Genomic DNA, 144179 nt, shown 5'->3' with positions numbered 1-144179 from the left:
GTTTCCCATTTCGTACATATCCCCGATCCTTCTAATTCCGAGACTTTCCCATTGGTTACATGTCTTATCAATAAGAGATGGTTTAAATAAAGGGTTGTTCGCGATTGGAATTAACAGTGATAGATTTCTTAATTTTAAAGATAATTTTATTTGTTTCCAAATTCTTATTTGTACCATATATAACTGGGTTCTTGTATATTGTGTTATTCAGTTTTTTTGGGGAAAAGAGGATCGTTCCTATATTACAAGGATGGCAATCCTCCGTCTCCATTTTTATCCATTCTGTCTGTTGGGTAGAACTAACCAACCAATAAATCATATTCTTAATATGCACTGCCCAGTAATAATACATAAAATTCGGAAGTGAAAGTCCCCCGACCTCTTTTGGTTTACATAAGTGTTTTTTTGTGATTCTATGTGTTTTATAGTCCCAAATATAATTTGTAATGTTAGAGTCTAATTTTTAAAAAAATATATTTTGGTATATATACCGGTATAGACTGAAATAGGTATAGTAATTGTGGTAGGAAGATCATTTTTATTGCATTTATTCTACCTAATAATGATAAGGGAAGTGTTTTCCAAAATTTAATCATTGTATTAAGTTTATTTAATAAAGATATGAAATTAGCATTGAATAATGCTTTATATTTTCTAGTAATCTGAATACCCAAATATTTAAATTTTTCTGTTGCGATTTTAAAGGGGAACTTCAATAAGTGTGTAGGTTCTTGAGGTTTTAATGTCATGATTTCACTTTTGTTCCAGTTTATTCTATATCCAGAAAAAGACCCAAATTCCTCTATTAAGTTTAATAAATTTGGTATGCTCGTTTGTGACTTTGTAATATATAAAAGTATATCGTCTGCATATAATGAGATTTTATTCTTTGAGTCCCTGGTATTATAGCCCTGAATATTCGGATGAATTCTTATACTTTCAGCCAGGGGTTCTATCATAAGGGCAAATAGCAGGGGTGATAGTGCACATCCCTGCCTATTACCCCTTGATAGTTGAAATTTTTGAGATAACATGTTATTAGTTAAAATTCTTGCCATCGGTTTATCATATAATAATTTTACCCATGTTATAAAATTCTCTCCCATATTAAATTTTTGTAGTACTTTATATAAGTATTGCCACTCTACCTGATCAAATGCTTTCTCTGCATCCAAAGAAATAATTGATATATCTTCTTCCTCTACTTTATGCAAGTACATTATATTAAACAGGCGTCTCAGATTATTAAATGAGTATCTTTTAGGTATAAACCCCGTTTGATCAGGGTTTATCAATTTACTAATATATTTGCATAATCTTCTTGCTAAAATCTTTGCTAAAATTTTCTGATCTGTATTTAAAAGTGATATAGCTCTGTACGAGCCCAGATCTTCTAAATCTTTATCTTTTTTTTGAATAAGCGTAATAGTTGATTCTGTTAGTGTTTCAGGTAGTTTGTTTTCTTTAAAAGCATGGGAGTATAAATTAAATAAATAAGGGGTCGTTATCTCCTGAATTTTTTTATAAAATTCATTATTAAAACCATCTGGTCCCGGTGTCTTACCATTTTTCAGCGATTTTATTGTTTCACCTATTTCTTTGATTGTAATTTGAGCTCCTAGTTCCTCTTGTTCCAAAAGGTCCAGTATTGGAAGATTACAGTTATCTAGAAAAAAAATTATTTTACTATCTTCTATTTTAATTTTAGATGTATATAAGTTTTGGTAAAATTGGGCAAATCTATTATTAATATCTTTAGGTAGTATTAGTAATTCACCTTTCTCTGATTTAATTTTGGTTATAGTATTTTCCTTTTCTTGTTTTTTTCAATTGGCGAGCTAAAAGCTTATGTGGTTTGTCACCAAACTCAAAATGTTCCTGTTTTGTAATTTGGAATAGTCTTATTACTCTTGCAGATAAAATTCGATTAAGTTTAAATTTCAGTAATACTATCTTATTGTGTTTATCTGTCGTGGAATCTTTGGCATTATCCAACTCTAACTATCTGATTTCTTGTTCTAACAACAATTGTTCTGTCTTATTCTTTTTATTTTGAAAACTTTGATATGAAATTATAATTCCTCTCGTAAATGCCTTAAAAGTTTCCCATAATAAAGAAGGCGAAGTACCTGGTATATCATTTGTATTGAAAAAAAGTTTCATTTGTTGATTTAAATATTGATAGCCTTGCACGTCATTTAAAATATGTGTATTAAACCTCCAAAAAATTTTTTTACCCGCCATTCTCTCAACTTTTACTGAAAATGTCAACGGAGAGTGATCTGAGATACTACTAATGTGGTATGTTGGGTTGTTTGTATATTGCATTAATTTCATATCCACTAAAAAATAATCAATTCTTGAATAAGTTTTATGCACCGGAGAGTAAAACGAGTATTCCCTTCCAACTGGATTAGCAGATCTCCATACATCTATTATATTAGTATTTTTTATGCAACCCAACATACCGCATTAGTAGTATCTCAGATCACTCTCTGTTGACATTTTCAGTAACATTTGAGGGAATGCCGGGTAAAAAAAATTTTTGGAGGTTTAATACACATATTTTAAATGATGTGCAAGGCTATCAATATTTAAAACAACAAATGAAACTTTTTTTTGATACAAATGATGTACCAGGTACTTTGCCTTCTTTATTATGGGAAACTTTTAAGGCATTTATGAGAGGAATTATAATTTCATATCAAAGTTTTCAAAATAAAATGAATAAGACGGAACAATTGTTGTTAGAACAAGAAATCAGACAGTTAGAGTTGGATAATGCCAAAGATTCCACGACAGATAAACACAATAAGATAGTATTACTGAAATTTAAACTTAATCGAATTTTATCGGCAAGAGTAATAAGACTATTCCAAAATACAAAACAGGAAAATTTTGAGTTTGGCGAAAAACCACATAAGCTCGCCAATTGAAAAAACAAGAAAAGGAAAATACTATAACCAAAATTAAATCAGAGAGAGGTGAATTACTAATACTACCTAAAGATATTAATAATAGATTTGCCCAATTTTACCAAAACTTATATACATCTAAAATTAAAATAGAAGATAGTAAAATAATTTTTTTTCTAGATAACTGTAATCTTCCAATACTGGACCTTTTGGAACAAGAGGAACTAGGAGCTCAAATTACAATCAAAGAAATAGGTGAAACAATAAAATCGCTGAAAAATGGTAAGACACCGGGGCCAGATGGTTTTAATAATGAATTTTATAAAAAAATTCAGGAGATAACGACCTCTTATTTATTTAATTTATACTCCCATGCTTTTAAAGAAAACAAACTACCTGAAACACTAACAGAATCAACTATTACGCTTATTCCAAAAAAATATAAAGATTTAGAAGATCTGGGCTCGTACAGAGCTATATCACTTTTAAATACAGATCAGAAAATTTTAGCAAAGATTTTAGCAAGATTAAGCAAATATATTAGTAAATTGATAAACCCTGATCAAACGGGGTTTATAACTAAAATATACTCATTTAATAATCTGAGACGCCTGTTTAATATAATGTACTCGCATAAAGTAGAGGCAGAAGATATATCAATTATTTCTTTGGATGCAGAGAAAGCATTTGATCAGGTAGAGTGGCAATACTTATATAAAGTACTACAAAAATTTAATATGGGAGAGAATTTTATAACATGGGTAAAATTATTATATGATAAACCGATGGCAAGAATTTTAACTAAAAACATGTTATCTCAAAAATGTCAACTATCAAGGGGTAATAGGCAGGGATGTGCACTATCACCCCTGCTATTTGCCCTTATGATAGAACCCCTGGCTGAAAGTATAAGAATTCATCCGAATATTCAGGGCTATAATACCAGGGACTCAAAGAATAAAATCTCATTATATGCAGACGATATACTTTTATATATTACAAAGTCACAAACGAGCATACCAAATTTATTAAACTTAATAGAGGAATTTGGGTCTTTTTCTGGATATAGAATAAACTGGAACAAAAGTGAAATCATGACATTAAAACCTCAAGAACCTACACACTTAGTGAAGTTCCCCTTTAAAATCGCAACAGAAAAATTTAAATATTTGGGTATTCAGATTACTAGAAAATATAAAGCATTATTCAATGCTAATTTCATACCTTTATTAAATAAACTTAATACGCTGATTAAATTTTGGAAAACACTTCCCTTATCATTATTAGGTAGAATAAATGCAATAAAAATGATCTTCCTACCACAATTACTATACCTATTTCAGTCTATACCGGTGTGTATATACCAAAATATATATTTTTTTAAATTAGACTCTAACATTACAAATTATATTTGGGACTATAAATCACATAGAATCACAAAAAAACACTTATGTAAACCAAAAGAGGTCGGGGGACTTTCACTTCCGAATTTTATGTATTATTACTGGGCAGTGCATATTAAGAATATGATTTATTGGTTGGATAGTTCTACCCAACAGACAGAATGGATAAAAATGGAGGAGGATTGCCATCCTTGTAATATAGGAATGATCCTCTTTTCCCCCAAAAAACTGAATAACACAATATATAAGAAGAACCCAATTATATATGGTACAATAAGAATTTGGAAACAAATAAAATTATCTTTAAAATTAATAAATCTTTCACTGTTAATGCCAATCGCGAATAACCCTTTATTTAAACCATCTCTTATTGATAAGACATTTAACCAATGGGAAAGTCTCAGAATTAGAAGGATCGGGGATATGTACGAAATGGGAAACCTACTATCATTCCAACAACTGCAATTAAAATTTAAATTGAAAAACAACCAATATTTTAAATATCTTCAGATTTGCGACTTCGTGAAAAAATGTATACAAGGATATCAAAAAGTAACTCCTGACAATATTGAAGCAGACTCACAAAAATTAATATCCTATTTATATAATAGTATTCTAAATATAGGCCTACTATCGACAGAGGTACTTAGAGAAGAGTGGGAAAGGGAATTAATGATACAAATTACGAAGGTTAAATGGGAAAAATACCTGATATATATTCACAAATGTTCAATTAATGTAAGACATAATCTAATTCAATTTAAAATTGTACATAGATTATATTATCCAAAAACAAGATTGAACAAATTTTATACAAATATATCCGCCACTTGTGATAAATGTCTAGCCCAAAAGGCAACTATAACACACTCCTTAGTTTCCTGCATAAAACTTTATAGATTTTGGAATGATATTTTTGAAATATTTACAAAATTATTCAAGACAAGAATGGAACCTAATACTGAAATGATTATATTTGGTGTAATGGAAGATGGGAATAAATTGAACACATCTCAAAATCTATTCCTTAACTATGGTTTAATAATAGCAAAAAAATTAATACTTAAATTTTGGAAGGGTACATCAATACCAACGCTTAAAATGTGGATTGCAAGTATGTTGGACACCGCTCATCTTGAGGAAATGCGATTCCTCCTAATGGATAAATCGGACCAATTCATAACGAGTTGGTCTCCATTCGTCGTTTTTTTTGGAATCATATGGTGCAACACAATTGTAAAAAATAACTGTTTCAGGACTGGACGAGGGTTGGTCAAGATTATAAATAATGATCTCCTTTTCTTTTTTATTTTATTTTCTTTTCACTATTTTCTCTCTCAACTTCCTTCATTTACTCGTTTTCTTTCTTCACACACTATATATTTCACATCTTTCTATCCTTTACTATCTAACTTCTTTTTCTTATTCTCATCTTTTTTCAATGTAACAAAAAAAAGAAGAAGTTGTACATAAAATATATATTAGGCACTTTGGTGCCATATGACTGTACTTACTTCTAATAAAATAAAATATAAAAAAAAAGATCTGGTTGGGAGGAAAAGCCATGTTACAATCTGAGTCATTGAGGAGGTGAAAAATAACAACCTGCCAGCCGTCCTAACCTTCAACTCGATTCATCAATGCAAAATGATGAGGATTTTGAAGGCTTACAGTATCCCTCCTCCTGAGAGCCATTGAGAATATGCACTTGGGCCCCATGACCAAAGTTGTCACCCCGGATGGCAAGAGCAAAGTGTTCGAGATCCTCGTGGGGGTCTTACACGCTGGCACCCTTTCTTTTCATCATTGTCCTTGATTATGCCATGAGGCAGGTGCTCAAGGAACATGAGGACGGCTTCATAATCACCCCGAGGTGCTCAAGAATCTGGCCAGTCAACTTGACAGACCTCGACTTTGCTGATGACATCGTCCTGCTGTCAATAGTCTATTGTCTATTAGGGAAACACAGGAGCTTCTCGGCAGGGTTGAGACGGAATGCGAGAAAGTGGGCCTCCACCTCAATGCCAAGAAGATGGAGTACATGACGTTCAACGTTGGTGACCATGAGCCTCTCAAGACCAGCGGTGGTGCATCTCTCAAGAAAGTGGAGGACTTCAAGTACCTCGCAGCGAGGAAGAAGAGCTCTGAGAATTACATCAAGGTCCGGAAAGCGCTCGTGTGGAAAGCCCTCAATAACATGGAGGAAAATCTGGACGTCTCCGATGTCTAAGGGTCTCAAACTGAGATTCATCCATGCAACCAATATAGAGACCATATTATTGTATGGGCGTGTGGCATGGACTCTCACTTAAGCACTATCTAAGTCTCTCAATGGTACCTACGCCCGAATGCTCAGAAAAGTTCAAAATATCAGTTGGAGGGACAACATCACCAACGCCCAGCCCTATGGGGAGATTCTACCTCTGACCGAGAAGATCATCAGGTGGACAAGGATGAGCCTCGCTGGTCACTGTCACCGACACCCAGAAATGTCAGCAAACAAGGTTGTGCTGTAGGAACCCACCCATGGAAGATGTGACCCTGGACGGCCAATCAGCTGAAGACATTGATGGAAGAAGCATGTGTAGAGATAAAAGAGGAGCTTGCCAGCTGCACGGAGGAAACGTAGAAATGTAGAAAATAGGTGCAGGAGTAGGCCATCCGGCCCTTTGAGCCTGCACCGCCATTCAATATGATCATGGCTGATCATCCAACTCGGTATCCTGTACCTGCCTTCTCTCAATACCCCTGATCCCTTTATCCACAAGGGCCACATATAACTCCCTCTTAAATATAGTCAATGAACTGGCCTCAACTACCTTCTGCGGGAGAGAATTCCAGAGATTCACCACTTTCTGTGTGAAAAATGTTTTCCTCATCTCGGGCCTAAAAGATTTCCCCCTTATCCTTAAACTGTGACCGCAGAGATGCGAAAGGATTTAAAAGGACAGAGATGTGTGGTGAGTCTGTCACCGTGCCTATCGGAAACCATTACCACTGAGTCGCTAATGTTTTCAACAATGATTATGATTTTGTTTTCCACATTTAATTTAAATCTTTTTATTTGAATTTTGAATTTAACAGCAATTTGCATACATACAATGATAACAGATAGTGATAGTCAGGACATAATTGTACAACAGTATGTAAACTACCCTCAAAACCTTTACCCTTACCCACCCTCGCCACCCGGGGACAAACAACACTCGCATACGTACACATCCACACAAATACGATAAGATAAACAAAATGAAAAAAAAAAAAAAAAAAGGGGGGGGGGGGGGGGGAGGGGTTGAGGGGGATAGCAGCTGCAATAAAACAGAGCAGTGATAGAGGGCACTCAGTCCTCTTCCGAGTCCGGAAACGAGTTAAGAGAGTTAACAAGTTCCAGGAAAGGGTTCCATGTATCTAGGAATGTCTTGGTAGAGCCTTTGAGAGAGAGTTTTTCAAGCTTTAAGTTGTAAAGCACCTCCTTGATCCAGCGGGCGTGTGTCGGGACAGGTAAGCCTCCAGTTAAGCAAGATCAGTCTCCGGGCTAACAAGGTTGTAAAAGTCAGGACCCGCTTCAACGCAACAGAGAGGTTGGTGTTGGGAGGAATGCCAAAAATAGCTGACAGTGGTTTTGGAGGAATAGTCTGGCCATCGGCTCTGCTTAGCACGTCGAAAGCACTCCAAAAGGTTGCTAGCTTAGGGCAAGACCAAAACATATGACTATGGTTGGCAGGGGATTGATTGCTTTTGTTGCAGGTGTCTTTAACAGCAGGGTATATTCTAGATAATCTTGCGTTTGTGTAGTGAACTTTGTGAAGGACTTTGCATTGGATTAGGCCATGACGGGCACATATGGAGGAAGAATGGATCAAATCCAAGGCGGAGTCCCATTGCTGGTCTGTTAGTTTCGTATTCAGCTCGCCCTCCCATACAGCTTTTAATGAGGTATGAGGTTTCAATATAACCGACCCTAACAAGTTGTACAAAAAAGAGATGCATTTCTTCTGGTTGGGATCTAGATCTAGAGCTAGGATGGAATCGGTCAGGGTTTCAGAGGGAAGATTTGGGAAATGGGGGAATATTTTCTTCACAAAATCCCTAATCTGGAAAAAACGAAAAAGGTGGGAGTTTGGGAGGCTGTAGTTGGATGAAAGCTCCGCAAAAGACAAAAAAATGCCATCCTTGTATAGGTTTTTGATACTACTGATGCCATTACTATGCCAGGTTTTGAATGCGGAGTCTGTACTTGAAGGTTTAAAAATGTGATTTTTAAGCAGTGGGGTCAAGATGGAAGGGCCTTGTAAACCAAAGTTTTTCCCAAGTTGACTCCATACCTTGAGCGAGAGGGACGCAATTGGGCCTGCACCCGCAGATGTTATAGAAAGGGGGAGTTGAGAGCATAGGACAGACCGCAATGGGAGATGTGAACTCGCCTTTTCCATGTGTACCCAGGTCGATAGGTGGTCGCAATCATCATTCATCCAGTACAGGATTTTTTGCAAGTTAGCAGCCCAGTAGTATCGCCTAAAGTCAGGAAGTGCCAAACCGCCGTCACTCTTAGGAGACTGTAGTACCGTATTTCGAATTCTGGCCGGTTTGCTACCCCATAAAAATTTAGATATTCTCCTTTCTAATTTATCAAAAAAAGATTTAGTGATAAATATAGGAACATGCTGGAAAAGATACAGGAATTTGGGTAGGACGATCATCTTAACCAGATTTATCCGGGCCGCGAGGGATAACGGTAAAACTGACCAGCGGTCAAAGTCGCTTTCAGCTTTCTCAACCAGAGGCAGGAAGTTTGTGCGGAACATATCAGATATAGGTATTGTGATAAAAAACGCCGAGGTAGCGAAATCCCTCTTCCGCCCATTTAAATGAGGTTAAAGAGCGAGGGAGCTGCTTAGCCGATGAGTTAATCGGCAATAGTTCACTTTTTGGTAGTTAAGTTTATAACCAAACCGTTCTAAAATATTCATAATCACAGGGAGAGAGCTAACTGGATTCGAGATGTACAGGCGCAGGTCATCCGCATACAATGAGACTTTATGAATTGTGTCAAACCGTGTGATACCTTTAAAGCCCTTCTCTGAGCGTAACCAAACCGCCAAGGGCTCTATCGCGACAGCAAACAGAAATAGTGATAACGGGCAACCCTGCCTGGTACCTCTCCGAAGGGGGAAGTGGGGCGACAGTGTGTCGTTTGTTTGTACTGCGGCCACCGGGGACGAGTATAATAGACTGACCCAATGAATGAAACTATTGCTGAGGCCAAACCTGTCCATCGCCTCGTATAGGTACTTCCACTCGACCCTGTCGAAGGCTTTTTCGGCATCGAGGGAGACCACTATCTCCGGGGTCTCACTACTTGGTGAATGGATGATGTTAAGGAGACGCCTAGTATTGTGGGAGGACTGTCGGCCTGGCTTAAACCCTGTTAGATTTAACGAGATAATAAAGGGCATCACTTGTTGAAGACGGAGCGCAAGAACATTAGAGAGGATTTTGAGGTCCACATTCAAGAGCGAAATTGGTCTATAGCTACTACAAAGCAGGGGATCTTTCTCCTTTTTAAGAATTAGGGAGATAGTAGCCCACGACAAGGACAAATGTTTTCCACATTTATAACAATTTATGGATCAAGGATAGTTTTTGAGGAGTGACATAAAACATTTGGCTATCGCACATCCTTATGATTAATTAAGACAACTCAAATTTTGTAACGGGACAAAGCAAATATCAGAATGTGTGGCGGATTCTATGTTGAATAAACCACCACATCAATACTTGGATTAATGAAATGTTTATTAGTAAAGATAAACCCGGGTGTAAGTGTCACACGGAGGATGGACATAATGCTGGAGTAACTCAGCAGGACATCCTACACACAGGAGAAACTTGCAGAATCCAATCAACCTCTAACTAGTGCCATGCACTTCTCTTGCTGGGATACATACTGTATGTGTGAGGCCCACCAAATATGTATTTTGTTCCATTGCTGAGACATTCTGGTACCCAGGCCCAAAGTACAGAGACCGGTCCTGTTGCTCAGAAGGGTAAGGAAAAGAAGAGGAGGGCATTAGTAATAGGGGACTCTATAGTTAGGGGGTCAGACAGACGATTCTGTGGACGCAGTCGGGAGACCCGGATGGTAGTTTCGCTCCCTGATGCCAGGGTCTGGGATGTGTCTGAACGTGTCCAAGATATCCTGAAATGGGAGGGAGAGCAGCCCGAGGTTGTGGTACATATAGGTACCAACGACATAGGTAGAAAAAGGGAAGAGGTCCTGAAAGGAGAATTTAGGGAGTTGGGAGGAGAGTTAAAGAGAAGGACCACAAAGGTAACAATCTCAGGAATACTGCCTGTGCCACGCGACAGTGAGAGTAGGAATGGAGCGAGGTGGAGGAAAAATGCGTAGCTGAAGGACTGGTGCAGAGGGCAGGGATTCAAGTTCCTGGATCATTGGGACTTCTTTTGTGGAAGGTGCGACCTGTACAAAAAGGATGGGTTGCACTTGAACCCGAGGGGGACCAATATCTTGGCGGGGAGATTTGCAAAGGCTACTGTGGAGAATTTAAACTAGAACGGTTGGGGGGAGGGACTCAAATAGGGAAAGCTAGTAGTCAGTGTGTGAGGCAGGAGGCAGAGAAGGGTAGCACTCGGACACAAAATGTAGGGGAGAAAGAAGAAAAAGGTAATAACCAGAGAATACGAGGTGGTGGGTTTTTTAAATGTGTATATTTTAATGCTAGGAGCATTGTAAGAAAGGTGGATGAGCTTAGAGCCTGGATTGACACCTGGAAGTATGATGTTGTGGCGATCAGTGAAACATGGTTGCAGGAGGGCTGTGATTGGAAACGAAATATTCCAGGATTTTGTTGCTTCAGGTGTGATAGAATTGGAGGGGCAAGAGGTGGGGGTGTTGCATTGCTTGTCAGGGAAGATATTACAGCAGTGCTTTGGCAGGATAGATTAGAGGGCTCGTCTAGGGAGGCTATTTGGGTGGAACTGAGAAATGGGAAAGGTGTAGCAACACCAATAGTGGTGTATTATAGACCGCCTAATGGGGAGCGAGAATTGGAAGAGCAAATATGTAAGGAGATCGCAGATATTAGTAGTAAGCACAAGGTAGTGATTGTGGGAGATTGCAATTTTCCACACATAGACTGGGAAACACATTCTGTAAATGGGCTGGATGGTTTGTAGTTTGTAAAATGTGTGCAGGATAGTTTTTTGCAGCAATACGTAGAGGTACCTACTGGAGAAGGGAGGAGTGCTGGACCTCCAGTGAGGAAATGAGACGGGTCAGGTGGCAGAGGTATGTGTTGGGGAACACTTCGGGTCCAGTGATCACAATACCATTAGTTTCAATATAATTATGGAGAGGGTCAGAACTGGACCTAGGGTTGAGATTTTTGATTGGAGAAAGGCTAACTTTGAGGAGATGCGAAAGGATTTAAAAGCAGTGAATTGGGCCATTTTGTTTGATGGGAAGGATGTGGAGGAGAAATGGAGGACATTTAAAGATGAAATTTTAAGAGTACAGAATCTTTATGTCCCTGTTCGGTTGAAAGGAAATAGTAAAAATTGGAAAGAGCCTTGGTTTTCAAGGGAAATTAGACACTTGCTTTGGAAAAAGAGAGAGATCTACAATAATTATAGGCAGCATGGAGTAAATTAGGTGCTTGAGGAGTATAAAGAAAGTAAAAAGAATCTTTAGAAATAAATTAGAAAAGCTAAGAGAAGATATGAGGTGAAAGTAAATCCAAAGGGTTTCCACAGCTATATTAATAGCAAAAAGATAATGAAGGATAAAATTGGTCCATTAGAGAGTCAGAGTGGACAGCCATCTGTAGAGCCAAAAGAGATGGGGGAGATATTGAACAATTTCTTTTCTTCAGTATTCACCATGAGAAGGATATTGAATTACGTAAGTAAGGGAAACAAGTAGAGTAGCTATGGAAACTATGAGATTCAAAGAAGAGGAAGTACTGACACGTTTGAAAAATATAAAAGTGGATAAGTTTCCAGGTCCTGACAGGATATTCACTAGGACATTGAGGGAAGTTAGTGTAGAAATAGCAGGGGCTATGACAGAAATATTTCAATTGTCATTAGAAACGGGAATAGTGCCGGAGGATTGGCGTACTGCGCATGTTGTTCCATTGTTTAAAAAGGGTTCTAGGAGTAAACCTAGCAATTATAGACCTGTTAGTTTGACGTCGGTGGTAGGCAAATTAATGGAAAGGATACTTAGAGATAATATATATAAGCATCTGGATAAACAGGGTCTGATTAGGAACAGTCAACATGGATTTGTGCCTGGAAGGTCATGTTTGTCTAATCTTCTTGAATTTTTTGAAGAGGTTACTCGGGAAATTGATGAGGGTAAAGCAGTGGCTGTTGTCTATATGGACTTCAGTAAGGCCTTTGACAAAGTTCCTCATGGAAGGTTGGTTAAGAAGGTTCAGTTGTTGGGTATTAATGGTGGAGTAGCAAGATGGATTCAACAGTGGCTGAATGGGAGATGCCAGAGAGTAATGGTGGATGGCTGTTTGTCAGGTTGGAGGCTGGTGACTAGTGGGGTGCCACAGGGATCTGTGTTGGGTCCACTGATGTTTGTCCTGTACATCAATGATCTAGATGATGGTGTGGTAAATTGGATTAGTAAGTATGCAGATGATACTAAGATAGGTGGTGTTGTGGATAATGAAGTAGATTTTCAAAGTCTACAGAGAGATTTAGGCCATTTGGAAGAGTGGGCTGAAAGATGGCAGATGGAGTTGAATGCTGATAAGTGTGAGGTGCTACATCTTGGCAGGACAAATCAAAATAGGACGTACATGGTAAATGGTAGTGAATTGAGGAATGCAGTTGAACAGAGGGATCTAGGAATAACTGTGCACAGTTCCCTGAAGGTGGAATCTCATTTAGATAGGGTGGTAAAGAAAGCTTTTGGTGTGCTGGCCTTTATAAATCAGAGCATTGAGTATAGAAGTTGGGATGTAATGTTAAAATTGTACAAGGCATTGGTGAGGCCAATTCTGGAGTACGGTGTACAATTTTGGTTGCCTAATTATAGGAGGGATGTCAACAAAATAGAGCGAGTACAGAGGAGATTTACTAGAATGTTGTCTGGGTTTCAGCAACTAAGTTACAGAGAAAGGTTGAACAAGTTAGGTCTTTATTCTTTGGAGCGCAGAAGGTTAAGGGGGGACTTGATAGAGGTCTTTAAAATGATGAGAGGGATAGACAGAGTTGACATGCATAAGCTTTTCCCATTGAGAGTAGGGAAGATTCAAACGAGGACATGACTTGAGAATTAAGGGACAGAAGTTTAGGGGTAACATGAGGGGGATCTTCTTTACTCTGAGAGTGGTAGCTGTGTGGAATGAGCTTCCAGTGGAAGTGGTGGAGGCAGGTTTGATTTTATCATTTAAAAATAAATTGGATAGGTATATGGACGGGAAGGGAATGGAAGGTTATGGTCGGAGTGCAGGTAGATGGGACTAGGGGAGAATAAGTGTTCGGCACGGACTAGAAGGGCCGAGTTGGCCTGTTTCCGTGCTGTAATTGTTATATGGTTATATGTTTATATGGTCTTGCCTTTGGGATTTCCATTTACTGTTTGCTATTAAAGTTTGTTCTTTACAATTATTTTTTTGAAAGGGCGCTGATGAAATATCTAAGTTTATCCCCAAATCTTTGGTAAACCTCTGGCGATTTAAGAATGATCTCTAGATTAAATGTGTAAGGAAGAACTGCAGATGCTGGTTTAAATCAAAGATAGACACACAATGCTGGAGTAACCTGCTGAGATACTCCAACTGAGGGCCTCGACCCGAAATGCCACCCACTCCTTCTCCAGAGATGTTGCCTGTCCTGCTGAGTTACTCCAGCATTTTGTGTTTATCTTCAATCTCTAGATTAATGCAGGCTGAAATCTCTGGAGCTGAAATTACACATACTTCTGTTACAGCCTGTAATGTGAAAGGGTCAGGTTACAGACATAGTCCCATTCTTTCCTTGTTGAAACACATTAAAATCGTAGACATTCCCAACAACCAGATCTCTTGATCAAAATCATCAATGGTATCCTGCATGTCAATGAAACTTAGTTCCCCATTGTCAATACGCAGACCACCATTTCCATCATTTCTTCTCGGTTTCCCATTTCCAGATAGAAACATAGAAAATAGGTGCAGGATAAAGCCTTTCGACCCTTCGAGCCAGCACCACCATTCAATATGATCATGGCTGATCCGCCAAAATCAGTATCCCGTTCCTGCTTTTTCCCCCCATATTCCTTGATTCCGTTAGCTCTAAGAGCTAAATCTAAGTCTTGAAAACATCTAGTGAATTGGCCTCCACTGCCTTCTGTGGCAGAGAATCCCACAGATTCACAACTCTCTGGGTGGAAAGTTTTTCCTCATCTCAGTCCTAAATGGTCTACCCCTTATTCTTAAATTGTGACCCATTGGTTCTTGACTCCCCCAACATGAGGAACATTTTTCCTGCATCTAGCCTGTCCAATCCATTAAGAATTTTATATGTTTCTATAAGATCCCCTCTCATCCTAAATTCCAGGGAATACAAGCCCAGTCGACCCATTCTTTCATCATATGTCAGTCCTGGCTTCCCGGGAATTAACCTGGTGAACCTCTTTTGGTGTATGTATTTTTATCTTTTCATGCCGTAGTATTGTGGCCAACTTCTCGTTTAATGTCTTTTGATGCCGTTCATCTCTGCCATCCATTCAACCCCTCCTTAATTTATCCCTTTAAAAAATGCCGCTTTGCATTGCACCTTCTGCATTTACTGGATCAATATGCTGACAATCTACATTGCATTCAGAAACTTTTCAGACCCCTTCTTTTTCCACATTTTGTTAGATTACAGCCTTATTTTAAAATGGATTAAATTCATTTTTTTAATCATCAATCTACACACAATACCGCAGAATGAAGCGAAACCAGGTGTTTAGAATATTGTGGCGCCGCATTGTGGTTAGGCCACTTACTGTGCAAACCCGCGGCATTCGGGGGCAGGGTCACGTGACTGGGTTTGGCGGGAAGGAGTCGTCACGGGGTTTAGGGGTGTGCCCTGGTTTATATATAATGAACCCTGGGGTAACCTTTACCCCATTCGCATGTGTGCTGTTCTCTTTACTTTGTCAATAAATATCTCTTTGTTTCACTACACACGACTTGCTAATTCGCCCGCCATATTGGTGACCCCGACAATCCAAAACTGTCATTTTGGATTTGCATTATGGACGCAGCCAACGATCAACTACAACAGCCCGAAGTTGTCGTCGATCTGGGTTTTTTCTCCCCCCCCCCCCCCCCCCCCCCCCCCCCCCCCGCCTTTAAAATGTTTGAAGAAGTGTGAAGAAGTGTCCTGAGCTAAAACATCACCTATCCATGTTCTCCAGTGCTGCTGCTTGACCTGCTGCGTTCCACCAGCACTTTTTGTCCACTTGGCTATTTCTTCTTTTCTCACTAGGTACATTGCACTTCATCATTCTCACCGGACTTTTTAAAAAAATATTAATCATCGAGCAAATAAAGTTTTCTGAATGGAGCCAAAAGAGTGCAATGGAATAACACAATGTTTTCTGAATAACAGAAGTCCTATTCAGTTTGCCAAAAGTTTGCTTCTGTATGCCACTACTATTGAAAACTATGTGCATCTGTTTGTTTCCAGGTGTTTCTTATAATTTTCTAACAAACCTCTGGAGATCTGCCTTTGTATGCTTCCAAGTTGCTTGTGTTCATTCTGCCTGTCCCACTTAGGAAACCTGAAAGGAAACCTCTGGAGACTTTGCGCCCCACCCAAGGTTTCCGTGCAGTTCCCGGTGGTTTTTGTCAGTTTTTCTACCTGCTTCCACTACCTGCAACCTCCGGGAACCGAACGGAAACCTTGGGTGGGGCGCAAAGTCTCCAGAGGTTTCCGTTCAGGTTTCTTAAGTGGGACTGGGACATAACCCGTTTTGTGTCAGTCTAACCCATCATCCACAATCTTAAATATCTCATGGACTGTCTATTCTCCACAGTACTGATTGCAATTTTTCCATTCTCACCTCATTGGGTCATAAGGCATGGAAATGGGAGCCTCAGTCCCCCAAGTTCATGTTCACCATCAAGTGTCCAGTTATACAAACTCCATTTTATTCTCCCCTTCCATTTCTCAGCTTCCCACAGGTTCCATACTTAATCTGTACATCACAGGCAGCTAGGTATCTGTAACTTACCAACTCATACATTTTTGCAGTCAGAAGAACATGCAAATGCCACAAAAACAGCACCAAGGTGAGGATTGAACCTGTCTCCCTGGAAGTGGTCCTCCAGCTGTCCTACTGTACCACCACGTTGCGTGCTCTCCTGAATGAAGAAATACGTGCAATCTCCAAGCACCTCTTATCTACATTCAGTCATCACAGTCCTAATCATTTGAAACTCTCCTCCTAAGTATACTATCTTATTTCAAGTAGCAATGTTACAAAATTTTGAGATTTAAAAAATCAAGTCTGCAATTTATCCCATCAGATAAAGCATAACAATAAGTTTAATTTGACACCTAATTCACTTTCATATCTCAAGTAATAAAAAAGTTATGGCCATTTTCATACTCGGAAATTAGCATCTTGTTCCCTATTGATTTTCTATGGACATAACAAAAAAGCTGTGATCGTGGACAGTCAAAAGCCCATAACCTTCTTAAAAATTAAGAGAACTGAATGAAATTTTCAGTTATCATAGATTGAAGCATTCTGAAACAAATATAAAATAATCTTACTTGGATGACCTGAAATTAAAGCATATAATTAGTTAGTTACCCAATTGTAGCTAATTTCAAACTTCAATTATTAGATCTAAACATCTATCCATTTCTTAATAAATGATTAACATTTTTAAATAGCCCAAGTGTCCAAATAATATTCACAAATAATTCACAATAAAACATGATTTTTAAATCGCATTTACATCAATTTATAGGCCAAATGGAAGGAATTTAGTGTTCAATTGCTGTAAATTAAAGTCAATTTAAATCTGCTTTCTAGTGGGTTCCTGTGAACGCGCTGGTTTAGAACGTTCACATTGCGCTGGATTTGTGCCCTCAAATGCCCAGAAAAATACTGCGGGATATAAAGAGCCCAAAATGAACTACTCGCTATAGAAAACTTTATAAAAAGGATTATATACAAGCCCCATTTAATGTAAAAATAAGGTCATTACCTTTAATTGTTTGCTTTATAAAACCCTGGGGCTGCGAGAGGTTGCGGATTGAGAGAGTGATTTTTAAACTACTATAAATATTATACAAGGCCATAAAAACTAATAATACCTTTTGCAACGGGGTCTTCCAGCGATTTTCCGTTAATGATTTACTAGGCTGAACATTTTCGATTGGAACAGCCTAGTAAAAATCGCGTTTTAAACCCGCCCCCTCTAAACAGTGCCAAAATCGCGCACACGGGGTAGGGCAGATGCTCAGCCACGATTCAGGTAGGTTTTGTAACATACCTATTTCAAGATCCCCAGTTTGTGACCTTCCTTAACCTTTCCTCTATTTCATTCTCAGTGCCAATCTTTAGTCATTTTTTGAATACTTCAAAGGAGAGTTTCAAATGATTAGGACTGTGATGACTGAATGTAGATAAGAGGTGCTTGGAGATTGCACGTATTTCTTCATTCAGGAGAGCATGCATCCTCACCTTGGTGCTGTTTTTGTGACGTTTGTATGTTCTTCCGACTGCAAAAATGTATGAGTTGGTGAGTGGAAGTGAAATTAAAATGCAGTGAGCAGTTTGGCCTGCCCTGTGCTTGAAATTGAAATGGAAATGATATGAAATGGTGTTAGAAACCAGTCCTTTTTACCCTAAATGCCCGTATTATCCCAGGAGGAGCATTTTGGCACAAAAGGTCCGTGCCAGGACAGAAAAAGTCCAGAAAAAGTGCCTTTCACTGAGATTCCACTCTTTTTATTTAAACAGCCCATCAGGCCTGTTGTGGGCAGAATTTCAGGCAGTTTCTGAGCTACCAGCCCACCAGGCCTAAGTGACTGAGCTGCCAGCCCACCAGGCGTAAGTGACTGAGCTGCCAGCCCACCAGGCGTAAGTGACTGAGCTGCCAGCCCACCAGGCCTGAGTGACTGAGCTGCCAGCCCAAGAATCTCCATTTGACCCACAATGTCCATACTAGCCCTCTGGAAACCTTGTCCCTTCGGCCCACAACTCCCATACTAGTGCTCCAGAAAGCCCACCCGCCCCCCACTGGCCACCAATATTGGAATTGGTGGAGAGGTGGAATATTGCGTTGGGGGCCCAGCCCTTCCGTGTGAACATGGGACCCAATGGGTCCCACTTAGTCTAGTAATATATAAAGTTACAATTCAAGCCTTGCAGCTGAATCGTTCAACAATTTAACATTACATTTTCACGGCTAACTAGTTATTCAGGTTATTCCTATGTTTCAGTAATGTTCCGGACTCCTCCTTCACCATACCTGGGTATGTCCTGTCCCACCAGCACAACTTACCCAGTAAAATAATGAATGATCTGAGATATAGCAGGGCTGAGGTGGTCCAACAGGAGCAAGGAAACATGTAGGAAGGAACTGCAGATGCTGGTTTAAACCAAAGATGGACACACAATACTGGAGTAACTCAGCAGGACAGGCAGCAGCTCTGGAGAGAAACGTGTGTCTATCCTCGGACCAAGGAAACATCTCCTTCAGCTGATGAATTAGTACTGTGTATTGAAAATTTTGAGGTACAGTGGAAAGAAGGAGATGGATTGTACTTCCTTAAGGGTTCAGTGTTTCTAACTGAATGACTTGGTTAAGGTTAAGGACTGAATTGTCTGAATCCTGGTGCCAGAGTGAGCTTATGGCAGATGATGAGAGAATTGATGAGTATACCTGGATTTTAGTTCATGTGTGGTAGGAGAAGAATTAGGCCACTTGGCCCTTCAGGTCTACTCTCCCATTCAATCATGGCTGATCTATCTTCCCCTTTTAACCTCATTCCCCTGCCTTATCCCCCATAACCCCTGACACCCTTACTAATCAAGAATCTATCTATGTCTGCTGTAAAAATATCCATTGACTTGACCTCCACAGGCTTCTGTGACAATGAATTCCACAGATTCGCCACCCTCTGACTAAAGAAATTCCTCCTCATCTTCTGTCTAAAGGAATGTCTTATTATTATGGCCGATTGGGAAAGGGGGAGATGCAGCGAGACCTGGGTGTCATGGTACACCAGTCATTGAAGGTAGGCATGCAGGTGCAGCAGGCAGTAAAGAAAGCGAATGGTATGTTAGCTTTCATTGCAAAAGGATTTGAGTATAGGAGCAGGGAGGTTCTACTGCAGTTGTACAGGGTCTTGGTGAGACCACACCCTGGAGTATTGCGTACAGTTTTGGTCTCCAAATCTGAGGATGGACATTATTGCCATGGAGGGAGTGCAGAGACGGTTCACCAGACTGATTCCTGGGATGTCAGGACCGTCTTATGAAGAAAGACTGGATAGACTTGGTTTATATTCTCTAGAATTTAGGAGATTGAGAGGGGATCTTATAGAAACTTACAAAATTCTTAAGGGGTTGGACAGGCTAGATGCAGGAAGATTGCTCCCGATGTTGGGGAAGTCCTGGACAAGGGGTCACAGCTTAAGGATAAGGGGAAAATCCTTTAAAAACGAGATGAGAAGAACTTTTTTCACACAGAGAGTGGTGAATCTCTGGAACTCTCTGCCACAGAAGGTAGTTGAGGCCAGTTCATTGGCTATATTTAAGAGGGAGTTAGATGTGGCTAAGGGGATCAGGGGGTATGGAGAGAAGGCAGGTATGGGATACTGAGTTGGATGATCAGCCATGATCATATTGAATGGCGGTGCAGGCTCGAAGGGCCGAATGGCCTACTCCTGCACCTAATTTCTATGTTTCTATGTTTCTATTTTGAGGTTATGGCCTCTTATCCTAGACTCTTCCACTAGTGGAAACATCCTGTCCACATCCACTCTATCCAGGCCTTTCTCTATTTTATACTGCTGACATTTATAAATTGCTGATTATTTTGGATGAAGTGTTGCTTGGCACAAGGATGTGGCGGTGGAGATAAAAATTAGCAGCTGGTTATCCTATGAACCAAAGACTCAACCCGTCATGGTTGCATCTGCCAAAGCAATATTGTTGGGAATGAATACCCCATGTCTTATGGAAGCAAAATTCCGACGTCAGAATGGAGATGCCCTGCGTCATGTGTGGAACTAACATTATGGTGATTTAGTAATTTTAAAAAAAATGAGCCTCCAGGAATTATTGTGGAGCACCTCTGACTGGACTGAAAATCCATCATCGTTCTTATCACAAAGGATACTATCTTTGATTTCCATTAGATAATTTCTAGTAATTCACACCTCACTGAATTATACAAGTTATAGACAATAGGTGCAGGAGTAGGCCATTCGGCCCTTTGAACCAGCACCGCCATTCAATGAGATCATGGCTGATCATCCCCAATCAGTACCCCGTTCCTGCCTTCTCCCCATATCCCCTATTTTTAAGAGCCCTATCTAGCTCTCTCTTGAAAGCATCCAGAGAACCTGCCTCCACCGCCCTCTGAGGCAGAGAATTCCACAGACTCACCACTCTCTGTGAGAAAAAGTGTTTTATCGTCTCCATTCTTAATGGCTTACTCCTTATTCTTAAACTGTTGGGAATAATCCATAACTGTACAGAACTAGGTGGCAGAAGCCGATTTAAAAAAACAAAATGCTTTTTCTTATTTTCTTTGTTCTTACTTTGAATAACAATTTGGAAAGACCTTTCAATGGCTATATTCCATTAAAGATGATATTTTTGCAATGGTGATCTGTGACATATTGTAAATTATCATTACTAAATAAAAGATATTCTGAAGTACTACAGAATAAAAAAAATTCTGATGTAAATTGATACTTTAGATTCTCAATTCTCAGTAATCTTCGCATATTTACTTCCATGATTAATCTCTGCCACATTAGAAGGATAAAAAGGTTGACTAGATGTATCTTAACATGTGTCATCGGGTTATGTTTTTTTAAAATCAAAATCTTTTTTATTTAGTTTGCAGGACATAACAAAGTGCAAAGTTGTCTATTTGTTACAGAGTGTACGAAAAGAATAAATAAAAAGCAACTTATCCTAACATATAACAAGACAACACCAATAAAAGAAAAATGAGATACCAAAAATAATCCTTCCCCAGTTACTGCCAGTGAGCATATGCAAATATCAACCTGTCACACCAATAATCCAGGATAAATGAATGGGTAGACGGTTAAGCTGTTAAACAGTACTTGATGATCAAGCATTTATAAAGTCAGGAATGCATTTTTTTAAAAAAGGTACCTTTTTTAAATGCATCGGGATATATTTTAAGACTAACATTTATCACGGTTGATATTTCGTGGAAACATGGTATTTAAATCGTTATTTATATATTTGCAGAAGGGCGTAATGGTAGAGTGACTGCTTTACAGCGCTAGAGACTCGGGTTCGATCCTGACTACGGGTGCTGTTTGTACGGAGTTTATACATTCTCCCTGTGACCTGTGGGTTTTCTCCGAGATCTTTGGTTTCCTCCCATATTCTAAAGACGAACAGCTTTGGAGGTTAAATGGCTTGCTATAAATGTAAAGTTGTCCCGAGTGTGTGTAGGGTAGTGTTAATGTGCAGGGATCGCTGGTCGGTGCGGACTCGGTGGGCCTTTTACACTTATATCAAGCCAGTTGATATTGGCTATTGATTATGCGCTGTATTTCTCAACTAAACTAAATAATTTATTACTCTGAAGAAGGGTTTCGGCCCGAAACGTTGCCTATTTCCTTCGCTCCATAGATGCTGCTGCACCCGCTGCGTTTCTCCAGCTTTTTTGTGTAACGTTAAATTATTTATTTATTTTGGAGTGAAATTCCCCTTATATAAATTTATTGGATACATCTGAAGAACATAGATAAAATGTATGAAATAAAGCATCCAGAATGAAACTAAACATCTAGCTAAGTGCATCTTGTATAAGATTGCTATTTCTGAATAATTTCTTCAGTTGTTAATTGCCATCAACGTTTGCTGATATAGAACTATAAGCACAATAAAAACGCACCATACAAAATATACTGAATTATATTCTCGTGAAGGTTGTGACCCATGCACAGGCTGAAATAAGATATTCTGTAAATCCTGATGAGTTGTAAATATAACTATGAAACTAATGGAATTAAATAAGTTCAGCATTGATGTTGATTTGTTTCCACAAGTGGTACAAGTGTTAAAATTCACAAACTGGCAAGGCTATTGATGTGTTTGCAGAAGAGTACTCAATCTTTGGATAATTCTCCAAGTCAAGAAAGGCATCTAAGTCAACAAGATGTGTAATCTGAACAAGCGTACATATATTTCAAGAGCTTGGCTATTTGTGCTGCAAGAAAGCTTTGCCAGTTACTGCACTTCTCATAATGCTCACTCTCCTAGAATGCGGTGCTATCTTACCCATTGTCGCTTTTGTGCGGAGGCTCCCATCCACTGTCAAATGTTATTATAAGGTCCGAGGACAAGTAAAGTGAGCACTGGATGCTATAGAGGTTAGATGTTCCAGTTTTACGCTTCTTAAGTGCACAGAAAAGAATGTTTAATGCTCAAGCCCCCAGCTCAGGATCCTAGCTTATTATAAGCAAACGTACTGAATTATATTGACAGATAGGCTTTGTGCATAAGAAAATCACCAAGTCAAGGATTCAGTTATAGTAAATAGTCAATGGAATCTTGTGTGTTTCTTTCTCCATAATTATTCAACTCTTCAATTTAAACAAAGTGGTGCATTTTCTACCTTTTCAGGTTGCCTGCCCGAAAACTCAATAAATGCTATTCAAAATGATTGTAATTCAGACCCAATTCAAGTTCAGCTATAAGAAACGAACGTATTTGAAAGTAAAATTAAGAAAATCATTGTACAAAACTTAATTCCATTATGGACGGAGGCGCCAGTTTCTATTGATATGTGACATGCCTTTCATTGCGCTGTGTGGACTGAACAATGGGAGATTTGGACCCTAGTTTTCATGGCAACAACAGCTTCATTCATTTTGGTTGTATAAGCAAATTGGGACAGAAAAGAAGTTCCATTATAATATTTTAAACGTTGAATTACTTTACTATTGTTACATCTTATTTCTGGTAATACTGTTAAATAGTAGCTGTGCCAGCTATATAATAATCTGTTTTTGCTAAATTGGTATAATATATTTTCACAATGAATATGGTGGCATCTTTGCTTTGGATTTTTTCATTTAATATTGTGGAACAATTCTTCAAGACAAAGAATGCCAAATGTGCATATGAATTTGTTATAACAGTATAAAGTCTGTTTAAAAACTTAGGTCAATTCAAAACTTATAATTGCATTCTGAACTTGTGGTCTTTGTCCCCGGAGTATAAATACCATGATATAAAAAAACCCCTCAAAATTGCTAAATACTAATTGCTTGCTTTTGAATTAGCTTGACCAATTTTTAGTACAAATTACTTGTCTAAGTTCTCGGTTAAAGAATCTCAGCCAATTACAGAGACAGTAAGACTTGAACAGGCCTGCCATTACCTGCTGTGATTATTGTTACAAGCAAATTGTAATTTAAAATCACTCAAGGATTTTCCAGTAAAGATATGCTGCAGGCCGTACATAGATTATCTTGCCGATCAGATCTCTTTAAGTTCCAATTGTAGGAATAATTGTAATCTGTTTTATTTGATTAAATATAAATGCCATGTAACACTTTAATTCATAGTGGGACTCAGAAATATATTCATGTGAAAAGGAATGTTGATGCTTTGTAACATCCCAAGTGATTCTACATCAGAATAGGTCAAAAGAAGGAAAAACCTAGGATGAATTTATGATCCATGGTGCTCTCCAGGATCATGTCAGCAGGATAGTGTTACAGCTGTATGTTTAATCACTAAATGTCAAAGAAAGTTTGTGGAATAAATGGTATAACATTTCCACTCCAGCCCACACCTCACAGCTGGGCCAGATGTCCTGTTACTTTTCGCTTGTGCTATCCTTTCTTTCTTCAGCTGTTTGGCAAACCACAGCTAATGGAATATTTAAGCATTTCTAATACAAACAACGTCAGTGCAGTAGCAAGCAGATACCTTTTACAGATACAAAATCCTAGCCAGGTGCTAAAGATGAGAGAGTATGAAAATGATGAATGAATAGGAAAAAAAATAACATAAGGAAACCTTGATTGAAACCTTGATTGAAACCATGGGGATTTGCAAAAATAAAAATTAATTACAGCTGAAGGGTTCAAAAGGAAGATGGATTTTCTTATTTATTGGGAATCAGTAAAATAATAGCCCCATCCAGGAAATAAGATTTTCTGCAACTTATTTTCATTAAAATTTCCAACAACAATAATCGGAAACTTCTTTTGGAATACTGGTTTGCAATACCTCATTAAAGTAACCCAGTGTGGATAGAAATATTTGTACAAAAATAGGATACAAAAAAGTTAGTAGACCTAGCCAACTAAGTGAATCTGAAATAACAAGGAAAATTTTGGGTCTTGGGTACCTGGGTTGACGGTTTCTCAAATAATAACATGCACACAGATAAGGCAGAGGGAAATATTTAGGCACGAGTTATCAGATTAAAGGAAAATATTTAATGATTACTATTTTAATAGTTCAAACTCAAAGGAATTCAGGGTGGAAGAAAGGAAATCTGGTAAGTACATCTCTGATACATTAGAAACTGGGTAAGGGTCAACAATGTGCTAAAAAACACACAAAGATAGTATGTGGCCATGAAAGGGACAATGCCTGCAGGAAGAATGAGGCAGGTATGGCTTACTTGTAAAAAGATGTCCCAAGAGAAGTGTCATCAGCCAAAAAAGTTCCAAGCCATAGAAGGGAGTAATTAGCAGTGGTCACCAACAGGTTGTTCAAATAGATGGGCCGAAAGAAGTGCCATAATAGAAATAAAAAGGTAAAGAAGTTAAGGAGAATTCTTGAACCGTGAATAAAGGTGAATTGTCTCCTTAATGTCCCTGGACCAGGGCTTGGCAGTAAGGGAAGCTGCACAAGAGTTTCTATTTCCAACCTTCACTCGGGTGTATTGGAATACCTGATCTATTGAGCTTCACTGCTGCTGATGGTGGAGAATTAGCTGTATATGTATTTGGGCATGTACTGGCCTTGATGGCTGGTGGCCAATGCAGATAAGACAAATCCCACTGTCTTAATCGCATTATCCAAAATCTGACTTTACTGGAATGTATCTTGCACTAAATGTTATTCTCTGTATCCTGTGTCGGTACACTGTGGATTGCTTGATTGTAATCATGTATACTCTTTCTACTGACTGGCCAACATGCAACAAAAAGCTTTTCACTGTACCTTGGTACACGAGACAATAAACGAAATTATTCACTAAAGAACAGCTTCAGTGGGGTTGGTGACAGCAAAGCCAACATTAATCACCTGGAAGCTGTCCCCTGAGAACTGGAAGAAACAAAGCAGCTCAAATTGCAGAGGAAGAGATACATAGACACATAGAAAATAGGTGCATGAGTAGGCCATTCAGCCCTTAGCCAGCAGCACCACCATTCAATATGATCATGGCTGATTCTCCCCATATCCCTTGATTCCGCAAGCCCTTAGAGCTCTATCTAATGCTCTTTTGAATGCATCTGTAAATAACTCTAAGTTCCCCTTGTCTAGTTTCAGTCAATAAAATACTGAATCAAGCAGGAGCAAGCAAACTTTATTTTGGATAACACAACACAAATTCCCTATACAATACCTAACCACCATGGTTTGATACTTGTTTCTGCTTGGCCAAGCCTTTCTAGCCTCGTGCAAGCAGAGACACTCCAAAAGGTCACGCAGTCCCAAGCGTTCTTCCAGAAGATCGACATCGGACCTCGTGGGAGCTACCTTTTATAGGTCCCCGAACCTTGAGGGGCTGCACCACATGGGGGTGGTCTCTTTGTAAACCAATTAAACATATTGATAACAGTATATAATTGACAGTTCCCTAACCCAATAATACAATCTTGAATACATTGTATTTCAAAGAAGCTTCTAGAAGGAAGCAAACAAGAATAGACAGTGCAATATGTGCCCTGGGATTTAAACAACCCAGACAAAGCTCAAAATTTCAACCAATCAACAACTATCCAAATAAGGTTTTGCAACATTATTTACACTATGTATATCTGCTTTGCATTGACCCAATCAGTTCCATGCAATTTACACCTTATTGTAAGACTCTGCAGATGTCCCATTCTTTCCCTGCAACTCTTATCTAGGCCACAGACAAACTGGCACCATTCAGCAGCTTGTCCCAGTTCTGAAAAAGCACATTTAACTTGACCAAAATGGCCTAGCAGCACACAAGCCTTTACTCAATTTTAATATCATGGCTGCTCCAATTTAGCCAGGATTAACATTCCTTCTTTTTATCATATATGATAAACCATCATTTATGATAAATTAATAATCAGATACAAATGTGCGACCATTACATTCTCAATCTATTAACAACAAGATGATTATGTTTCTTTCCAGAATCTTTTCAAGCTTCCTGAGTTTTTGTGGGCTTAGCTTCACAATTTCTGTCTGATGAGTCTTCACCGCTCAAGTTTTCATGGACGCGAATCCCCTCCATCCATGTTGTTGATCCTTCTATCGCTTTCCATAGTTGAACCTATAACCTATAATTCCTGAAAACCTTGGGACAAAGCAAGTTACCATTCATGCACAAATGCTTTCCCATACATTCACTGTAATCCTATTCGGTCAGTCACAAGCCCTTTTCTATTTCACTATCACTATTCTGTTCTATAATATACTCTTTACTATCCTAGTATTAACACTAATCGGCCCTCTCTGTATTCACACGATGTTCTTCAATGTATATCTGATTATGGTTTATCATATAAATGTCAGCTGGCTTCAGTTCAGATTTCCCTACAGGCATGACTCTTATTTAAAGCAAACCATGACAAATGTTTCAATTCAACCAAATTCAGTCTCAGCCTTCAATTTAATATTTTGAGTTTCAGGATCCATCTCACCCTTCTCATTCCACAGATTGTGGTTGATAACACAATTCCATCCAATTCCTGTGGAATTCCCAACTGTTCAAATTTAATCAATCAAGTTCCATATGTTGTCAATTTTATTATAAAGCCAAATAAGAATGCTGAATCTAGGGACAATTTCTTTCCACCTTGATAATAGAAGCCACTTTACTATCAAGGGTTAGACAAATTTAGATCCATCGGTCAAATACATTGACTCTGACATGTACCCATTCCCTTTTTCCTCCATCTAATGCAATAAGACCTCCTTCAGTACCTCTTCCTCAGTATGTTGACTAGGCTCTCGGACAATAGGGGTTCTTCCTTATAACTAGTTTCCTCTTACTACTGAGGAACTCTTTCTTAGGCATTTAATTTTGGTTTCTCGAAGGGGAGTTCTGCTATTCACATTTCCTCTTTCTTACTATTTCAATACCAACTCTCATGTTCCCTGAATATTCCTCCATGTTACTATATCTCCCCAAGTTCCATCCTTCCCTGATGTTATTTGAATAATCCTTCCCATCTTTGGCTGCCTGTCTGGGGATGACAATAAAAAATACCAAGTTAATACTCAGATTTGTTTTTTTTGTTTTTTTTTAATTTAATTTTTATTAGCAGTACAGTAAATCACATTAATACATCGCATATATCTTATTACATTTTGTTGTACCACTTCATTTTTTGAACTTTAAAAAGGATAGAAATAAAAGAAGTAAGGAAAGTAAGCAAGAATCGTGAAGGTGCAGGAAAGTGTTGGGAGAAGAGAACCCCTTAGGGAAGGAATTAGAGAAGGAAGTAAAGAAAAGAAATAAGACCCTAGAAAGAAAAGAAAAAAAAAGAAAGGAAAATCAATCGCTCTATTGTAACACAAAACTCCGCAAAAAAGGATATACCAACCGTGTTTTTATTAAAAATTTATTTTATACCCCCCGTTACCAGGTCCTGGTAGCCTTTATGTTTTAACTTATTATTGCACCTTATGCTTGTAATAGTTCCATAAATGCAGACCACATCTTTTGGAAGTGATCTGCTTTGCCTGCTAGGAGGAGTCTCATCTCTTCCAAGTGTAGTGTTTCGAACATGTTTGAAATCCACATTTTTATTGTTGGTATTGGAGCATTTTTCCAAAATTTAAGTATAAGCTTTTTTCCCATTATTAGCCCATAATTAAGTAAGTTCTTTTGAAACATATTTAATTCTGGGTTACCTTCCGATATTCCAAAAATGATCCATTCTACTTTGGGTAGTAGTTTTTGTTTTAAATAATTTTGTAAAGATTTCAAATATTTCGTTCCAGAATTTTTGAATTTTTATACAGAAAACAAAAGAGTGCGCTATGTTAGCTTCTTGTGACTGACATTTATCACAAATGGGTGAGACATTGGGGAAAAGTTTATTTATTTTAGTTTTTGAATAATATAGTCTATGTAATGTTTTATATTGGATTAGAGTATGTCGTACGTTGATCGAGCATTTATGCACATATAATAAGTGTTTATCCCAGCTCTCTTTTGAAATTTTTATAGCTAGTTCTTGTTCCCAGTCTCTTCTAATATTATCTGTTGTAGGTATTTCTATATTCAATATAATATTATATAAGTATGATATTAGATTTGCTGATTCAGCCTTTATCTTCATGGTTTCATCTAATAAGTCTGGGGGCATATTATAATAGTCTTTTGTATATTTTTTCAGATAATCACGGATTTGAAGATATTTAAAATATTGATTATTTTTCAAGTTATATTTCAGTTGTAATTGTTGAAATGGTAATAATTTCCCTAATTCATACAGGTCTCCGAGCGTTTTGATTCCCGTTCTTTCCCATTGTGTAAATGATTTATCTATAATTGAGGGTTTAAACGAAGGGTTATTGGCTATTGGCATTAGCAGAGATAGATTTCTTAATTTTAAGTTCTGTTTTATTTGTTTCCAAGTTCTAATTGTACTATGTATCATTGGATTTTTATTAAAATTTTTGTTATTCAAATTCGTTGGTGAGAGGAGAGTTGCTCCTGTATTACCAGGAGCACAGTCCTCTCTCTCCATTATAATCCAATCCACCTGCTGGGCAGAGTTGTCCAGCAGGTGAATCATATTTTTAATATTTACCGCCCAATTATAGTACATACAGTTAGGGAGCGCTAGACCACCCATCTCTTTTGGTTTACTAAGGTGCGCTCTTTGTATTCCGTGGGATTTATAATCCCATATAAAGTTTGTGATGTCTGAGTCAAATAAAAAAAAAAAATCTTGGAATTGATTGAAATAAATATAGCATTTGTGGTAAAAAGATCATTTTTATAGCATTTATTCGACCTATTAAAGACATCGGCAGCGTTTTCCAGAATTTAATTAGATTGTTTAATTTCTTAAGTAAGGGGCTATAATTAGCATTAAACATACCGTGATAATTTCTAGTGATTTCAATTCCTAAGTATTTAAATTTTTCTGTAGCTATTTTAAAGGGGAATTTCAAAAGATGTGTTGAGTCTTTCGGTTTTATTTCACTTTTGTTCCAGTTTATTCTGTATCCTGAGAAAGATCCGAAATCCTCGATTAGGTTTAATATGATTGGTATACTGATTTGGGGTTTTGTGATATACCGTAGTACATCGTCTGCATATAAGGATATTTTGTTATTTGAATGTTTTGTATTATAACCATAGATGTCAGGATGTGTTCTAATTTTTTCAGCTAAAGGTTCAATTACCAGAGCGAATAATAGCGGTGATAATGAACGCCCTTGTCTATTGCCCCTTGTTAATTGAAATTTCGTAGATAGTATATTATTAGTTAATATCCTAGCCGTGGGTTTGTTATATAATAATTTTATCCATGCGATGAAGCTCTCTCCCATTTGAAATTTTTGCAATACTTTAAACATATAATCCCATTCTACTTGATCAAACGCTTTTTCTGCGTCCAATGAAATGATAGATAACACGTGTTCTTGAGATTTGTGAGACGTCTATGTTAAGCAGACGTCTCAGGTTATTAAATGAGTGTCTCTTAGGTATATATCCCGTCTGATCCTTATTTATTAATTTACTGACATATTGACTTGGTCTTCTAGCTAGTATTTTTGCTAATATTTTTTGATCCGTATTTAACAATGCTATAGTTCTGTATGATCCTGGTTCTTCTATATCTTTATCTTTTTTAAGTGTTAGTGTGATCGTTGATTCTGCTAGTGTTTCAGGTAAGGTTTGTTCTTTAAAAGCAAATGTATACATTTTCTGTAGACGTGGGGTCACTGTATCGTAAAAACATTTATAAAATTCATTACTGAATCCGTCTGGTCCTGGTGTTTTTCCGTTCTTAAGTGTGTTTATTGTGTCTTCTATTTCCTTAGCTGTAATTTGTGCTCCCAGTTCCTCTTGTTCCTTCAATTCTAGTTTTGGGAGGTTACAATCGTTCAAAAATTCTGAAGCTTTATTATTGTCTATTAGCGTTTTCGATGTGTATAAATTCTTATAATATTGAGCAAATCTTTTATTGATATCATTAGGTAGTGTTAATAATTCCCCTCTATCTGATTTAATCTTTAAAATTGCATGATCTTTTTCCCGTTTTTTCAGTTGGCGTGCCAAAAGTTTATGGGGTTTATCCCCAAATTCAAAACGTTCTTGTTTAGTAATTTGGAATAATCTTATAATCTTCTCTGATAATAATTTATTTAGCTTAAATTTCAGAATTAAAATTTTATTATGTTTATCCATAGTTGGATCTTTAGCATTATCTATATCTAGTTGTCTGATTTGTTCTTCTAATTGTCTTTGTTCATTTTTATTCTTTTTGTTTTGAAAAGCTTGATACGAGATAATGACTCCTCTAATAAATGCTTTGAAGGATACCCATAATAAAGTGGGCGAAATATCTGGTGTATCATTTATCTCAAAAAATAGATCCATTTGTTTTTTTAGATATATACTCCCTTGTGGGTCTTTCAAAATTTGCGAGTTAAACCTCCAGAACGATTTGTTCGTAGAGATTCCTTCCAGTTTTAAAACAAAAGATAGCGGGGAGTGATCTGAAATCGTATTGATGTGGTATTTAGGGTTAAGAGTATAAGGAATTAGTTTTGAATCCACTAGGAAATAGTCTATACGTGAGTATGTTTTATGCACCATTGAATAAAACAAATATTCCCTTCCAGTCGGGTTCGCAATCCTCCAAACGACTGCTATATTTATATTTTTTATATATGTATTTAAGAGTTCACTAGTTTTAGATTTCATATTACCTCTTTGTTTTTGCGTCGATTTATCTAAGTACGGATCTAAAGCACAGTTGAAGTCTCTTCCAATTATAACATTTTGGTAGTTAGATTCTGCGATTTTATTCAGAATTTTATTAAAAAATTGAGGATTATCAAAATTGGGTGCATATATGTTTACCAAGGTGATTGGCGTAGCATAAATCTCTCCTGTGACTATAAGGTCCTTATCTGATATAATATTCTTTGATTTGAATGGTATTCCTTTGCGAATAATAATTGCGGTGCCTCTGGATTTCGATGTCTATGAGGAGTGAAATGTTTGGCCTATCCATTTCGCCCTCAATCTCATCTGGTCTTGATGTTTAAGGTGCGTTTCTTGTAGAAAAGAAATGTCCGTGTTATATGATTTCAACTGAGCTAGTATTTTGCCCCTTTTAAGTGGTTCATTAATACCCCTTATATTCCAGCTACACAGTGTGATTCCTCCCATTTTCTTTTGTTTATCATCTTGCATTTTCTGTGATTTTAGTACCTTTATTTATTACGGTGCATCCGTACCTCAGGACTCTGGATAGTTGGGGGGCGTTTATATTATTAACTTCCTTGGTAGATCCCTTTTGCGATTTTCCTTGAGAAAAAAAACCACATAATAGTCACATATTGTGATTAAAAAAAAAAAAAAATTTCACAGGTAAAATTAGTGTCTGAAGTGTTCGACACTGTAATGCGTGTCCCACACGTCTGTGGGGTCCGACATTTATTCGACTTCCGAAATTGATGATGTACTGTTAGCTCCGCTCTTTTTATTATTCTGTCCCTAAGAAGGCGGTGCCATTTCAAATTCAGCTAAATTTCACCCATTACCTTATCTATATCTGTATGTGTATATATATATATATATATATATTTCATTAGCCAGTATCCGATTTGTATTCAGCCACTGTGAAATTTATTTATCTAACACTTTCATCTACTAATTATTTATAGTTAGTTATATCTTTGATAAAAGTAAGCTGTTAGCTGTAAGGGTTAACCAGACACAATACTCAGATTTTAAATACTCCAAAGCCAGATCTCATGTCAGTTCCAAATCTCAAGCTTTAAAGTCCTTCCATTTAAAAATCATCACCATACAATTTAGAGATCGAATTCAGAATTTTGTCAATTTATTTTCAATAACTATCATTTCGGCGCAAAGTAGGTGTCTTGCCGCTGAACCACAGAGGAGTATTCATTTTCAAATCTAAATTCAATTCTTCAAATCGGAGCTTGCCCCAATAATCTTCAGAGGCTGTTTGTCTTTCTTTAGAAAATGTTGGATGTTGTTCTTTTCTTTTCCCTTCACTGGTGTCAAATGTATAATATGTTAAATCTGTGCACTAGAGTAGGTATCTTCTTCTTCCTCAATGTTAGTTTCAAAGGAGTAGGAATACTGAGGAGCAGCCTCCTCTGTTTGTTGGCCCCTCCCAGATGGTATATTAAAGGGACAGGACAGTATCATTTCTTCTTTGTTGTTGGTCTTTGTCTCTGCTACCTGGATGGAGATAATAACTACACATCCTACCTGAGCTGTGTCTTCAGCCTGTTCTTAAGGGTCCACATACGCTCTACCTCACTCCCCAGATAGTAGCATGTTGTAAGTAACACTGTCCTGGAGGCACAACAACTTAGTTACAAGTTAGTACAATAACTCCTTTCCCTACTCCCGTATCTCCTGCGCAATAAATGTATTTCTTCTTCCCATAGTGCCAGTTTAGTTCCCTTCAGTTCTTGACACCAGCTACTTTGTCTCTATTCTCGTATTCCATCCTTTTAGTAAAGTTTCTCAATCCCAATCAGCTTCTTTATAACTCTCTTCCTGGGATTCGGAAGGGGCGGTGTTGTTTCTTGTTCTGATAATTTATTATTATTTTCTTTGGGCCGTCTTAATGTCACGAGGATACCCCCAGATTTCATTTTTTTACTTTGTCCACACTCTAGACTAGCTGGCAGATCAGGGCTACTGGAATGGATTCAGCTGCCAAAATGCTTGGTTCCCTGCCCCCTGATCCTCTGGCCAATGTTCTCTTCCTCTATCTTCAGGGTCCCAAGTGTCCCTATAACCTCTATGAATCCACTGATTTCTCAGACTCCGTAGCCCTCTTCTTTGACCCCTTCGTCCTCTATGTTCCCTCATAGGGCAAGCTCTGCTCCAGTGTCCCATCTCCCCGCAGATGTAACATTGATCGGGCCTCACAGTTCTACATCCTCTCCAAGTAAATTGAGGGAAAGTAGGCTCTCGAATTGGCATGTCCCTAAGGTAATCCATGCTTTAAATTCTTCCTCTTCCTTTGATGCCACTTCCAGTTTCTGAATTCTTAGTACTGGTCTCTGGAGGGGTTTAGTTGGTATCGAACCAGGTTGCACTGGAGCGGGTCGTCTGTAGCCCGCGGATAGTCTGCATCTACTGCAGTATCTAATTCTAAAGGCAGAGTAGGCAGCTTCCTACTAGGGAATTACCTGCAGGGAATTCGCTCCATTTCCATAATATCAGGGATTTGCTCTGATCTTATAATTTTAGCGATATCAGGATCAGCTATTTCATATCTCCCTACTGTCTCACCCTCAGAGTAACTGCTCTTTCTGCTAGCGGAATCTCTATACTTTAGGAAGGATTCCTTTACTTCTCCAGTTGGTTTTCTAATTAATTTCGGCACCCACTTCTGAGGAACCTTCTTTCTAGCTCCCTGATCCCGCACACTATCCTCTGCTGGTGAAGCAATCATCAGAGCTAGAGAGTCCTCTCCCGATTTCCCCGCTTTGGATTTAAATTTAGTGGGTGGAGTCGAAGATACCGCTGACTCCACCTGAGCGCCCCTGTCGCAAACTGCGCAAGGTGTTTTAGAACTAAGAACATGAGAGGGCTGAGATGAATGCTGTGACTGTTCAAAAAAAGTCTACCCATCCTTTTATATATTGGGCTTCTCTCCCTCCGCGATCCACACTAACCGCTGCGCTTTTACTAAATTTGATGAGTTTAATTTAGTCAGCACCTCTCCTTTAAGAGCCATCATAGTCATTTCCCCTTTAAAAGTCAGTGCTCTCTCCTGCTCCGGCTGCTGACTTTCAATGTTTCTCTCTCCCTGTTCAGGAAAGTCTCTAAAAGGACCTTCTCTAAAGGACCAGATCTCTCTTCTTCCATCCTCATCCCTAACTTTGATGCTGCCATTCTTAAAGCAAAAAGTAGAACGACTTGTGCACAAAAATGCTGGAGAAACTCAGCGGGTGCAGCAGCATCTATGGGGCAAAGGGAATAGGTAACATTTCGGGCCAAAACCCTTCTTTAGACTGACTTCTTTAGTTACCTTCCTTACAGAAAAAAACATCTTCCATAATTCATCGTTCCCTTCTTCACTATCCCCATATCGCCTAATAATTGTCTCTATGTAGGTTATTCCTATTACAGACTTTAACTCCCCCCCCCCCCCCATGGCCAAAGTTCGTTCCCTAAAACTTTATTTAATTTCCCCAAAAATTCCCTTAATCGTTCTGCCTTCTGTGGAATCTTTTCACAGATTATTCTCAATGGACTTCCTGAAATATTTGTTGAGTCCTTTTCTAGACTATTTCCCATCCTCCTACACAATGGACACAATACAGATAACTTTCAAGGCACGCACACCTCCTCTACACTCGCTCCTCTCTTTCAGTCTCCAAGGCCACAGAGATCGCTTTCACACAATAGCCAACATCTAACAGATTCATACCTCTCACACAATCGCACATTCAATCTTATTCAACCGCTAGTCAATCGTTTTATTCAATCGCTCAGTTCGACCACTACTCAATCGCTCTTCAATCGCTTCTCTTATCAACTCGATCTCATTCACAATCACCCATTCAATTTTCAGCCTGTAAACAAAGAACTTCAGTCACCCAAACTAAGGCTCTTAATATTTAAATCTTCTAGCAGCAATTTCTCCCACTCAGGACACTTTAAGTTCACAAAGACAAATAAACCTGAACCACGCAAGCAAAACTATAATCAAAAATAAACTATTCCCCCAATTACAAGTAGACCAAGACACACCCCAATATAAACGACAAGCATCCACATTATGACGATGAATCACACACTCTAATAAATCCTCCTCGTGGCGTACTCGGTTAACGGAACGAGCCCTTCCTCGCTGCAGCAATCGAAAGAATACGAACCCCGATCAAATCACCACGAATCGGAATCCAACAACACTAACAATCCCGATTTAAACAAATCCCATATATTCAATTCAAATGCACTTTTACCTCAATTATCTAACACCCGAAATCGTTAATCACCCACATAGTCAATACAAGTAGCTGTTCGCAATCTTAACACACTAAATATATTGGATTGTCAAGACGCTGCGTACGGCCTCGATGCGGCTGCAGGCCGACAGGCCGTTGTCGTGCGGGGTTTTCGGACAGTGCAGGATTTTCGAAGCCCCGTGCGATGTCGGGACAGGCCCCGCACAACTCTATACGCCTCCGCCGCTATCGCATGCTGGTGGGACAGGCCCTTTACTAAAATCCAAGCAGATAACATCCACCACCCTACCTTTATCGATCACCTTTGTCACCTCCTCAAAAAACGGACCTGAGACTCGCAGGCCTAAAATTCTCTGGATTCTCTCTACTTAAACACAGGAACAACTGCAGCTACTCTCCAATCCTCTGGGATCTTGCCTGTGGCTCGAGAAAATACAGCCATCTTTGTCAAGGCTCCTGCAATTTTTTCTCTTACCTCTCTCAGTAACCTCAGATAAATCCCATCAGGCCCTGGGGATTGAACCACCTGAATGCTCTTCAAGATCCTCAACACCTTCTTAATCTCAAACTTCCCTTCCATATCAGTATTACCCACACTGATCTCACTGTCCTCCATGTCTTTCGCTTTGGTGAAAACAGATGGCAAGTACGAATTTAGTATCTCAAATGCATCCCATGACTCCAAGCACAAATTAACTCCTGCACTGTTTGTCTGCTATTTTTTTCTGAGTTTTTGTTATATTATTTATTAGGATTACTTATTCTGTTGTGCTGCAGCAAGTAAGAATTTCATTGTTCTATCTAGGACATGACAATAAAACATTCTTGACTCTTGACCATTGAGCAGACCTACCTTCTGCCTCATTTCCCTCATTACCCTCTTGTGTTTAATGTCAGTGTAAAATTTTAATCCAACACCTAAACCATTTCGAGGCCACTTTTGGCCCTACTAAAACCCTGCTAGAGTTCTGCCCTCCTTTCTTTATATTCTTCAAAGGCCCTGTCCGATTCCATCCTCTTAAAGCTTGCATGTGCTTCCTTTTATCAATTGTAATCAATTTGCTGTGAGATACGTTAATATGGTTAGATACTGAGTTGCATTTTGCAGCATATAATATTTTTACCCCATCCAGTTATTTCTCTTGTATGCTTAAAAAGCTTCTCACACATCACCAAGTAGGGTAAGGTTGCCTTTTGATGAGGGAGGACATATCAACACTGTATGAAAGGATACTTTTCAGTTGTCATCCAGTGAGGCTATGTGGGTAGAACTTAGAAACAAGAAGAGCGTGATCACTTTGATGGGAAAAATAAATAGTGCTGGGATCCCCGACATCTCTGGACAATATGATCCGCCACTCACCCAAGTAGCCCCAACTGCGCAGGCGCGGCTGACGGATTCCCGTTATGATGCAAGAGATTCCCATTGTGACGCGAGTCATGGCAACCCTCCCCAAGTGCGCCTCGCCATCCCTCTTCATACCCCTACCCTCCATTCCCTCTTCTTTCCTCTCTCCCCCTCCCATCCCCCACTGTCTCCCTCACCTCTCCCTCTCATTTCCCCTACCCTCAGTTACTTCCTCCATAAGCCCTCCCCTAAACTTGAAAGTCATAGCTGATTTGCCAAATAAATATTCTAGCCACAAAATAATGTTTTATTAAAGTGAAATACTTAGGGAAGAGAAAACTACATTCAAATTATGTTCAGGATACCACTCAGAAGTATCTTGATTGGATATAGATTTTATATATTTACGCATATGATGAGCTTTTGACGGCACTGAGCCTGTACTGTTAGGAGGATGATGGGGTACATCTGTATTACTAAAAGTCTGTTCTTGACCGGTTTTGGCGATCTGTGCTGCGATTTCCGAGAGAACGCCGCCACCTACGGCCGTCATTTTTGGCCACCTCGCTCAGAGCCCCCCTCCGCCACATGTGTGCCGAGGATTTTTCCAGTTGATGAAAAATGACAGATATTAATTTTACAAAATTCCCCATTCTCTCTGCTGCCCCCGCTGGCGGCAGGGGGGATGGACTATAAAACCAGGAAGTGGTATGCCTCAATTAGTCTGCAAGCTGGAGGAAGGCAGAGGGTCACGTTTCTCTGAGCTGAGAATAACACTGAACACATGTGCACACAACTGTGAGTAAGTACCCTTAATGTGTTTTGAAAATGAAAATATGGTTAAAGTAAAAAAGCACTGCCTGCAAATGGTTGTTTGGGGGGTTTGGGTTGAATTAAAAAGACACTCTCTCTCCCCTCTCCTCTCCCCTCCTCCCCCCCCCCCCCCCCCCCCCCCCCCCCCCCCCCCCCCCCCCCCCCCCCCTCCCCCCCCCCCCCCCTCCTCTCCACTGGCCCCTCTCCTCTCCTCTCCACCCCCCCCTCTCCTCCCCCCTCTCCTATCCACTCCCCCCTCTCTCTTCTCCCCCTTTTTCTCTCCCCTCCTCTCCTCCTCCCCTCCCCTCCCCCCCCATCCTCCCCCCCTCTCCCCCTCCCCTCACCCCCTCACTCCCCCCCCCCTCCTCCTCCCTCTCCTCTCCTCCCCCTCTCCTCTTCACCCCCTCTCCCCCTGTCCCCCCCCCCCTCTCCTCCCTCTCCCTCCTGTCCCCCCCCTCTCTTTCTCTCCCCGTCTTTTTCTCCCACTCCTCCCCCCCATCCCCTCTCCCACCGTCCCTCCCCTAAACCCCCCCTCCCCACACCACTACCCCCTTCCCTCCCCCCTCCCTGCTCCCCACCTCTCCCCCCCTCCCCTCGCCTCTCCCCCTCCCCCCCTCTCGCCCTCCCCCCTCCCCCTCGCCTCTCCCCCTCCCCTCTCGCCTCTCCCCCTCCCCTCGCCTCTCCCCCCTCCCCTCACCTCTCCCCCTCCCCTCACCTCTCCCCCCCCCCTCCACCCCCACCTTCCCCTATCACCCACCTTCCCTCTTCTCCTCGCCACCCCCCTCTCCCTCTTGTCCCTCTCTCTCTGTCTCTGCCCCTTCTCTCTCTGCCCTCACTCTCTAACCCCCCCCCCCTCCCCCCCTCCCTAGATGTTACTGCAAGTTGGGGGCTATGCATCAGTAGATAGGGTGGTTATGGGATAAAAGGAGCAAATTAATTCTATTCATATAATATCAAGGGGGGTAATTAGCGTGAGTGCGGGGAGGGGGGATAGTAAGTGTGTGTGACGTTGCATGCCGCCTCCTCCCCCCCAACCCCACCGCACGTTGGGGGAACAGACCCAACGGGTCTGCACTTGGTCTAGTAAGGAATAGAATTAGGCCGTTCGACACATCAAGTCTATTCCCCCATTCAATCATGGCTGATCTATCTCTCCCTCCTAACTCCATTCTCCTGCCTTCTACCCATAATCCCTGACACCTGTACTAATCAAGAATCTATCTATCTCTGCCTTAAAAATATTCACTGACTTGGCCTCCATAGCCTTCTGTGGCAAAGAATTCCACAGATTCACCACCCTCTGACTAAAGAAATTTCTCCTCATCTCCTTCCTAAAAGAAAGTCCTTTAACTCTGAGGGTATCACCTCTAGTCCTAGACTCACCCACTAGTGGAAACATCCTCTCCACATCCACCCTATCCAAGCCTTTCACTATTCTGGGTTTCAATTAGGTCCCCCCTCATTTTTCTAAGCTCCAGCGAGTACGGGACCTCATTGAAACTTACAGAATAGTGAAAGGCCTGGATGGAGTGAATGTAGAGAGGATGTTTCCACTAGTGCAAGGGTCTAGGACCAGAGGTCACAGCCTCAGAATAAAAGGATGTTCCTTTGGAAAGGAAATTATTAGGAATTTTAGTCGGAGGGTGGTGAATCTGTGGAATTCTTTGCCTCAGATGACTGTGGAGGTGAAGCCAATAGATATTTTTAAGGTGGAGATTGACAGTATCTTGATTAGTAAGGGCGTCGGGGGCTGTGGGGAGAAGGCGGGAGAGTGGGATTGAGAGGGGGAAAATAGATCAGCCATGTTGAATGTCAAAGTAGACTTGATGGACTGAATGGCCTCATTCTGCTCCGATAACTTATGAACACGAATATAGGGGGCACAGAAAACAAAATAGAGGTGAAACATAACCATGATCATAGTGATAATGATCCATTTATAATGAATAAAAGGCCTGTCTTTTCTTAATCAGTTACTGCTACTGCTGTGGTATGTCAAGAACCACAAACACTAGGTGTTGTTGAAGTAAAATGTGAGTCAAATCTTAACACAACTATCATTGCTTGCAATGAAATATTACAGATGGATCAGCAATGCATTTGTAGCTGTTGTGTGAGTTTACAATTTATGTCCGGGCTTGTTCCATAATGTAAGTCTAGTATCAAACGGGTGCTGGAAGTAATTAATTCAGGAATAAGAGCAAAATACAAGGTACCTTGAATCCTACGCATTAAATATAGAAATAAAAATTGCTGGAAAAGATCCATCTGTCTCTGTGGAAAGACAAACGGAGTTGATGTTTAAAGTGAATGATCATTCATCAAACATACAACAAAACCTTATTTCTCTCTCCACAGATATTGCCTGACCTACTGAGCATTTTTTCTGGTTTGGTTTCAACTGCAAAAATAAAACTATTTAAATTGTAGTAGTCTAACATTAAGTGTCCAAACAAAGGAAAAAAAGAGAAAAATACACTTAAATATAATGAGGCTATGGGCACCCCAAGCCAGTGCCGGTCTCAAGCTCGGACAAAGGAGGAGGGTTAGGCGTAGGGCTAGCACCCCCACCAAACCCAAACCCAAACTAAAACACCAAACCCGCTATGGAAACAGCAATCTTAAACTATACTGCAAACCGGCATGAGAGATGGAGCTTGACCCCTGCAAGGATGACGTGCTCGGCCCAAAGCCTCCGGGACGTTTGTGCCCCGAAAAAGAGTGACATCTTCTCTGCCAAAACTGCTAACTGCTACACAATGAGGTAACAAACCCTTTTCAATTACATATTCATGGAAATAATCAAGGAATTGTTATAGTTACATTTTATTATGCTGAGTGCAGAATAACTCTTAGCACTGATCAAGAGGATCATGTTTCTATGCAGAAAAACAATGGGACCAATGTGTCTCATCAATGTGGGGGATAAAAAGAGTCTAGCATCAGAAACACAGATTTGTGAGGAAGCTCCTAATTTAAAAAAAATCTCAAAAATTGATTGTGGAACTCCACTATTTGTTTGTGAAACGAGAGCAATCTCAGGGGCGGAGGAGACAGTGGTGAGCTAAAATAGCGTTGAATTATTTTGTTTGAGAATGTAAACATAGTTCTCAATTATTGGTAACAATATTCAGAATTTTAATAGAAATGTCTTATTTCCATGTACGTAAAACACTATACCTTCTGTCACCCTTAAGAACCCATGGTTTTATGTTTAGACAGCCTAACTAATCTCTATTGTGGAGTTTCTGCCCGTCTTCTTTACTGGATCCACCCACTTGAGAAACTAACTGGTCCATGGCACACTCATCCGTATTGCAGCTGCTGATTTTGAGAAATAGGCTACTGGAGTGTATGGGATGCTCAATTTCCCCATTAAGCAAAATAAAATGATGAGAAGAGAGAGAGGAGAATTTCTTCAACTTTTATTTTCCACCTGCAGTGAGAAAATAAGGATATAAGAAACGTGTGCATCTGCTGATACTATTCACCTAATCATCTTTATACTCTGGTTCAGACAATATTCAGACAATATTCTAGACAAAATGCTAAGGATCCAAGAGAAGGATATTCCATCAGAACTGTGTGTTGTATTTTACCAAAGACTACTGAGTGCAAAATAGAAGGCATTTTCTGAAGGAATTTACCTTTTAATAAAGTAAGTTTTATTTAGAAAACAGAATATTCAAAATTTCACACAATTGACTGAAATCAAAAACTATGAACGAAGACTACCGTACCCTACTTGCGTCCATATTAAATGGTTTTTGATTGCATTAAACAATTGTTATTGCTGCTCCTCCATAGGACATTTTCAGTTGTAACAATGAGCATTATTTGGCCCCGCTGTACATAATGTCCAGTCATTTTGTTTCGGGAATGTTTGCTAAATGATGCAAAAATGGACGGCCATGAATACAGCTGTTAGAGTCTTTTTCCAGTTGTTGCTGCATCCTTAACAATATATCTTCTGTGTCTTCCCTTGAAAAGCGGGAAGGTAACTTTCGAGCCAGACGAACAGCTTCTCCCTTCAGGAGAAAATTAAATATATTTGAATAAGCATTGAAGCAAAATTGTAATTAATGTGCTGTGAGATTTGTTATTACGATAAATACAGAGTTGTATTTTCCAGCATATAACATTTTTACCCCATCCAGTTATTTCCCTTGTACATCTAAAAACTGTACACTCTCACATCACCCAGCAGAGTAAGAAGTGTATAAAGAGGTTTATGAATTCTACCATTCTAATAAAACCCATTAAGATAAATAGTGAGATTAATAGTCTGTCACGTTGCTTTAAAAGCTATGATGCTCCACAGTTGTTAAAAACATGTCTTTGTCCTTCTTTGGTCTGATGGTGCACTCAGGACAGTTATTTCTTTGCTTTATGAAAATATGTAGAACAAACGGGTTGTGTATAAATGTCACTGGACTCTGCTCTTTGCCCTTAGGTTCTGGCCCTGTAACTGGCAGGAACGAAGGGGCAAAGGACAAAGGTCAAGAGCACAAGTAGACAAACCAGGCATTCCTGAAACTGACCTCAGTTTTGAAAGCTTGAGTACCTTCATAATAGGGTCTGGAGAAATGCACAAGAGGAGAGACAGAGAAAAAATGAAAATCTATAGATCCTCTAAAAGTTTAGAGTTGTTTTCTAAATGGCAAATTAATAGTAAAAATCGTAATCCATGATTTTTGTTCATGTCTACGAAAATCAAATGAATTTGTGGATTCATGGACAGTGGATTGACGTTTTCTTTAATGCAGGGAAATGTTTTGAATTAATGAACCATAATTCTGCGTTAGTATCTTAACATGCACACAGCTAAAGAGATGCTGCTATTTGCCAGGAGAGTGCACTTATTCCATAGTCAGGGTAGACACAAAATGCTGGAGTAACTCAGTGGGACAGGCAGCATCTCTGGAGCGAAGGGTCTCTACCTGAAACATCACCCATTCCTTCTCTCCAGAGATGCTGCCTGTCCCGCTGAGTTACTCCAGCATTTTGTGTCTACCTTTGATTTAAACCAGCATTTGCAGTTCTTTCTTACTTATTCCATAGTCAGTACACATTTTCTATTATGTTTGTTAACTGTGGTTGACCTTGCCTGCAATTGCCTATTTCTTTCCTTTGCTCAAATTTTTACTCCTGTCGCCATGCCTTGAATAGCATTCTGCTACATCAGCGAAGAGAACCTGGATTATGAATATCTGCATCCAAGGAACCTTACCCGCAACCTGATCCAGTTGCAACTCGACATCCTTCAACACTGCTCCCCATTTCAGCAAATGCTAACGAGGGAAAAAAGGCAGGAACTTTTCCCTTTCAGTATATTGGCTGACGGCCAACGTGCTGGTTGAGATTAACTGACTTGGCAAAGCCCAAGGATCCGATCTTCAGTTACCTTTCACACAAAGGCAAGGTTTAAACTAAATAACAGGGTGTACTAATTGCAGCTTTAGCTCTTTATCCATCCATAAATTAAAACATCTTGTGGTAAAGCTGGTTTAGGGATGAGAAAAGAGATCCAAAAGCAAAGCTGTATAGATGCTGGACGTTTCAAATTAAACTAAAGACCCTCAAAATCCTCAGCTAGTCAGTCAGCGTCTTTGGCGACAGATACAGATACAGAATTATTGTTATATTGCCATTCCTCTTTTAAAGTCAGGATCGCGCCAGAGTCTCTAGCCTGCAAGGCAGAAACACTATTCCAGCGCCATTATGCTGCCTATGGCGCAGCGGTAGAGTTGCTGCCTTACTGCACAGAGACCCGGTTTCGATCTTGACTACAGGTACTGTCTGTATGCAGTTTGTACATCTATATTACTAAAACTAAGATCGTGACCACTTTCTGACTTTCTGTTTCATGATTTCTGAAAGAACGGCGCCACTTATGGCCGTCATTTTTGGCCACCTCGCTCAGAGTCCCTCGCTCAGAGTCCCTCGCTGCTGAGCTGGACCATAGGATTTTTCCCATCGATGAAACATAAAATAGTTATTAATGTTTAAAAAATGTTTACATTCTCTCTCCTGCCCCTGCTGGTGGGAGGGGGGAGGGACTATAAAACCCAGAAGTGTTGTGCCTCAGTCAGTCTCTGTAAGATGGGGGATAGAAAGAGGGTCACGTCTCTCAGTCTGAGCTGTGAATAACACTGAACACATGTCTACGAAACTGTGAGTGTGGTTTTACTGACCTTGAGTGCCCTTAATGTGCTTTGAAAATGAATATATGGTTGGTTTGAAGTAAAAAGCACTGCAAATGTTTTTTTGGGGGGTTTTGGGTTGAAGTAAAAAGCATTGCAAATGGTTGTTTGGGGATTTTGGGTTGAAGTAAAAAGCATTGCAAATGGTTGTTTGAGGGTTTGGGATTGAAGTAAAAAGCACTGCAAATGGTTGAAGTAAAAAGCACTGCAAATGGTTGTTTGGGGGTTTTGGGTTGAAGTAAAAGGCACTGAAAATGGTTGTTTGGGGGTTTTGGGTTGAAGTAAAAAGCACTGCAAATGGCTGTTGGTCTAAACTTGACAACTTCCTGTTTGCACTGTATATTGATTTTAGATAAAACACGACCACTTACGGCTGTGATTTTTGGCCATCTTACTCAGTCTCCCTCCGCTCATCAGGTGCAGAGGATTCTTCCCATCAATGAAAAATAAGTGTTATTAGTGTTTAAAAAATGTTCAGAATCTATCTCCTGTCAATCACTCCATGAAGGCCACACCTTTTCCGGTGGGAGGGGGAGTGATTATAAAACCATGAAGTGTGGTTGTGGCTCAGTCTCTGCATAATGGGGGAGGGAGAGGTCACGACTCTGTCTGAGCTGTGAATCAACTGAACACACTGAATGTCTACTGAACTGTGAGTGTGGTGTCTTGTGTGGTTTTATGGTGGTTTCACTCTGCTTGAAATGGTATGAAGCTGCACTTAAATTTGGTGGCCTTGGATTCAGCTTGAAGTGGTATGAAACTGCACTTGGATTTGGTGGCCTTGCGCCCTGCTTGAAGTGGTATGAAACTGCACCTAAATTTGGTGGCCTTGCAAACCCTGCTTGAAGTGGTAGGAAACTGAACCTGAATTTGGTGGCCTTGCACTCTGCTCAAAGTGGTAAAGAAACTGCATTTAAATTTGGTGGCCTTGCACCATGCTTGAAATGGAATTTCAAGGAATAGCCGTGAGACAACTGGCAGCCCACCAGCCATGAGTGAGCTGCCAGCACATCAGGCTTGAGGGACTGAGCTGCCACCGCAAGAATCCATTTGGCCCACAATGTCCACACTAGCCCACTGCAGACCAGTCCCTTCTGCCCACAACACCCATACCAGCGCTCCAGAAAGCCCCCACCCACTGGCCACCAATATTGGAATTGGTGGAGAGGTGGAATATTGCCTCGAGGGACCAGCCCTCCCGTGTGAACATGCGACCTAACGGGTCCCACTTAGTCTAGTTCTCCCTGTGACTGAAGGGTTTCCTCTGGGTGCTCCGGTTTCCTCCCACATTCTAAAGAGATAGAGATACATTTAATTGTCATTTGGACCCCTTGAGGTCCAAACGAAATGCCGTTTCTGCAGCCATACATTACAAACACATAGACCCAAGACACAACATAATTTACATAAACATCCATCACATCGCTGTGATGGAAGGCCTAATAAACTTATCTCTCCACTGCACTCTCCCCCCCCGATTGTCCCACGACCATTAAAGCCACGCCGGGTGGTGCGAGGTCGCACACCGGGTCTTGCTGTTAGAGCCCCCGGCGTGCGCTCGCAGAGTCCCGCGGCCATTCCAAGCCGCGCGGGGCAGTGATGTTAGGCCCCGCTCCAGGAGCTCTTCAACCCTGCAACTCGGGTGGGGGAAGTCGCCGTTGCGAGAGCCCTGAAAAGCGGTCTCCCTCCAGGGACCCGCGGGCTCCCGGTGCCGCCGTCCACAGACCTGCCGTTGGAGCCTCCGACTCTCCGGTAGCAGCAGCAGCAGCAGCAGCGCTCCTCCACCGCTTCACCCGCTCCGGACTCGGCCAGCCCCGCGACGGCGACGGTGAGTCGTAGCACCAGAGTCCCCGGCTTCTTCCTGTTGGAGGCCGCTCCTCGTTGCGGCCCCAACGACAACGGAAACCCGACGAGAAAAGGTCGGGTCTCCAGTGCAGGGAGAGATTTTAAAAAGTTTCCCCCCCCCCCCTCCCACCCCACCCCCACCCCCACACACACACCCCAACAAAAAATAACAAAAACTACATTTAAACACAGACAGAAAATAATAAAACGCGGACAGACTGCAGAGGCCGCCGCCCACCAGTATGTCGCGCCGCCCACCAGTATGTCGCGCCGCCCACCAGTATAAAGACATGCATGTTTATAGGTTAATTGGCTTCTGTAAATTATCCCTAGTGTAGGATAGAACTAATGTTGGTCAGCATGAACTCTGTGGGCCGAAGGACCTGTATCCACACTACACTAAATTAAAGTTGATGATGTAGAAACAAAGAACTGCAGATGCTGGTTTATACCCAAGATGGACAAAGTACTAGAGCAACTGAGCAGGCCAGGCTGCATCTTTGAAGAAAAAGGATGGGCGACGTTTCTGGTCGGGACCCTTCTTCTGGCGGTCTGACGAGGTCTTCAGAACCTGAAGAAACGTTCCAATCAAAATGTCCCCCGTCCTTTTCTTCCAGAGATGCTGCGTGATCTGCTGAGTTAAATCCGATGATCACCCTATTGCACTCTTCAAAGATGCCACCTGACCTATTGAGGATTTCCAGTATCTTCTATTTATTTTGGAAAAAAAAAGATGGTGAAGAAATAACAGTAAAATAGAAGAAGTTTTCGATCTGGAAAATGAGGCAGCTCGCACTTGTGATAATCTGGTGACTCAGTGTTTCATTTGAATTAGGCCACTTGGTCTTGTATCAGCCCTCAGGATTTGTGGAGGGGGGGGGGGGGGGGGTGAGATGGGACCAGGAAAGATGAAACCATCGGAGGAGTGAAAGGGGCCACTCTGGAGTTGGATGGTGTGATCAGAAATTATTACTTGTTGGTCCCTATAAAGTCTGCACCCGAGGCTGCGTGGAAGCTTGGTGATGGTGACTGCCACTGGCCTGGCAGCAGCTGCCTGCAACTCAGCTCAACATTAAGGTGGATGCCTCAAGCAGGTAATATAGGTCGCCAGGCAACTTTTTTTTGGATGCAGCCCATGGAATGCTGTGACAGAATGGATGTAGCATAAAAATACTTTCTAAGGCCAACGCATTTATTTTTTTGTCGTGCCCAGGTTTAGAAAGGAAGCAGTGTTATACTACACACACATTGGGATTTCTCTGCCAGGTATGGGGGAGTCCAGAACCAGGGGTCACAGTTTAAGAATAAGATTTAGGCCATTTAGGACTGAGATGAGGAAAAAACTTTTTCACCCAGAGAGTTGTGAATATGTGGAATTCTCTGCCACAGAATGCAGTCGAGGTCAATTCACTGGATGTTTTCAAGAGAGTTAGATATAGCTCATAGGGCTAATGGAATCAAGGGATATGGGGGGAAAAGCAGGATACTGATTCTGCACCTATTTTCTATGTCCCTGTGAATATTCATTACAACACTGATAAAAGTAATTTTCAACAAACCAGTTCCATCACGGCCATCCTCTTCCCCCAATCACACAACATTACTTTACTTCATTTGATCTCACAAGTTCACAGTACAGAATAGAGGCCATTCTGTCCATCTGGCCAAAGATGTGCCATTTAGGCTGCATGCAGTTCCCCTTTCTTTGTACACACATTGTAGGTCTCGGTGCTGAATGCTCATTTGTCTGCCTTCTAAATGTTACAAGGGTGTTTGCCACTACTATTTTTCCATACAGCGAGTTCCAGACCCTCACCATTCATTGATGGTGAAATAAAAAAAAAATCCCTCATCTTCCCTCCTCATATATTTGTGAATCTGCATCGCATTACCTCATTGGTGACCCTCAAGACTATCTTTGATCAGACGTTACTGGCTTTTCCGTGCACTAAACATTATTCCCTTATCATGTATCTATCTAGTGTAAATGGCTCGATTGTAATCATGTATTGCCTTTCTGCTGACTGGTTAGCACGCAACAAAAGCTTTTTGCTGTACCTCGGTACGCGTGACAATAAACTAAACTGAAACTCAGATCTTCATTTCAAACCAGTTCAGATGCGATTGCTTGAAAGCAAATATTGGCAAACATTAGAAGGGGGAAAGGCACATTGTTTACAGTGGTATATCAGCGTGTTGGAGACTGTGCCAATATGCTGTACCATCATACTGTAGTCAGGCATGTGCTTGCAATTCCCACATTGCTCAATTTCACTTAGAGCTACCAGCAGCACAGTAGAGGGAATGAGTTTCCTCTGAGGAAGGAGGCAAAAATAGAGCGAGGAAGACATTCCGTAGCTTATGAGCATTCCCAAGCTGTCAAGTTACATAACACCATAGCACAGAGCATATCAATGCCCCTTCCCACGATCTTGGATAAAGAGTAGCAAACATAGAATACTTAATACGAAGATGATAAATATAATTTTCACAAATACCGTACAATCCCAATAATCTACATTTTACCATCCGAAGAACAGTATAATAAAATTAATTAAAACTGCCTCCACAGCACTAGGTTTTCATTATAAAAATCTTTCCACCAGAATCACCTGCTACCATGATGTATTACTTTTTGGGGGTATTTTCCACAAGTGTCTTACCTCCAAATAATTTATAACCTTCAAAGGTCTGCATTGGTGCACATGCTGAGCATTTTTATTTAAAATTGTGTTCAGAATCTCTCGTAAATCTGATGTATCATAGAAAGGTAAACACCTAGCTATTTCTCGAATTTCCAAATGATGCTCTCCAGATGAACCACCTAATCATGAAAAATAAAGAACAGTTTTAGGTTTGGAAAGACTATGATTGTAGGCAGCATAATTAAATTTTGTATAAAGTTAAAAAAGATAGCGATTTAAAAAAAAAAAAAGTTAAATACAGTTATTAACTTCAGAAGTTTTCTTTCGGTATGGCAACAAAGTGACAAGTATAAATTATTTCTGTTTCGAAACTGAAGTGCTATAGCTATTTCAGCTTAAGTTAACTACAGCTGCAAACCTTTGCAAGGTTTATCAAAAGTTGCCTCGGGCTCTGACTTGCTCCTTGTGTTAACAATTCCCACATGGCCCGAGTGACATTTGGCAACCTCTTGGGGATGGACATACTAAGCAGATTTAAACAAGGCAGTGTGTCTTTCCCCAAGAAAGGGAATCAGTTGTCAAATATGTTTAATAACAAATTTCATCCAGGGTCAATGCTTGCATCACCCTGCACAAGGAGCAAGCCCCAGTGGAATGTGTGAGTGACGTATTGCTGAATTGCACATATATGTTAGCAGATCTTCCTGGCAGGGACACTGAAAAACCATCGTCTCAGCAAGAGGAAAATAAATCTTCATTTGCTGACCTTTCTTGGAAATAACCATTCTGTTTTAAAGAGTCTCGAGTGGAAATGTTCTCTTGTTCCATCCACTGAGAATCTACTTTCATTACTAAGATTTATAATTCAGTCAGCAGCTCTCCTTTCAATGTTTTCTAATTTTCCTATTAAGAGTCTTCTGTCGGTATTCAGAGTTTCAATTTAAAGCAAACCATTTGTTCAAAAAGTTCTAGTTTTCAATGTCAAAGATTACAATTTACTCATGGACATAAGAAAAATATAAGGGGGAAACATTTTCATTAACGATTTTAATAAGAACAGTCATATTGATAATTCAGTAATAATTTAGTTCTATTATTTCCCTCACTCTTCTCTTCACTGACATAGAAACATAGAAAATAGATGCAGGGCTAGGCCACTCGGCCCATTGAGCCAGCACCACCATTCAATATGGTCATGGCTGATCATCAAAAATCAGTACCCCGTTCCTGCTTTCTTCCTATATCCCTTGATTCCGTTAGCCCAAATAGCTAAATCTAACCCTCTCTTGAAAACATCCAGTGAATTGGCCTTGACTGCTTTCTGTGGCAGAGAATTCCACAGATTCACAACTCTCTGCGTGAAAAAGTTTTTCCTCATCTCAGTCCTAAATGGCCTACCCCTTATTCTTAAACTGTGGTCCCTGGTTCTGGACTCCCCCAACATCAGGAAAATGTTTCCTGCATCTAGCCTGTCCAATACCTTAAGAATTTTATATGTTTCTGTAAGATCGCCTCTCATCCTTCTAAATTCCAATGAATACAAGCCCAGTCGATCCATTCTTTCATCGAATGTCAGTCCCACCATCCCAGGAATTAACCTGGTGAACCTATGCTGCACTCCCTCAATAGCAAGACTGGCCTTCCTCAATTTAGGAGACCAAAACTGCACACAACATACTGACAACCTCCTTAAATAAAGAGAGTTGACACAGTCCACTCTGTAGACACTGCCAATGGATAGAGTTAGCAACATTCCTTGTCAATACAACAGGAGGCACAATGAAGTGTTATTTTCCATCCTCGCCTTGGGAACCATTAATTTCACAATTCAGTATTTCCATAGCTATGCGGCAATTTAAAAAAATTGAAAATTGTTTTAAATGCCCCACTGAGATTTAACTGGTTAAACTGAATTGACAAAAAAAAAGGATAAGGAAACTATAACAATAATGATCATAATTTCTGCAGAGGATGGGGATATTGTCATCATTATAGAGTGTAATTGATACAAATCCAATAGAATCCATGACATTGTCTTTAGGTGAATTGTACCCATCACATCAGGTATCCAATGGCGGGACTGACATACTTTTTTTTTTACAATATCAGTTTCAGTAACTAAAAATCGCTGAGCATTTTTTCAAAAATCTTAAACAGGGTGTGTGGATTATAAATTTCTAAATTGGGGGAAAACTGACAATCTTTCACGTTCCACGTTGGTTCATGGGAGATTAATGCAATGCAGTTCTGTCAATGGAAATGTTTGCGTTTGTGCCAAAGGCCAAAACTCAACTTTTTTCCCTCCAGGTGCACAGAATTGGTTTGATGTGCTGTCACTGGAAATCTGCTGCAAAGGTTAGACCCCTAAAATGTTTTCCATGTGAGGAAGGTGTGCCTGCAAAAAACCCTCATGCTCTTTCTTGCACTGACCAGTTACTGACACAGCAATTCTGTCAGAATAATTTATTGCTATTATTGGGCGGAACGCCTTATCTCTGACACATTTTGTATGTTTTATGGATGATTATGTAAAGTATAGATTGCTGGTGACCCCAAAACTGCATTTAGCAGCAAGGAGGTCATGACAGCGGGTGCCTTTACACCTCAAAGCTCATTTTAGACCATATGGCTTAAATATAGTTTAATAGGCTCAAGTAACCTTCCAGTTTCACCAGCTGGTGAAAAATACACAAAGGACTGGGGGTTATAGTGAAAAATAGACCGATAAAGAATCTCACCTTTGCCATCATTCAGAGGAATTGCTCATGGAATACTTAATGCATCTAAAAAGTGTAAATATAATTTACAAGTAACTCCAGAGATACCTAGGCCATTTGAGCTAGTTAACTAAACTAATGCAAAAAAAAAAGAAGACAAGTCCTGGCATTCATCTAAACAAAACAAAGGTGTTGCTACAAATTGCCTCTGCAAGAAGATAGTAAAGCACCTTCTAAAAGATCTTACAAAATAACCCATTTCTATTCTTTGACGCTAGGCTTTGAATCAAACACGATTGAAATTAACTGGAAGTCTGGAAATCGATTTATAGTTAGAAATAGATGTGCTACATTTAAAATTCCCAGCACATAATGAAACTGTTCATTGTAACACAATGAAGTTCTTTGGGAAAATAAAAATGGAACTTTTCTTACTTTCATGTTACTATAATAATTTGCTTGCTTGCTTTATTTGTATGAAGATATATTTTATGGAATATAACAAAAGTTCATTTACAACATACCTTTGATTAGTTGTATCTTAAACCCATTAGAGACAAGTCTGGGATCTGTAAAGTGAGTTATCCCATTCATTGTAGTGTTTCCTTTTTGCAAATTATAGAGGCAATCTATATATTGGGGCCCTCCAAGTTGACTAAAACAAATCAAATAACCGGTTAGTCATGGCAATGATGAACAGTAGACTACAGCAGATAGCTCGTGTTATGATAATTCATGTGTCTTCAAACTTTCCAAATGTAGAATAATAATCATCACTAGCTAAGTAATTGTTAATAGATTTGACACAGGGATAAAATAGAATTCTGGAAAAGAATCAGGGATAAAATAGCATTCTTGAAAATTTAGAGCTATTATGTTTGGAACTACAATTAGGATTTGGTGCTAATTATTTATCGGTCTAATTATTTGTACCTGACACAAAGGTACATATTACTGGTTTTATATCAAACAGGGAAGATGTTTGTACTGGATTGATTAATATATTCACACTTGTTCATAAGTTCATAGGAGCAGAATTAGGCCATTCAGTCCATCAAGTCTACTCCGCCATTCATTCGTGGCTGATCTATTCTAATATAATTAGTATTTATTAGTAACGTTTAAAGGATAAAGTTTTGTGTTTTTTAATATTTAATATAGAGTTAATTTGGGAGTAAGATATGTCAGTGGAGATTGGCCCCGTGGTTTGCTCAGCATGCAACATGTGGGAGATCAGGGATATGGTCGGTGTCCCTGGTGACTACGTTTGCAGGAAGTGTGTACAGCTGCAGCTCCTGGCAGACCGCATTGAACGATTGGAACTGCGGCTGGATTCATACTGGAGCATCCACGATGCTGAGAAAGTCGTGGATAGCACGTACAGCGAGTTGGTCACACCGCAGGTAAACGGTAAGAGGACAGAAAGGAAACGGGTGGCCAATAGCCAGCAAAGCAGTAGGCAGGTAGTGCAGGAGTCCCCTGCGGTCATCTCCCTCCTAAACAGGTATACCATTTTGGATACTGTTGAGGGAGATGGCTCATCAGGGGAATGCAGCAGCAGCCAAGTTCATGGCACCATGGGTGGCTCTGCGGCACATGAGGGGGGGAAAAAGAGTGGAAGGGCAATAGTAATAGGGGATTCAATTGTCAGGGGAATAGATAGGCGTTTCTGCGGCCGCAAACGAGACTACAGGATGATATGTTGCCTCCCTGGTGCAAGGGTCAGGGATGTCACTGAACGGCTGCAGAACATTCTGGAGGGGGAGGGTGAACAGCCAGTTGTCGTGGTGCATATTGGCACCAACGATATAGGTAAAAAAAGGGATGAGGTCCTACAAGATGAACTTAGGGAGCTAGGAGATAAACTTAAAAGTAGGACCTCAAAGGTAATAATCTCTGGATTACTACCAGTACCACGGGCCAGTCAGAGTAGAAATAGAAGGATATTGCAGATGAATACGTGGCTTGAAAAATGGTGCAAGGGGGAGGGATACAAATTTTTAGGGCATTGGAACCAGTTCTGGGGGAGGTGGGACCAGTACAAACAGGACGGTCTGCACCTGGGCTGGAATGGAACCAATGTCCTTGGGGGAGTGTTTGCTAGTGCTGTCGGGGAGGATTTAAACTAATGTGGCAGGGGGATGGGTACAAGAGCAGAGAGGCAGGGGGGTGTAAAATGAGGGTAGAAGCAATAGGTAGCAAGGTGAAAAGTAAAAGTGGCAGGCAGACAAAACCAGGGCAAAAATCAAAAAGGGCCACTTTTCAACATAATTGTATAAGGGGTAAGAGCATTGTAAAAACAAGCCTGAAGGCTTTGTGTCTCAATGCAAGTAGTATTCGTAATAAGGTGGATGAGTTGAACGTGCAGATAGCCATTAATGATTATGATATAGTTGGGATCACGGAGACATGGCTCCAGGGTGACCAAGGCTGGGAGCTGAACATCCAGGGATATTCAATATTCAGGAGGGATAGAGAGAAAGGAAAAGGAGGTGGGGTAGTGTTGCTGGTTAGAGAGGAAATTAACGCAATGGAAAGGAAGGACATTAGTTTGGAGGATGTGGAATTGGTATGGGTAGAGCTGCGAAACACTAAGGGGCAGAAAACGCTGGTGGGTTTTGTGTACAGGCCACCTACCAGTAGTGGTGAAGTTGGAGATGGTATCAAACAGGAAATTAGAAATGCGTGCGACAAAGGCAAAACAGTTATAATGTGTGACTTCAATCTACATATAGATTGGGTGAATCAAATTGGCAGGGGTGCTGAGGAAGAGGATTTCTTGGAATGTATGCGGGATAGTTATCTAAATCAACATGTAGAGGAACCAACGAGGGAGCAGGCTATTTTAGACTGGGTATTTAGTAATGAGGAAGGGTTAGTTAGCAGTCTTGTTGTGCGTGCCCTCTTGGGCAAGAGTGATCATAATATGGTTCAGTTCTTCATTAGGATGGAGAGTGACATTGTTAATTCAGAAACAATGGTTCTGAACTTAAAGAAAGGTAAATTTGAGGGTATGAGACGTGAATTGGCCAAGATTGACTGGCAATTAATTCTAAAAGGGTTGACGGTGGATATGCAATGGAAGACATTTAAAGACCGCATGGATGAACTACAAAAATTGTTCATCCCAGTTTGGCAAAAGAATAAATCAGGGAAGGTAGTGCATCCGTGGATAACAAGGGAGATCAGGGATAGTATCAAAGCAAAGGATGATGCGTACAAATTAGCCAGAAAAAGCAGCATACCAGAGGACTGGGAGAAATTCAGAGACCAGCAGAGGAGGACAAAGGGCTTAATTAGGAACGGAACAATAAATTATGAAAGAAAACTGGCAGGGGACATAAAAACTGACTGCAAAAGTTTTTATAGATATGTGAAAAGAAAGAGATTAGTTAAAACAAATGTAGGTCCCTTGCAGTCAGAAACAGGTGAGTTGATCATGGGGAACAAGGATATGGCGGACCAATTGAATAACTACTTTGGTTCCGTCTTCACTAAGGAAGACATAAATAATCTGCCGGAAATAGCAGGGGATCGCGGGTCAAAGGAGTTGGAGGAATTGAGTGAAATCCAGGTTAGTCGGGAAGTGGTGTTGGGTAAATTGAATGGATTAAAGGCCGATAAATCCCCAGGGCCAGATAGGCTGCATCCCAGAGTACTTAAGGAAGTAGCTCCAGAAATAGTGGATGCATTAGTAATAATCTTTCAAAACTCTTTAGATTCTGGAGTAGTTCCTGAGGATTGGCGAGTAGCAAACGTAACCCCACTTTTTAAGAAGGGAGGAAGAGAGAAAATGGGGAATTACAGACCAGTTAGTCTAACATCGGTAGTGGGGAAACTGCTAGAGTCAGTTATTAAAGATGGGATAGCAGCACATTTGGTAAGTGGTGAAATCATTGGACAAAGTCAGCATGGATTTACGAAAGGTAAATCATGTCTGACGAATCTTATAGAATTTTTCGAGGATGTAACTAGTAACGTGGATAGGGGAGAACCAGTGGATGTGGTGTATCTAGACTTCCAGAAGGCTTTCGACAAGGTCCCACATAAGAGATTAGTATACAAACTTAAAGCACACGGCATTGGGGGTTCAGCATTGATGTGGATAGAGAACTGGCTGGCAAACAGGAAACAAAGAGTAGGAGTAAACGGGTCCTTTTCACAATGGCGGGCAGTGACTAGTGGGGTACCGCAAGGCTCAGTGCTGGGACCACAGCTATTTACAATATATATTTAATGATCTGGATGAGGGAATTGAAGGCAATATTTCCAAGTTTGTGGATGACACTAAGCTGGGGGGCGGTGTTAGTTGTGAGGAGGATGCTAGGAGACTGCAAGGTGACTTGGATAGGCTGGGTGAGTGGGCAAATGTTTGGCAGATGCAGTATAATGTGGATAAATGTGAGGTTATCCATTTTTGGGCAAAAACGGGAAAGCAGACTATTATCTAAATGGTGGCCGATTAGGAAAACGGGAGATACAGCGAGACCTGGGTGTCATGGTACACCAGTCATTGAAAGTAGGCATGCAGGTACAGAAGGCAGTGAAGAAAGCGAATGGTATGTTAGCTTTCATAGCAAAAGGATTTGACTATAGGAGCAGGGAGGTTCTATTGCAGTTGTACAGGGTCTTGGTGAGACCTCACCTGGAGTATTGCGTACAGTTTTGGTCTCCAAATCTGAGGAAGGACATTCTTGCCATAGAGGGAGTGCAGAGAAGGTTCACCAGACTGATTCTTGGGATGTCAGGACTGTCTTATGAAGAAAGACTGGATAGACGGTTTATACTCTCTAGAATTTAGGAGATTGAGAGGGGATCTTATAGAAACTTACAAACTTCTTAAGGGGTTGGACAGGCTAGATGCAGGAAGATTGTTCCCGATGTTGGGGAAGTCCAGGACAAGGAGTCACAGCTTAAGGATAAAGGGGAAAGCCTTTAAAACCGAGATGAGAAAAACTTTTTTCCCCACAGAGAGTGGTGAATCTCTGGAACTCTCTGCCACAGAGGGTAGTTGAGGCCAGTTCATTGGCTATATTTAAGAGGGAGTTAGATGTGGCCCTTGTGGCTAAGGGGATCAGAAGGTATGGAGAGAAGGCAGGTACGGGATACTGAGTTGGATGATCAGCCATGATCATATTGAATGGCGGTGCAGGCTCGAAGGGCCGAATGGCCTACTCCTGCACCTAATTTCTATGTTTCTATGAGTACCCAGAGAAATTCCTTGGGTTACTGGGAGAACACGCAAACTCCACACAGAGAGCATCTATGGTCAGGATTACACCAGTGTCTCTGACTCTGTGAAGTAGCTCTCTACCAGTTGCACCACTATGCCGCCTATTATACTGATACTAAACTTTATAAATGGTCTAACCGCCACATTTAAAGGTGTTAATACATGTTGATTATATTTATTTTACCTGTTAGTTAGAGGCATTGGTGTCTCAAGGATTTCTGTTTGAAAAATATGATTCTCCATCAGTCTTCGAAACAGGAGAGCTTCCTCCACGCGAAAAGGGTTTAGTAACATCAATCTCTTCTTGCAGGCTACAACCCATCCATTGTGGGAAGTCAAGCAATTAATGAGATGAAGTCTTTCACCACCTGTCTCATGGGTTTGGGAAAGTTGCTCAAGTTGTTTTTTTAAAACACTCAACGAAAATGGAACATCTATTGTCTTGCAAGGAAGTTCCGTACTGGTTTTGTTATGGATTTGTGACTGGAAAAGTTTATCCAATATTTGTTGGTTTGAAAGCGGTGCATTTTGTTTGTGCTTCTTAGCAACCTTAAAAGCTTGGGCTAGTTTTGGCTGTTGTTCTTTGCTTTGTGGATTTTCTTCCATGGCTTTTTTCAGCTGTACATTGTATCTGTCTAGGTCTTTAGCTGCTTTGTCCTCGTACCTAAAGAAATATTATACTATTTGAACTTGCAGATTGAAAAACATACAAAGCAAAATCAGGTTTTTTATGGCACACATTTTTGTATACTCAAAAAACAACATCAAACTGTTTAAGAGCAAACAAGTCTAGGTCACTGCAGCGAGTTACATCTTCCCAGTGTATTAACCAGGCAAAACTGTGCACCATCTCACATATGATTTAAGAAACTGATCACTACAACTTAATTTCACTGAGCAAGGAATGAAGTGCTAGAAAACATAGAATAGTGCAACCCAGAAACAGGCCCTTCTGCACATAATGTCTGTGCTAACCATGATGCTAAATACCATCTGTTTGTACATGAACTGTATCCCTCCTCTCCCAGTCCACTCATGTGTCTCACTAATGCCTCTGAAACATTGCTAACATATCTGCTACATATCTGCTACTATCACCTCCCTTGGCAGCATGTTCCAGGTATTTACCACTCACTCCCTTTGTAAAAAACTGTTGCCTCTCAAATCTCTTTAAAATTTCCCCCCTCTCATCTTAAACCTAGAATTAGACATTTCCACCCTGGGAAGAACACTCTGACTACCTATCCTATCTATATCCACTACTTCCAGCACCCTTTAGCCTCTGATGCGCCAGAGAAAACAATCCAAGTTTGTCAAAATTCTCCTTGAAGTTAATACTCTCCAATCCAGGCAACCTCTCCTGCACCCTCTCCAAAATATTCACATCCTTCATATAATGCATTGACATGGTACATCAAATATGACCTGACCAACGTTTGATACAGCAGCAACATAATTTACCAACATTTCCCTGACAGACAAAGGCAAGTTGACCATATGCCCACTTTATATAGTGAAAGGATAGAGTGGATGTGGAGAGGATGTTTCCACTAGTGGGATAGTCTAGGACTAGACGTCAAAGCCTCAGAATTAAAGTAAGTTCTTTTAAGAAGGAGATGAGAAGCAAATATGTGATAAATATATGGAATTCTTTGCTACAAAAGGCTATGGAGGCCAAGTCAACGGATATTTTTAAAGTGGAGATAGATTCTTGATTGGTACAGGTGTCAGGGGTAATGGAGGGAAGACAGGATAATTGGTTTAGGAGGGAGAGATAGATCAGCCATGATTGAATGACAGAGTAGACTTGATCAGCCGAATGGCCTAATTCTGCTCCTACTACATGTGACCTTATGACCTTTACCAGACAGTGACATTCACATGAAATTGCCCTATGAAGCACTATTGTGGTCATGAACACCAATGCATGCAGATAGCTGAGGATGCAGTCCCAGCAATTTCACTGATGGCTTAAAACCCTAAACTAAACTAAACAACTCATAGGAACCAAGTTCAGCTACCTACAAAATACTAATTCCCATTCTTGATATTTGGATTGAATGCTTTACCCTTTTTCTTTCAAATCGATTAACACCTTGCACACTGAGATGATCATAATCAGCATAAGTTTCCATATTTATTGGTAGAACACTGTGGCTACAGAATTACTGTTTATTTGCAAAAAAATATTGTGACAATGCAACTGAAAACAGTCAGTGAGAAAGATAATTATAGTCATACAGCAGAGAAACAGGCCATTCTGCCCAACTCATCCATGCTGACCAAGATGCCCCTTCTAAGCTCGTCCCATTTGCCTGTCTTTTGGTCCATATCCCTCGAAACCTTTCCCGTTATTCAGTATATTTGTAAAAATAGATCGGAAACTATAACATACATCACCACATATCTGCATTATTTGTAGAAATTTAAAAAGTGCAGACTTTTCAGCATGCTAACACAAATCTGTTTTTTTTAAAGGAATTTGACGGAGTGTGTCTAATTTGCGTTATTAGGAAAATCTCAAATTGCCTAAAATAGGACTCTCCATTTTAAATGTGTAGAATTTAAGAACAATTTCAAAATGTGTTCTCATCCCCAGCACATATGAAAGGAACTTGCATTCATGCAATTCCTTAAAAACGATTAATATATAAAACTCTCGTGCCATCCGACCGACTGCCGTCCGGCGCCCTTCCTGCCTTTCGATTCGTTCCCGCCGTGCGATGTCACAATGCCCGATGCTCGCAGACGTCCAATCGCGATGCCCGACGCTTGCAGACGTCCAATCGGAATGGATCCATTTACATGTACGGCTTCCGGCCGCATTTCTTCCTTTGATTCCCTGCAACTCCGAAACCAGACGCAGAATCGCCGACATCTTTTCCATTTCGGTAGAGATTTCACTTTTCTTTCTAAGCATCCGCTCCTCATTACATTTCGTCGTGTTTAAGTACACGTTTTTAATCAAGTTCTCCCCCCCCCCCAAAATTTCAAAAAATACCGGCTTCCCACCCATAGAAGCAGCCCCAGCCCATGGTGAACGTTCTATCGTGTGATGTCACAATGCCCAATGTTCACATATGTCCAATCGGAATGGATTTATTTACATATGCCTTTGCAGGAGCCCCAGCCAATGGTGAACGTTCCATCGTGTGATGTCACAATGCCCAATGCTCAAAGACATTGTTGCCATAGAGGGAGTACAGAGACGGTTCACCAGACTGATTCCTGGAATGTCAGGACTTTCAAATGAAGAAAGACTGGATAGACTCACCTTGTACTCGCTAGATTTTAGAAGATTGAGGGGGTATCTTATAGAAATGTATAAAATTCTTAAGGGGTTGGACAGGCTAGATGCAGGAAGATTGTTCCGGATGTTGGGGAAGACCAGAACAAGGGGTCACAGTTTAAGGATAAGGGGGAAATCCTTTAGGACAGAGATGAGAAAAAACATTTTTCACACAGAGAGTGGTGAATCTCTGGAATTCTCTGCCACAGAAGGTAGTTGAGGTCAGTTCATTGGCTATATTTAAGAGGGAGTTAGATGTGGCCCTTGTGGCTAAAGGGACAGGGGGTATGGAGAGGTCAGGTACAGGATACTGAGTTGGATGATCAGCCATGATCATATTGAATGGTGTTGCAGGCTAGAAGGGCCAAATGGCCTACTCCTGCACTTAATTTCTATGTTCCCCTCTCCTCACCCCTCTCCCTCTCTCCCATCCCTCTCCCTCTCTCCCCCACCCCCCCCCCTCTGTACCCCACCCCCTTCCCTCCCTCCCCCTCTGCCCCCTTCCCCCCACTTTCCACCAGTCCCTCTACCCCTCCCTCCCCACTCTTCCACTTCTCTCCCCCTTACCCCACCCCTCTCCCTCCCTCACCCCTCTTTCTTCCCCTCCCTGTCACACCCCCCTTCCCCTACCCCTCTGTCCCTCTCCCACCACTCCCCGTCCCTCTTCCACCACTCCCGCTACCCCTCCCTCCCTCCCCACTCTTCCACTTCTCTCCCCCTTCTCTCCTCTCCCTCCCCCCTCACCCCTCTCCCATCCCTCTCTCCCCCACCCCTTCCCTCTCTACCCCACCCCCTTCCCTCCTCCACCCCTGTCTCCCCCTCCCTTCCCCTCTCCCCCCACCCCTTACCCTACCCCTCTGTCCCTCTTCCACCACTCCCCCTGTCCCTCTTCCACCACTCCTGCTACCCCTCCCTCCCTCCCTCCCCCCTCTTCCACTTCTCTCCCCCCCCACAAGAACTGGCTAATGATGCCGACAGCTGGAATTCATTAACCTGACATAAAATTTAGCATTCATATCGTAACTTAAAAAAACATTACAACACCATTACATGGCAAATTTAATTGTAAAAAATGCTCTCCTCTTAAGGAAATATATTTTATTGTGAAGTACATTTTACTGTTTCCTGTTAAGCATCAAGAGATAATCACTTTTTATTTGAACATTCAGAGTCAATTAGTTGCAGATATATAGTTAAAGATTTAAAAATATGGACCTTTTATTCAACAGTTGTAACTAATTATGATTTACCCCATTCACATATGGTACCTTTATTCTGTTCAACCTATTGAATCCAAGTGGGTTCCTAGGACAAGCAATAAATCATATTCAAGAAGTAGAGGAGAGACTGCCTCAACAATAACTATCGAGATAAAAACCATCTGCTACCTGTACAGCTGGAGGGGAAAAATCTCTTCAACAGAAACATAATCCTTTAACAGAGTTACAGCTTTGACCTGAACACTGAGTTATGTACTGTTACCAATTAAAAACTCTGCTTCTTTCTGGATTATGCAAGTCTTTGGTGTGATCACCTCTAGGCCTTTTACTAATTATCCTCCAACCCCCATTCATTTTCCTCCACCAGAGGTGCAGCTCAAGGTACTGCAGACTCCATCTACAAACACCGTGATATGGTAACATTCGTCACAGTTCAATTCAATAATTAAGATCACACTATGCGCCTTAATCAAGGAATCATTCCATTTAAGCACCAGGTTATCTACCTTCTTCCTCAACTGAGACAAAATATGACAGACAATTAATCTTTAATAGAGAAGTATGATATTTAAATAAATAAGGGGGGAGGATTGAAGAAAATATTTTAAGCAATGCCACTGATGGCTCAAAAGGTAATTAATAAAGCAGAAAGCTAGATAAATCAGAATGTTTCCGGTTTGATTCCCAATCCATACTGAGATTTTATGACTGTTGGTAGATCAATTTCCTTCCTGGGATAAAAGGACAAAGGACATTCATTGTCACATACACCAATTGGTGCAATGAAATTTGAGTTACCATGCAGCACACAAATAAGATAAACACAACACTATAGAATTTAACATGAAACATAAAACATCCCCCACAGTGGAATCACCGTTTCCCACTGTGAGGGAAGGCAATAAAAGTTCAGTTCTGTTCCTCTTGTTCACCCGTGGTCGGGGCCTATTTGAGGCCTTTGCAGTCGCCGCTACAGACGGCCTGATGTTTCAGGCCCTCTCGCCGGGAAGAACACTTTCAACGGCATGTAGTGTCCGAATCAGCCGCTTCCTACCAGTATATAAAGTTCTAAGTATCGCATCAGACTGAAGAAGGGTCTCGACCTGAAACATTGCCTATTCCTTCGCTCCATAGATGCTGCCTCATCGCTGAATTTCTCCAGCTTTTTTGTCTAGCATCGTGTCGTATCGTCGATTCAGTTTCAACAGGTATGTGTCAGCTAGTCACAGTCTCCAAGGAAAATCTATTGATGCGGCCAAATGACCTCACACACTAAACTGGACACCAGCTAACCTTTTCTGCAATGTGTGCCAACTCACCATAAAACAAGAGTGTGTGAGGAATATATCCAGTTTACATAACAATGTGCCAAAATGCAAGATAGACTTATCTTCGGCTGACTTGACCGTTCTGCAAAATAGCTAACTGTGTACAATATTGACACAAGGTTTCTTCAGATATACACTTTACTCCAAGGAAGCTAGAAAGCACTAAATTGCATATGCGATCCCCAGCAAGATAAATTTTAATTGAGGCAATAGTTTTTAAAATTGAGAAAATATTATATTATCACTTCAACATTGATTGACTGAATTCCCTGCAATTTTACTCATCCACTTATCTGGCCCTTAACATCTGCACCCAATTCTTGATCAAAATGATGAGTGAGAGGCAGGTGAAATACTTGTGGGCTAAATTGCTTTGCCAACATTGAGTGTGGTAAAGAGAAATTCTTGCATAAGTAGGACTTTACCTGGCAGCGATCTGACTTGCATGACCATGATAATGGAATAACAGTAGCACCAGTTCAAAAACCCACAAGCACAGAAGCATCTGAAGCAAATGTAAGCCATTCAGCCCATTTCGACCACCACCCACTATGATCATGGCTCATCTACTCACTCAATAATGCATTCCTGTACTGACATCATATCCTTTGATTCCTTAGTAATGAAAAATCCATTGATAGAACATAGAAAATAGGTGCAGTAGGCCATTTGGCCCTTCGAGCCTGCAGCTCCATTCAATATGATCATGGCTGATCATCCAACTCAGTATCCTGTACCTGCCTTCTCTCCATACCCCCTGATCCCTTTAGCCACAAGGGCTACATTTAACTCCCTCTTAAATATAGCCAATGAACTGGCCTCAACTACCTTCTGTGGCAGGGAATTCCAGAGATTCACCACTCTCTGTGTGAAAAATGTTTTTCTAATCTCGGTCCTAAAATATTTCCCCTTTATCCTTAAACTGTGACCCCTTGTCCTGGACTTCCCTAACATCGGGAACAATCTTCCTGCATCTAGCCTGTCCAACCCCTTAAGAATTTTGTAAGTTTCTATAAGATCCCCCCTCAATCTTCGAAATTCTAGCGAGTACAAGCCGAGTCTATCCAGTCTTTCTTCATATGAAAGTCCTGACATCCCAGGAATCAGTCTGGTGAACCTTATCTGTACTCCCTCTATGGCAAGAATGTCTTTCCTCAGATTTGGAAACCAAAACTGTATGCAATACTCCAGGTGTGGTCTCACCAAGACCCTGTACAACTGCACTAGAACCTCCCTGCTCCTTTACTCAAATCCTGATGAGATATTAAGAGGGATAATGTTTGCTTGTTTTCTCAAAAACAGACTCCACTTGTATTAATCCTCGTGAATATTGGGAATTAAATCTGGAACCTTCTTTGTCATAGAACATAAAACGGTACAGCAAAGCAACAGGTTCTTCAGCCCACAATGTTTGTGCCAACGACCTTATCTATCTGAACATAATCCTTATCCCTCCATACCCTGCTTATCCATGTGCCTATTCAAAAGTATCTTAAATCCACTATCGTATCTGCCTCCACACTACCCTGATAGGGTGTTGCAGACACCCAGCACCCTCTGTTCAAATCCTGGGAAAAAGGTTCTGAATGTTACCCTATCTATGCCTCTTATAATTTTATATATTTCTATCAAGTCTCCCCTTAACCTCTGGCATTCCAAAGAAAACAATCCAAGCCCAAGCATGATTCTGGTAAAATGGAGAAACAAGTCCGAAGAAGGGACCAACCTGAAACTTCACCCAACTATGTTCTCTGTAAATGCTGTAGTGACCATTTGGCTTTATTTTGTGTGTCATTAATTATGGCATTTGCCTTTAAATTTTAGTCTGCCCGTAATTATGTGGGTGGGATTTATTACGTAGTCGGGGGCGTGTTTGCTGCTGGGTTCTCTTGCACAGAAGCTTAGTTTCTTAGTTTAGTTTTAGAGTTCAACATGGCTAGAAGGAAAACCCTTCGACCATGTGGAGTTTTGCCAAGACATGAGGAGTTTTCTAACGTTTAAAAGCGATATGCTGGAGTTTGACAAAGATTAAAGTGTACGAGTCAGATAAGAAGGTTGGATGAATATCTTACTGTTTTTTTTTTAACAATAAAGAAACTATTAATCAAATGACTGTGTTATGAAGATTTATCTTTAGAGAAGCTCTGAAGGTCTCACGGAGAGCTCACATGCGCAATACGACATTCTCCTAAACCGATGTTGTCTCTTAAGTGGCTAGAGGGAGTAATCTCTTGAACGATATAATGATCTGCCGCTATATCAAGTCAAAGTCCCATAGCAGAGGGACAGAAAATAAGGCCAGGATCTCGGGAGAAATTTGGCCAGAAGACTGGTTCCAGAAGAGGAATTGAAGACAATAGATCTCAGCCAGATACTGGCCTAGAGGTTTGTCGATAGATGCACGACTTATTTGAAGATTGAAGACATTATCATGAAATTGTGAGTAGAAATCAACTATTATACTTTGAATTTTAAAGCTATGGAAACAGGTTACCAAATTAATTGAGAAACAGAAACTAATGGAATCAGAAACTGAAACTGGAATCAGACTGAAACTAATGGAATCAGAAAAGAACACAATCAAAGTGGAACCTAATCTGAGCAAACTACTTAACCTCTGCCAGGAGATTCAAGAGAAACAAAATGCACTGATGGATTCGGAGTCATCTCTGGAAGAACGCAAAAGACACACCCAGTGGTAAGCAGTAAAGGTGAAGTTATTCAATGATTCCATGGAAGATGCCAGGAGATAGTTAGCTGAAGTTTATCAGAGAGCATGTGTCAAAGAAGGAGATGCGATGCAACAAGGTGCTGGAATGGAAGGAGAGATTACACCACGGGATAGTATCTCAAATGTATCTACACGAAGATCAGGACATAAATCTGGTTCTATAGCTAGTTCAGTATCAAGGGTTTCTGCTCAATTGGGAGTTGATGCTGATCTAGCCACTCTCTCAATAGAAGTGGATCCCTTGAAGAAGAAACATAAGATTGAGCAAGAAGAAGAGATGAGGCGACAAGAAGAACAGATGATAGAACAGATAACGCGACAAAAGGAGCAGATGAAGCGACAAAAGGAACAGCTGGAATTAGACACAAAGATGGCGGTGGTCAAATTAAAGAAGGAGATATTGGAAAGTAAGTAAGTAAGTATTTATTTATATAGCACTTTTAAATCAAAATCACTTTGAACCAAAGTGCTTTACAGAGATTGATTAAATTAATTGAATAGATTAAATGTCCATAAATCCATATAAAGTAAAAAAGAAAAAAGACACAGAACAGTACGCTATAGAAATCAACAAGAAACGTCCCCCCACAGCAGAATTCACTGTGAGGGAAGGCACTAAAAATATCCAGTTCTCCTCCTCGTAGTCCACCCGAGGTCGGGGTCTATATGTGGCCTCCTCAGCCAACCCGGTGTTTTCAGGCCCTCTTGCCGCGAAGCTGGATCATCGGCGTCGGGTGAACATTCTTCAGCGGCTTGGACTGAAGCGGCTGCTTCCTCCCCGGAGACTGCATTGTCCAAAGTTCTCAGGCCGCACCTGTTGGACCTCCGACTCTGGTGATCTCGGATCCCAGGCTCCGCGGTGTTGTAAATCCAGTGCTGCCCGCTCTGCAGCCGCAGCTCAATGATGTTGGAGTCGGCGGTCACAGTGCCCCCGGAGCCTAGCGCAAGGCGACCCGGTAAGGCATCGCCCGCTCCGTGTTGGTGTCCCAGCGTTGCACCGCTGGCGAAGCTATGGTCCCGGCAGGAAACGCCGCTCCAGCGCTGCTCCAGCTCGATGGTAGGCCGCACAGAGAGGACGAAGATGCGGTTCGGAGGAAAACCGCATCTCTGACCAGGTAGGACTCGGATTAAAATAGTTTTCCCCTTCCCCTACCCCCACCCCCCACATAAAAGATTAGACCTCCAAAATAAAATTCTACAGTAAAAAGAGTGAAAAGACGGACTGCAGGCAGGCTGCCATATACAAACGGCGCAGCCCGCACATTCGCCATCTTGAAAAGTGAGGGTTCAAGATGCAGCTCTAAAGCATCGAAGACGATGAACTCTGGTTTGAGAGGAAAAACTGCTCCACGCGAGTCAGCAGTTGGATCAATTCCACAATCGAGGACCACCGGATTGCACGGCTTTGAACACCCATTGGAACAGGGGAAGATGGGTAAAACTTCATTTCAGCAAATGGGTGCTAGACCGAAACAAACAACTTACGGGACAAACCAACAGCGGACTACGCTTTTCCGATATACAGGCTCGAGCAAGCCAGCTTGAGCTGCAGAGGCCTGTCTATCGTCCGTTGGCGCCAAGCCAAGGTTATCAGGATGGATTATTGACATTCGCGAATATGCAAGCTGAATTCAACCAGATCATAGCTCGACAAAATACCTCTTTCATTCTACCACGTAGAAATTCCTACATATGATGGAGATCCTTTGCAGTGTGAAGCTTTCATAAGGGCATTAGAAGAAGTATTAGAAACAAAAGTTATGGATGAAAAGGAGCGCTTACGGTTTCTGGTGAAGTACACAAGCAGAAGTGTTAAGGTGCTTGTAGAACGTTGTCAAAATGAGCCTGACAGCCAAGGCTATAAAGTGGCAAGAAGGTTACTTAAAAAACATTTTGGTAATGAACAGAGGATTGCTGATGCATACATGGAGAAGGCCCCTGCTTGGAAAGATATCAAGCCGAAAGATATCAAGCCAGAAGATGGGGAGGCATTGAGTGATTATGCAATATTTCTGAGAGATTGTTGCAGCTCTATGAAGATTCTCGGCCACATGGAGGAAATGAATCTTGCAAGTAATACCAGAGTCATCATTAGCAAGTTGCCCAGAAGACTGAGAGAAAAGTGGAGAGATAAAGCAGGCCGAATATTGGATAAGAAGAAGCGACTAGCCAAGATATCAGACCTGGTAGATTTCTTGGAAAGGCAAGTACGGTACATGTTAGAGCCACACCACGGGACTATTGAAGATCATAAACCAATTGCAACTAACAAAGGTTCTACCTTTACCAAAACTGAAGAAAGATCAGTACCTAAGAGAAGTAGTTTTGCTACCACTATAACACCTGTGGAAACGACAGGTGGAATGAAAGGAGATGTAACTACTATCAAGCAAATAGGATTTTGTTTGTTATATGATGAAGTTGGTCACACTATAAGATGGTGTCGAAGATTCAAGATGAAAGAATATAAAGAAAAGGTGGATTTTGTGAAAGAGAAGGGAATCTGTTTTGGATGTTTGAAAAAAGGACACATGGTGAGAGACTGTAGGAGTCCTACAATTTGTTATAAGTGCAAGCAATATCATCCTGAAGCACTTCATACTGTAAAGAAGCCACCAGAGCAAATAGAAGAGGAGAAACCGGAACAAATAGAAGAAGAGCTACCAGAGCAAATAGAGAAGAAGGAGCCAGAGGAGAAGCCAACTACTAGTGATGCTGTCACCTTGCCTCAAGTAACTGCTCATATTGGGGCCGGGGTTGAAGCCTGTATCTTCTCTATATTACCAGTACAGAATAGCAAGATGAATGCAGTGTTGCAAACATATGCATTTTTGGATCACAGAAGTTCGACTATCTTTTGCACAGAAAACCTGACGAGAAGGCTGAACATCACAGGAGAAGAGACTAAGATTCGATTGCGTACCATGAATGAAGATAAAATATACATGAGTCATTACGTTGCAAGTATGGAGATATCTAGTCTTGATGAAGATAATTTTATACCAATTATCTGAAGTGTTTACACATGAAACCATGCCTGTTGGTCGTCAAAATATACCCAGACATGAAGACTTGAAACAATGGCCTTACCTGAAGGATGTCAAAATATCTAAAATAAATTCTGATATTGACCTACTTATCGGAACAAATGTTTTGAAGGCATTGGAACCTATACAGATTGTGAGAAGCCAAGGTGATGGACCATATGCTACAAAAACCTGACTTGGATGGATTATCTACGGCTCCTTCAGAAGGAATAACGAAAATGGGAATCGGAAGAACTATCCTGCCATTGCTGTTAATCAAATATCTACTGGTAAATTGGAAAAGCTGGTGATGAAGCATTACAATCATGACTTCAATGAAAGTACCAATAAGGAATCTGAAGAAATGTCCAGAGAAGAGTTAAAGTTTGTGGATATTATGAACTACTGAGTAAAGATTGAGGGACACTATGGTGCATCGGCCGTACCTTTCAAACAAGAAAGTGTAAGTCTGCCGAATAATCGTCGCAAGGCAGAACAACGCATCCAGAATTTGAAACGCAAGTTTGGCAAGAATACTAAATTTCATGGAGTAATAATCACTTTGAAAAATAATTTCTACATGGATGATTGCTTAAAATCCATGTCTACTGAGCAGGAAGCAATTCAAATGGTAAAACATCTGACTTCCCTCTGCAATAAGGGAGGATTCACGCTTTCCAAGAGGATCAGCAACAATTGTGATGTATTGGAAAGCATTCCACCAGGTGATCGAGCCAAAGAAACAACAGTTGGATTTGGATAAACACAATTTGCCATTGGAAAGAGCATTGGGAGTTACTAATGCTGCACAATTGAAATATGTTAATACAAAAGAAAATCCTGCGGATGAAGTTTCTGGAGAACTGACCGCGAACTGCTTCTTAAGCGATAAGAGATGGATCAATGAACTAGAGTATCTCTGTAAGCCAGATAGAGAATGGCCAAAGCTTAAGCAGGGATTTGAAATCTCTGCTAATGATCTGGAAATTAAGCCAACCCTAACAGTGAACGTTATTGCTAAAAATCCTGTTATTCTCTCAAAGGATTTTCACACTTCAATATTATTGTGTTTTCAACAAACATTTTCACACTTCAACATTCATGAGTTGATCGGACATGGAGGAAGAAGTTTCATGCTATCAAAATTTGGACTTTTATGTTTTGGACTGTATACTGGGTATCATGCCTGATGTTAAGGGTTTGGTGCGCACGGTACGACTTTAAATTAAAAACAATGTTTCAATAAGACCAATAATCAAGTTACGCTTGCTTCTAGAAGGGGAAGGAGAAGCCAGGCAGAGTCGCTGAAAAATTCTGAATGCGTATAGTGCATGCTATTTTTTTGCTTTTGATATACTTCATGGCTACTTTTTTGATGTTTATTAGTAATTGCCTCGTTATATACTCGAAACAATTAGGGGTCGGTGTGTAGCTGCCATTTGGCTTTATTTTGTGTGTCATTAAATAAGGCATTTGCCTTTTAATTTTAGTCTGCCCGTAATTATGTGGGTGGGATTTATTACGTAGTCTGGGGCGTGTTTGCTGCTGGGTTCTCTTGCACAGAAGCTTAGTTTGTTAGTTTAGTTTTAGAGCTCAACATGGCTAGAAGGAAAACCCTTCGACCATGAGGAGTTTTGCCGAGACATGCGGCGTTTTCTAATGTTTAAAAGCGATATGCTGGAGTTTGAAGAAGATTAAAGTGTACGAGTCAGATAAGAAGGTTGGATGAATATCTTACTGTTTTTCTTCAACAATAAAGAAACTATTAATCAAAAGACTGTGTTATGAAGATTTATCCTTAGAGAAGCTCTGAAAGTCTCATGGAAAGCTCACATGCGTAATACCACATTCTCCTAAACCCAACACTCTGGTAAACCTCTACTGCATCCTTTCCAAAGCCTCCACATCCTTCCTGTATTGGAGCAATCAGAACTACATGCAATACTTGAAATGTGGCTTTACCAAAGTCCTATCATGCTGCATCATAACTTCCTGATTCTTACACTCAATGCCTCGACTTATGAAGGCAAGCACACTATATGCCTTCTTTACTTCTCTATCTACCTATGTTGCCACTTTCAGGGAGTTATGGGCTTGGACCCTAAGATCCCATTGTACATGAATGCTGTTAAGGGTCTTGCCATTAATTGTATATCTTCCCCTAACATACCTTATGGTTTAGCAACACAGTTACCCATGGAGCCACAAGGGGGGCTAGATGTTGGAGGTTTGCTGCCTAATGCTGCGTTTTAGCATTCTTAAATCTTATGTGACTTTCTGCTTCCATTTCAATCGACTAGAAAGCAGTACATCACCACCTATTATTAGTGGTGGACAATAAATGCAAGCCTTGCCCGAGACAACTTTGTGAAAGATATCAGAGGTACACAAAAATGCTGGAGAAACTCAGTGGGTGCAGCAGCATCTATGGAGCGAAAGAGATAGGCCACAAAAATGATGGAGAAACTCAGCGGGTGCAGCAGCATCTATGGAGCTGTGAAAGATGTGAACTTGTGAAAGATATCAATGCTTTGAAAATAATTACTTGGCTTCATAAATTACCCTGCAACAAAATTTGGTATTATGAAAGGAATAACATCTCCTGTTAAAGGTGGTGTGTCTCAAATGAATAACATTTTATAAATTTAAATTCAGAATTTGCTCAATAGTACTGTGACGTTTATAATCAGTTCATTATAAAGAAACATGGTTGCAGGGGAAAAGTAAATGCAAGACTGAAATAACGTGTTGCAAATGTAAGACTAAAACAATTTGTTGCTATATAATAGGTATTTGAAGCAGAAGTTTGATAAAATAATATTTTGGAATTTCTCCAGTCCCTGTACAATGGACACGATAGAACAGATAGAAGCATGGTAGACAGTGTAACGCTGGAATAAATGAGGCACCCATTGCATTGTAAGTAAATAATGGATTGAGTATCAAACCAACAATCTCCAAATCGGACTTATTCCTGGAAAGTAACTAATATTGGCAAAGTTGCATTTTTCTGCAGGGACCCCACATATAATTGTATCTGAAATACTTCTTCCAAAATTACTGCTAAATACATGTCCCTCTTCCTGAGCAAATTGAACAGCAAACACTTCCTGAAAATACTGGAGAACATTTTCTACTGATTCTATAAATTATTTTATACTGATTCTATGAACAAATATTTAAAGTTTTTAGTGCTCGAAAAATCTCCCATTTTATTGCGAATCGATTTTCAGAACATCTATGTAATCATAAAATCAATTGACATATATGCAGTGGATTAAACACTGTGATTGCAATTACAATAGGATTAATAAGATGAGCCAGGATTCTACCAGATTGCAGAGCAGGGATGAGAGACTGAATGGTATGCTCCTGCTACTATTTGAATGATGTGTTTGATGGCACTGTGCTTCTACTCGCTGGAGTTTAGAAGGATGAGGGGGTACCTCATTGAAACTTACCGAATAGTGAAAGGCCTGGATAGAGTAGTTGTGGAGAGGATGTTTCCACTATTGGCAGAGTCTAGGACATGAGGTCATAGACTCAGAATTAAAGGATGTTCCTTTAGGAAGGAGATGAGAAGTTCTTTAGTCAGAAGGTGGTGAATTTTGTGGAATTAATTGCCACAAAATGGATGTTAATGGATATTTTTAAGGTAGAGATAGATAGATTCTTGATTTGTACAGGTGTCAGGGGTTATGGAAAGGCAGGAGAATGGGGTTAAGAGGGAAACATTGATCAGTTATGCTTGAATGGCAGAGTGGATTTGATGGGCCAAATGGCCTAATCCTGTTCCAGTCACTTATTAACTTATTTCTTATGTTCTTCATTTTCTGACTCCAGATAGTTCAGTCAGACTAACATATAGACTCATGTCATCATTCTGATCTTCCTTTTATCAGTAAGGAATAGCCTCATTTATATTTTGTCATGCTAACATGTGCAATGCTTAGCAAGAATGAAAGTGATGGAAGGGTTCACCATTCCGGTACGTGGACATTCAAGTTTCCTAGCTCCCTCCCTAATGAGTTGTTACAGCCTCCTCATCAAACTCCTGGTACAGCTGTCTTTAACCTGTTGGGGCTGAGTCCCAGTGATGTCTTCCGTTTTGCAGAGGAGGACAGCATAAGGCTGGCAGAAACAGAAGAGCGAGACATGGGAAAAGGTAAAAAGACAAAATAAATTAGCAAGAATAGAAAACGATTGCATGGGGAAGGTGAATACAAGTGACAGAGAAATGAAGAGGATGAAAATGTCATGGATTAAATATGCAACAGAGGAGCTAAACAAATTGAGTGCTGAATACAGTATTTGCTTTGATTTAAAAGCAAATTAATCAAGCAGAACCTTGTCGCTGATTGTATCACATAAATCCTGCCCTCCACGCCAAACACACAGTATTTACAGCAGACAATTGGGATAATCAGCCCAATAAGTCGTTGCTACGTTTTGTGCACCACAAGAGCCTGCTCCTCTTATAACAATAGAATCATCTTGATGGTACACCCAACTAAAAACTATGATAGATGTAACCGATAAAGGGCCTCCTTTAAAGCATTGTTTATTTTATATTACAGCAGATAGCTTTTAGCCAAATTCCAGAAAATAAATTTTGATCGTCAGTTGTTCAGTAAATTGTAAACGAGATTACTTCTCACACTTCCCTTCCCCCAATTTCTGTTTTGTGAAAAGCACTAAGTAATGTGTCATGGTAAAATAACTTCACGGGTCAGAAGCCCACTGAGGATGTTGAACAATCAGTGCATGACATCAGGAATAGCAGCATAATGGATATCTAACCGAAGGGTACCAGAAATTTATTTGCATGATCTAATGTGACAGGGATTATACATTTTGGAAAATACACGGTGAGAAAATAACATGTCATAAACTAATAACCAAAAACATCTGTAACGTATGCACGTTTGCAAAATTAGTCACATTTAGGTGCTTTAAATAAAATGTAATTCTACATCGTTACAAAGTGCGTCCACAAAACAAATAGCCGAAGCCATCTTGTGGGAGGCTGCAGTATCGCAGACTTTTTGGAATTCACAATTCACGCAGATAGGCTTTCTTTGAGCTAGAAAAAGCAGTAATGGTCATAAACGTGTAAATGGTTGCAATGCTGGCAGAGTTCACCAGTGGCGGGTCCAAATTTGTCACAATACTTTGGAGGGCATGACTCAGCCAAAGAGCGAAGAGTTTTTTCCTGTGCATGGATCACTTTCCTTTGCATTGGAATTCCCCGCGGTCCTTACGAATACCATCAATCAGAAAAATTGGAAACTATTTTGTACTATACCATGCAGAGATGAAACGTAGCCCAATTCATCCTAAAGGTTAGCACCAGACATCCCAGACATGCCCTCATTTTGAGTTTAGAAGGTTGAGGGGGGACCTCATTGAAACTTACAGAATCATGAAAGGCATAGAGTGGATGTGGAAAGGATATTTCCACCGGTGGGAAAGTCATAGCATCACAATTAAAGGGTGCTCTTTTAGAAAGGAGGTGAGGATGAATTTCTTTGGTCAGAAGGTAGTTAATCTGTGGACCTCATTGCCATAGTGGGCTGTGGGGGCCAAGTCAGCGGATATTTTTAAGGCAGAAATAGCAAATTCTTGATTAGAACAGGTGTGAAGAGTTATGGGGAGAAGGCAGGAAAATTAGATTAAGAGGCAGAGATCAGCCATGATTGAATAGTGGAGTAGACTCGATGGGCTGAATGTGCTAATTCTACTCCTATAATGTGAATGTGACATGTAGAACATTAATTGTATATCTCTAAACCTCTCCCTTGCAGCATTCGAGTTGTCCTGGCATCCGGGGTTTAAATCCAGGTGATGTTTTGGGCATCAAGTGCTACAGATGATAAACTGGATGAACATGAGAAATGCAGCCTCTCCTCTTCAAGTAGACGTATGCTTCGACTGGTTGTTATTGACGGACTCAGATTCCTCACTGAGATATAGACCCATGTTCCAGGCCTGTACAGAGTGGAAGTGGAAAGGATGTTTCCACGAGTGGGAGAGTCTATGAACAGAGGCCATAGAAAGGACTTGAGAAAGAATACCTTTAGTCGAAGTATAAGAAATTGTGGAATTTATTGCCACAGATGGTTGTGGAGACCAAGTCAACAGATATTTTTAAGGCGGAGATCGACAGATTCTTGGTTAATACAGGTGTCTGTGGTTATGGGGAGAAGACGTGAGAATGGGGTTAAGAGGGAAAGGTAGATCATCCACGATTGAATGGCGGGGTAGACTTGATGGGCCGAATGCCCTAATTCCATTCCTATCACTTATGAACTCATGATTGTGGGGGTGAATTCACAGGCACTGTGCCTCATGCCTTAACTGGGCATTCTCTCATTTTGGAAACACAAGTGGCAGAGTTGTTTGCAGTGCAAAAGTTTCTTTTCAGTCCAGACAGGGACTCAGCGATCTGCTACTTCACAAATCTAAGCGCAGTTTCCCTGGACGCCTGGTTTGATTCCCTCCATTCCACTTTCTGCTCTGCCACAGATCACACCTTTTGTCACTCTGACCAAGGTAATTCCCCTCATGTGGAAACAAGGAAATGTTGATACTGGTTTGCCCTGGAGAACATGGATAGAACATGGATAGGTGATGTTCGGGTCGGGACCCTTCTTCAGACTGATTGTAGGGCAGAGGGGGTAACTTACTGAGTTACTCCAGCATTTTGTGTCCTTTTTAAAAAAAAGTTTCCTTCATATTGTCCTTGACCTTTCGGTAGTCTTGGACATACTTGACCGCCTCACCATCTCCACCAGTTCCCCACTGTCAGGAATATGTCAGGAATATGGCAATGCAACATGTGAGGACTATGATGTTACTTCCATCACAGACCAAGTTGAATGTAGGCAGTTCAGGCAACTGAACATTTGGGGTATAGAACTTTAAAGGCATGACGGAAGTGGCATGGGAATGTGGATAGATGCAGAAGAAGAAGCAGCAGCATCGCAATACTGATTAAGAAATCCATTATAAGTTACACTCGCTTGACCTATGAACGCCCGTACGTACAAATGAGCCGCGGCAACTGGGGGCCGAGCAGAGCTGGGAGTGCTGAGCAGACTCACTAGCTCACTTGCTCAAATTCCTCCTCATCTCCTTTCTAAAGACTGGAGAGATTGTCAGATTAAAGAAAATCCCAAAGCAGTTTTATGTATAGTCAGGACAAGTGGCTAACCAGGGAAAGAGTAGGATCAAAACAACAATGAGTGTATGGAACCAATCGACATTGGTGATGTTTTAAATGAACAAATCTCATCTATATTCTTTCGGGAGAAGGACTTTGTTGTTGGAGAATTCAGAAAGAGGGACTGAAATTCTAGAACATGTCATCCTTAAAAGGGGGCTGCTATTGGAGGTTTTAGTGGGTTTAAAGGCAGATATACCTTTAGGGCCTGATGGGATGTAACCCAGGTTGCTATGGAATACAAAGGAAGAAATTGTTGGAGTCCTGATGTGTCTTGGTAATTCAGGTGCTTGACTAGATGTTTGTTCCATGTTGAAAGAGTACACGTTCCCACCGCCTTCTCAGGCAGTACCTTCCAGATTCCAAATACTTCTGGGTGAAAAATGTATTTTGTATTTCTATGCACATCCTTATCTCAATCCTCTGATGGCCTGGTCCAATTAGTGTAGATATAGCTGAGCAGGAGAGCAGAACACCCAGGATCTGAAGCAACACACCTACCTATATTCTCCAGGGGTTTTCCTGACCTGCTGAGTAAAGGGCCTGTCCCACTTAGGCGACTTTTTAGGCGAGTGCAGGAGACTCTGCGCTCACCACATGGTCACCACATGTTCATTGATGGTCTCAGGTGAGTCTCCTTCATGGTCGCGAGGAGTTCCCGCATTCTGGGAACTAGTCGTGGCCTCAAATTTTCTGCAACCAAAAATTGGTCACCATGGAGAAAATCCTGTAGTCATAGGTGCAGTTGTAGTGGGGTCGCCATGTAGTTATGGGTAGTCGAGATAGTTGTAGGTAGTTAATCGCCTTTGCTGACTGGTCATTTTCATTGGCTCATTGGGGAAATAAAACGTAAGCAGGAGGTTTCAGAACCAAGGATAACTGTATTTAACCGGTAATGTTAAATGTCCGCCGAACTTCACAGCTGTGTATCTCTAGCTTATTTAAAGTTGTCTCCACTCCTTCTCCCCCCTTTTAAAGGACTTACCGCACATTGTGCTAACCGTCTTAATTACATCGCCAACCTTCCTGTTCATCGCGGTGTGTGTCTGTATCACCTTAGCTTTGTACTGTGTGAATTTCAGACAGCGCTCCCCCGCTTGCCCTGGCCCTTGCCTTTGCGATGTGTGTGCGCGCGTGTGTTCCACTCCGACAGTCGCCGTTCCAGTTCCCGGTTTTTCAAGCGACTGTCCGCTGAAAAATCTCCTAAGTGGGACAGGCCCATGACGCCAGCACTTAGTGTTTTTTGTAAACCAGCTCTGCAGTTCCTTGCATCTACAGTGCAGATCGACACATTATGCAAGGACCGAGAATTAAACTTGGAACCCCTCCTAGTCCTTATAGTTCAGTCACACATTGAATGACAATAGACGATAGGTGCAGGAGCATACCATTTGGCCCATCGAGCCAGCACCGCCATTCAATGTGATCATGGCTGATCATCCCCAATCATTACCCCGTTCCTGCCTTCTCCCCATATCCCTTGACTCCGCTATTTTTGAGAGCCCTATCTAGCTCTCTCTTGAAAGCATCCAGAGAACCTGCCTCCACCGCCCTCGTAGGCAGAGAATTCCACAGACTCACCATTCTCTGTGAGAAAAAGTGTTTCCTCGTCTCCGTTCTAAATGGCTTACTCCTTATTCTTAAACTGTGGCCCCCTGGTTCTGGACTCCCCCAACATCGAGAACATGTTTCCTGCCTCTAGTGTGTCCAAGCCCTTAACAATCTATGTTATCTGAATTATTATCTTAACATCTGAATGACAAGGGTGGTTAGATTTCGGAGTTATAACTCAGGGAAATAGAATCTGGAGTAGGCCACAAAGTGACTCGAAACTGCGACATTTAATACCACCACGTCGGATCTGTGCATTTTTAGTTCCTCCTCTGAAGATCACCATGATCTGCAATCCCCCTAATCTTTCTCATGTTTATCTACATCCACTTCAGATGTTTCAATTGAGTCGCCACAATGTTCTGAGGCAGAGGCTGCAAAATCTTGGCATTTTATATACAATTTACAGCTTCCATTTCATTCACTATATTTTATCTGATAGAGCTACCCACCCTAATCCCACCTTCCAGCTGTGCTGCTGCAGGTAAGAATTTCATTGTTCTGTTTAGGAACATATGACAATAAAACACTCTTGACAGTCTTGGCTCACAGCTTTGTGGCTTGCACTATTTCAAATTAATGCTCAAATATTACGCTTCTCAACGATCATTCCATAAACTAGGGCATTGTCCAATTCACCTCTACCCCATTGCAGACATTGGACTTTATCTATGGAACTGGTGCACTACAATGTTGAGAACTATATTGTGCACTATATCTTTGCCATTGCTCTACCTATTGTGCTCTAGTTTGGTTTCAGTTTTATAGATATAGCATGGAAACAGGCCCTTTGGCCCACACAGTCGGTGCTGACCTTCGATCACCTGTACATTAGTTCTATGTCCTACATACTGGGAGCAATTAACCTGCAAACCTGTACCTCAGTGCACATGGCAATAATAAATCTAAACTACTTATTAAATGTAAATTACTGCCGCCCTTTTATGTACTGGATCCCAAGCCGTCACTAGACATAGGGGGAAAAAAATGTACTTGGGTCTTTTCCTTATGTCGCTAATAGCAAATATATTGGAAATGCAGTTCATTTTAGTTTGATATAAAATTAAAAAGGCGATCCTGTCGAAAAAATAGTTTGCCACCACTTACTAACGTACAATCATGGACAGAGAGCAAATGTGAGCTTTGTCAGGGACATCCGCGTCCCATGAACAAATAAATAAAAAGCTTTAAAATTAATCTGTTTCGTGAATTACATTCAACAAAATCTGGTTTCACAAAAAACATTCGGAATAAAATCTTCTGACTCCCAAAAGGACAACAGGTCATTAATTTAGAATTAAATTTTGCTCAAATGTCCTGGAAAACCTATAATCACTTCATTATAAAGAAATAAGCTTGACGGGAAAAAGTAAATGGAAAATGTAAGACATACACTAAAACAATTAATTGCAGAAGTCTGGAGAAGATGTGCGTAATATATTAAACAATACAGCCTGCATGGCATCTCTAACATGCCAAATTAATTTTCCGCTTTATATTTCAAATAGTAATGGGATTTACTCTCTGCGCCCAATGAGTCACAGAGAATGGAAACAATTGGGTTATGAGGTCAAAAGGTTTAATCCGGAAACTTACTTCTTTTTCTCATCCTCATTCAGATTTTTCCACATCTCTTCAAGTTTCATGCTAACATCTTGCAGATTAGCTCTTGGATTCTCTGCTAATAGTTTGGGTCGAGTTTCTTGCGTGAATAGGGCAGAAGCTGACAGAGACTTTTTGACAGTGCGATTGCTGATCAAGTCGTACAATGTGATCTGCCCAATTTTATGCTGCACCACATTAGAAGGATTTGTACTCTGACTGCTGCTTGGGTTATTATCGGTGGGATTGTGCTGGTTTGTTTCATTACAAGTTATCTGCTCTTGATCATCTTTGTCTTGGGGTACTAAAAGCTTCACGGGTGCAAATGTCTGCTCAGTAGAATCTTTCATCACACCCTTACTCCAGTCATCAGCAGTTAGTTCATTGGGATCCTTTGCAGCCAAGATCTGTTCATTTAATGGCACAGGTACTAAGGATGAATAACTAGCAATTTCACTTTTGCCATTTGATTGTCCCTTTGAAAGAATGTAGTCGTCAACTAATGCAAATGTCACGTCAACTTCCGGCACAAAAGTTGATTGCATGTTCTCAGAAGACAGAGGTTTCTCTCCGGACGTGGTCTCAACTATATTTCCATCAACACTCACCATTTTATCAACTGTGGCATTTGAAATATTGTTTGCAAAAGTGATGTTTTCAAGGCAAGTATTCACGGCATCAGCAACCAGAGAACTTTCTGTTGTTGTTAAGGTGCCATAGTTCTTTGTTTTGTTACTGCCAGCGAGCCCAGTTTGTGATAAACATTCAGGGGATGGGTCCTCAGGTTTAGGAAGTTGTCCATAAACTGAAATCAACACCTTCTCAATCATAGACAAGATGGTTTCCTGGTAGGTGAACAAACATAATGAGACTTTGTAGAGAGCAGCATTGAGGATAAATATAGATCTCATGAATATAGATTAGACTTTCAGTAGTCCCAAAAATTAGAACAAAAGCAACAACAGGTTCAAAAGTGCGGCACGGTGGCGTAGTGGTAGAGCCACTGCTTTACAGCGCCAGTGACTTGGGTTTGATCTCGATTATGGGTGCTGTTTGTACGGAGTTTGTATGTTCTCCCCGTGACCTGCGTGGGTTTTCCCGAGATCTTTGGTTTCCTCCCACACTCCAAAAACGTACAGGTGTGTAGATTAATTGGCTTGGTATGAATGTGAATTGTCCCTAGTGTGTGTAGGAAGGTGTTAGTGTGCAGGAATCGCTAGTTGGTGCGGACTCAGCGGGCCGAAGAGCCTGTTTCAGTGCTGTATCTCTAAACTACTCTAAACTAAAATGCAGAGAGATCTAGTTGGCCTGGATCGTAATTCTCAAAATCCTTTGCAAGTAGGAAAGGTTACTAAATGCATTCATACAAAAGTAGGGTGGTTTTGCTTCAGCTGTATAGGCTATTGGTGTGACCATAACTAGAGTAGTGTGTGCATTATTAGGCTTCACATTTAAGGCAGAATGTTTATGCTTTGGAAGCGGTTCGATGAAATGTTACTGAACCAATATCTGGGAAGCGTGGGTTGCCTTAGGAGGAGAGATTGGACAGGTCTGCATCTACTGGAGTTTAGAAGATTAAAAGTCAACTAGATTGAAACATATTGCATCCTGAATGGATGCTTCCTCTTGTGGCAGAACCTGGAACTATGGGCTCATTAGACATTTAAGAGATGAGGTGGAATTTTATTTTGGGAATTATTGATCTTTGGAAGTAACCACCACAATATGTGGTTAATGCAAAGTCACTGAATATTTTTAAGACAGGGATGAATAGATCCCTGATAAGCAATAGTGTGAAAGGTGGATGGGAAGAAGGTATTGAGGACCAAATGGATCAGCCATCTTCTTGCAAAGCTGAGGGCTTGAGAGGTCGGGCAGCTTACTCTTGCTCATAACTTTAAATGTTGGAAGATGGTTATATCTTTTCCAAATGTGAGTGGTTTCAGTTCAAAACTTATTCTCTGCAGCAAGTAAATCCGTCAGTCTTCCCACCAGTCAGTTCCCAACCAAATTGTCTGGGCCAATGGGAAACCACACACTGCTTGGATATGGTTTCCATGGCCAGCCAGAGGTCTGTTGAGGGAGTGTTCTTGCCATTGAGGGAGCTATTGAGGGAGAGCAGCGTAGTTTCACAAAGTTAATTCCCGGGATGGCGGGACTGTCATATGCAGATAGAATGGAACGGCTGGGCTTGTATACTCTGGAATTTAGAAGGCTGAGAGGGGATCTTATTGAAACATATAAAATTATTAAGGGTTTGGACACTCTGGAGGCAGGGACCATGTTCCTGATGTTGGGGGAGTCCGGAACCAGGGGCCACAGTTTAAGAATAAGGGAGTAAGCCATTTAGAACAGAGACGAGGAAACACTTTTTCATACAAAGAGTTGTGAGTGTGGAATTCTCTGCCTCAGAGGGCGGTTCTCTGGATACTTTCAAGATAGGGCTCTAAAAAGTTGGTGGAGTAAGGCGATGTGGGGGGGGGGGGGGGGAGGAAGGTACGGAACGGGGTACTGATGTTGGATGATCAGCTATGATCACATTGAATGGCGGTGCTGGCTCGAAGGGCTGAATGGCCTACTCCCGCACCTATTGTCTATTGACTACATTGCTGAATTAGAGGTTGCATCACCCTCCGTCCTACAAGGCAATGGAAGAACCTAATTATTTCAGACGGAAAGAAACCTCTGTTGCTCAGCAACATCAAGTTGTTTGCCAGACTTGTTCTTCCTCAGATTTGAGATGGACGTAGAGAGAGTGTAATCATTTGTGAGTCCTGGATACAGTCCAAAAAGTCCCTCAAATCCTTCACAGGTGAATCAAAGCTAAGGTTTGCTCTTCCATTATCTCTTTTCTTCTCTCTCTAGAACACATGCAAATTTCTCATCAGCAGCCACACTCATGCTCAATAACTCTGTGGTATATAATAACCATAGTTTAAGGCTAGGCACAAGGTTTTTGAGGAGTGATGGTGGTGGAAATGTGAAACTAAACCTGTGGTTCAAACTGAGCTGCAGCAAATGTGTGGTCCTTCAACTGGGTCTCTGGCACTATCTTATTAATAACCAGAAAACACATAGCCTACTTTATTGGGTTGTTACGCATAGGTACATATCTTCTGTACAATTTCCTTACAGGATCCCAATGTCCCATTTCTGCAAGTTGCAGAAAGATCAGCACAGGATAATGAGCAGAGCACAGGTCCACAGAGATAGCAAGGGATGTTGGTGACCACCTGAAAGTTGTGATTATTCTCAAATGCATGCACAATGCATGAAGAGCAGGCCAACCAGTAGGCCAATAACATGGGGTTTGGCAGTGACACAGCAGCTAGTGGAGGTGGATGGTGTCAGCTGCACTCTTTCCCATTTCTCAGTATCATGCCGACTAGACAAGGTCAGTGCGTTGTAATAGTGATGTGGGCAATAGGGTCATGTTCTTGGGAAGAGCAAAGTTCTAAAGTGCAATAAGTCAACTCGCAAAGTGACTCTGACCCTTGACTGACACTCGGTGTTATTCAGTAATGTACAAATATCCTTCCCATTCCTACACAGACCTTTCTGTCCTCGGTCTCCTCCATTGTCAGAGTGAGGCTAAACGCAAATTGGAGGAACAGCATCTCATATTTCGCTTGGGCAGCTTACAGCCCAGTGGTATGAATATTGATTTCTCTCACTTCAGGTAGCCCTGGTATCCCTCTCTCTCTATCCCTCCCCCACCATCACACTAGTTTCTCGTTTTCACCCCAATGGCCCGTTTCCTTTATCATCGTTATTTTTTTGCATATCTTTCATTCATTGTTCTTTATCTTTCTACATCATCGTTTATATCTCTCGTTTCCCTTACACCTAACCAGTCTGAAGAAGGGTCTCAACCCGAAACGTCACCCATTCCTTCTCTCCAGAGATGCTGCCTGTCCCGCTGAGTTACTTCAGCTTTTTGTGTCTATCTTATAATTCGAATTGCATGCCTGATTCCTGTGCTCCCTGCATCTACAAGACAAATTTGAATCAGATCCAGTCTGTAGCAGTCAGGTGAAACCATATGATGTCAACACATTTTACTACTGTCAACATTGTAGTCACCTAGAATTTTAATGCTGTGCAAATTACTATATTGTGTATTCTATTATTATAGGTTATGGATTGACATTGTTGAAAACTTGAACATGCCAATTGTGTTGCACTTCAATCATTATTTCAGCTATTTGTAACAGTCCAATGAGACATTTTTAAGTTGGCTTACCTTGTTACGAAACATTATTTGAGTTTTATCAGGTGTTAAATTGACATCTACCTCAGAGGCTGGAACCAAGATATTTAAGGAGAAAATTGGATAACGTGCATGCGATGAATCCTTCAGGCATTTGGCGCTGTAATACTGTCTGACTAACTGCAAAATTAAAGCAAACAGATAGTTTAAAATAAATTTTTGCTGGATAACCTGTGCAATAATAAAGTTGGACCAGAGTGCTAAAAACTTGATCTTTATTTTTTCAACGTTTAATATTTAGCAAAACAAGTTTACAAAACCTTGGCCTTTCACTAAAATGCTCCAACAAGTGGAACAAAGACCAGATGTTAAAATTAATCTAATGTTGTCATCCTTGTGAAAATGACGTTGGGTCAAGTCCTTTCCATGCAAATATACTTAATCCCTCAATGTAATGTAATGGCAGTGGCAAAACGTGGCAACACTTGTGTACAGCCGAGGTGAGGTCGGCTACACGATTTTACCAGGTGGTCTCAAAACAAAGCATTTCACTGCATTTAGGCACATGTGGCAATAAAGTATCATGGAATTATGTGAATTTCAGAATGTTGGATTCTCAGTTTTAAGATCCAGTCTGCATCTCAAACAAACACTAAATAAACATCATATAATCTGTTTATTGAACCGTTACTGCACCTAAAAGATGAAGACAAATTAATTCACTGTAAAAGTAAAGGAGGTGAATGATGAAACGTTTAGGAATTGGTTTTGCATTTGTGCCCGGAATGTCACCCTGTAGCTTTAAATAATTAGACATATCTTTTGAAATAAAAAGGATCAAATAATAGATATGTGATTCACATACAACTAAATATTGACCAACCTATCACTGTCTAGGTAGAAAATGAAAGATTACTTATTAAAATAGCAGTGCAACTCTGATAACCCCCCCCCCCCCCATATCTAATCAATCAATTTACCCTCACATCTGTGTTTGATTATAGCATTTCATGGGTATTTTAATCTTTTTCAGCAATAAGATACCAAAAAAACTGATTAGATTTTACTGGAACTACATAATATCTACAATATCTGTTGCAAAAATAATAGGCAACTTCATACTTTACTGAGTTCATGTTTTCTAATTCACAAACATTTGGGATTAGTCTTCAGGATAAATACAGCAACTGCAGCCGATTAATTTCAAACTTGGGACTGTTCAACTTCCAACAAAATCTAAAACACCATCTGTAACATGCCCATGTCTTTATGATTTAATTATGCATAAAAATACATCAAGTTTTGGTTTAAGATTCTGAAAAAAACCCGCTGGTAACATCCACATGGTCACTGCTGAAGTGAAGTTTACATGAGAAATACAATTCCACTAAGAATAGCAAGAAGATTCAATCTACACTTTAGCTCCGTAAGTCGACATGCAAATAATTAAAATGACCATGATCTGATGCCACGATTTGCTTTATACATCGCTGATAATGTTGCAGCACAAACTATACAATATTATTGAACTGCATTATATTAAGATAATAAATATTCTTCAAGTGCATTTATTACATACTAAAACAATTAGGTAAAGCAAAGTTGTTCATCTACCTTTAAGATTTCCTTGTGATGGACAGGTCTGGAGTTTACAGAGATAAAACTTCTGTCAGGGTTGGTGAGGCTCATTGAAGCGGGATTAGAACCCGGCTTGGGAAGAAAACCACTGAGGAACATCTATGAGTAGAAGAAAGCACACACATATTTAATAAATGCACTGTTATCACAACATAATCCTTTAGAGCAGAAACTCATTTTATAATAACTGTCCACCAAGAGCTGTCTGAATCCCATGTCCTACAATAGAGACTTCCCCTTCATTTGGGGAAAGCAAACAAAAACACATCCAATAGGGACCAATTATCTAAGGTAGACAATGGAGAGAAGGAATGGGTGACATTGAGCCTTCTTCAGTCTGATGTCAGGGGAGTGGGTGGTACATAGATAAGGAAGTGTATAGATAAGGAAGTGCAAGTTGCAAAAACAGGACCAAGTGAATGGAGGTCAAGGAAAATGTAGAATAGATCATTGGAAGGTAACAACGAAGCAAACAGAGATAAAATGTAGACGGAGACAGTAGGACGAGTTGGAGAACTGGGAAGGGGGAGAGGATGGAGAGAGAAGGAAAGCAAGGGCTACTTGAAGTTAGAGAAGTCAATGTTCATACCACTGGGGTGCACCAATTATCTAATTCCCTCTGAGGAATATAACCTGCCTAGCAAGTTCAGAATGGCAAGGTGGAAAAACTGCATCTTCTTTATATGTAAAAAATGTGCATAATGCCAAAAAAGGAGCAAAGTCAAAATATTGCATTAACCTAATATCCTGACACGCATGTGCCTTATGTATTTGCAAACAGTTAAGTGTCATTTTACAGAATTATGAGCTAGATAATGACTGCATTTTTATGTATCAGCAGTACAATTTTAAATTCCCATAAAGATACCACTGATCAATATCGACCACAACATTTTCTCTTATATTGTTTTGCTCACGATAGCATTATTTGAGAATTTTCCAAATTGAGCAAATCAGTATCTGTCTACATTGGTCGTAATTGCCACATTTTTCTACCATGTGCTTGAATGCTGGAATGTATGCAAGGCAAAGGGTAAAGGCAAAAAAAATATTTACTGAGTAAACACGAAGGTCAGAATGAAAACATCTGTCAGAAGTGATAAATTAGATTTTATGAACCAATGGCTTACATTGTGGCCGATACATTCATCGTGAAAGATTTTTTTAAATAACAGCTGGACTGTCATTTTTTTTGGCCTGCACAAAAGATTTTCAATTCAAATTGACCTTCCCCTCTGCTCTTCATCTTCCCCTCTGAGAACTACCCTGCCTTTACACATTGTTTTTACAACTGAAAGGTAAACAATGTGTCACTTAAATTTTGTTTAACAGGTTGCTGTAACCATGACATTCCCATTAAATTTAAATACAGCAAATTAGATTGTTATTAAAGTTGCTCTATATTTAATTTAATAAATTACAAGCTAAAGCTAGTGGCTAACATTAATGTCCAACTCTGGGCAAAAATAAATTGGCGAGCCTAAATAACCACTGCACACGGTACAAACTAGCTTGGACACCTGGGCAAGTGAATCCTTTTTCGAGGCCAGAGAGAGCAAGTGGCAATTTATAGAATTGGTTTGAGTTGCTGGACTGGCCAAGTACAGATCAAGCATAAACAAATCACAAAGCAATACTAGCTAATAGGTATTAACATTGAAATCTGTTTCCCAACAAATTCAATTGAATATATAAAATCACACATAAAACAATTGTCAAGATAGTCTTTAAAAAGTTTGAAATATATGATTTTTTAATTTAGTTATAAGAAGCAAGAGTATGAGCATATTAACACAACAACCAGGTTGATGGTCAATGCGAAGTGTTTTAGGTGGCTACCCTGCAGACAGCTGTGAATATTAACACCTATATCTACTTCTCTCCAATCATCTCTCATGCCCACTACAAGCTCATCTTGCCAATGAGGATAGACACAAAATGCTGGGGTAACTCAGTGGGTCACGCAGCATCTCTGGACAAAAGGAACAGGTGACGTTTCAGGTCGAGACCCTTCTTCAGACTGAGTCAGCGGGGACAGGCCATCTATTACCACTGAGGTGCTGACTATTCAGTTTTCTTTCCTAGCACCCAGACAAGTTGCTAGTGCAAATGGTTCTGCCCATCTCTTTTCAAATCTGCTGTAATCAACCAACAAGTGGTTACTTACCTACCACACCCCCTCTCCCCATCAAATGGTCTTGCTGCAGCAAGACCATCAACCTTCATCCCTCACTTGATATATTGTAGTCTTTTGTGTTCCACTGATCATGACTGTGTGGCAGCAGATACCCAGCAATATCTGAGCCGCTGCATAGCGACATCCTGGATTTCAATTCTACTTTATTGTCATTGTACCTAGTACAATGAAATGCTATGTTTTGCATACAACCCAGTAAAATCATACAGCAGACCTCGCCTAGCGGTATACAAGAGTCACCACATGTCTGGTGCCGACAAAGTAACAAAAATTCTGCGACCATTCCTGTCTTCTGCCTGCCTGCATGGATGGATGTTGCTTGATGAGATTTAAATGAGGACACACGAGACTGCAGATGCTGGAATATTGAGCTAAAACCAAAATGCTGGAGGAAGTCAGCGGGTCATGCTGCCCGACCCGTCAAATTCCTCCAGCATTTTGAGATTTGCACAAGTCCAATTGTTAACATCAGCCTCTCATCTTGCTACAGCAGGTAGGAAAGAGAGAGAGAGAGTGTGTGTGTGTGTGTGTGTGTGTGTGTGTGTGTGTGTGTGTGTGTGTGTGTGTGTGTGTGTGTGTGTGTGTGTGTGTGTGTGTGTGTGTGTGTGTGTGTGTGTGTGTGTGTGTGTGTGTGTGTGTGTGTGTGTGTGTGTGTGTGTGTGTGTGTGTGTGTTTTAATGACTGTTGGCAGATCAATTTCCCTCCTGGGATAAATAAAGTTCTATCGTATCGTATGTCTTCAGCACAGAAACCTACTGCCAGACAATTGCAGGTCTTTAATTATTATTTTAATACATTTTTGAAAAGTTACACAATATTACCCAAAAAAAGCTGTTTTTGATATGCATTTAATTGTCGATGGATGGGTATTTATTTGTCATGTGCACATTTTGTAGCAATTTCAGTGCAGTTGGCATAACCATTTTTCCTATTACCCTATATTAATTGTGCAATCCTTGTTATTTTGTTTAACTTATTCTTTTACAGGATCTGGATATCAACATCATTGCCAACATTTATTCCCCATCCATAACTGCCCCTGAATGGGACCAAGTCTAGAGTAATGCATAGGCTATCAGGTAAAAGAGGCAGATTTCTCTCTCACTCTCTTTCTCTGAAAATTTGTGAATAACATGGATTTTTTTTTAAAAACCACAGTCTGGTAGTTTCATAGTTACTGTTACTGAGCTTTAACTTGAGATTTATGTCATTATTATCGTAGGACTTAAACATCTCTGGACCAATGGCATAGAATTCTGTGCACAACTACTGGACTACTGTACCATATGTTAGACGAGTATTCTGCTACCATGTAACACTCCATGTTTTCAAATCGCCTTTAAAGAACCACATAAATTCTCGATTAAAAAAAAAACACTGCTAGAAAGAAATTTACTGAGAATGTGCTCTCCACTTTTAAAGCAAAGAAAAATGCCAGCAGTGTTGAGTTTTGCTGAAAGAATCCTAGGGGACAAATTGTATAAATTGACAGTACTGCAGGTTAGAGAGCAGTGTCAAAGGTTTCCCAGTAGGGGTAGGACTTCTTTTAAAAAACAAAATTCCAACTTAAAACTATTGGAAGCCAAGTTTCATATTTATGCTGACTCAATCAATTAAGAGAATCCGAAACAACGTCTGAATCAATTGTTGAAGATTGACCAAATCAGCATTATAACGATGACAATGATTGTATTGATTTAAATTATATTTATACCAAGAAAATGCTTCTAACAATATCAATTGGAATGAAATCGGGCTTTATACTCAACGGATAATTGCATATTTAAGTGGAATGTAGTGCAAATAAATTCAAGGATTACCTAACCACTTAGAAATAGGAAATAGAAATGATTTTTCCACAATTCATTATCTTACAAAACCCTTATTAAAAAAAAAAACATGCCATTAGTAATTGAAAATTAATTAGCTTACACTTGTCACTGTTAATTATTTTTGGAAATAATTGCCAAATTAAAAAATAAATGACAGGCTTCAGTGTTTCCATAGTTATTTTTGCAATTAGTGAAGGTCCCATGTTATAGTCAGAACACATTTGTCAGTTCCTAATAACTTATTTTCTAAGCTGCTAAGGAACAGTTAGACTGCTGTGTAGGGATATGCACTTTGGCAGCTTAAGAGCAGAATTTCTGGTGGGTGAGGTGGTTGAAGTTGTAGGCTTGTGAACAATGTTGTTCTTCGAAAAAAGCCATCATGAACAGCCACCACACAACCTACCTCACCAAATAGAAGCAGGTTCCAGCTTTGACCAGCAGCGATCAACCACTTATTGCTCCTGGCACATAAGCCTGCTAGCAGATCTTTAATTCTGGGCAACTTAGTCATTGGGAGTCCAAGCATCATAGCATCTGGGACATATGTAAACAGCCCAAGCAACAGCACATATTTCCAATCAGTCTGACTGAAGAAAGCTTACTGAAGCACAAAGTCTCAAGCACAATATCCGTGGAATTCTCTGTCACAGAAGGCAGCAGATGCCAATTCATTGAATGTTTTCAAGAGAGTTAGATTTAGCTTTTAGGGCTAAAGAAATCAAGGGGTATGGTGAAAAAGCAGAAACGGGGTACTTATTTTAGATGATCAGCCATGATCATATTGAATGGCGGTGCAGGCTCGAAGGGCCGAATGGCCTACTCCTGCACCTAATTTCTATGTTTCTATGTTAAGTGGGTATGACAGTAGCAGATGGAGTGCAATGTGGCAAAAATGTGAGGATGTGCATTTCAGTCAGAAGAATTAGAAGAGTGGGATTTTTAAACAGTGGGAATTTTGGAGCTCTGAGGAACACCAAGATCGCACATGCAGATACAGCAAACAATCAGGAAGACAAATATGGATAGATGGTGGGAATACAAAAGTAAGCCAGTGTTGGGTTGTATGGGTTTTGATGAACTTAAACTGAGAAAATGATAAAAGAAGAATGAGAAGTATTGAGGAAGTAGGTGCTGAGAAACGGTTCCCTCTGGACAGAAAACCCAAATAAATGGGTATAGTGTCAGGATCAGGGATGGACTATGTAGGAACGTGAGAGGAAATATCTTTATGCAGAGAGCTGTGAATCTTTGAGACTTTATCTCAGAAGACTGCGGATGTTCAATTATTAAGCACATTTTTGTAAAGGATTGACAGATTTATGGACAACAATCGAATCAAGAGATGTGTAGACAAGGCAAGGATGCCCACTTGAGACACATGATCAGCTATGATCCTATTGAATGACAGAGCACCCCAGATCCTCCAGTTCTCATGCTAGAATGATGAGATAAAAGACAACACAAGCTATTTTATTTCATGTTTACAAAATTTATAATCTGAAAGAATAAGACTCCATTGGATGTAAAATTGAAATTTTAGTGCCAAAGAAGCCAAATTTTCCAGCATATTTAATGTATATCTTGTTGTCTCATGGGTGGGTACTGGTACTCTCTGCATACACCACTGTATTTGAATGGTAGATCATTTTGGGCAAAGATCCTACCTAGCAAAACATGAAGTTCAGGGAGATATGAAGAGCAGTTTCCTCTTTTCCCCTAACCTCAGGAAAAACCCTGTGGCATTTAATTAAATGGAAGCTCACAACATTGTAATAGGGTTGTGAAATCTTGGTCATAAGGTCATATGGTATAGAAACATAGAAAATAGGTGCAGGAGTAGGCCATTCGGCCCTTCGAGCCTGCACCACCATTCAATATAATCATGGCTGATCATCCAACTCCTGTTCCTGCCTTCTCTCCATACCCCCTGATCCCTTTAGCCACAAGGGCCACATCTAACTCCCTCTTAAATATAGCCAATGAACTGGCCTCAACTACCTTCTGTGGCAGAGAATTCCAGAGATTCACCACTCTCTTGGTGAAAAATGTTTTTCTCATCTCGGTCCTAAAAGATTTTTCTGTTATCCTTAAACTGTGACCTCTTGTTCTGAACTTCCCCAACATCAGGAACAATCTTCCTGCATCTAGCCTGTCCAACCACATAAGAACTTTTTAAGTTTCTATAAGATTCCCCCCTCAATCTTCTAAATTCTAGCGAGTACAAGCCGAGTCTATCCAGTCTTTCTTCATATGAAAGTCCTGACATCCCAGGAATCAGTCTGGTGAACCTTCTCTGTACTCGCTCTGTGGCAAGAATGTCTTTCCTCGAGATTTGGATACCAAAACTGTACGCAATACTCCAGGTGTGGTCTCACCAAGACCCTGTACAACTGCAGTAGAACCTCCCTGCTCCTATACTCAAATCCTTTTGCTATGAATGCTAACATACCATTCGCTTTCTTCACTGCCTGCTGCACCTGCATGCCTACTTTCAATGACTAGTGTACCATGACACCCAGGTCTCGTTGCATCTCCCCTTTTCCTAATCGGCCACCATTCAGATAATAGTCTACTTCCCTGTTTTTACCACCAAAGTGGATAACCTCACATTTATCCACATTATACTGCATCTGCCATGCATTTGCCCACTCACCCAGCCTATCCAAGTCACCTTGCAGCCTCCTAGCATCCTCCTCACAGCTAACACTGCCCCCCAGCTTCGTGTCATCCGCAAACTTGGAGATGTTGCATTCATTTCCCTCGTCCAAATCATTAATATATATTGTAAATAGCTGGGGTCCCAGCACTGAGCCTAGCGGTACCCCACTAGTCACTGCCTGCCATTCTGAAAATAACCGGCTTCTATTTCTGATTAGTACAGAAAAATGGTTCCTATTTTCCGTTCTTATGCTGGCAAGATACTCAATATTTTCATTTAATTCAGGAACATACATTTGAAGGCTTTTGCATTAAGAGCAAGATGGTAACAGAAGAGTAATTGAATGCTTGAGAAATGTGATTTGGTTTCGCAATTTATGTTTGGATCTCTACTTTGCTAGCGAGTAGTAGCAATATTTCAACATGGACATAAAAAGGGATAAATGTCAAAATCTGTTAAAGACATCAAATTAATGGCATGAAAAACTGGCAGAAAGTAGTAGGAAAATACAGGCACAACTAGCAAATGGAATTAATAAATGTGGAATAACTGGGAAAAGAATGAACAAATATGTGACTTGAAGACAAAATCTAGCAGTTATAGCCACAAATCTCCATAGACTGGAAATGGAAAAAAACATTTTACAAGGCAAATATGTGTGTGTTGATTGATTGATATAAATGAAGAGATATGGATATAAATAAGGAAGTACCGATAAATCTATTAGATTAGATTAGAGAACAAATCTAACTAAACGATAATTTAACTGAATGATTGAAAGTATATTGGATCCATACAAAATGACAAATAGATTTAGTAACAGATCAAGGGTGAAGGGATAGTTATAAAGAGAGGCTTCAAAAACTAAGATTTTATTCATTAAATAAATGAATTTACTTACAATATATATTAACGATGTAGACAAATTAATTAAATGTAACATCTCCAAGTTTGCGGATGACACAAAGCCGGGTGGCAGTGTGAGCTGCGATGAGGATGCTATGAGACTGCAGGGTGACTTGGATAGGTTAGGTGAGTGGGCAGATACAGTATAATGAGGATAAATATGAGGTTATCCACTTTGGTGGCAAGAACAAGAAGGCAGATTATTATCTGAATGGTGTCAGATTAGGAAAAGGGGAGGTGCAACGAGACTTGTGTGTACTCGTACATCAGTCACTGAAAGTAAGTATGCAGGTACAGCAGGCAGTGAAGAAAGCAAATGGCATGTTGGCCTTCATAGCAAGAGGATTTGAGCATGAGCAAGGAGGTCCTACTGCAGTTGTGCAGGGCCCTGATGAGACCGCACATAGAAACATAGAAATTAGGTGCAGGAGTAGGCCATTCGGCCCTTCGAGCCTGCACCGCCATTCAATATGATCATGGCTGATCATCCAACTCAGTATCCCGTACCTGCCTTCTCTCCATACCCCCTGATCCCCTTAGCCACAAGGGCCACATCTAACTCCCTCTTAAATATAGCCAATGAACTGGCCTCAACTACCCTCTGTGGCAGAGAATTCCAGAGATTCACCACTCTCTGTGTGAAAAAAGTTCTTCTCATCTCGGTTTTAAAGGATTTCCCCTTTATCCTTAAGCTGTGACCCCTTGTCCTGGACTTCCCTAACATCGGGAACAATCTTCCTGCATCTAGCCTGTCCAACCCCTTAACAATTTTGTAAGTTTCTATAAGATCCCCTCTCAATCTTCTAAATTCTAGAGAGTATAAACCAAGTCTATCCAGTCTTTCTTCATAAGACAGTCCTGACATCCCAGGAATCAGTCTGGTGAACCGTCTCTGCACTCCCTCTATGGCAATAATGTCCTTCCTCAGATTTGGAGACCAAAACTGTACGCAATACTCCAGGTGTGGTCTCACCAAGACCCTGTACAACTGCAGTAGAACCTCTCTGCTCCTATACTCAAATCCTTTTGCAATGAAAGCTAACATACCATTCGCTTTCTTTACTGCCTGCTGCACCTGCATGCTTACCTTCAATGACTGGTGTACCATGACACCCAGGTCTCGCTGCATCTCCCCCTTTCCCAATCGGCCACCATTTAGATAATAGTCTGCTTTCCTGTTTTTGCCACCAAAATGGATAACCTCACATTTATCCACATTATACTGCATCTGCCAAACATTTGCCCACTCACCCAGCCTATCCAAGTCACCCTGCAGTCTCCTAGCATCCTCCTCACAGCTAACACTGCCCCCCAGCTTAGTGTCATCCGCAAACTTGGAGATATTGCCTTCAATTCCCTCATCCAGATCATTAATATATATTGTAAATAGCTGGGGTCCCAGTACTGAGCCTTGGGGTACCCCACTAGTCACTGCCTGCCATTGTGAAAAGGACCCGTTTACTCTATTGTCAGCAGTTTTGGTCTCTTAATTTGAGGAAGGACATTGTTGCCATTGAGGGTGTGCAACATAGGTTCACCAGGTTAATTCCCGGAATGGCGGGACTGACATATGATAGAATGGATCGATTGGGCTTATATTCACTGGAATTTAGAATGAGAGAGGATCTTATAGAAACATATACAATTCTTAAGGGATTGGACAGGCTAGATGCAGGAAAAATGTTCCCGATGTTGGGGGAATCCAGAAAAGGGGTCACAGTTTAAGAATAAGGGGTAGGTCATTTATGACTGAGATGAGGAAAAACTTTTTCACCCAGAGTTGTGAATTCCCTGTCACAGAAGGCAGTGGAGGCCAATTCACTGGATGAATTTAAAAGAGAGTTAGATAGAGCTCTAGAGGCTAGCGGAATCAAGGGATATGGGGAGAAGGCAGGCACAGGTTACTGATTGTGGATGATCAGACATGATCACAATGAATGGCGTTGCTGGCTCGAAGGGCCAAATGGCCTCCTCCTGCACCTATTTTCTATGCTTTCTATGTTTTTGATGAATGGCAGTGCTGGCTCTAGAGGCCGAATGACCTACTCCTGCACCTATATCTATGTTTATATGTTTCTATGTTAAGACTTCTTGGTGGTGGAAGCAGGTAGGAGGGGGAAGAAAAGTGTTGGAGGAACTGGATAAATTTGTGGAGGGAATGGACAGATGATGTTTCATTAGTTGATAAGCTTTAGGAACAGAATTAGGCCATTCGGCCCATCAGGTCTACTCTGCCATTCAAACATGGCTGATCTATCTTTCCCTCTCACTCATTTTTCCTGCCTTCTCTCCATAACCTTTGACACCCTTATTAATCTGTCAATCGCCACTTTAAAAATATCCATTGACTTGGCCACCACAGCAGTCTGTGGAAATGAATTCCACAGATTCACCACCCTCTGACTCAATGAAATTCCTCCTCAGCTCGTCTCCAAAGGTACGGCCTTTAATTCTGAGGCTGTGGCCTCTCGTCTTAAGACTCTCATCATATGATAAGCGTTTGACAGCACTGGGCCTGTACTCGCTGGAGTATAGAAGGTTGAGGGGGGACCTCATTGAAACTTACAGAATAATGAAAGGCATAGAGTGGATGTGGAAAGGATGTTTCCACTGGTGGGAGAGTCTAGGATCAGAGGTCATAGCCTCAGAATTAAAGGGCGCTTTTTTAGAAAGGAGGTGAGGAGGAACTTCTTTAGTCAGAGGGTAGTTAATCTGTGGAACTCATTGCCACAGTGGCCTGTGGAGGCCAAGTCAGTGGATATGTTTATGGCCGAGATAAACAAATTCTTGATTAGAATGGAGACAGAGATTAGCCATGATTGAATGGTGGCGTAGACTCGATGAGCCAAAGGACCTAATTCTACTCCTATGAACTCTCCTACTAGTGGAAACCTCTAAACATCCACCATATCAAGGCATTTCACTATTTGGTATGTTTCAATGAGATTATCCTCATCCTTCTAAACTCCAAAAGTACAGGCCAAGTGCCATCAAACGTGCATCCTAAGTTAACCCAATCATCCACAGAATCAATCTCGTAAATCTCCTCTGGACCCTCTCCACTGCCAACACATCCCTCCTGAGATATGGGGCCCAAAAATGTTCACAATACTACAAATGCAGTCTGACCAGTGCCTTATAAAGCCTCAGCATTACATCCCTGTTTTTATATTCTAGTCCTATCGAAATAAATGCTAACATTGTATTTGCATTCCTTAAACTACTGATTCAACATGCAAATTAATCTTTTGGGAATCCTGCACCAGCACTCTAGTCCCTTTGCACCACTGATTTCTGAATCCTCTCCCCATTTAGAAAATATTATGTCTTTACTCCTACTCCCAAATTGCCAATTCCTATATGATTGCATACTTTGCTATGCTATATTCCATCTGACACTTTGTTTCCCACTCTCCCAACCTGTTTAAGTCTTTTTTGCAGAATCCCTGCTTAATCTACACTGTCTACCCTCTGCCTATTTTTGTATCATCCACAAACATGGCCACAGAGCCTTCAATTCTCACATCAAAATCATTGATATACGATGTGAATAGCGGCCCCAACACTGACCACTATGTAAAACATCACTAGTCACTGGCAGCCAAACTGAAAAAGCCCCCTTTATTCCCGCTCTATGACTTCTGACATTCAACCATCTTTCTGACCATGCTTGTATCTTCCATGGGCATATACCATGGCAAAACCATGGACTCTCATCTTCTGTAGCAGTCTCACGTGCTGCACCTTATCAAAGGCCTTATGAAAATCCAGGTAAACAACATCCACCCACTCTGCTTTGACTATCCTGCGGTTTACTTTTTCAGTCCTTCGTCACTGATGGATCCAAATCCTACAACTCCTTATCCAATAGCACCAGGATTCAAGTGTTGGCTCATTCCCAAGGGGCGGTTAAAATGAGTAATAAATGCTGACCTTCCTGGTGATGCCCTGCTGAAAACCGGATTTCCTCTGTATTCAAATTAATGCAGTACCGAGGAAAGTAATTATTTTTGTGTTTTTATTCCTTTAAGGCTTTCTTTTGCTGTTTATCCTCCCTTGGGTGGTATAATCAGTGTGAATACCATTTGGTAACCTCCCCCATCTGCACTGGCCTCTCACTTCTACTCTTACCCTTAACCCAAACCCAATAAACCGTTCTCCCCACCATTTCTTGTTTCAAATTGATTCAACTTTATTGTCATTGCACAAATACGAGTACAGGTACAACAAAATACAGTTTAGCATCTGGTCAGAGTGCAAGATAATAGAAATAAAAATACTGGTTAGACAATATGTGCAATGTGGATGAATTAAACTGGTACATAGGCAAATAAATGTATACAGATGGGAGAGTATAAAAGATAGCTAGTGTCGGGACTGTGAGTTCAGCAGTGTAATGGTGTTATTGAAAAAGCTGTTCCTCAGCCTGCTTGTGCGAGACCCGAGTCTCCTGTACCTATTCAAAAGAAGCATAAAATATATTTTATGAAGAAGGGTTTCAGCCCGAAACATTGCATATCTCCTTCGCTCCATAGATGCTGCTGCACCCGCTGAGTTTCTCCAGCATTTTTGTGTACCATAAAATATATTAATTTTGTTCACAGTATTGTCAAGTCAATGGACAATGAATGAGTTCCACAATCTCAAATATACTGGTAGATTCAAGATCAAGCTATTACAAGGAAATAGCATTGGTATTTCAATGTAGGGATAAGGTAGGCAAAGGTAGGTATGAAATGGGAATGCCTACATTTAATGCATAACAGCTGCTAGTACAGATGATAGATAACCTTTGGACCCTAACCTGAATCTATTTTTAAAAGTACCAATTTGTATGTTCAATATTGACTCTCTACACGACTAGTTTTACTTTCTATAGCTGTTAGGTTTGTTTAATTTTTTGCATACATACTGGAAATATATTAACAGAATGATTTGTTGATTCCACACATAACAATAATTTGTTCAGTAATTCTGAGAATGTGTCTTAAATTGTGTTCTGATGGGGATTGCAAGATCCTAATGTTATTTCTTAAGTTCGTGATAAATATAAGAATATTATATTTCCCCAAACTAAAAAAAACTTAAATAGTTTCAGGTTCTCGGATGTTCAAAGATGTAAGGGGCAAACGAGCAAAGCACTAACATTTTAATATGTTTTAAAATTTGCAGTAAATATTTTCCATTTTTCTTAAATAAAATCAAAATGTTTAAAGAAATGTTATCTTACTTATTCACTAACATTTTAAAATAATTAATATAATAAGCAAAGTGTGAAGTTGTTGATAAGAAAAACTAATTGCATCAAATTGCTGAGCGTTGATTTTTCCTCCCCCCACTCCCCAGCATAATCACTGTAACCTTATACTAACCTCAGGTTCCTGTTCACGATGCTGGATAGGTACCATGCTGACCATCACAGCAGTTCCCAGAACTGTTAACAGGGCCATTTTGTGACCCGACACCTTGGCTTTTTGCCATACAACTGCCTGAAATATAATGGCAGAGAGTCAAATTCTATCACTAAATTTAGGTCTGTTTAGGTCAAGTCGTATGCAGTTTCATATAATTGAGGACTCCACAAAGGCCTTCTGTACTCAACAGAAGTGTTCATTTCACCATACAGAACAAATATTACCACCTTTACACACCCAGGTAGTTTAACTCAACAATGTCGATGGCCGTGGTTGAGAAGAACTTCTGCGCAATCCTGAAGGTAAGACTTCAGCAGCAGCAGCAGCACCCTCTGTACTTGCTGACCTACACTCGATCCCAGTTCTGCAAAGCCTCAATTTTAAAACTGTTTTCAAATTCTCTCATGGTTTCACCCCTCCCTCACCTTGTGACTTCTTCCAGCCCTACCACCATCTGAGATTCCCATATTCTTGATGTAAATTGATCCATAGCCACTGGCTTTGGCTCAATTGTCTGGGCCACAGTCTCTGGAGTGCCCCCCCCAAAATCACTCTACCACTCACTCCTTCGTCACTCTTCCCAACTAATCTCTTTGCTGAATTTTTTGATCGTTTGTCCAAATATCAACTTATGCAGAACTAGCCAATATTTTATTTACTAAGGCTCTCATTTAGCAGCTTGGAATATTTTACTGTGCAAAATGTTCTATATATAATCCAGTAAAAGTGCAAAAATGGCTGTCCTGATAGTTTGTCACCTGGCCCCTAGTTTCCACATTGTCCTTCCATTCACTGGCTTCCTGGGTGTCACACTGCCCTTCCATTCACAGCAGCCCCCACTGCACATGTCTTCGACGGGCACCAATTCCCACATTGCTCTTCCACTAATTGCAGCCCCTGTTCGCAACTGCCCTTCCACTCACTGCACCTACTCACTGAGGCCCTGGATTCTACACCATCCCTCCACTCACTGGGGCCCTCGTTCTCACACTGCGCTCACTGAGGACTGTTCCCACTGCGCATCTGCTAGAGTTTGCACATCGTCCTTCCACTAATTGCAGTCCTGGTTCCCCAATTGTCCTTCCATTCACTGGGACCCTAGTTCGCACGATGCCCATAGAAACATAGACAAATAGGTGCAGGAGTAGGCCATTTGGCCCTTCGAGCCGGCACTGCCATTCAATATGATCATGGCTGATCATATTGAAACCGTTCCTGCTTTGTCCCCATATCCGTTAGCTCTAAGAGCCATATCTAACTCATCTTCTAGTGGAACTAATTTCCACATAGCCCTTCCACTCAGTGGGGCTTTGTTCCTGCACTCTAACTCATATGGTTTGGTTTTTCATAGTCCCTTCGAACCTATAGGATTGATTTGAAACTTTCTTAGTCAATGTAAAATCGTAAAAATAATCTGGATTAAAATGTAGACAAAAGTGCTGGAAAAATTCAGTGGGTGCAGCAGCATCTATGGAGCGAAGGAAATAGGCAACATTTCAGGCCGAAACCCTTCTTCAGACTCATTCATTCATTCAGTCTGAAGAAGGGTTTCGGCTCGAAATGTTGCCCGTTTCCTTCGCTCCATAGATGCTGCTGTACCCGCTGAGTTTCGCCAGCACTTTTGTCTACCTTCGATTTTCCAGCATCTGCAGTTCCTTCTTAAACACTGGATTCAAATGTGTTGGATTATTAATTCATTGACGTCAGTAAATCTGCTAGTGCCGTTTTAGTAAATTCTGGATATTAGTAATATTAAATTATTGCACCACATGACCAAGAGAACTGGGAGACAATGGTAAAGATATTACTCTTCATTCAGTATATATTTAAACTGGTCTTGCATATATCGTTTCTTATCCAATATAATGCAGGCATCTGATATATTTATTGAATCATTAGGCTTTAGGAAATAAAAATAGCACAACTATAAACACAACTCAAATCATTTGAACATATGTTAAAATGGATCATTGGTTTCTTCAGATTTTGAAGTTAAAACATTTCTTGCTTTACTACTGATTACAACAATAAGCAAGTAACGGCATCATGACAAGTGAAATTCCTGTTCTAAAAGGAATAATGTCATTCATACAGTGGGATTTTCAAGCCACTCAGGATCACGTGATATTCATTCCGTGAACGTGTCTCTACTGAGGAAAACATAACCGGAAAGCACAAGTAAATAGCTCTGATACATGCATGACATGAAACTATGTTCTAGTGTCCAATACATCAGCGTTAGGTTACCAGCGCAATGTGGAATCGGAATTACAGTGTAAACTGCTAATTCCATGTACTTTTGCAAAGTGTTATGTTGTCCTTTTCATTCCTCATTCCTTCTAAAATGTTTGCAAACATATAAATATAGCTGACCCATCTGATTGTGCCAATTACAGTACATTTAATCAAAAATAAACTCTGGAACAACATAGTACATGGTAGAACCACTTAACCCTGGAATGCACCAAAATAAATATGTAGGCATGCTGAAATGCTGTTTCACTGTACAACCTGTTCCTAATGTAAAGTGGGCTTCTCAATTGAACCTTCCAATCTCATTGCTGGCTTTTACTTGAGTTGGACATTTCAGCCTCCGCAGAATTCAGAATAAAAGACTGTGCACATACACATACACAAAGCACAGCAAAGGAAATCATTTTGTTCAAAGATTAATCGGTGGAACTTAATGGATTTAGTTTGACAACCATCCAAATATTAATGCGCAACTTTGAAACCTGATCATCAAAACACATGACATAAAATCTGCCTGGAGTTACTGAATGACAGTTTTGGTATAAAATAAAGAATTGTAATTAAAGTTATTTATAAGAATATTCTCCCTTTAATCTCTTATGATCATTCCACAAAAAATGTTAGTGTTAAAACACTTGGCAATTTCCTAGGGTGAAGGGCAAATCTTATTATCAATGTTTCAGAGAAACATTAGTAGCTTATCTTAGTCAGCATTTACCACCGTTGACATTTGTGCCGCGTCAAAACAGATTGAATTATATATTCCCCATCAAGATCTTATTAGATATACATTAGAATTTATTTCTAATGTATATCTAATTTCGGCAATGTATAAAAAGCAAAATTGAAGGTTATCAGATTAATTTGGCCGATTAATTTTGTTTTGTGAAAAACTGTTTCCTATCAATAAAAGTAGTGGAAAAACATATCTCAAAAGGCTACTGTTGATGGAGATTTTAAGAATGGCATTAGCAATTGTTCTTTCTTCACAGGCCTGTGGTTCTCGAATGTTCCATTTTGGAATATGCATCCAATTTATAAGGAGAGATGAGAGTGTCTACTTTTAGCAACATTGCTATTAAATATACCTTCACTTTGCTTTCTCAGTACCACTAACAGAACCGTATAACTTACTAGTGACCTCCCCATGTGACTTGAATAGAAAACAGCATATGCTCTTGGAATGCTTGAGTAGGCACTAAATTGGCTTTGGCTTCTGGAAGCAGATTGCTCTGGCATTCTATCAAATTAATCAAACAATCCACACAAGATTGTGCAATACTGCGGAGAAAACAAACGAACAAGGCATATCCTACAATTAATTACAAATTTGCAAAATTAGCTGCAAAAAATATTTGCTATATTTTCTTTAATTATATAGGGTTACACAGGATTTACAGCACAGAAACATGCAATTTAGTCTATATGATGTAGCTTTTGGTTTATACACTATACAACCTCGACATACTGCAGTTTCACCTATCTTTTGCCAGCATATCCTTGTACTCCTTTCTCTCCCATGTGGTTATCTAATAGTCCCTAAACTACCTTTGTGTGTGCATCTACCGTACACATCCCTTGGGCAAAGCCTACCCACCAATCCCTTGAAAAAGGCAACATTCCCAGGCAAGTAGATTTGACATGCTGTTTATTTACTGCATTTCCAAGTATGAATATTATCAGAGATTTAGGACATTCTGCACAAATGCTAACAAGCCTGTTCAAATTTTGGTATTCAGTGACGTCAATGTACAACACCATAAAAAAATGTACTATCGCAACATTTAAGAAACATTTAGACAGGTACATGGATAATATATGTTTAGAAGGATATAGGCCAAATGCAGGCAGGTGGGACTAGTGTAGATGGGGTCTGCATTCATGCTGTTTGACTATGACTTTAAGATGCTAATAATACTGCATATCAGGCCGTGTCTGTGGAGAGAGAAACTGAGTTAATGTTTCTTGGCAATGATGTTTCATCAGATCCTTTTGTGGGTGCTTTTGCATTTTGTGTTTATTTTAGATTTCCATTATTTCTAATACTTTGCTTTTGTTGTGCACATCTACTTTTGCATGGATGAAAATAAACTCTACCAAAGAAAAAACTTTATTCTGGTCTAAATGCCAGATATTTCATTACTTAGATAATGAATTAAATGGAAACTATTTGTTCTTGATATTTCCAGCAAATTTCTTGGAAGGAACAATTTTCCAATTCAAAAATGTGATCGCACTGAAGTATTGCTGCCACCTACAGCATTTCAGTGAAATTTCACAGAAAAATGTGAAACACAAATATAATGGTTCTTGCTTAAATAAATTCAGCTTTTGGAATTTGGCGACACAATCCAAAGATATGTTTGAGCAATTTTGAGACCTCTAAACTAAAAATGTAACACTGAAAACACTACCTTTCTTGTCTCTATCCCATCTGTAAGTCTATAGTCTGTTCTACTAGAAGACTGGAAATCCCCTCAAAATTAAAATGTCAGGAAAAAAACAAAGGCATCAACTTCTCCCTGCATCAGAAATTCCGCTTGAAGCCACTAATTTGCATCTCTCTTGGTCTGAAAACCACACCTTCAACATTACTCTCCTCACACTTGTCTCAGAGCGAGTTTCTCTCACCTCTTCGACCTGCCATCACCAAAACTGCCCCAAAACACAGAGTGCTGGAGGAACTCAGCAGACCTGGCAGCATCTGGGGAGGAAATGGACAGGCGAGGATCCTTCCTCAGACTAAACTGACCATTACTGTCTGCAATCCAGACTCTAACCTTGCGTCAGCTCATTGTCCACTGAGACCCTCATCCATGCTTTTTTTGAATGAAGAAACATCTAAATGTAATGATTCTAATGCACTCCATTGCAACTGTTCTGCAGCTGAGGATGTTGTACAAAGAGGAACTATTGCTTTTGTTGCAATCTTGTACTGATTATCAAAGTTAGACAGTATATTTGGTCCTTTACTAGTCTCCCTCCAGGATTGGGTTCTGAATTCATTCCTCACAATAAGGATAAAGATTGCTCTAGATTTCTCAGCATTGAAAATTACCCTCCTGTAATGAACATATGACGTTTTAAACCTCCATCAAATTAACTGTGTTTCTATCGCTAGCAAGATGCATTTCCATTTTTCAATTTTTAATTCAAATTGAATTGCATTAATGTGTAGGAGGGAACTGCAGATGCTGGTTTACATCGAAGATAAACAGAAAATTTTCCCGAGTAACTCAGCGGGACAGGCAGCATCTCTGGAGAGAAGGAATGGGTGATATTTCGGGTCGAGACCCTTCTTCAGTCTGAAGAACTTCAGCATCTTGTGCATAAACTGCATTAATAGCAGCAGCGGTCAGATCTGGGGCTGAGTCTAATGCACAGCGGAGTAGGGTAAAGTCAAATAGGACTATAGTGATAGAAGACTCATTAGTTACGGGGACAGACAGGAGATTCTGTGGCTTCAAACAGGATTCCAGGATAGTGTGTTGACTCCCTGGTGCCAGGGTCCAGGAAATCTCAGGGTGGCTGCAGAACCTTGTCAAGGGGGTAGGAGGAGCAGCTAAAAGTTGTGCACATTACCACAAATGACATGGGTAGGAAAAGGGATGAGGTCCAGCAGAGTGAATAAAGGGAGTTAGACAAAACGGTAAAAAGCAGGACCTCAAAGGTAGCGATCTCTGGATTATTCCTGGTGCCACATACCACTGAGGGTAGGGATAGGAATATGGGACTGGTGATTGCGTGACTAACGAGTTAGTGCAGGAGGCAGAGGTACAGATTATTGAACCATTGAAATCTCTTCTGGGAAAGAGGTGACCTGTGCATGAATGGCGGTCTGCACCTGAACTGGAAGGGACCAATATCCTGACAGGCAGGTTTGCTAGTGCTACTCGGAAGGATTTAAACTAGAGTGACAGGGAAACAGGACCCACTGAAGTAGTGAGAGAGGTGGGAAGCTGGAAGTTGGTACAAAAATCAATGATAACAAGTTCAGTAGCCAGGATGGGCAGGAGCACAGCAACGAGGGGGCAATAATGGTTGAATTAAATTACATTTATTTCAATGAGAGAGACCTGATGGGTAAGGCAGATAAACTCAGGAGAGGTATGTGCGACTGGGACGTTGTAGCCATTACAGAAACTTAGTTTGTGAGGGACAGGACTGGCAACTTAATGTTCCAGGGTGCAGATGCAACAGGCAAAAATGATGGTGGTGGCGGTGGTGGTGGTGGTGGTGGTGGTGGTGGGGGGGGGGGGGGGGGGGTGGGGTTGGGATGCTAAAAGAAGAGGAGAGGTTCCTTCGTTGATTAAGGAGAACATCACAGCATTAGTCAAATATGACATTATTGAAGTATCGTCCAGTCAGGCCAAATGGCTGGAGTTGTGAAATAAAAAGGGGGTGACCACCTTCAAGGATATGTACAATAGGTTCCCAAATAATCAACGGGAAGTAGATGAACAGATATGTCGGTAGGCGTCAGCCAGCTGCAAGACCATTTGTATTTTGTTTGTGGGGCTGCCATATTGCCAAAGGCTTAGATGGGTGGAATTTGTCAAGTGTGCACAGGAGAGTTTCCTCAGGCAATATGTAGAGGCCGAGACAAGGGAAAGGGCAAAGCTTAACCCCCTCATAGGGCAGTGGGCAAGCCTATTAGGACCACAGTTCTATTAGCTTTAAAATAGTATGTGGTAAAGACAGGGCTGGTCCACATGTTCAAGTTCTAAATTGGGACAAGGCCAACTTTGAAAGTATTAGGCAGTAGCTTGCAAAAATTGGCTGGAATAGGTTGGATTACGTTGGAATTGGTGCAGAGAAGATTTATGAGGAAGTTGCCAGGACTTGAGGGACCGATCTATAGGGATAAAGTGGGCAGGGTAGGACTTTATTCCATGGTGTGCCGGTGGCTGAGGGAGGATCTTACAAAAGTGTCTAAAATAATGAAGGGAATAGATAGGGTGGATGCATATAATAGAATTAGGGTGCCCTTTTTCCCCCCCAAGGTACGGGAAACCAGAACAAGAGGGCATAGATTTAAGGTAAGATGGGAAAAATTTAATAGGAACCTGAGGGGCAAACTTTTCACACAGGAACGGGCTTCTAGAAGAATTATTTGAAACAGGCACAATAATGACACTGTAGAAGACATTTGGACAGGTACATGGATAGGACAGGTACAGATGGATATGGGCCAAATGCAGGCAAATGGGACTAGTTTAGATGGGCCTTCTTGGTCATTATGGACAAGTTAATCCAATGGGACTATTTCAATGCTGTATGACTATTATTCTACCTCACTTTTGAAAGATTCCCACTCACCAGCTGTCCAATCTACCTTTGCAACTTCACGTATAATAATGCCTCTAAAATTGGCCTCGCCCACATTTAGGACCTTGACTTTTGTGCCAGTAAGATCCTTCTTCATGACTACATTAAAACTAATAGAATTATGGTCACTTTCCTTGAGCTCTTACTCGTCTCCAAACTGCAAATTCATTCATGCTTGCTCCTTTCGCAATCCACAATGCATTATAAGCAAGATTTATTGCAGTCTGGTTGACTTCTTTCAGATCATGGAGTCCCTATTTTCTCTACCCCATTCCATTCACAATTTTCAAACCTTCAATAACATTTAAATTGGTGCCTCTGGATACGACTTGTTTTTTGTTTATTCTTTTCATTTCTGTGTTGTCGCTGCCCTTTACCAGTTTCATGTTGATGCAGGCCCACAGTAAAATTACTGCCCAGGGCGACACAAACATGACCAAACATGATGAGAATACCACAGGACGCAGATCAATCGCTCTGCGGTAGAGGATATTTTCTTGACATGGCGATATATATATATATATCCCTCAAAATCAAATCACTCAACACATTTGCATGCAATAAGATCAGACATTTACAGTAAAACAAAAATATCACTAGTTTGGGACATTTGCATTGCTGGTCACTCCCTGGATAAGTGCATCTTCAGAAGGCGGTGTGCATATGGAATGAGTCGCCAGAGAGGTGCAGGAAATTACAGCGTTTAAAAGACAAGATCCTCGGTATAAAGATCACCAACAATTTGTTCTGGTCCGGTCATATTGATGCTACGGCCAAGAAAGCACATCAACATCTCTTTTTCCTCAGAAGTTTGAGGAAATTTGGCAAGTCTCCAATGGCTCTTACCAACATCTACAGAAGATTGAGGGAATTCGGCATGTCTCCGATGGCTCTTACCAACATCTACAGAAGCACCGCTTAGGATGCATACAGCGTGGTTAGGCCGCTGTTCTGTTCAAGACCCCAAGAAATTACAGAGTTGTGGATGTAGTTCAGTCCATCACACAGGCCAGAGCACGCCCCCCAAATGGCTTCATGCTGCCTCGGATAAGAAGTGAACATAGTGATGGTCCACGCACATCCTGGTCATTCCCCATTACTCTACTGCAAGAGATACAAAAGCTGGACCACCAGATGCAGGAACTATTTCTTACCCACACAAGCTAAAGATGTATTCCCCATCTCCAAATTTAACCTGTTATAACACTTTACACTTTTTTTTATCTGCACTTTCCCTGTGGCTGTAAGACTATATTCTGCACGCTATTTCCTTTCTCTGTTCTTCACTACCTGCTTCTGCACATATGTATAAACCTACACACATGGTTTGATAGTATGATTTGCCTGAATAACTTGCAAAATGTTTTTCACTGCATCTCAGTACACATGACAATAATAAACCAATATCAATACATTTGGGCAGGTACAGGGATAGGTAAAACACTATCCAAAAGACAAATTTAAGAAAATGCCATGCTTCTGTTGCATTGCTTTGCTAGCAACATAAATAATAATCGGCATTTTTAACAATCTGTTGGCCACAACGTTCCTTAAAAATTAGTTGTCAAAAACAGATTTACTGCCTCAAGAAATTATCTGCATGGAATGTCAACAAACCATAGAGTGATTTATGAATGGAAATTTTGCATAAACTTGGTGAAAAGCTCTTTAAATATCTGCTGACGATATTCTTGCTCAGGGCAGTGCAAACCATTCTTTCTTGACAACATTATAGTTAATTGCACAGTGATTCTAGGTGGGGGGTTTTCTTCCCTGCTGAAAGAGAAGTGCCTTGACAATCATTAAAACACAAGCCATGCTTCCATCAGGCTCCAATTAGTGACATGCTGATTCTCCAGAAGTAAATTACTAAATATTCATGACTGGATGGTCAAACGTCTGAAATACACATGCAAGAGCAGAGGTAACATTCCTTCTATCACAAACTCCTTTCAAGATGACAGCTGATCTTTCTTCTTGATTCTATTTCTTGCCCTGTACCCACATCTCATGATTTTCTTAGTGTTTTCTTTGTTTCAGTTGTGTTTGAAACAAGCACAGAAGAGAGTGGGTATGGAAGGATGATCAGCTTTGTCAAGCTTACTGCATCCTTTCATGCACAACCACCGGGTCCAGAAATACCAAAACCCAACCAGGTCATTTCACAAGAGAGGAAGAAACGAGGGGGGGGGGGGGAGAAGGGGGGGGGGGGGGAAGGGGGGAGGAGGGGGGGGGGGAGAAGGGGGAGGGGGAAGGGGGGGGGGGGAGGGGGGGGGGAGAAGGGGGGGGGGAGAAGGGGGGGGGGAGCAGGAAGGGGGGGGGAGAAGGGGGGGGGAAGGAAGAAGGGGGGGGGGAGAGAAGGGGGGGGGGGAGAAGGGGGGGGGGAGAGAGGGGGGGGGGGGGGGGGAGAAGGTGGGGGGAGAAGGGGGGGGGAGAAGGGGGGGGGGAGAAGGGGGGGGGAGAAGAAGGGGGGGGGAGAAGGGGGGGGGAGAAGGGGGGGGGAGACGGGGGGGGGAGGGGGGGGGAGGGGAAGAATTGAGGGGGGTGGGGGGGGGGGAGGTGTTTGGAGGGAGGGAAGGTGGGGGGGGGGGGGAAAGGGGGGGGGGGGGGGGGAGAAGGGGGGGGGAGACGGGGGGGGGAGAAGGGGGGGGGAGAAGGGGGGGGAGAAGGGGGGGGGAAAAGGGGGGGAGAAGGGGGGGGAGAAGGGGGGGAGGGGGGAAGGGGGGGGGAAGGGGGGGGGGGGGGGGGGGAGAGGGGGGGAAGGGGGGGGGGGGGGGGGGGGGGGGGGGGGGAAAAGGGGGGGGAGGGGGGGCCTGGGTGGGGGAAGGGGGGGGGGGAAGGGGGGGGGGAGGTGGGAAGAGGGGGCAGCTCTGGTCCCCCTGTTCAAGGAACCATGGAGGGGAGTAGGAAGCGGGGGGGGGGGGGGGAAGGGGGGGGGGGGGGGGGTAGAGGGGGGGGGGGAAAAAAAAGAGAGAGGATTTTTTGTTGTGGGAGGGGGGTGGGGGGGAGAAGGGGGGGGAGAAGGGGGGGGGGGGGGGGGAGAAGGAGGGGGGGGGGAGAAGGGGGGGGGGAGAAGGGGGGGGAGAAGGGCGGGGGGGGGGGGGAAAGGGGGGGGAGAGGAGGGGGGGGAGGAGAGGGGGGGGAGAAGGGGGGGAGAGAAGGGGGGGGGAGAAGAGGGGGGGAAGAAGGGGGGGGAGAGGGGGGGGGAGAAAGGGGGGGGGAGGGGGGGGGGGGGGGGGGAGAGGGGGGGGGGAGAGAGAGGGGGGGGGAGGAGAGGGGGGGGGAGAGAGGGGGGGGAGAGAGAAGGGGGGGGGAGAGAGGGGGGGAGGAGAGGAGGGGGGGGAGAGAGGGGGGGGGAGAGAGGGGGGGGGGGAGAGGGGGGGGGGGAGAGGGGGGGGGGGGGGGGGGGGGGGAGGGAGAGGGGGGGGAGAGAGAGGGGAGAGAGAGAGGGAGAGAGAGAGGGGGGGGGGGAGAGAGGGGGGGGGAGAGAGAGGGGGGGGGGGGGAGAGGGGGGGGGGGAGAGAGGGGGGGAGGAGAGAGAGGGGGGGGAGAGGGGGGGGGGGAGAGAGAGGGGGGGGAGAGAGAGGGGGGGGAGAGAGAGGGGGGGGGAGAGAGGGGGGAGGGAGAGGGGGAGGGGGGGGAGGGGGGGGGGAGAGAAGGGGGGGGGAGAGAAGGGAGGGGGGGGAGAGAAGAGGGGGGGGGGGGAGGGGGGGGGGGGAAGGGGTGGGAGCCACTTTTAGGAAGTATAATAAAGTTTTGTGGGCATTTTACCTACTGGTCCTATCTTTTAGAGCCAAAAACCCAACAACTTGGTCCTGAAAACTCCAATGATTCAATCAAAATGCCCGGTTAGCGAAGGAGATTGCCTATGGCTGCCATCGACTGCCTGTAACTAAATAGCAACTCCACTCCACTGCACAACAAGTAAAAAATAACCATGCCGACCAAATTTTACTCGCGGAACATTTTTCAGCATGCTGAAAATGTTTCTGCCGCTCAGCTGAAGCCACGAGTATTCAGGAACTTCGTGCATGAGAGTTCCAGCGACCTCAGGTCCTCCTAGGACCATGTTGCGGCCATGCTGCGAGTTTGAAGGTTGAAGACACTCTTCTAAACTCGCAGATTAGGTCGCCCAAGTGGGACAGCCCCTTAAGGGTACTGACAAAGTTATAAAGTATACACACCAGGTCCCCTTTGTTCTCCCCCTCTGTTCCAACAATTTTAATAATGTAAAATAGTTTTTCTTACCTTATTGTGTGTGAACGTAATCCTAACATCTGGCTTTATTATGCCATATGCCATTAGGAGGTCATAAACTTTTTTCAGCTCATCTTTGCATCTTTTGGTAGTGGAGTAAAACTGTTTTCTCACAGGTATGTTCTTAAAAAGTTTGATCACAAGTACAGTTGTTCCTGTGGGTGTGATGTAAACTGAGTTTAGCGACAGATTACAAATTGCAGATTAGTTAATTGTTATCGACACGACAGTGCAATAAAATTCCTGTTTCACATGAACCTCAGAGCACAATATAAATAATGATAAACAGAACAACAGATGCAACATGTGCAAAACATCAGAAAGGTGAAAGAATGTGGTGCTAAATTTGAGGAGTGCAAATGAATATTAATTTACCATAATGGAATGGCCAATGAGGTAAAGTTAAGAGTAAGAGTACATGGTAGGAATGTGGCGTGAAAGAGGTAATTATTCAGCAATCAGATTGCTGTGGGGAAGAAAATGTTCTTAAGTTTAAGTTCATTATTGTCCTGTGTACAGAGGTACTTTGAAATGGGTTTTTTTGCATGCTATCCAAACAAGTCAGACAATATTAAACATAAAAACAATCAAGTCAAATTCGTGCAATAGGTAGAACAAAGGGGAAGATACTGAATACAGAATGTAGTTCTCAGTATTGTAGTGCACAAGTTTGCACTTCCAAGCTTTCAAGCACCTCTCCCTTCACCCTGAAGGTCGATGAAAGAAAAGGGGATGTCCAGTGTGGCAGCCATCCTTGGCAATGCTTCCAGCCTTCCTGATGCAACACTCTGTGAAGATGGATTGAATGGGAGGACATGACAAGCCAATGATGGACTGGGCTGCATTCACCACTCTCTTGTGGACATGCCGTATCTTCTCAAACACAAAAGAAAGAAAATCCACTGATGGGATTCCTTGATCACATCAGTGTGAAGGGACCAGGCTATGTTGCTGGTGATATGGATGCCTCATAATATGAAGTTATTAACCCCATCACTTTCTGAAGTCAAACAACCAACTTTTTTTATCTTGCTGATGTTTGGGGCTAGTTCTAACACTATACCACTAGGTTATTGATCTCTTTCCTGTACGTCATCTCATTGTTGCAGAACCAGCCCAGTGTTGAGAGTCAGCATGGAGGTATTGTTATGAACTGACTGACAGAAGTCCAGAAAGCAGTTGCAGATGGAGGCCCCAAGTCCCAGGTCCAGAAGTTTTGAGAAACATAGAAAATAAGTGCAGGAGTAGGCCATTCGGCCCTTCGAGCCTGCACCGCCATTCAATATAATCATGGCTGATCATCCAACTCAGTATCCTGAACCTGCCTTCTCTCCATACCCCCGATCCCTTTAGCCACAAGGGCCACATCTAACTCCCTTTTAAATATAGCCAATGAACTGGCCTCAACTACCTTCTGCGGCAGAGAGTTCCAGAGACTCACCACTCTCTGTGTGAAAAATGTTTTTCTCATCTCGGTCCTAAAGGATTTCCCCTTTATCCTTAAACTGTGACCCCTTGTCCTGGACTTCCCCAACATCGGGAACAATCTTCCTGCATCTAGCCTGTCCAACCCCTTAAGAATTTTGTAAGTTTCTATAAGATCCCCCCTCAAACTTCTAAATTCTAGAGAGTACAAGCCGAGTCTATCCAGTCTTTCTTCATATGAAAGTCCTGACATCCTAGGAATCAGTCTGGTGAACCTTCTCTGTACTCCCTCTAAGGCAAGAATGTCTTTCCTCAGATTTGGAGACCAAAACTGTACACAATACTCCAGGTGTGGTCTCACCAATACCCTGTACAATTGCAGTAGAACCTCCCTGCTCCTATACTCAAATCCTTTTGCTATGAATGCTAACATACCATTCGCTTTTTTCACTGCCTGCTGCACCTGCATGCCTACTTTCAATAACTGGTGTACAATGACACCCAGGTCTCGTTGCATCTCCCCTTTTCCTAATCGGCCACCATTTAGATAATAGTCTACTTTCCTGTTTTTGTCACCAAAGTGAATAACCTCACATTTATCCACATTATACTGCATCTGCCATGCATTTGCCCACTCACCCAGCCTATCCAAGTTTGCAGCCTCCTAGCATCCTCCTCACAGCTAACACTGCCCCCCAGCTTCATGTCATCCACTGAAAAATACAGAACTATACAGAAAAATGTATATAGAACTCTAATCACACAGCATTTCCCAGTATCTCAAATCCTAATCACATATATTCTGATGGAATATAAATTGAACATAACGAAGACAAAAGAAACTAACTGAATGTTATGTTTAAATGATAGTCAAATCTATACTATCCATACACATTTGAAAATACATTCTGCCCAAGAATCCATGCTGTTTGTGTACATTTAATGTTTATATCCTATAGACTGGCTTAAAGGATAGGAACTACAGCTTTAAAATAAAACTATTGAATGAGTGGATCTCCCATGGATCAGGGACAAAGGCATTGATGCTTGGTGTATCTGTGATCCTGCTACAGGAACTTGAAAGATTGTCTATTAGACCGTCGGGATTTTACAGGCTCCATCTAGTGTCAGAAATGGGGAATTGCAACATGACCATTGCAGAACTTCACCAGTTCTAGGTTTCAAAATCTACAAGAGTGAACACTTTCAACACTTGTAAAGAGTAATTAGCTCATTAACTTCTTTACAACTAGCCCATTAATCTCTTGTGCGTAAAATTGTCGACTCACCTTAGAATATGCACCTTTATGTTTATGTCAGTATTGGATTAGTACTTGCATTATGGGTCAGAAAGTTGTTATATTCCAGCCATGGTCACATTATTTAGGCAGTGGAAAAGTGCTGCATTGTCAGACGAGACAGCATGCAAAGCTGGTCTCTCAAGAGGGTGCAAAAAAAATTACATGGCAACATTTAAAATAAGATCACCAGAGCTCTTCTCTGGTGGAAGTAATTATTTGTAACAGATTTGTAACAGATTCCCTGGACATAATCTTATTCTAATTTAGTGGTCCCTCACAGGGTGCAAATTGATCAAATGTTTACATTATAAATGTACTTAATTAAAAGTGCTTTGGAATGCTTTGAGGCAATGATGGTTACAATATAAATGCGTTATCTCTTTTTTTAAATGACAATTTAGAAGAATTATAGAAATGAAATCGTGACTTTGCATGAGATTTATAAATTAGTGCACCATAATATTTTTGAGATCTCTTAAATCCAATGGTGAAAATAACTTTCTCTGTAGACTCAAATTATAAATTTGATTTATTTTTTTCCAAAGTTGCTTCAAGATATTTCAGTCTGTCATTGTTACTTTTTTAAAGTTAATTAATTACTCCTCTCCCCACTTTAATTCTTGTCACAATGTTTAAAGATCCATTGTCCAGACCTCAACCCTTTATTACCTCACCACCAGCACAGACGCATATATCCTCAACGTAGATAAGACTTAGAATACCTTGTCCTATGTGAGAAGGCTTCTGTGAAATGATACGTCCCGCATTGTCCAGGGTATACTGAGTACTCACTTCATCGGCACCGGTCTTGGTGGTGACAATAACCTGTGGAAAAAAGGATGGGGATAGTGTTTTATGCAGTGAAACATTTACAGGTATACAGATGACAATCCCAAATGCAAAACTTTGCCCTTAAGTATGAGATTCCTAGGTTAATGTTGGGGAGGTGCGATGAAATCAATCTCAGGACAGGGCTGACAGCCCATTTCTTTCTACTGGGTTGAGAAACAGAAATGAGCCCGCAGTCTCAGCCTGATCACTGAAGTAACTTGGATATTGTATGAGATAGAGTGCCACTTGCTGTGTGCCACCATCTCACGGTGCTCATCCACCACTCATTGTCCAATTTCATTAAAGAAGAATGTTTTCCAAATAAAATGTAAGAGTAATGTAGAACAATCTCCAGCATGTGCCTTTTATCCACAGCTTGAGTGGATACATCTGGGAATGTCAAGTCAAGTCAAGTCAAGTCAAGTTTATTTGTCACATACACATACGAGATGTGCAGTGAAATGAAAGTGGCAATGCTCGCGGACTTAATGAGAACTTACAAATGTTCTCCATCTGACGGCAATATCTGTATACACTGCAAACAGAAAACCAAGATAGATATCCCAAACACTGTTGTGTAGGTAAGAACTGCAGATGCTCGTTTAAATCGAAGGTAGACACAAAATACTGGAATAATTCAGCGGGACAGGCAGTATCTCTCGAGAGAAGGGGTGATGTTTCAGGTTGACCCTTCTTTAGGGGTGAGGAAAACTAGAGGTATGAAAAGTTTCAGAATAAATCAGAGTCGACACCGATGACCAAGGAACAGTCTGAAGAAGGGTCTCCACCCGAAACGTCACCCATTCCTTCTCCCCAGAGATGCTGCCTGTCCCGCTGAGTTACTCCAGCATTTTGTGTCTACTATTAATCTCACTATTAATCTCTTCTCTGTGTTGGCTAATCTCTGATTATTTTTAAACCATGCAGAGCTTTAAAAACATTGCTGTAAATTGCTTTGAGCTTTCAGATGACATTAATTGCTCCCTGTTTGCACCGAACATGCAAAAAACCTTCAACCATTTGAACTACTTGCAGAGGCTTCCTTCCACGTTCCAATCGGGTGCTAGTTTCACAGTGTAAGCAGCGGTTCATCTGGTGGGATTCTTGCAGAGTCAGAGGGTTGAAGGTATAGATTCCATTCATAATCCAGCGCATCATTGCTGGGGCAGAGAAGGGGGAGGGGAAAGACTGCAACTTGTCAAACCAAAACCCCGTCTGCCTGCTCAGCCTGAGCATAAAAGAGCCCTAGGTATGACTTTGATGAGAACTTACAAATTTATCTCTAGTGCCTCTGGCAAGATTCATCATTACACTAACATTTGTAGGTTAATTGGCTTCAGTAAAATTGTAAATTGGTGCTAGAGTATAGGACAGTGTTAGCGCATGGAATGATTGTTGGTCGGCATGGATTCGGGGGGCCGAAGGGCCTGTTTCCATGCTGTATCTCTAAAATCTAACTTCACCAACCGATTATCTGGTAAAAAACAGACTGCTGTTTGCAGCAGCTCACTGCAGACACACTGACTGTCACGATTTTGCAGAAGTGAGTACACCCTTGTCTGTAAAGCACATTGGGATAATCTGAGCCCTTGCAAGGCACTGTCTAAATGCAACTTATGTGTAAATGCAACTAATCATGTATTGTCTCTCCGCTGACCTTGGTACACATGACAATGAAACTAAACTCAAATGTGGATCCACATCAACTGCCTTTTCAAGAAAATGAATTCAGCTGAAAGTTAGCCACATCTGTAAAAACTATGGTTATCCACAAACAAAACTCTAATTATGGATTTGAACATTCTGTTTAGAGTAGACATTTTTAAGTTATTCAGGAAAATATCAAATTATCGTGAAACACGACATGATTCAGAATTGGTATTAAAATCCAAAGAATTTGAGATACAATTGTTTCTCTCTTTTTCGTAAAATCGCCAAGATTCATCTAATCAAAGTAGATTAACATCGAAATGGGAAAAGTGATCTGATCAGTTTAGTGCATAGCATTCATCTTGTGATAATATTAACCTTTATTTTGGTTCAAATTCTTGGTTTGTTGCTGCTATTTAAAAACAATGTTTTTAATCAAAACCCTCTTTTCTGGTAGCAATAACCGTTTGAGCTGCCAAAGTAACGTGGCTGAGGTCAGGAAGTAACTGTCCTGAGACGTGGCTGCTGTACCACAAGCTAGAACAGAGTACAGAGAATGAGAGATGATCCCACTGAGGCATAATGGATTGCATGAGTAGATGCCAAGGAGCTGCTTCCTCATCCTCTAATGCTTTATGGTTGCACACTACATCTAAAGGCAATCTTGATTCCCTACCTACCCTCCCGACCAGAGTGCAGTCCTTCACATAATGGAAATAGTCTCTTAGATTGCTGCTATTCCACTTGTCACCAATGTGATTTCAGCACATGTACAGTGCATACTGCTTGGCAAAGTTAGCGAGCCCAGTTACACCAAAGTACTACTTGAGGTCAACTCTCAAGCTAGGTTTGTTTTCTGCAGAGCAGAGGAGGTTGAAAGGGAGGATTATAAAGAAATAGACTAAGTGGGACTCGTTGGGTCCCAACACAATATTCCACCTCTCCAATTCCAATATTGGTGGCCAGTGGGGGGGGGGGGGGGGGGGGGGCTTTCTGGAGCACTAGTATGGGTGTTGTGGGCCAAAGAGACTGGTTTTTAGAGGACTAGTATGGGCATTGTGGGCCGAATGGATTATTGGGCTGGCAGCTCAGTCACTCAGGCCTGGTAGCTCAGAAACTGCCAGAAATTCTGCCATAAAAACAGGTGAGAGACTCTGTGAGAGAGAAGGGGGAAGGGGGTGGAGAATCAATTTTAGAAATGTTTAATCTTTTTCTGCAGATCACAGCAATGAAGGAGGAAAGTCTATCCTGGCCTGGATCTCACAGGGAGCCAATGAAGGGAGGGAGAACAATACTGGGGTGAGGTTTAATACTTGCAGGGGGAATACTTACTAATGGGCCGAAGGGAGTCCTCCTGGGCTAATACGGGCATTTGGGGCAAAAGGGACTGGTTTCTCGGCTCATAGGGACATTGTGGGCTGAAATTAGTGGTTTCAGGCAGGCCAAACAGCTCATCTCATTTCTCTTGCAGTTTCAAGCACAGGGCAGGCCAAACAACTCATTTCATGTTCATTAAGGGCTAACAAATCATTTATTGCAAATACATTGCAGACTCACAGTTCAGTTGATTCACAGCTTAGAATGAGAGTCGTGGCCTCTCCCTCGCAATCTTGCAGAGTGACTGTCATGCCCAGGCATCTGGGGTTTTAATAGGCCTGCCCCACCCCCACCCCCAGAAGGGGCGTTACCTTCATCGCAGTGATTGACAGGTGAGAGGATATCAAGGTTTGTTTTTTTATAAACACTCATAACTTTTTTATTTTTCATCGACGTGTAAAATCTTCGGGGCCTGCTCAGCAAAGGAGGACTGTGTGTAAGATGGCCAAAAATCATGGCGATATATGGTAGCGTTTTTTTCTAAAATCAATATACAGCGCAGATAGGAAGTGGTCAAGATGAAACTTTTAATTATATAGATATAGACAGGGTTGACTGCAGGAATCTGTTCCTCATTCGTGGTGATTAAAGCCTGAGGTATTCGATGTAGGATAAGTGGAAAGAGATTTAGTGAGGATCTGAGGGTTTTTTTCCCCCAATCAGAGAGCAGTGAGTACCTGCATTTCGTGAGAGTGGTGGGAGAGAGTCGCCAACAGCATTTAAGAAATTTCTAGACGAGCATTTGATTCATTTAGACACCTTTTCCCATTGACACAATTGTTTTTGTAATTCGATTTTCTATAACACAATGTTTCTTAGGACACATCTATCACATTGTAGTAGAACTCATTATATTGACAACCAAACTTTGAAATTACAGCCAGGCTAATGTGAATGTGGTGGCCTTGATAACGTTTGATAGCAGTCGCTTACCTCAGACACAGCACAGATAGAAGCCAAAGCTTCTCCACGAAATCCGTATGTTTCCAAAGCTTCCAAATCCTCATGATGAGTGATCTTAGACGTGTAATGCTTCAGTCCCATCACAGGGGTATCAGCAGCTTTGATCCCATCACCATTATCTCTCACTTCAATCCTGTCAAACCCACTGTTTTCCTATTGTATGAACAACATTTATAAACTTCATAAATGTAAAACTGTTTATCTAGAATGGATGCTGAGTCACAATCAAACAAGCTTTTGCTGAAAAGTAGCCAACGAGCAAACATTTAATTAGATCAACAGTAGAGATGTTTTAATACCAAATAAACACATAATGCAGCAGGACAAATCAGATGTATCACATTTCACATATCCAAAGCCTCATCTCTCATATCCACCATGGGCGGCACGGTGGCGCAGCGGTACTGTTGCTGCCTTGCAGCGCTCGAGACCCAGGTTCGATCCCAACTATGGGTGCTGTCTGTATGGAGTTAGAGACAGAGAAATTAGGTGCACGGGTGGGCCATTCGGCCCTTCGAGCAAGCACCGCCATTCAATATGATCATGGCTGATCATCCAAAATCACTACCCCGTTCTGGCTTTTGCCCCCATATCCCTCGATTCCCTTAGCCCTTAAAGCTAAATCTAACTCACTGCAATTTATGTTGACAACGAGTTAACTGGAATAAAAAACAAGTGCTGGAGTAACTCAGCAGTTCAGGCAGCGTCTCTGAAGAACATGGATAAGTGTTGTTTCCCAACCTGAAACATCACCTATCCATGTTGTCCAGAAATGCTGCCTGAGCCACTGAGTTACACCAGTACTTTGTTTTTTTAATTCCAGTTAACTTGTTTAAAAATAAAATGGCATAGGCATCCTCCTTGGTTTTACAAGAAGACCTTGGAAAAAGTAAACCACTTCCCATATTGTGGTCGCCCTCTTTCAATGAAGGTAAACATTGACAACAAAATTCACCTTCACAGCTATGCTGCCTCGATGTAAAGTTGCAGCAAATGCAGTTCACTCATGTTAGTTCCACGGTATCTCAATTATAAAATCAGCACCCTCAATTTCAGATCCTTCCATACACTCACATCCTTCCTACTGCTGCTATTTCCTCCAACTCTGTGGTTGTTCAACATATTGCATTCCTCCAATTCTGGTCCCTTGTGCATCATATGTCAGCTTTAACATGAGGGAGAACTTCTTTACTCAGAGAGTGGTAGCTGTGTGGAATGAGCTTCTAGTGGAAGTGGTGGAGGCAGGTTCGATTTTATCATTTAAAAATAAATTGGATAGGTATATGGACGGGGAAGGAATGGAGGGTTATGGTCTGAGTGTAGGTAGATGGGACTAGGTGAGAGTAAGTGTTCGGCATGGACTAGAAGGGCCGAGATGGCCTGTTTCTATGCTGTAATTGTTATATGGTTATTGGCAGTCGTGCCTTTAGTTTCCAAAAATTGAGCTCATAAAATACTTATGTTCGATTCTACTTAAAAATCTATGTTTTAAATTAGGCCTTTGAGCAGTGTCGCCCTATGTGGTTTTGTGGTACTTTTTCCAATACTACTTTAATAGCCTCCTAAGATGGCTGCCGTGGCGGACAGAGAAGAGGAACTGTGCTGGTTAGCAGCTGAGGGTTCATCGCCCGCATCCTCAGAGGCCGAAGGGCCTCAACCCGAAACATCACCCATTCCTTCTCTCCAGAGATGCTGCCTGTCCCGCTGAGTTACTCCAGCATTTTGAGTCTACCCTCAGAGGCACGATGGGTGCAGAGGTCAGCTGCAGGAGGCGCCCCGGTAAAGCAGTGACCATGGGAGGTGAGGGACATTGAGTTCGCTGGTCGACGTGTCCGGGTCGACATGTAGGTGGAGTGGGCCACCAGAGGCCCTACAGCAGCCTGGGGGTCGATTTAGTCAGACGACTCTCCACGAGGCCTTTTGCATGTGGATCGGATGCCACATGTAGTGGCACGGAGTAACGGTGGAGGACATTGGCATCATTGCTTTGCTAGGCCGACCAGGCAACTCCAACCCAGTGCAGTCACCGGGGGCAATGGGCCTTTAAGGCCAAGTTAGGACTCTACATTTTTAAGAACTTTAAATGTTGATGGATGCAAGATGGTGTCGGAAACAAGCTGACTCGTGTATGGCCCAGTGTAATCCACTATTCTTACTCCCTTATACACGAGTACATTTGTGCTTATGTATAATAAGATTTTTACTGAATTGTATGCAAAAAAGGAATTTCACTGTACCTAGGTGCAAGTAACAATAGAGTGCCAGTGAACCAATGAGTCTCGAGATGTTTTGTTGCATTAAAGATCTAACATAAATATAAATTATTTACTTCTCAGCTACTAGTGATGAGAAGGCAAACAGCAATGTTGTATTACAGGGTACTTACCAATTTGATCTCAATACTCGTGGCATTTGCATCCAAGGAATTTTCCACAAGTTCCTTCACGACATTAACAACAGAGGATATTGACTGAGAGCTTGAAAGGAGTCTAATAGTGCCAGGTGGTAGCTGTTGCATGGTCGCTTCCCGAGCGAACGTATGTCTGCAACAAGATGCATCAGTTATGTAAGAATACAAGGTACAACCAGGAAATAAACAGAAACATAACAAAAAGAGAAAACGTTGGAAGCACTTAGCAAGTCAAGTCCCGTTTCTTTCAGTTCTGATCGGCATTTCACAGCTTTTGCAAATCCCTTTGCCTTTTCTCTCTCACAGGGCCCTTATTAATGTATCATACACAGTTTATTTAATAGATTATCATCATGGAAGTTCTGATCTCACCTTCCTTTGTCATCCCTCCTTCAATCTCTCTACAACTTAAAACTATCGCTATCCTAGTCCTGATTGAGTATTGGTTCTGAATCATTAACTGTTGCTCTTTCCACAGATGCTGCCTGACCAGCTGAGTGTTTAAGGCTTCATCCGCTTTTATTTCTGGAACTTTTTCCCCATTTAGCAGCTGAGCTTTGGTCAAAGGAATGTGTCAACATTGAGGTTGCTATTTTGTTAGACAAGGGTATTAAGGCTTAGAGAATCTATCTGGTAGATAGGGTTTAGACAACTAGACTCATGATCTAATTGAATGTGAGTACTATTTTGAGGGGCTGAATGGCCTGCTCTCGTCCCCATATTCTTGTATGTTTCTCCAGTAAATATTAGCAAAGTCATGGATTGGTTTAATGCAAGTTGTTCTAATTAAAATTACGTTTTTCCAAATCTTATCCTTTTCAAGTGTAACAACTATAACTTCCATTTAGATACCTCCTTTACAAATAGCAAAAAATGCACCTAAAGAACTTCAGAGGAATGAAAATATGAGTGTTGCACAAGGAAGTAATATAATACTTGGCTTGGATAAAGAGCATCTTAAATACAGAATCTACGGTAGACAGCAGGAGAGAACATTAGATGTTTGGGCCTGACAGCTGAATATGGGGGAAGTAATGTTTACTTTAGAGATACAACATGGAAACAGGCTCTTCGGCTCATTGAATCCACACTGACCATCGATCAGCCATTCACACTGGTTCTCTGCTATCCCACCTTTTCATCCACTCCCTAAACATTAGGGGCAGTTTACATAGGCCAATTAACCTGCAACCCTGCATGTCTTTGGATGTGGGAGTATACTGGAGCACCCAGAGGAAATCCACTAGTCACAGGGAGAACGTGCAAACTCCACATAGACAGCATCTGAGGTCAGGATGGGAACCCTAGTCTCTGGCGTTGAGACAGCAGTTCTACCAGCAGTGCCACCCTTAATGTTACATTTAATTACCTAAATGGCAGGGGAGCACATATTTAGAATAATTGCAAGCTGGAGAAAATTAAAAAATAGGGAAGATGAAGACATTGGAAAGACAGGGAGAAGAGGAAGGGAAGTTTAACACCAAGATGATGCTTAACAGTAGCTAGGATGGGTCAGCAAGCATAGGAATACGGGGAACAGGATGGTCCGAGTTATGTCATCAACGTTTACAAAGAGTAGAATGAGGGGAAGCAGTCAAATTAAGACTCAATATTTTTTAAGAACTGGAAATGTGAAAGCTACAAGTTGGTGCCAGAAACATAGTGATTTTTTGTGTACTGCCTGTGAAGGAATATATTATTCTTACACTACAACCATTGCACTTTTGTACTTACATGATGGTGTGGTCATAGTATAACAGAGTAAGACTAGCACAGAATTAGTTTAGTTTAGTTTAGGTTAGAGTTAAAGCATGGAAACTGGCTCTTTGTCCCACCGACCGGCGTTCACCAGTGCACTGGTTCTATCTTACACACTTGGGACAACTTACCGAAGACAAACCTGCACGTCTTTGGAATGTGGGAGGAAATAAGAGTGCTCGGAGAAAACGCACGCGATTACGGGGAAGAACATACGGACGCCAAACAACTAACATCCATAGTCAGTATCGAGGCTCAGTTCTGGCTCTGTAAGGCAGCAACTCTACCGCTGCACCACTGTTCCGTCCTTTTTTACTGAATTGCATGCGAAACAGAGAACTTCACTGTATCTAGGTACACATGACAATGAAGTGCCATTGAACCTTTGAGGAGTGCATTTACAATAATAGGTGCAGGTTATAGAGAAAATGAATGACGCTGCATCTGGATTGGATCAACAATTGTTCAGGAATGTAGATAGTTTGTTATTTTAAATCCGAATTAATTTCTCAATTTTAAGCATTTCATGACCCATAAATGTCTTCCAAAATATGCAGCACTGTAAACAGGTCAAGTATAACAGAACCATGGGAATCTAGGGGTTGTTTCTTGGCGTCTGTCGTCTAAAACAAACCACAATTGTGATACCAACTAGTTATAAACTGTGAAGGCATCACCTGCGGTGTCAGACAAGCTGACTTCAATATGTTTCTGGAATTGATGGAAAAGTATCTGACAAGTAGATCTTTCATCAAGACAGAGCTTTCATTAAAAAAAAATAAAATGCAACTTTATAGACTTCTCATTGACAATGAACGGATTTACAATAGGAACACAAAATTCTGACGTAACTCAGCAGGTGGCCGCATCTGATGTTATTTTCCTAATTTGAGATTTGTAATAGGAAAAAAAAAAAATCACACGTAGTTAAAGTGCACATTGTCAGATTTTAATAAAGGACAGCTGGATTATACATAGTCACCCATTTCAGGGCACCATAATGTTTGGGACACATGGCGTTTATAATTACTCAGGTGTGTTTAATTGCCTCCTTCATGCAGGTACAGGTGCACAACCTTTTATCCGAAATTCTGGAAACCGAAAAGCTCCGAAACCCGGACATTTTTTCCAGGATGTCGTCTGCACACCAAATCTAGCGTTTGGCTCCAAACTTGACCAGAAACGACCCACGGTCAACCCAGGTCTGTACTACTGTAGCGGCTGCCTCCTCCCCGACACACTTAAACATCTGTAAATCATTGCTTAAATGTTAGTCAGTTAGTTTGGAGGGCTTTTATGTGGTGGTGGGGGGGTGAAGGGGGAAACTTTAATTCTCCAGAGAACTTTAATACTCGATCCCTGGCTCTGCGGCGCCCAAATCCAGTGATCGATTTTGCCGGGGTCTGAGCTCCAACCGGCGCCGTTCTTGGCCGGACGCCCGCAGCCCCAGCTCCACGATGTTGGGAGTCGGTGGCCACAGCGCTCCGGAGCTTACGGCACGGCGACCCGGAAAGGCATTGCCCGCTCCCCGCCTCTCCGACCAGGTAGGGGACTAAGAATTAAAGTTTCCCCCTTCACCCCCCCACCCTTCAAAACATAAAAGCCCTCCAAACTAACTGACTAACATTTATGCAATGATTTACAATGATTCCCCGGTCTCCGGGGAGGAGGCAGCCGCTCCAGACTTTCCAAGCCGCCCGCGCTACCTACCTAATCTACGCTAAAAATATTCCATTCCGACATCCGAAAAATTCCAAAATCCGAGAAGTGGCTGGTCCCAAGGCTTTCGGATAAAAGGTTGTGCACCTGTATAAGAGAGCTCTCAGCACCAAGTCTTTCCTTCAGTCTTTCCATCACCTTTGGAAACTTTTATTGCCGTTTATCAACATGAGGACCAAAGTTGTGCCAATGAAAGTCAAAGAAGCCATTATGAGACAGAGAAACAAGAATAAAACTGTTAAGAGACATCAGGCTTACCAAAATCAACAGTTTGGAACATCATTAAGAAGAAAGAGAGCACCGATGAGCTTACTAAGCGCAAAGGGACTGGCTGGCCAAGGAAGACCTCCACAGCTGATCACAGAATTCTCTCTACAATAAAGAAAAATCCCCAACCACCTATCCGATAGATCAGAAATACTCTTCAGGAGTCAGGTGTGGATTTGTCAATGACCATTGCAAGATGCAAACCACTGGTTAGCCGCAAAAATAGGATGGCCGGGTTACAGTTTGCCAAGAAGTGCTTAAAAGAGCAACCACAGTTCTGGAAAAAGGTCTTGTGGACAGCTGAGACAAAGATTAACTTATATCAGAATGATGGCAAGAGCAATGGAGGAGAGAAGGAACTGCCCAAGAGCCAAAGTATACCACCTCATCTGTGAAACACGGTGGTGGGGGTGTTGTTGCTTGGCTGCTGGAGGTACTGACTCAGTTATCTTCATTGATGATTCAGATTGTCAGATTCAAGTTGTATGATACAACTGCTGATGGTAGTAGTATAAGTGGACTTCCTCATCCACAGACCACAGTATGTCCGTATTGGTGGAAATGTGTCATCCTCGATAACAATGAATTATTGAGATTTGTAATAGGAAAAAAAGTGCACGCTGTCAGATTTTAATAAAGGACAGCTGGGTTATACATAGTCACCCATTTCAGGGCACCAAAATGAATAGTTTTATTTCGATCTTACATTAAAAAGAACAAAACTTTACAATCTGTGTGAATATGAACCAACAATGTATCCATTTCACATAACGTTTACATAATCAATGACCGAAAAAGGAATAGGCTGAAGCCACAAAGGTTATTTTTGCCTATCCTATACAATCCATAAAATAACCCAGAATATCTGCATCACAAAGGAAAGAAAAAAAACAAAATTTACTCTAAATTGCAATCCTTACTTATTTTACATTTTAATAATTTTACATTATAATCCTTAATTATTTTACATTTTAAGGCTTTTTTGAAACTCAACAGACAGCTACAAAATTTCAACTCATCACTAAGCCCGTTCCATAATTTGAGTCCCAAAACTGAGACGCATCTATATTTTACATTGGTTCTCACTTTACATGTTTCAAAAATACACAACCCTCTTAAATTATAATGTCCTTCTCTTAATTTTATTTTATTTTATTTTATTTTTTTAAATACTAACAGGAAGGCTTTTATTCCTAACTCGGAAAAGTATTTCTAATGTCTTTACATACACACTACCCAAAAAATTTAAGGTCCCGGACTTTATGAATAATGGATTTGTAGTTTCACGGTAATAAGTTTTATGGATTATTCTAACAGCTCTTTTCTGGAGTTTAATTATAGGGTCTATATTTGTTTTATATACATTTCCCCAAATTTCAACACAATATGACATATATGGCATTATAAGCGAGCAATACAATATATTCTTATTCAACAGATCCTTTGTTTTGTAAATAATAGCAATGGATTTAGATAATTTCTGTTTGATGTATTCTATATGGCTTCCAACAAAGTTTATGATCTATAATCACTCCCAGGAATTTTGGTTGATATACTCTTTCAATTTCATCTCCATTTAAATTCAATTTTATTTCACAATTAACCCTGTCACCACCAAATACCATACATTTTATTTTATTTTCATTTAGGGATAATTTATTAATATCAAACCATTTTTTTTGCACTATCAATTCTCTTTCTGCCGTTTTCAATAGTTCTTTTATATCATTCCCTGAACAAAATACATTTGTATCATCCGCAAATGTAACAAACTTCAACGTATTGGATACTTTACAAATATCATTTAAATAAAGTATAAATAACTTGGGTCCCAGTACCAAACCTTGTGGAACACCACAGGTTACTCTTCTAAGCTGTGATTCAGTATTATTAATTTTTACATACTGAAACCTATTACTTAAATAACTTCCCAACCAATTTTGTGTGACACCCCTTATACCATAACGTTCCAATTTCTGCAAAAGGAATGATCAATTGTATCAAATGCTTTACGTAAATCAATAAATACACCCACAGTGTGTAGTTTCTTATCTAATGCTGTTGCTATATTTTCTACAAAATCCATCACCGCTAAAGATGTCGATCGATTACTCCTAAACCCATATTGATGATCACTCAATAACTCATATTTCTCAATGAAGTCATCAAGTCTATTCACAAATAGCTTTTCAAGTATTTTAGAAAATTGAGGTAGCAATCAGCACGGGAGCACCACAAAGCTGCGTGCTCAGCCCCCTGCTGTACTCACTCTATACTCATGACTGCGTAGCCGGACATAGTGCGAACTCCATCATCAAGTTCACCGACGACACCACTGTTGTGGGATAAATCACTTATGATGACGAGTCAGAGTATAGAAGTGAGATCGACCGATTGAACAAATGGTGCCAGCACAACAACCTGGCTCTCAACCAGCAAAACCAAGGAACTGATTGTGGACTTTGGAAGGGGTAGGATAGGGTCCCACAATCCCATTCATATAAATGGGACGATGGTGGAAAGGGTCAAGAACTTTAAATTCCTGGACGTTCATATTTCCGAAGATCTTTCCTGGCCCCAGCACACTGATGCGATTATAAAGAAAGCACATCAGCGTATCTACTTCCTGAGAAAATTACAGAGAGTCGGTATGTCAAGGAGGACTCTCTCAAACTTCTACAGGTGAACAGTGGAGAATATACTGACTGATTGCATCATGGCTTGGTTCGGAACTTGAACATCCAGGAGCGGAAAAGAATGCAGAAAGTTGTGACCACTGCCCAGTCCATCATCAACTCTGACCTCCCCACCATCGAAAGGGTCTATCGCAGTCGCTGCCTCAAAAAGGCTGCCAACATCATCAAAGACCCACACCATCCTGGTCACACACTCATCTCTCTGTTGCCATCAGGTAGAAGGTACAGGAGCTTGAAATCTGGTACATCCAGGTTCAGGAACAGCTTCTTCCCCACAGCCATCAGGCTATTAAACACGACATCAAACAAACTCTGAACTATAACAGCCTATTGCACTTTATCTGTTTATTTATGTGTATATATATGGTCTATAGTATATAGACACACTGATCTGTTCTGTATTATGCCTACAATATTCTGTTGTGCTGCAGCAAGCAAGAATTTCATTGTGCTATCTGGGACACATGACAATAAACTCTCTTGACTTGATTTGACTAATGAATTCTGATGTGTATAGACACATCCTATCTGCTCAAGTTCAAACAAATGCCTCAAAACTCATTGGCCGGCGGTTCATTCTACAGCATGACAATGATCCCAAACATACTGCTAAAGCAACAATGGAAGTTTTCAAAGCTAAAAAATAGTAAATTCTTGAGTGGCCAAGTCAATCACCCGATCTGAACCCAATTGAGCATGCCTTTTATATGCTGAAGAGAAAACTGAAGGGGACTAGCCCCAAAAACTAGCATAAGCTAAAGATGGCTGCAATACAGGCCTGACAGAGCATCACCAGAGAAGACACCCAGCAACTGGTGATGTCCATGAATTGCAGATTTCAAGCAGTCATTGCATGCAAATCATATGCAACAAAATACTAAACATGGCTACTTTCATTTACATTACATTGCTGTGTCCAAAACATTATGGTGCCCTGGAATGGGGGACTATGTATAAACACTGCTGTAATTTCTACATGGTGAAACCAAAAAGTATAAAAATGGCCTTTATTAAAACTGACAATGTGCACTTTAACCATATGTAATTATTTTTCTATTACAAATCTCAAATTGTGGAGTACCGAGGCAAATAAATAAATGATGGGCCTTTGTCCCAAACATTATGGAGGGAACTGTAAATAGAAGCAGGAAAAGGACGTGGCTGCTCCCCAGCCTGATTGTTCAATATAATTGTGAGCGATCTACTCCAGGTCTCAGCTCCTCCTCTGTGTCAATTTCACATAGTCCTCAATCCCTCTGAAAAATGTATGCAGGTAGTACTGCTCTAATGCGATAGTTGCATTCCTAAGAAACCTCGTGTTATGGAAAATAACGTTTATAAAGACAATGGTCTTCGTCTTGCGTATGGCGTGCACAGCCTAAAGTTGTAGGACAACTTGTTCTATCTGATCTTATTTGTTTGTGCACGCCGGGTTGAATGCATTCGTCAAAACAGGGTGGACCACGTGAAGGTTGCAATCTCCCCAAGACAATGGTGACAGTGGAGGAAAGCAGGCGAGGGGCTGGAGAGTTCAAAGTTATTTTTTCTGCAGGATTTTCAAAAATAACAGTCTTTTCAAAACCAGTTCATTTTTGTTACTGCAAGCTAAAAATAATAAAGTGTGTATGTTACTTTAGTTAACAGAGTATGATTGCACAAATGTTAATAGAAGTGACTGTCAATTTCATTTATCACCCATGGTTAAACTAGCAACTATTTTCATAAGAAACAATGGAAGGTAGACAAAAATTGCTGGAGAAATTCAGCGGGTGAGGCAGCTTCTATGGAGCGATGGAATAGGTGACGTTTCGGGTTGAGACCCTTCTTCAGACTGATGTGGGGGTGGGGGGGGGGAAGAAAGGAAGAGGCGGAGACAGTAAGCTGTGGGAGAGCTGGGAAGGAGAGGGATGGAGGGAGAAAGCAAGGACTACCTGAAATTGGAGAAGCCAATGTTCATACAGCTGGGGTGTAAACTACCCAAACAAAATATGAGGTGCTGCTCCTCTAATTTACGCTGGGACTCACTCTGGCCATGGAGACGGCCCAGGACAGAAAGATCAGATTCAGAATGAGAGAGGGAGTTGAAGTGCTGAGCCACCGGGAGATCAGGTTGGTTAATGCAAACTGTGCGGAAATGTTGGGCGAAGCAATCACCAAGCCTGCGTTTGGTCTCACCGATGTAGAGCAGTTGACACCTAGAGCAGCAGATGCAATAGATGAGGTTGGAGGAGGTGCAGGTGAGCCTCTGCCTCACCTGGAAAGACTGCTTAGGTCCTTGGATGGAGTCAAGGGGAGAGGTAAAGCGACAGGTGTAGCATTTCCTTCGGTTGCAAGGGAAAGTACCAGGGGAGGGGGTGGTTTGGGTGGGAAAGGACGAATTGACCAGGGAGTTACGGAGGGAGCGGTTAAAAGCGGGAGATACCATTAAGAAACAATGGTATCAGATTACTGCATGGTGGTTACATGGAAACAGTTTTTACCACCATACTATTGAATTTCAAGACGGCTTTTTTCATTTTGTCAATTTCCAAATAATGTTTAAGTGATTCTCTAGTTTCTGATCAAAATCACATTATAACCAATTCAACCTGCATAATGTTGAACCATCCAAGGACCTAAGCAGTCTTTCCAGGTGAGGCAGAGGCTCACCTGCACCTCCTCCAACCTCATCTATTGCATCTGCTGCTCTAGGTGTCAACTGCTCTACATCGGTGAGACCAAACGCAGGCTTGGTGATTGCTTCGCCCAACATTTCCGCACAGTTTGCATTAACCAACCTGATCTCCCGGTGGCTCAGCACTTCAACTGTTCCCTAATTCATCACTCACTATATTTGATCATTATATCTAATTCATGTTACTGAAACACGTGTTCATCGCAGAATTTCCAAGATACCTGTTCCTTGAGTTCCTTCAGTGATCTAGCCTCCACAATCCTCCAGGGCAAAGAATTTCTGAAATTCAACACCTTTTTGAGAATAAGTTCCTATATTCTCCAGCTTCCTGTCCCATTATACTCCACCACTGGCAACATCTCAACATCTACCTTGTCATGCCTTCCTTGGGTATATTTCAATAAGATCATCCCTCACGTTAAATTCCACAGAATACTAATGTAATTTTCGTTAACTGCTCCCGACAGGACAAACCTCACATCCCAGCAATTAGCCAGAGGAATCTTTTCAGGATTATCTCCATATTCTTTCTTATTACTACATACATTGCAGTTAGTTCCCTGCAAATGATCAGGTTAAATTGTAATGGAGATAATGCAAGAGGGTGGTGTAGCACAGTTCCTCCTGAAATCTAAGATAACTATACAGGAAATATTGTATACGGTCATGCAAAGAGCAGGCAGATATTTATTTTACCAGAGTTCATGTTTAGTTCCTGTTTTGAGATTCTGGCGCAAAAAAGTAATCAGCATAACGCATGCAGTAGATATGAAAATACAGATATTAACAGCTTTTGGAGATGAAAAGAGGCTGGGAATAAATATTAGGTAAACATTTATTAAAAGTTACTTTTAAATAGGCAATTGCTAAAGACTTTGCATAAACTGATCAGCCTAAAGGCATTGGTTTTGTACAGCAAATTGGCAAGTTAAATTGATATTGTTGCATGAAAAGATTTATGGAGGAAATCAGAAAAACATGTGAAGCCTGCAACTTAAAGAACAATTTAAGAAGTTGTGGGGGGGGGGGGGGGAAACAAAAGTGCTGGGGAAACTCAGCGGAAATTGTGGTGCAAGATCTGGGTTGAAGAGCTTTCCAGCACCGACATAAACTGAAGAGTATTCCTGGATTGCAATCATTTGCAAAAGAAAACCTACAAAAATAGTCGTTGGTGTTCCTCGGGTTAATTGCACGATACTCTAAGCATTTCCACGTTTCAGCCAATTAAATAATACGCTCCAATCCCTCCCCTTGTATAATCACCGACAATGATTTTGCATTGAACACAAAATAAAAATATCATGATTCTCTGCAGCATAGAGTGATACAGTGTGAAAACAGGCCCTTCGGCCCAACTCGCCCACACAAGCCAAACAATGTCCCAGCTACCCTAATCCCACGCCTGCCTGCGCTTGGTCCATAACGCCTGTCCAATCCATGTATCTGACCATCTGTTTCTTAAACGATGGGATAGTCCCAGCCTCAACTACCTCCTCTAGCTTGTTCTATACACTCATGTGTGAAAAAAGTTACCCCTCGGATTCCTATTAAATCGTTTCTCCTTCACCTCGAACCTCTGGTCCTCGATTCCCCTACTTAGGTAAAAGCAGAGCTAACCTGAGCTAACTCTTTAACCCACCCCCACCCCACACAAAAACCAAGTGCTTCCAATAAATAATTTGCAACTTTTCACATTACGTTCAAATTGCGGGGATGTCCGTGCTTCCAGCGACCAATGTGCCAATGCCCCTCCTTGCTACTGGGTCTCTCGGTGGATGCGACACACTTTTGCGCCGCAGCCGACGGCCACTCTCCGCGCTGCCCCCTTCCTCCTCCCCCGCCCCCGTCCGGTGGATGGAACGTGGGCCCGGCCTGCTCGTGGACATCCCGCCCCCTAGCCCCGTCACGCGGCTCCAAGTTGCGTCACAAAGCTTCCGTTCCAAAGGGGTTGAGTACTGAGGTTCGATCGAACGGTGATACAGGTGCGTGTTGCGAGTTGCTCAGTGTCCCCCCGGGCTGGGTAAGACCATTGCCCGCTGAAGCTGCAGCAGCAGCAGCATAGGCTCTTTGCACGAAGCAACCTGCAAAAGCTGCCCTTTCTCTGGATGCGCTGGCTCCATGGCATAGTGCAGAGAACATAACGCTGCCTATTTTCCTTTGTGGCCTAGTGCAACAAGGGATCCTCTCCCTTTTTAAAGCTGGGTTATAGTTATTGTATGTTTTAACGTTCTTGGTGGCTTTCAGCCTGAAGGAGGGTCTCGGCCGGAAACGTCACCCATTCCTTCTCTCCAGAGCTGCTGTCTGTCCCGCTGAGTTACTCCAGCTTTTTGTGTCTATCTTCGGTTTAAACCAACATCTGCAGCTCCTTCCTACATATTTCAGCATGCGTTGTTTTGTTGGGTGGATGTTTGGTCTGCGAAACGGAGCACGGTGTTAGTTCACTTCCCTGTAGATGTTATTGACGTTCGTGATTAGAATGGCTATGGTGAAATGCATTGTTGTTGCTGTAAAACAAAACGATGCTCTGAATGTGTGTCTTGTCGGGTCAGCTGTACACCGTGTCCAAGTGTTAGGAGTAAAATAGTTTTTTATCAGTTTAGATAAAACTGTAGGTGCGATCAGTAAAACGAATCTTCAGCAGCTGTTCAATGTTATAGCTGCTATTCCATTTGGTAAGCTCCATTTAAACTTGCATCTTTTGCTCTGGCACTTTGTACATTAAATAATACTTTGAGGATTTTAAAATGGACCACAGTTTGAAAATAAATCTTGGAATTACAGGGTCTGTAAATGTGTTTGAAAGTAACACTCTGGTGTCCAGGTTGACTAGCGTGTTTATAATGTTTGACATGTTAGTGAGTCATCATTAATTGGAGATATGTGTAACTGAAGTAAATAAGTTGAAACATAACAAAAGTTTCAACCTAACTTTAAGAGGCAGTGGTGTTTGAAAAGCAGTCCAGATAATGTTCTTTAGTGTAGTGTTAAAATACCTTAAATGTTATGCATTAAAAAAAAAAAGTTGAATAACAATTGAAAAGGTAAGGGTTGGTTAGATATATTTGGGATATACATTGGGAGATGTCACTTGAAAGTAATATCTGCAGTTGCTGGAATTCTGAAGTGAAAGCATTTATAATTTGGGAGTATTGTGTACAGTTCTGGTTGCACCATTACAGGAAGAATGTGGAGGCTTTGAAGAGAATGCTGAAGGTGCTGTCTGGATTAGCGTGTATTACATATGAGAGTTTGGACAAACTTGGATCGTTTCTCTTAAAATGTCAGAGAGACAGAGTTAGATAGCTTCCTGATTAGTACAGGTGTCAGGGGTTATGGGTAGAAGGCAGGAGAATGGGGTTATGATGGTAAGATAGATCAGCCATGTTGGTTGGCAGAGTAGATTTTATGGGCCGAATGGCCCAATTCTGTTCCCATCACATGAATTTATGTCAGAGATTAAGGGGAGACCTGCAAGAAGTATATTTAAATTTATGTGATAGTTAGAATTTTTTTTTCCAGGAGGCATAACTTTAAGGTGTAAAGGGGCAAGTTTAAGATAGATGTGCAGAGCAGGTTTTAACAGAGTGGTGGGTGCCTGGAATGCACTGCCAGGGGTTGTAGTGGAAGCAGATACAATAGTGACATTTTAAAGGCTTTTATATAGGCAGATGGATATGCAAAGAATGGGGGGAGATGGATCACGTGCAGGCAGAGGAAATTAATTTAACGGCGTTATGTTCAGCATGGACGTTGTTCCTGTGCTCAACTGTTTTATGATGAACCGGCATCCACCTGAAATATTAACTTTGTCTAAACAGATGCTGCCTGATCTGAATTATTGCCAGCATTTTCTGTTTCTATTGAAGATGTAATAGAGAGGAACCTGTATTTATTGAGTGACTTTCACAACCTATTGCATTCTAAAACATATTCTGGGTGATCTTGAAGTGTTGACTGTATTGCAATGTACAAAATACCTGCAGATAATCTCTAAGCAGCAATGAAATAATGACGGTACACAAAAAAGCTGGAGAAACTCAGCGGGTGCAGCAGCATCTATGGAGCGAAGGAAATAGGCAACGTTTCGGGCCGAAACCCTTCTCCGAAGAAGGGTTTCGGCCCGAAACGTTGCCTATTTCCTTTGCTCCATAGATGCTGCTGCACCCACTGAGTTTCTCCAGCTTTTTTGTGTACCTTCGATTCTCCAGCATCTGCAGTTCCTTCTTAAACAATGAAATAATGACCATCTTTTAGGAGGTGATATTGTTTGAGAGAGATGGGCCAAGAGATTGGGGAGAATTTCTTGTGCTGTGCAATTGTTTACATCCAACTGACAGACTAGACAAGACGTTGCTGGGGTAGAATCAACAAGCTCATCAGGAGAGCTGTCGCCATCCTGAGAGTGGAGTTGGATTCATTGGAGGTGGTCTTGGAGGGGAGGATGCTCCTCAAACCGCAGTGCAACTAGGACAATACTGCTCACCCCCTCCATGACACACTGTTCAACCTTCCGAGCACCTTCAGAAACAGACTGGTTCCACCAAGATGCAGCACAGAACGCCACAGGAGATCCTTCTTCCTTGTGGCTATCAAACTGTACAACTCCTCCCCCTTCTGTCGTGGGGCAGACTGACTCCCTTCTTCCCCCTCCCCACCACCGCAATCTTTGCACATCCCCAATCCCGGACTTTTCACTAATCACTAATTTCATGTTTCTTGTATTTTATGACTGTTGGCAGACCAATTTCAATAGTGGGATAAATAGAGTTCTATCATATTAACCTCTTAGCTGAGAGACAGCATCCCTGACCATGTAATAATACATCTTGAGCACAGCTCTGCATATTGCTGGATTAATGACTCATGATTTTGAGGCTAGACTTGACCTGCATCTTACTAAAGTGTTATGTCAGAATAAAATGTTTTTTTAAATATGCAAAATAGAACTAGACTAATGCACATAATAAAAGAGCGTGTTAGGATAGTGTGAACACAGATGATGGGAGATTTTGGAGCATAAACTGCTGATTGGAATAAGGATAGTTTCAGTTCTGGAAAAGGAGCAAAGTAGTTGCTTTGCAGGCAATTAAAAATAATACAGGTACAACAATAAACTTTAATGGGAGGCATTGGTTCATGACGTATTCATGACTGTCTGAAGAAGGGTTTCGGCCTGAAACGTCGCCTGAGTCCTGTCTGAGACCCTGTCTGAAGAAGGGTTTCGGCCCGAAACGTCGCCTGAGTCTGAAGAAGGGTTTTGGCCCGAAACGTCGTCTATTTCCTTCGCTCCATAGATGCTGCTGCACCCGCTGAGTTTCTCCAGCAATTTTGTGTACCTTCGATCTTACAGCATCTGCAGTTCCCTCTTGAACAATTCCATACTGGAGCTGTCTTGAATAAGTACAGGAAAGCTTTTTGAATACAAAATTTCAGCTATATAAGCCTCTTGGGCCCCCATCGTAGGCTGTTGAGGAAAGTCATGGGCACAATATGCCAATACATTATGATATTGGAAAGTTACCTGTGATTCAAGAAACCAGATGAAGCTAGCAGTTAGCAGATAATTTTGTGGTTGAACGTTTTGGTCTTTTGTAATTGCAGTTCCAATTTATTGTACATTGGGATAGTTTGAGTTCATTGAGAACTGTGATTGTGGGGGTTTGCACAATTCTGGATCAACATTCATTTATTGTCCTAGATTTTGTACCTATAATGATGGCAAGAAAATTACAGATAAACTGAAGATAAACACAAAAAGCTGGAGTAACTCAGCGGCACAGGCAGCATCTCTGGAGAGAAGGAATTGGTGATGTTTCGGGTCGAGACTGATAACCTGAGTACTTGAGTTATGAAACCTGATTTGCGCCTCTGCAATAGATATCAATTTTTTGGATTAGATTGCATTACTTATTGACATGATTCTGTTATTCTGCCTTGACTTCAAGAAAGTAGCAGTGCATTTGGCCCTTTCTCGTGCAAAGATGAACGTTGGGGTTGCACACAGTGAAGTGAATCCCAACACGAGGGTAATGAACAGCCGTGGTATCTGGTTGACCTACGCGCTTGGTGTTGGAATGCTTCATATCGTGCTCTTGAGCATCCCCTTCTTCACCGTTCCTGTTGTGTGGACATTAACCAATGTCATCCACAACTTGGTGAGTAACTGATGATGGTTTTCATTAACTTTTAGTATGATGAATCCTAAGCTTCTAGCTATTCGTTTTGCATTTGAAGTAGGGCGCACTTTAAGATTAGATTTTAAAATGTAGGCGGTGTATTCAATCTCATCCAATTTATCCACCCAAATATTGACCATGCCAATTACTTGGTCTGCGTTCGCTCTATTTATTCTGTTGCTTTTGATGTAATTGCATTACTAGTTTAGAAATTATTGATGTGAAAATGTGTAGGTTAAAGAAGCTTATTTTCTAGAATATTTATTGAGGTTTCGCATTCTTACATGATGGGTTCAAAACTTGTATTTGCACAAATTTTATCATGAAATACTTCAGTATTTTCAAATAGGAATTGGGGATTGCTATTGGGTTTAATTAAAAAAAATCAAAAAAAATCAAGGCCTTTTAATAAACACAATTACTTAATCCAGTGTCAGAACATTATGGTCCTTAATGGTTATAATGCCATTGCAATGGACAGGAAGGAACTGCATTTCACCAAAACTCAGCACAGACGTAATAAACTGCTATACAAATGTAGACTGTATCTCTCTCCTCTTCTTGATCAAGTGCGAAACATGCAAATGGTATGTGTTGGAGAATGCAATTCATTTCTGTGAACCTTGTACCCATTGAATAAGTTATGTTAGCGAATAGACTGCCTGTCATTTTGGGCATCCAATGCATGTGTAATGGCAAATTTCCGACTCTTCCAGTGTCCAACTTTCCTTCGCCATTATTACACAGGTAAGTAGGAGTGATCTTACGCAAACCAAATGGAACAGGTTTTCCGTTATTGGTTCTTTATTGATGTATTTGTACAAACAAAGAGATCAACTTACCAGGTTTTCCTTATTCTGCATACAAGTTGTAGCTAGCTGTTCTCCACGGTCTGGTGAGAACTGTATGCTCTCTCTGCCTGTGCCTGGTCTGCCCCTCCCTGTTCTCTATACGTATATGTGGATGTATATGTATATATAGGGTCCAAAATAATACTGCAAGATGTATCTAGACAAAATAATATAATATGCCAACAGTAGCTAGCCTAAATATAAATGGCTCCAACAGCATGTATTGAACGCATTTGTACTGTATTTGCTGTTACAGCTTGCAATAGTGTGAGCTGACAGTATTCGATAATGTCTGATCGTGAACCCACACTTACAAAAACTAGGCTAAGTCGGATCAAATAGACTGATGTTAGGAGGAGTGCAAATATCAAGAGTTTTAAACTTGTGGCCCGATATTTGCCTTGTTTTGATTAGTCTATAAAGTAATTCTTCAAGATGTCACACATAAAATTGTGAAATTATTACCGAAGACCATTTGGCTCATTGAGTCTGGTTGCCCCATTTTCCCCGTTGCCCTGTCATTGTAAGAAGAGTCAATTTAAATTCTAAGATGTTTATTATGGTCCCTGGGAGAATTACTAACCTGCACTGAATCACAAATTATTGTTTCTCTTTTGTTTGAGGTTGTAACTTTGTAATACAGATATTACTAATATAATTGACCTTTTACTTATTACAGGGAATGTACGTGTTCTTGCATGCAGTCAAGGGGACACCCTTTGAAACGCCTGATCAAGGGAAAGCTAGACTTCTGACGCATTGGGAACAACTGGATTATGGAGTACAGTTTACATCTTCCAGAAAATTCCTCACCATATCGCCAATTATTCTGTAAGAACTTATTTCTTCTTGAAACCTGACTACTGTTTTGGGGGCTTTGGTCCACTTTAAACCATTCCAGTCTTCCTGATAACTGAGTTTGAGGGTCTCGACCAAAAATGTCACCCATTCCATCTCTCCAGAGATGCTGCCTATCCTGCTGAGTAACTCCAGCATTTTGTGTCTAACTGAGTTTGAATACTACTTAGTATGAATGCCAATGTGCATCTTCACTGTTACTTGGATTTTTTGTTTAAATGGCAAATTGATGCAGGATCAATTATTGTGATTATGACTTCAATTCTGAATGCAATGAAATATAAACTTGACATTCTTAAACCAACCTTGTACTTGCTCATAGATAGAAGTAATTCCATTATGCTGCCAGGCATATTATTTGAATTGGCAGTTGAAAAGTGAACCAGTCAGTATTGTACATACTAAATATTATGTTTATTAGCATATACCCTCGGGAAAATTAAGTGATGCAAAGGTCATGGGTTACTGTTCTTATAGTAATATCATTCATTCCTTTCTTAAGAGAATGGTACAACATTACCATTTGAGGCCTGTTATCTGCATTGCCTTTGTGACCTGGAAAGGTTTGAGTGTGAGAACTTGTCTTAAAGTAATTCCTGTAATGTTGGTAGGGAGGGTGTGATGCAGTAAAGTCAGATGTTCAGGTAAAGCTGGGGAGAAGTTGGGCAAAGTGCAGTGGGGATGATATGTGTCGGATGTGACCAGCATATAGATTCGAATGGGGACCCAGCTTGGAGATCATGGGAATTTGGATCAGAGGAAAGGTCGCCAGAACTTGGAGTCTGACAGTAAATGAGCATTTTCTTTGGGCATGAAAAGTGTGGCGGCTGAAGGATTGATGGGCAGCAGGAAAATTATAGATTTGTTGAATGGGCGCCTGATGAAATTGAGATTTGAATGATTCGGTGTTGGAGAAAAGGAGTTGCAGGGGTAAAAAAAAATTGTACATTGCCTGTGATTCAAAGAGGACAAATGCCACAGAGACTCGGGATGTAGGTCAAACTGGATTGCAGCAAGATTGCATCAGCAGTCTGCTGCTTTGCTGCGTTGTCACATCCAAGCATTGGCTTGAGTTTACATTGACTTAATTATGAAGGAAGTTCAAATGCTTTTACTGAAGGACATTGAAAGATCTTGCAGCATGTTACACACTCGCTGACTGCAGCTGTTGGATATATTGATGGTACCAGAACATTATAAATATTCAATTTTTTTGTGTAAATCCATGCATCCTGTAGCTGATGCAACAGAGGGAAATACTCATGTGATAACTTTTGCAAACCTATTTAAAAGTGATTTAAATGCATAATCCAGTCAGCAGTATTTAAGTTGTATAACGAAAATGTTTGGTGCTGATTTTGTGTTTAATGTTCATTTTTGCTATCTTTTCTTTTGTAGGTACTTTCTGGCCAGTTTTTACACAAAGTATGATCCAACACACTTTATTGTCAATACTGTATCTCTTTTAACAGTGTTGATTCCCAAGCTACCTCAGCTACATGGAGTTCGAATCCTTGGAATCAACAAGTACTGAATTGGAAGTCGTCACTCATGTTCTGACTAGCTTGTTACATTTACTGGGAAGACTGAAAACTGGTAATCTATATTGTTAACTGTTGCTAGGATGTACGGAGCATTCTATATTTCTTCATGCCATTTTCATTGTTTGTATCCATTTCAAAATATGACTTGTATCTTGGTTTTGTAATAGGATAGACAACAAATGAAACTTGGTAATTGGAACTGGTATACCTAATCCTGCAAAAGCTTCCCAGGGGGAAATAAAATCTGGGCAGGCCCAGCTCTGATATGGGAAGAAACTTTATACTTGTCAGTTTTACAAAGCTGACCAAGTATATTGGAGGAAAGTTGCATGAAGGTATTGCTACCTTGGACACTTGGAGTGCAAAGCTTATTTACTGAGGTACAGAAGAATGGGGCACTGCCATGTATAAAATGAGAGGCAGTTTTTGTATTTTATTATTTGTCATGTTTTGGTTTAAAAGCATACTATTTCTTTAAAGATTAAGCAAATAATGGTACAGAACTTTGAATTATAAATGGCAATTAATTGAGATAATGTGTGATAATGTGGATGCATCTTTTGTCAACTAGGTCTAGTTGGTGAACACTTTTATATAGCATGTTATTTCCATGTAAGTTGCCAGAGTACAGTTGATTAAAAGCAAATGTTGTATTCCAGTGTGCTATGGATGCCAGAATTACAAAATAGTATTTTGGGATAAACCTACTGTCGTTTGAAGTATTTGTGATTATTTTGGTTAATGACATTTTTAAGAGGTGGTTTGATACCAAAGGTTTCTCAGCTCTTCTGTACCACTAATCTATTTAAATTGAATGTTGGTAATGAAATTAAAATGCCAGTGTTCATATACTTGGAACTGCCGTGGCAATTTCTCAATCACTTGCATGCTTTCAGGATAATTGTATAGAGCAGGAGCTAATTCCCTACGTGCAAAGAGGATATTGGACCCGCCACCCTAGCTGCTATTGCACAATTCTTAGCAGTCGGCTCAATACTGACACTTTACTTTGGGAATAGGTTGTATGCTCACCTTCTCAGCCATGTCGTTTCCCTTCCATCGTCATGACTCTCGCAGCTAAATGAAGGAATTGCATAAGTACTGCAAATTATTGGCTGAAACCTTGTGTTTGTTGACGCCATGATCACCCAGCAGGTTTATGGAGATTATCAGCAGTACAAATGTCAATTGAGGTTGGTTTACCATTCTCTATTGCAGCTTGTGCTTACAAAAAAAAGTACATTGTCCAAGATCACAAATCCAGTCTGTTTCCCTGAACTCGTGGTTTGTGAAACTGCTTAAAGAATTTAAATGCTTGAGAAAATTGCTCTTACTGTTGGTAAGTATTTCCAGAATGTAAACCATCTGTATGTTCTATGCAATTTTGACTTTGGTGGGGAATATTGATTCTTAATCAATAAAAGCAGTTTGGAGCTTGCAGTATTGTGGCCCATACTTTTCTTAAATTAAAAAAAACCTGTCCTTGACTTTTAGAAACTTAATGTTTGTATTTTGAATGGTTGCCTCCTTTTCAACTTTGAAGAGGCAGCAACAACTCAATGTAATATGAAGTGTATATTTTGCTGTAATCCACTTTCATTCCATAAATTTATTTTTGAATTTGGTGTATGTGTTTTTTTCCAACTCATTCTCAAAGCATTAGGTTTATTGTAAAAGTCAAACTGCCGTTAAGTGAGATACTGTGGACTGTTATAGGGGAAATAGTGAACATAGCACTTCACCAACACAGATCTTGAACATTAGAAAAGCCAATCTTATGAAGCTACATATTTTGGTAACAAAGCAGCTGACGTGAATACCAGTTAAACTGAAAATATAAATGGCTGTTGATTTATATTGTCAGAGGTGAGAAAGGGAATATGAATAGTGTTGAAAATGTGATGGTCATCTAACAAACTCTCTGCAATAGTTAAACCTAAAGCTGCAGAAAAATCATATTAGTTTCTTGATTGAATAAATCAAGAATTAAGTTTTTGTTACTGCTGCTCACGGCACCCTGGAGGTTGAGATGCAGCCTACAATGTTGTGGTCTTAATATATTGAGTGGGCTTAAACAGGATAACCCAAGGAACTAGCTGAAGGATCAATGAATAATTACTACCTGCAATGCAATATAATAAACAATCAACGAGGAAAACTTGTAGCATCAAATCCGTGGAAGCAAATGGACAAATGGCATTTTGGGTCGGGATCCTTCCTCTTTTTCTTGAAGAAATTGAGTTTAATTTTTGCTCAAGCATCTGCAGTTGCTTGTGTCTCTGATGTTTTGTAGTTATACTGTACCCTTAAATGTTGTGAGAGTTTATGCCCCAGGTAATGGAGGCAAATATATTGTATGGCTTCTTCACATTACCCCCCCCCCCCCCCCCCCCCCCGTCTCAGTGCACACGTGCCTAGCATTTCACTATGTAGGACCTACCTCTATTTGGTCACCCAAAGTACATCACTTCTTACTTACCGGCATTAAAATTTGCCTTTGATTAATATCAGCCAGTCAGCGGAAAGATTATACATGATTACAATCAAGCTGTCCACAGTATACAGACACAGAATAAAAGGAATAATGTTTAATGCAAGGTAAAGTCAAATTCAAAATAGTCCAAGGGTCCACAATGGGGTAAATGATAAGTCAGGATTACTCTCTGGTTGCCTGATAATAGCTGGGAAGAAACTGTCCCTAAATTTGGAGATGTGCATTTCCACAAATCTACTTGATGGGAGAGGGAATATCTGGGGGGAGAATCTTCTTTGATTATGCTGCTGGCTTTGCCAATGTAGTGTGAATTATAAATGGAGTCCATTTTCCCTGGTGGCATCAAAGCCATCCACCCAGTAACTGATGCTGTCCTGGCCTGGATGTCTACCCTTGATCTACAACTTTAGGCTGTGCTCGCCATGCGCAAGAAGAAGCCAAACAATAGAGGTCCCAGCACAGTTCCCTGTGATATTCCACTGATCATAGATGTCCAGCCAGAATAAAACCATTCCACCACAAACATTAATTTATGAGTAAGCTTGTTCTCATCCAAAGGACCAAATCACCGTGGATAGCGTGCATCTTAATCTTCTGGATCAGCCCACCATCAGGAACTTTATCAAATGCCTTACAAAAATCTATATTGACACCATTGCCCTACCAAAAAAATCATCTTTGTCAGCTTTATCAGTTCCTCAAAAACTCAAGTTCGTGAGACATGATCTGCCACATACAAAGCTATGAGGACTATGTAGACTCCGTCAAACTGCACTGCCTTCAGCTTGTGTGCCTGGGGCACCGAAGTAGAGTTGTGCTTTACAACGCCAGAGACCCGGGTTCGATCCGGACTATGGGTGCTGTCTGAATGGAGTTTGTATGATCGCCCTGTTCACAAGTGCTCTGGTTTCCTCCCACACTCCAAAGGCGTAGGTTAATTGGCTTTGGTAAAGATTGTGAATTGTCCCTAATGTGTAGGCTACTGCTAGTTTACGGGGATCACTGGTCGGCCCTGCAGTGCCTTCTGACAGCCAACTTCCTGTTACCCCACTTTTTAGTTTCAAAAGCTCTTCAACAATTTCCTTCTTTATCACCTTCTGATCTCAGGCTTGAGTTTCAAAAGCTCTTCAACGCTCCTTCCCTTGGACTCTTCATTTTCTGCATTCAGTCTTCACTGCCCTATAATGCACGCAACATGTTACTATGCAAAGGCTTAACAATTAGAGGCCATCATTGTAAACATCTTAAAATTAATTCCTAACCTCAGGCAAATGCAACACATAAAATGGTGTTGCCTGCCCAGATCTGCTACTAACATATCACTCTAATAGCATTGCTTTTGTTTCATCATGAGGCCGAGATGTGGCTTGTACATTAATTAATTCCGTCACACCACATCAAAGAGAGATTGATGTTTAATAACATTTTAAGTTATAACAGTCTTACAAAATAAAATACTATAAAAATATTTCATCCAGTTATTTAAGTAAATCGGATGGGGCTCATGTTGTCGACCTCCCCGTGGTGAGCCCCGTAAACTGACCTCAGTCAGGCAAACGACAACAAACAGAGAAAGCAGCAGCGCCGCAGCTTGACGCCAACCCGGAGCATGCGCCCTCATTAGGGCGGGCACCTACGGATGTCAAACCAGATGGCATCACCCTGCTGCAGACTTCTGCTGCCTCCAATGCAAGACGTAAATCTGATAACATTATGAAAGAAGCTGACATTCCTTTTCAACCAGTCCTTTAAAAACAATGTAATGGTGATTAAGATCTTTTCTTGTATGTATTTTATATTTAGTCCCCAATGCACCATCTGGAGAGGAAGTTGCATAAAAAACTCTATGTATTCTGGAATGTACCAGTGCCATCGCACACATCACACAAGGTTCTCTGGTGACATACAAGTCATACCCAGTGCATATATAAGGCAATGCATTTGCCACAGTTCCTTGTGGAATATGGTCATCCAACAGAAGCAAAGGTTTAGCAGTACTGATTGCATCATCACCTAGAAAAGGTTCTGCCGAGGCAAAATGACAGTTAGGATGCATGTCATGATTAAAAGCACCACCACCTTGCCCATGAGCAACCTGATCAATACACACCATAACTGCATGAAGCAAAGGATTTGGTCCGTTTCTGCAGTCATGCCCTACAGCTATTATCTTGTCAGATGCTGGATTAACCACCACGGCACCGACTGGTTCCATCCCCAGTTCCTTTCCTGCTTTTGCAGCTTCAATGGCTTTCTCCATGAAAGTTTGCATCTTTGCTTTCTCTTCACTGTTAAACAGTTGGCCGCGGAGGGCGTCGGTCATTTGCTTGTTTTCATGGAACGATGTAGGCCAGTGCTGGCAAGCAACTTCAAATTGTGGTCTAGTCAATGGTTGATGTGCTGGTATCTTGACCTGGAAAGGTTCTCCAAGACCAATGACATCAACATTTATTTCAGGAAAGAGATCAGCAAGAGACACATCCCCATTTAGTGCACCTGCGCCATTCAAGTCACCATGTAGACAAATAATGATTTCTAAAGGATGACCACTTTTCTTGTCCCTGCATGGTCGTACTCTCTTGATATGTGGAAGGTTGCTCAGAGGATAGATATCTGACAGGCGTTTCACAAGAGCAGATGTTTGCTTTTTATTGATAATGGGGGCTGCATATGCATCCAGAAGTTTGACTTCACAAGAATTCTCGTCTGAAAGTACAGGTACCAACTCCCAAGTGAAAGTGCCGAATGCGTCAGTTTTTCTCCTTTTGCACTGCGGTTCCATAACTTCGTCCTCAAAATTGGATGAAACAATTAGCATCGGTTCAAAGTTCAAAGACTCTTGATGAGGGCTGACGAGGGCTTTTTTGACCTGAAACATCAATTGTTTCTCTGGCCACGGAATCTGAGATTTCTCAGCATTTTCAGTTTCAAAAGCAGCCACCGCCTTTCCAATAGTTTGGACTTCCTTCAACTGATCATTTATGGGAACTGGTGGCAGCACCATGCAAGCCTTTGACCAGTAGACGTCCAGTTACACTGTGCGCTGTGGGGCAAAGATCCCCGCTCCGCTATAGGATCTTTGCTGTGGGGCTCATGCATTGCATGGGAGCTGTATCCACGCTGGCAGTCGCAAGGCGGGGGCGCCGAACGGTAACCAAGGGAACCCCGGGCAAAGATCGATCTGACGTCACAAGGAGAACTCCTCTGATCGCAAATTGATACAAAAAACGCTGGAGTAACTCAGCGGGACAGGCGATATCTCTGGAGAGAAGGCATGGGTGAGACCCTTCTTCAGACCTTCTATAACCACTCCTATCCCCGCTTCAACGCCACCACTTCCGGCGTTCCGTCGCTAAAACTGCGCCGCCACCACCCATCAGCTGTGCTTCACTGTTTGCATTCCCCCCCACCCATGAGTTCAGGCATCTTCCGCACACAGGACAGTCGCTTGTTACTTTTTGAATTTAGACATTGTGCCTAGGCTGAAGTAAAATTCTTCGTCGATCAAGTCGAATCTCCTGTTTATGAGTAAGAAACTGCAGATGATGGTTCAGATAGACACAAAACGCTGGAGTAACTCAGCGAGTCAGGCAGCATCTCTGGAGGAATTTAATAGTCTGACCAGGGGTTCGACCCGAAATGACACCTATTCCTTTTCTCCAGAGATGCTGCCTGATCCAGCATTTTATGTCTATCTTTGTTTATGA

The 144179-nt window shown here is 41.1% G+C and overlaps 3 protein-coding genes across 5 annotated transcripts; 1 reads left to right on the top strand and 2 right to left on the bottom strand.

The window, feature by feature from the left end:
- Positions 1-41741: 41741 nt before the first annotated feature.
- On the bottom strand, positions 41742-130385 carry pms1 (PMS1 homolog 1, mismatch repair system component). Of its 3 annotated transcripts, XM_055637754.1 has the most exons (13): positions 130248-130385; positions 119412-119568; positions 116996-117178; positions 112927-113029; positions 109470-109633; positions 97599-97715; positions 84609-84731; positions 83028-83174; positions 78779-79629; positions 56940-57419; positions 52047-52177; positions 48824-48984; positions 41742-42140 (listed from the first exon to the last, which is right to left on the bottom strand). In XM_055637754.1, exons 2-13 carry the CDS (start codon positions 119541-119543, stop codon positions 41976-41978), a joined length of 2757 nt encoding a protein of 918 aa, XP_055493729.1. In that variant the 5' UTR covers positions 119544-119568; positions 130248-130385; the 3' UTR covers positions 41742-41975. The 3 variants fall into 3 exon arrangements, with proteins under 3 accessions (XP_055493729.1, XP_055493730.1, XP_055493731.1); XM_055637755.1 differs by lacking the exon at positions 97599-97715; XM_055637756.1 differs by lacking the exons at positions 48824-48984; positions 52047-52177; positions 56940-57419.
- Positions 130386-130390: 5 nt separating this feature from the next.
- ormdl1 (ORMDL sphingolipid biosynthesis regulator 1) lies at positions 130391-139598 on the top strand. Its single transcript, XM_055637757.1, has 4 exons — positions 130391-130531; positions 134495-134704; positions 136256-136407; positions 137833-139598. Exons 2-4 carry the CDS (start codon positions 134531-134533, stop codon positions 137966-137968), a joined length of 462 nt encoding a protein of 153 aa, XP_055493732.1. The 5' UTR covers positions 130391-130531; positions 134495-134530; the 3' UTR covers positions 137969-139598.
- A 2271-nt stretch (positions 139599-141869) lies between these two features.
- Positions 141870-143832, bottom strand: adat3 (adenosine deaminase tRNA specific 3). Its single transcript, XM_055637749.1, has one exon. The coding sequence runs from the start codon at positions 143474-143476 to the stop codon at positions 142184-142186; it is 1293 nt and encodes a 430-aa protein (XP_055493724.1). The 5' UTR covers positions 143477-143832; the 3' UTR covers positions 141870-142183.
- Positions 143833-144179: the final 347 nt, after the last annotated feature.

Source organism: Leucoraja erinacea, chromosome 7 (genome assembly GCF_028641065.1).
Source record: "Leucoraja erinacea ecotype New England chromosome 7, Leri_hhj_1, whole genome shotgun sequence".
Lineage (NCBI taxonomy): Eukaryota > Metazoa > Chordata > Chondrichthyes > Rajiformes > Rajidae > Leucoraja > Leucoraja erinaceus.
This window is presented reverse-complemented; position numbering and strand designations above follow the sequence as displayed.

Coding starts and splice junctions, on each gene's coding strand:
- pms1 (XM_055637754.1), bottom strand. CDS start 119,543: ATGCAACAGCTACCACCTGGCACTATTAGACTCCTTTCAAGCTCTCAG. Junction 109,634..112,926: donor GCCTTCTCACATAGGACAAG/GTATTCTAAGTC, acceptor TCACACCCACAG/GAACAACTGTACTTGTGATC. Junction 97,716..109,469: donor TTACGTTCACACACAATAAG/GTAAGAAAAACT, acceptor ATTATATTTCAG/GCAGTTGTATGGCAAAAAGC.
- ormdl1 (XM_055637757.1), top strand. CDS start 134,531: ATGAACGTTGGGGTTGCACACAGTGAAGTGAATCCCAACACGAGGGTA. Junction 134,705..136,255: donor CCAATGTCATCCACAACTTG/GTGAGTAACTGA, acceptor TACTTATTACAG/GGAATGTACGTGTTCTTGCA. Junction 136,408..137,832: donor ACCATATCGCCAATTATTCT/GTAAGAACTTAT, acceptor TTTCTTTTGTAG/GTACTTTCTGGCCAGTTTTT.
- adat3 (XM_055637749.1), bottom strand. CDS start 143,476: ATGGTGCTGCCACCAGTTCCCATAAATGATCAGTTGAAGGAAGTCCAA.